This window comes from Miscanthus floridulus, chromosome 12 (genome assembly GCF_019320115.1).
Source record: "Miscanthus floridulus cultivar M001 chromosome 12, ASM1932011v1, whole genome shotgun sequence".
NCBI classification, from domain to species: Eukaryota; Viridiplantae; Streptophyta; class Magnoliopsida; order Poales; family Poaceae; genus Miscanthus; species Miscanthus floridulus.
The window spans coordinates 22,677,585-22,811,168 of NC_089591.1; the positions used below are offsets into that span (position 1 = coordinate 22,677,585).

The window sequence follows — 133,584 nt, forward strand, 5'->3', positions numbered from 1 at the left end:
CCAATGAAGCAGCCGTACGACTTCACGAGACCAGAGGGAAGCTGCATGGCATTCTACATGTCTTCGTTGATGTACATTCTATTTTTAAAGCCATGATAGTGGTTAAATGGTTCCCATGACTCATTCATCCATGTTTTCTTTTTTTGCAGAAAGTGAGGAGGAGCTGCAAGAAGCTGGCACAGAAGCTCAGCTATGTGGATAATCCGTGGGAGATGCCCTATGACCCAGACCTATCTAGTTCCTTACGCTCAAGCACTATGCCAACACAAGCATGTTCCTTCAACATGATGACTGCTGGGACCTCTTATGTTCGTACTCTCGGCAACGTAGGCAAGGGTCCTGTAGAGCACGACATTGAGGAGGACAAGGATGAGGAGGAGGACTATGATGAGATTGGGATGTCTCAGCTTGGTGATGCACCATTTCCTACATAGTTCAACGAACATGTACTTGAAACAACACTTCGCCATATATGTCACAATTACTTAAACATTATAAGTAATGATGCCTATAATGTAATTGCAGGGTCCTAGTTACACTCAGCAGTACCACCACTGTACCACCAGCAAGACCATACCGATATTAGGTTCACTCCTAACATGTTGCCTTCACGCCCGAAGAGGCAGCGACGTCCGCGATACCCATATACTCCTAGGTCATAGTTCTTTAGGATGACATGATGCACTTGTACTCGGACACCCATACACTAATGGAACAGATGTATTGTCGAACTTGTGATGAACTTGGGACGTGTACAAGTTAGTATTGCTGAACTTGTGTATTGATTGTCTCGTGCACTTAACCTTCCTGCTGACCTATTCGTTAAACCAACACGACAAAATAACTTGGCTCATGTGATAACATAATAGAAGTGCCTTGTTCCATTTGTTGCCGCTTTGACCGCCATGCCATGGCTAGGGGCACGTTAGCCTTGCTGTGCCATGGCGGCTGGCGCATTAGCCTAGCCATGCCATGGACGGTGGCGTGGCAATCCCATGCTGGGCGCTAGCCAGACTCCCTTCTAAGCACTGGTCATTAGTGATTTGTACTATCTTCTAGATAATGTTTGGACAAGATGGGCACCAAACTAAAAGGAATATGCATGCCATGTCTCATGGCTAAAGTTTTATGAGATAACACAATGTCCGTTACAAAAATTAAATAGTGTTTGTTACATGGGTACAATATATAAATAGTTCAAATAAAACATAATACATCATCGAGAAAGTTCTACTACAATACAAATACCAAATCTAAAGCATTGAACTAGCACACCTGTACCAATCCACTACCACACCTCTACCAATCCTCAGTCTGAAACATACTAAGTAAGCAACTCATCGTCCGAGTACCAGTCCTCTACCACTACCTCGTTGTTGTGGCTAAGCTCACCTGCATTGCCTTGATCTACCTATCGCCTATAGTAAGCTGCCTTTGCTTCACCTACAGCCTCTACGGCCTGAATCAAGAACGTGCCCTCCTCCATCTAGCTCATGTGGCTAGGCTCACCTACATTACCTTGATCTGTCTATTGCCTGTAGTAAGCGGCCTCCGCTTCATCTATGGCCTCTATGGCCTGAGAGAAGAACGCATCCTCCTCCGCCTATAAGCCCTCCTCTGCTAGAGTGATGAGCTCGCTTAGTCTGCTAGTGTTGTCCTTATCCTCTTCCGCCTGCAAGCCCACCTTAGCTAGAGCGATGAGATCACTCAACCTGGTAGTGTCGTCCTCATCCTTATCCCCATCATTGGCCAACACAATCAGAGATTGGATGGTGTGACCAGCTCACGTTCTGTGCTCATCTAACTTCTTTTCCTCATACCTTACACGGGCCACCTCTATGGCATGGTCCTCGCTACATTCAATCCCTTCATGTATAAAATGCAACCAGTTAGCAATGCGATTATATTATATTTAAAATTAAGCAACAGAAATAAAAGGCTTTCAAGCACTCACTGGCACACAATGCAACAACATGGTCATTCAAGACCTACATCTGTACTCTTGTCTCCTCCCTTGCCACCTTCCTTGCCCTCTCCTCCTCTAATGCCCTCCATCTCTCCAACCCCCATTTGTCATGCCCAACAACGATCGGGTTACAAATACCACGCTGTCTAGCAAACTCACGCATCTTCTTTTTGTGTTGTTTAACGAATAGGTTGACATAGTCAGGTCCATATCCCCTCTTCCGTGCAATTACTTGCCTCCCCTCCAGTTCATCCAATAACTTAGCTTGACCATCATAACATTCCCACCTGCATTTCCTAGTGCTTTGTTCAAACGAAAAATTATATCATATATGTCCTAGCAAAAGAAACAAAATACAATTTCATGTTTACCACAAAATAACCAACCTCATCATAGTCAACCATATGACCACAATTATGGCCTATTCCAAGCTCCGAAGGGACTAGACCGTAGTTGGATTTAACACTACATTCGTACATGACTGGAGGTGCTTTGTAAATTAACCTTTTTTTCTTCTTTTCCTTTGCCTTTGGTGGCTCCGGCCATTGATTCTTAGGACTTGTCAGTGTTTTAGACCGGGGGGTCCTCAACCAACTAGTGAATTTGTTCTACGTGCTCCCGATTCCGGATGGTGATGCAAAGAGACACAAGGTTTATACTGGTTCAGGCAATCGGTGCCCTATGTCCAGTCTGAGAGATCAAACTTGTATTCCTTGCACCGAAGTGCTCGTAGTAGGGGGTTACAAGCTAAGGGGGAGAAGGAACTAGTCCCAGGTTTCGGTAGGGTGTCGTGTGGGCCGTCTGAGACGTTGCTCTCAAGTGGCTGGAATGTGTGCGTGTCTTACCCAGTGTCCTCCCTCCCTCCCTCTCTCTAAGTGGCCCAAGTCCTCACCTTTTATAGTTGAAGGGAGGACAAGGACAACACATGTATTACTATGTGGCGTCGTGCCAATAGGGGTGGCATGTCTGAGCCCTATGGCCTATTCCTATGGTGGCGTGGTCATAGGAGTGGTCCGTCCTTGGAGTACTGGGGTGGCGTGGTTGTCCCATCAGATCCTGTGTGTCGTGGGAGCCCTGGGAATGCCTCGGAGTGGATGTGGTGGCGGACGTGCAAGCCACTATGAACAGACTGTGCGTGAGACCGAGGCTTGCACTATAGTGGGGGGGGGGTCTCGGCAGGCACGAACCCCAAGGTCGCTGAGGCCCTGGTGTACAGTGCTGAGGCCTTGTGCGGGAAGCTGATCGTGGATATAGCGTTAGGACACAGTGGCCGGTAATCCCTGTCGTACCCTGTCCCAGCCGGTATGGCGCTGATCGTGGACACAGTGTTAGGACACAGTGGCCGGTAATCCCCACCATGCCCTGTCTCAGCTGGTATGGCACTGATGCGACCTCGGGTCGCGTCGCCCATTCTGTGGCATTGAGCCATTGTCCGGCTGAGATTGCGGGAGTGGTTGAAAGTATTAATGAGACGTGACGCGCTGTCGGGGGGGTCGACCAAGGCGGGGGGTGACGGGCTACGGACGAGCCGGCCTCGAGCAGTACAAAGAATGAGGCCTCGCGCGAGACGGAGATTAGGCTCTTTGCCGAGGCCTCACGCGAGAGGCCTCGTGCGATACGGAGAATGCACCTTCTGCCGAGGCCTTCTGTGGAAAGCCTCGGGCGAGGCGGAGACGATGTTCCCTGTCGTGGCCTTCTCCGGAGAGCCTCGGGCAAAGCGGAGTTTGCGTCAGAATGCCGAGACCTCCCACTCGAGGCTCGTGGCGAGGAGGAGGAGGGCCCAGCGGGCTCGGTCATGGCGGGTGAGGGGCCCACGACTTGCCTTCTAGTTTTTGTTTATTAGATGGGACTCTAGCGACCCTTTTGATGTTTGCTTGGGGTACCCTGTTCTAAGGTACCCGACAGTAGCCCCCGAGCCTCAAGGGGGGGGGGGTTGCGTGCACTCCCCCTGAGGGTTTGCCGAGGCTTATTTTGTATTTGCCCCATAGGAGTTGGGGTTTGTTTTTTGAGGTTTCGGTGGGTGCGCGCGAGCGCACCCACCGGGTGTCGCCCCTGGAGGAGTGGAGTTACTCCTCTAGGGGCTTTCTTCATCTGTGCGTCTAAACGAGTAGTTCTTATTGCATTTGCCGAGCCCCCAAGCGGAAGTTCGAGTTGCAGGGGTCTCAGCGAGGCTGCAGGAAAAAGCCCTCTAGCCTCTGCATGGAGCGAGAGGTTCGTCAGGGGTCCCCTAACTTTGGGTATGATCCTCACGCTTCCTTTCACTCGGAAGGAGGGGTGGAATGTGCCAGGCTACCCTCGATGGGCATGAGCGTGGTCACTTCCGGTGAGCTGTTAGCGGGTAGTCCGAGTGGAGGCCCGAGCCCCGTTCGCTAGGGGACGGCTAGCAGTCCAGAGACACACTCCAAGAGTACTAGGGGGTTTCTCTAGTGGGTGTCAAGGCCGTTCACGGGCCTCGGTGGCTCGGCGCCTCCCTACGGTGGGATCCCATTCGGATACTTCCCCGCCAGTCTCGGACATGACTTAGGACGCCCTGAGCGACCATTCGCTTGGGCCTAGGCCATTCGTAGGCTCGCCCTGATGTCGTCCCTAACTCTGTTGCCCTAGGGCGGCTGTCGAAACCTCTTGGAGGCCTAGCCTTTGAACCCCTGGACCGTAACGGGCTCGGTGTCCTTTATCGTGTTTGTAGCGAAACCTCTAGCGTGGTTTTGGACTGTTTGTCTTCATCTTGGGTGTCTTGGCCCTTTCATCTAATCTTAACATGTCCTTTTCATTCGGACGGAGGGTTAGTCCGCCGAGCCTATTCTGGTCTCGGCAAGGTTGCAGGAAGAGCCCCTAGCCTCTGCGTGAGAGGGCCGTCGGGAGTTCCCCTGGCTTTTTATACGCCCCTCGCGTGTGAGGGTTTGTTTGCCAAGGCCCCTTTGGGCGCGAGCCCGGGTCATGGGGTCTTGGCATATTTGCAGGAGGAGCCCCCTAGCCTCTGAGAAGGCCATTGGGGGTTCCCCTAACTTTTTTATGCGACCCTCGCGCTTCCTTTTCGCTCAGAAGGAGGGGTGGAATGTGCCTTGCTACCCTCGATGGGCACGAGCGGTGGCACTTCCGGTGAGCTGTTATCGGGTAGTCTGAGTGGAGGCCCGAACCCCATTCATTAGGGGACGGCTAGCGGTCCAGAGACACACTCCAAAAGTACCAGAGGATTTCTCTAGTGGGTGCCGAGGCCGTTTGTTGGGCCTTGGTGGCTCGGTGCCTCCCTACGGTGGGATCCCATTCGGATACTTTCCTGCCGGTCTCGGACATGACTTTGGGTGTCCCAAGCGTTTCGCTTGCTTAGGCCTCGGCCCCGTATGGGCTTGCCCGCAGTCACTCCTGACTCTGTTATCCTAGGGTGGCTGTCGAAACCCTTTGGGGTCTAGCCTTCGAACCCCTAGATCGTAATAGGCTCAGAGCCTGGTTCCTTCCTGTGAAAGGAATAGGCCGCAGGAAATATTTTCCCTATTGGCTCGGCCACAGGTGGCGCGCCTTTTGAGGCAGTCTCATGGGGAGGTGAAATGATGCCTACTGCTGTAGTGGCCGAGTGTGACATGATGGACGGGACGTAACTATCCTCGCATTTAATGCGGGAAACATGGGCGCGTGGGCCGACGAAATCGGCTCGTGGTTAACCGCGTCGGACGGGGGAAAACCTCCCCGATTTCGTCGCCTGTTCATTTCGCCTCCTCCCTGCATAAATACTCGAGGAGCCTCGCCCCTCCTCGTCTTACCTTGCTTGCATTAGCACCGCCTTCGCCGAGCCATTGCCAGAGCAGCGGGTGCCGAGAAGAAGAGGAGAGAAGAGCGAGCCTGGGTAGAAAGCGAGAAAAAAGCGAGAGTGTGGGAGGGAGAGAGAAAAACTCACCGCCGCACCTGATTCCTCCATCGCACCCATGGCCGACAACGTCATCATTGTCGAGGCGGACCCTTGGGATCCATCGGACGTCACCAAGGAGATGCTCTAGTTGCTTGTCGACGGTGGACTCCTCCGCTCGGTGACAGACCCTAGTAGGCCGGAGTGGATTGCTCCATATGGCGAGCCAGAGCCGAGGCCCCGCGATGGCTACGTCATGAGCTTCGTCTCCTTCCACGAGTGCGGCCTCGGTGTCCCGGCGGACCGTTCATGCGGGCACTCCCGCACTACTACGGCGTGGAGCTCCACAATTTTAATCCCAACTCCATCGCTCAGGCGGCTATCTTCGTTGCCATCTGCGAGGGGTATTTAGGGATTGCTCCCCATTGGGAGTTGTGGCTCCACCTGTTCTGGGCGGGGCACACTACCAAGCTGATGGGCACGTCGGGCAAGAGGAAGGCATCGAGGGCCAGAGGCTGCACTCTCCAAGTGCATTAGGACCGCCTGCACCTCTACATCCCGGCCCAACTCGCGTCCTCCAACTGCCGGTGGTACACGAGTTGGTTTTACCTCCGCAATGATGATGGAGGACTTCCCCCCTACACTAGGTAGATTGTGGGGAGTTGCCCAGAAAAATGGAAGTGGGGTGTCCCGAAGGTCGACCAGCCCAAGCTGGAGCCACTCCTAGAGGGGCTGGCGAGGCTGTGGGGCCATGTCCTCACTGTAGCTGTGGTCGTGGCCGCCTTCCACCACCGGAGTGTGCTACCATTGATGGCTCGGTGGCGGCGGCTGTTCGAGATGAAGCCGGGTGAGCCCATTGAGGGCACCTGGATGTCCTCCTCCGCCCTCTCTGACGAGAAAATTCTCCGTCGGGTGGGGGAGACGGTAGATGCAAAGTTAAGGGGCGGCAACTTGACCTCCTTCACGATGCGACCATCATGGGGGTTCCTTTCGCTGGTAAGTCGAGTGCTGCTGTAGCCTCTGAGCCTCCTCAATCTCTCCTTATCCCTTGTTTCCTTATGCGCGTTTGTCGTTCCTTCAGGGGATGAGGGACTGCGCTCCTCTCCACCGCCCGTTCCTGAGGACGCGGGGCGGCGGGCGATCAATCGCGCACACGCCAATGCGTATAAGAAGTGAAAGGATGCTAAGGCAGCAAAGCGCACGAAGCACATCCTCACGCGCGAGGAATTGGATAAGCGCTGCCGTCAGCAACGGAAGGATGGTCTCCTGTTGGAGGAATCTCCGTCGACGTCGTTGTCGACGAAGGCCTCAGATGGGAACGACAAGGGCGAGGGAGGGCGAGGCCCCCTAGACCACCTTCCTGATGTTGTGGAGGTGGCGCCCGAGGCGTCGGCAAGCAGCTCAGCACCCCTGGGGAGGGGAGGAGAAGCAGACTCGAGGCCAGCGGTTGCCCGCTCTGGGGCCGAGGCCGACACGCCCGAGGCACGGGCGTTAGGCAAACGCGCCGTCGGCCCGGTAGGCTCGGTGGCCATGGTGGAGCAGGTGGCGGTGGAGGCGACACCACCGCCCCCGCAGAGGACCGAAGGGGCGCCGGGGTCCGCTGAGGACCGACTAACGCCGATGGATACGGATGCGACGCCACTGCCACCACCTCCGTTGTTGCGGATGAGGTTCGCTGTGGCGAAGCGGGGGCCGCCCCGTTCAAAGTAAGTGTATTTTTGGCGGGGTCATAGTGTCTTCCATTCACTTTTTAGGTCTCGCGCTGACCCTGTAGGTTAATTTTTCTTTAGTCGGAAACGGCCTGCGGACGACCTCCCCTTGGCGCCCCTTAAGGCGCTTAAGACGAGCTCCGGCTCCTTCGCCCACTGGGTGGCGGAGGCACAAGCCGCCATCCAACACGACACGACATCAGCGAGGGTCGACCTGAAGGGACCGGCCGCCCAAGGAGGGGTTGCCAAGGTGGCCCCTACACAGTCGGATGGGGCCGTCGGGCCCTTTGGTGCCGAGGCTCCTGGGGCCTCCGAGGATGGGGCGATGGAGGCCATGGCGCCCATGACCGCTGAGACCACAGTGGCCACGGTCGGCATCTCTGCATCCGCCGAGGCCACTATGGTGGAGGTCGGAGCCCCTGAGACCACCGAGGCCATGATTATAGAGGCCGAAGCCCCTGAGGCCACCAAGGCCGTCGTGATGGCGGCGAGGCCGTCTGTGCAGGAGGCAGGGATGCCAGCAGCGGAGGCCTTGGTCATGCCCTTGGTTCAGGGCCCGCCATTGTTGCGGGAGAGCGCCCGGGAGACGGAGGTCTATCCGATTTCTTTCGATGATACTTCCCAGGCGCAGGAGGTGGTTGACGCCGGGGAGACCGATGCCGTGGAGTAGCCGACGCCGCTCTTGGATGAGGGAAACTCGGCCCTCATGCGGGTGCGACCTGAGCCTCGCGGGTGGGATCACCCGCGGGTACTGTGGCGGAGCCAGGATGACCCTAAGGGGGAGCCTCTGTTCGCCCTTGAGGACACGGCCGAGGGCGAGCACTGGAGCACCTTCGAGCAGTACCACGAGTTGGCGGAGCGGTCGCTATGGATGACGCTGTCCGTGGTGGCCGACGAACTGCCCAGAGTCGCCTAGGTTCATGTTTTCTTTTCTCGCATGACGTTGTTCTTTTCTCGGTTTTGTCGTAATCGACGACCTCTGTTCTGCCTCCTTAGGAGCTCGAGACCCGGTCCCTCGAGAAGTCGGTCTTTCTCTGGTGGGAGAGGGGAATCTGGGACCAGCTTCAGCGGTAGAGGGGCCTTCTTGCCGATGCTAACGAGCTTCTGTCGGCACGAAGCACGGAGGTGGAGGACCTTCACCTTCACTATGCTGACGTGAAGGTCAAGGTGGCTGCAGCCTAGACACAGCTCACCCCCTTAGCGGCGCGGGTCAAGGAGCTGGAGGAGGAGCTTACCCGTGCCGTCAGCGATCGGGATGCCTTCAGGTCTCGGGCCGAAGAGGCGATGGCCTCGGGCAAGGCCCTCACCGGGCAGCTAGGGGCAGAGGAGAGTGCGCACCGGCTAACCAAAGGCGCTCTGAACGAGGCCCTCGCTGCGATTGAGGCCTCACAAATCGAGGCTGTGGTTTTAAGGGGGACGATCGAGGGTGAGTTTCAGTCCCCTTGTTTTGTTTCCTTCTCCTTGTGTTCGCTCCCTAACTTCCTTGTATGACGCAGAGCTGGGGAGTGAAGCTTCCAGGGCGGCCGAGGCCTCTTGGGTCGAGGCCCAGCGGTTGAAGGAGAAAGCCGAGGCCTATTAGGCCGAGACCCGACGCTGGGAGCAGAAGGCCAAGGGTGAGTTCTGTGGGCTTCCATCCCTAGCTTAGGTTGTTTTTTCTCTGGCTCGACCTCATTCCATTTTCCGTGGTGCAGAGTCAGAGGCAGAGTTCGCTCGGGCTACTGAGGCTTCCAGCGCGGTGCAGACAGTGCTCGACACCGAGATCGAGGAGCACGAGGCACTGAAATGTGCCGCCCTTTCCGCCTGCGAGGCCTTGGAGGTCGAGGGGGTTTAGTCAGGTAGCTCCCTTGGGAGTCGCTTGATTGCGCTGAGCAGCCAGATGCGTGAGCGACTCCGAGGGGCGCTACACACGGGTGTCAAGCGGGCGATGGCCGTCATCTCCTCTCACTACCTTGGCGTCGACCTCTCGGCCATCAGTGATGGCTATGTTCTGCCTGATGATGACGAGGAGGCCGACACGGTGGTCGCGAAGCTGATGGAGGCGGCGGAGGGCCCTAGGATGGCGCTGGCGACGCTCTTCAAAGAGGAGGTGGTTCCTCCCCTACCAACCGCTGGTGCTGAAGGCCCCGAGCCTTGACCTGGGCCCCAGGGGTTATGTAAAAGTAGAATAGGGGTTATTTTTGTATCATAACATTTGCGGCCGTCGAGGCCTTTACTTTTGAAGTACTTGTGTTTCTTAGTTGTTTTTCTTATGTCTCCGAGCCTCTGTCCTCTGTTGCTCCTGATCGGATTTCATTTGCAAGACACCCCCTAGGGCCTAAGCCATCCCTTGAGCGAGAGGTAGTGAGGGAGTGCCATAGCCCAGAGGCGTAGGCAGTCTCGCGACTCTATCGACCTCTTGCTTAGGAACAGACCTTGGTCTGAGGAGTTTTTGCAAATGATTCGTCAGAGCCTGCTAGAGTCTTGGCGTAGGAATTTTTGTGAAAAACAACTGAAGAATGGTGCATGGGACTTAGGGGGAGTCCCCCCTCTAGCCCCCGAGGGAGGCTTGGTTCTGCCAAGGCAGAGCTGAGTCTCCCTTGTCATGTTAATTGTGCTGCCGAGACCTACGATGGGCTCAGGGGGTTTCTTGAAAAATTAGACCAACTAAAGAACGCTTTTAATTGTATTTCAAGAAACAACATATACAATGCTTGGAAATTTAGGGAAAAAAGCGACGTAGCTGTTCTATGTTCCAGGCGTTGGTGAAGACTTCGCCCTTCTCGTTGGCCAGCTTGTAGGTCCCGGGCTTCAGCACTTGGAGAACTTGTCGATTGATACTAGTAGATGGGTGTAGCCCCCGGGGGCCTTTTGCAGAGGCCCGACCATGTCGAGCCCCCACACGGCGAACAGCCATGTGATGGGGATGGTTTGCAGGGCTAGGGTGGGGAGATGCATCTACCAAGCATAGTACTGGCATCCTTCGCAGGAGTGTACTAGCTTGGTAGCGTCGGCGACCGCCGTCGGCCAATAGAACCCTTGGCGGAAAGCGTTCCCTACGAGCGTCCGAGGCGCCGCATGGTGCCCGCAGGCGCCTGCGTGTAAGTCCCAAAGCAGGGCTTGGCCCACCTCGGCACTGATACAATGTTAGAGGACACCTGAGGGACTTCGCCTATACAATTCATCATTGTAGAGGGCGTAGGTCTTGGCTCGGCGTGCGAGCCGCTGTGCTTCGGTTCTGTTGTCAGGAAGCTCCCCCCGATCAAGCCAATCGAGGAACGGGACTCGCCAATCCGCATCTTGATCAGTCTACGGAGGCTCGGCCTTGACTTGCATGACCTCGGGCTCGGTCGAGGGGGTCTTGGCAGCAGAGGGGGCATCGGGTTTTGCTATGGGTTCCACAAGTGGGCCCTCCTCTATTGTCGAGGTGCAACCGATGGAAGGTTTGTGGAGGTCTCTGGTGAAGACATTTGGGGGGACCAGGGCTCGTGCCGAGGCCATCTTTGCCAGCTCGTCGGCGGCCTCGTTGTACTTTCGCGCGATGTGATTTAGTTCAAGACCGTCGAACTTGTCTTCTAGGCGTCGTACCATCTTGCAGTAAGCCTCCATTTTGGGGTCGAGGTAGTTTGATGTGGCAGAACCTCCTAAAGAAATCGGGCCCACATGCACCTACCGTTGTCTTAACAGACCTCGGATAGCGTACACGAGTTCCCAACAATTCAACAGGTCTGTCGGGTGTCCTCGGGAAACCCGAATCATCCACGTTTCTCTTTTCAAACAGGATCCCAATCACAGTCATTGCAGATTACAACAGTTTATTCAAATATATACCAGAGTAAAAGATAGCGGAAGTCTTAAGATAACATTATTACAAACCATTTGTTTTCAAAGTTACAATACCATAAGTGTCATACAACCATAGTAGCGAGATAATATTACATTAACTTTATTTATCAAACAAACTAGTGCCTTGTCCAAAGGCCATTCATCACTCCTCATCGTCAATGACTTCAAACACAGACATGCAGCAGGGACCAAAACAAGCCTGCGCATGCGACTCACCTGCAACAAGGGTTAACAAACCCTGAGTACAAAAGTACTCAACAAGACTAACCCGACGTAACGGGGTGTAAGACTTTAGAAATGCAGGGGTTTGGGACAAGGTAAGGATGTAGCAAGATTCAAAAGTTCTTTGCCAAAAGCTTACTATTCTTCATTCTATTTTTGAGTTTTACCACTAAGTACCTTTTGTTCATTATTTCAAACTAAATGTACATTTTTCATATTCTATTCCTTCTCAATCCATTCTTATTCTCATATTTTAGTAATTCACCAGTACTACATTGCTTCTGTAATGAATCGAGTCTCCATATCCGCGGAGAACCGGCAATTCGAATTGATTCAAGTCCCAGCTGGGGATTCCTTATCACACGACATATGTAGAACTTAATCTTGCATATATCAACCTCGCTACCGGATCCTCCTATACTAAGCCATCTCCATGCCACCCAAGAGTACAGCACACCTCAAATCCGGCCACATTCCAGCCACGAGGGTACACGCTACTCCCGCCATCTCTCCACTCCCAGTGCGCGGGCATTCGTCTTAGTATTGGATTAGCCGAAGTAGGCTTACCGGAGTATGTGACCAGTACTACAAAGTGTCTCGTTCAGAAGATCCACAATGAGTGGCCTTTAAGCGACATAGTCGGCAACATTACCCAACATTCAAGATAAGTCACCCGACAAGTCTCTAATTCTACATTCTTTCTTTCTTTGGCCAGTATGCCATCTTTGATTGTATCAAAACTTTTACTTTGAAAGCCTACCATAAAGCATACTAAGCACACTACGCCTTTATAAAATGAAAACATCTTCAAGGATGGTAAACAATTATCAAGGTAGGTAATGCATCAAGTAGGTAACATTTGAATTAAACAACTTAATGCAATAAATAACATAGGTGATAAACTTTTCAAAGTAAACAAGGTAATGGCTTAATGCATAAACCGGGGCTTGCCTTCGTTGACGATCTCAGATTCCGGTTCAGTACCACAATTATCGAATCCCGTGACAACCGGGGATTCTTCCAGAACTTGCTCAACTAGAATCGTTTCGTTCTCGGGTTCTACACGAAATGATAACATATGCTTTAACATGATGATAATGTAAACATGATGCTTTCACGGCACATGAAATGTAAAAACAACACCCGCAAACAATTTTATTTCGCGGTACAGTTGCAAGCCAACAAAACCAACCTGTAACCCTATCATTAAGAATCACACATGTGACTTGACATAATGGATCTTGGAACCCTACTGGTCACAAAACATGACCAAAACAAGATCCAACACTAATCAACACTTAGGGTTTCGACGAGTTAACGTATTAATGACTTTTGTTATCACATGAAATGTCATTAAGATTTACTAATTACAGATTAGATATTAGTTCAAATACTAATTAAGATACTAAGGATCATTATAATTTAATGACCCAAGGTCAACAAACAATTCTAAAGTCAAACAATCTTAATTGATTAAATGAATAATTAATTAAATAAGTAAGTCTACATTAGTCATAAAATAAACTTTGTCCAATTAAGCTCAAATTTTTATGTAAGCTTCCTCATGATAAATTAGTGTACCAAAATAAATTTCATAATTTTTGGAGTTATATAGTGACCTACAAAAATCATGGAAATTGCATTTTTCAATTAAAGGACCAAATATTTGAACATTAAAACTATATTCAAATTCTATGTTTCAAATTTTTAAATCATACTAGAACATGTACAGAAGCTACCCACAAATTTTCAGAATTTTTGGATGTGTAAATAAATTCCTACAAAATTGCCAAATTGCTGCACTATTCAAAATCAGAAAACAAAAATCAGTACTGTTCTTCTTCCTCAGCTTCACTGACAGCCTGGGCCCGCTGTCAGCGACACAACGAAGCCGCACGGTGGCGCGGCCAGTTCCGGCCAGCAAAACGCGCCGGTGGTGACTCTCCGACGATACGGACTGCTCTTACATGATCTACACAAAGTCGCGCATCTTTCCCAAGCCTCAGAACAGAAAAGGGTACACCGGATGGAACTCGACGCCGGCCATGGCGGCTCGGACCCGACGGTGATCGTTGTAACTAAGGCTACGGCGCAGTAGAGTCAAAGGAAGAGTGAGCAACACGCTCAGGAGCTCACCGGGATTACGATGATGGGCTTGGTGCAGTCGGAGATAGTCTGGAGTAGCCTGGCCACAGTGAGGCAGTCGCGGCGGAGCTTCGGCCGGCTCCGAAGAAGATGCCTTCGCGCGGTGGTGCCGATCGGCTAGAAGCGAGGCGAGCAGGTCAGGAATGAGCGGCAGGGCAAGGCGGAGTTGCCGGCCAACGCAATTGGCTTGAGGTGGTCCGACGAGGATGAATTGGGCGATCGCAGCAAGGTCACCAGCGGCGAACAGTCGACGGGAAAACTCCGATTGACGACGATGTACTCCTATTTATAGCAAGCTTGAGGGCGTACGGTGATGACAGCACACGGGCGAACTCGCCACGGAGGTTTGGGCGTGTCACTGCGCGTGAAAAGCGGTGAAAACCGATCGGCGGTGAACTCCGCGTGGCGCCGGCGGCAAGCAGTGAGGTGGAGGTGAAATTTTGAAATAATTACAGAACTGCCACTGCATTCATATCTCAAATTACTCAGAAATTTTCTAAAGAAGTTGAAAATCTCCAAAAATGAAAGTTGCTCAACTTTTCAAGTACTACAACTTTGGTTTAAGAAACATTTTCAAATTCTGCCTCCATTTTGAATTTCACATTTGGGGTACATTTAAAGATTTGAATCATTTCAAAATTACTCCAAATTTTGTATGTAAACTTGAAAAACTTTGAATACCAAAGTTGATCCTTATAAATTAATCTCCAACTTTGCTTTTTGCCTCAACCCCAAATTCCTCATGGATTTTGAATTAGTAAAAAGGGGCAAAAAGGACTTTTATAATTTGAATGTGAATTCAAATTTGATTTGTCTTCCTTTTACTTAAATTTTGATTTTTGACCAGCAACATGGCCCATTAGGGTTATTTGAGTCAAATGACACATGGCCTCACATGAACACATGAAATTTGACCCTTGTGGTCATGATCTGTATTTAGGGTTTTTGAAACACATCACATGAAATAACAACATTATGAAATAAACCTTATTTAGTGAATGCATTCAAAACTTTATACTATATGAATGCTTTGCAATGCACATGATGACATGCCAAATTTTAGTATTAGGTCAAAACACCAGAGGTGTTACAACCCTTCCCCCTTAAAGAAATCTCGTCCCGAGATTTAAAACTTAAGGCTAAGTAATGGAAAAGGAAATGTGTCAAGCTAACACATTAGAACTTTATTCAAAAGGCGAGCGAGGGGGTTTTCCATTCTGCTGACAAACAAGACAAGTTACAATATAGACAAGGTATTGCAACTAGATGGAAGCGAAGAAGTCAGGAAAATTCTCTTCTAAGTAATCCTCGGACTCCCAAGTAGCTTCATCTTCAGTGTGTTGATTCCATTGTACTTTGTAGAACTTGATCGTACGTCTCCGAGTGACTCGATCTTTCTGATCTAAGACTCTAATGGGGTACTCAGCATAAGTCAAATCAGGTTCTAGTTCTACATCACCAAAGTCGATCTCCTGGTCAGGTACTTGAAGACACTTCTTTAACTGAGATACATGAAAGATATCATGCACCGCTGACATGTGATCAGGTAGCTTGACGCGATAGGCGACTGGTCCACATCGTTGTTGGATCTGAAAAGGACCGACATATCGGGGCGCCAATTTTCCCCGAATCCCAACTCCTTTCATCGGTGATACCTTGAGGTAGACATAATCTCCCACTTTGAATTCTAGCGGTCGTCTCCTCTTATCAGCATAGCTTTTCTGTCTGGATTGAGCTACCTTCATATTGGCTTGTATGAGTTTAACTTTCTCTTCAGCTTCCTTGACCACATCCGGTCCAAAGAACCAACGTTCTCCAGCTTCTGACCAATTTAAAGGCGTTTGGCACCTACGGCCATACAGTGCTTCGAAGGGTGCCATTTTAATGCTCTCTTGATGGCTATTGTTATATGAGAATTCAGCTAAGGGAAGGCATTCATCCCATTTAGCACCAAAAGAAAGAACACATGCTCTTAACATATCTTCAAGAATTTGATTTACCCTTTCAGTCTGTCCGTCTGTTTGCGGATGATAAGCAGAACTACGGATAAGTTTAGTTCCTAACGACTCATGTAGACTTTTCCAAAACTTGGATATGAACAATGACCCTCTATCAGAGACAATGGTCTTGGGTGCCCCATGCAGACTGAAAATTCTATCAAGATAAAGCTTTGCATACTGCTCCGCTCGATATTTATCTCTGACTGGCAAGAAATGAGCTATTTTGGTTAGTCGATCAACAATAACCCATATTGAATTGTATCCTGCAGATGTCCTAGGCAACCCTACTATGAAGTCCATACAGATATGTTCCCACTTCCAAGATGGGACTGGCAAGGAATGTAATGGACCTGCAGTCTTCATATGAACCGCCTTGACTCTCTGACAAATATCGCACTTGGCTACATATTGAGTTATTTCTATTTTCATTTTGGTCCACCAATATCTCTTTCTCAGATCATGATACATTTTGTTGCTACCCGGATGAATGGAGTATCTTGTAGAATGAGCTTCATCAAGAATCTGCTTTCGCAGCTCTGGATTTTTGGGTACTACCAACCTATCCTTGAACCATACGACATCTGACTCATCAATCTTGAAACATGTTGGTTTTCCAGATTTGACTTTATCCTTAATATGGACTATGCCCTTACTTTTCTGTTGAGCAGCAATGATCTGATCTTTGATAGTGGACTCAACTACAATATTGGACAGGGAACCTTGTTCTATGATTTGTAAATCCAGATGCTCCATCTCTTGACACAATGTTTGCTGCATAGGTTCTACAATTAGGCAATGACAATGACTCTTGCGACTCAGGGCATCGGCAACCACATTAGCCTTACCCGGATGATAATGCACTTCTAAGTCATAATCTTTAATAAGTTCTAACCATCTCCTTTGCCTCATATTCAGCTCTGACTGAGTGAAGATGTATTTCAGACTCTTGTGATCCGTATAGATATGACATATATTGCCCAATAAATAATGTCGCCAAATCTTGAGTGAATGGACAACAACAGCTGATTCAAGATCATGGGTGGGGTAATGTTCTTCATGCTTCTTGAGTTGTCTGGAAGCATATGCTATGACTCTGCCTTCTTGCATAAGAACACAGCCAATACCAATTCCAGATGCATCACAATAGATATCAAATGGCCTCTCGATATCAGGTTGTGCTAATACTGGTGCAGTTGTCAACAACTTCTTCAATGTCTGAAAGGCCTCTTCACATTCGGTTGACCATACAAACTTTGTTTGATTTTTCAACAGTCTAGTAATTGGCTTCGCAATTCTGGAGAAGTCAGGGATAAACCGACGGTAATACCCTGCCAACCCCAGGAAGCTACGAACTTGATGAACAGTTGTAGGTGCTTTCCAATTAAGGACTTCTTCTACCTTGCTCGGATCAACAGCTATACCTTCAGCAGATAGCACATGACCCAGAAATTGTACTTCCTCCAACCAAAATGCACATTTGCTGAATTTGGCATATAGTTGGTGATCTCTTAATCTTTGTAGAACAATACGGAGATGTTCCGCATGTTCCTCTTTGCTCTTAGAGTAGATAAGAATGTCATCAATAAACACCACGACAAACTTATCCAACTCAGGCATGAAAACTGAGTTCATCAGGTACATGAAATGAGCTGGGGCATTGGTGGAGGATTTGGACACTCATCATAATCATGCGAGCCACTAGCACCAGTTCGGGTGATAGGATGAGGCATCTGTTAGAGAAACACATTTACTTACATTATTCTTTATTGAAAGCTTTTAAAAGGTTGCATGCTACAAAGGGTTCTTATTTAAATTACATGTCTTGTATCCCACAAGACAACCCTGGTTTTCTAGGAAAGCAGAAAGGAACTACTACTACTCCAAGTTTTCAGTCTTCGGCATCCGTGCCCGTATCAGACAAAACCTCATCTTCATCTGAGAAGTACACTAACTCCTCAGGGTCCTCCTCCTCTTCTTCATTCTCAACTTCTCCTGGAGCTACAATCATTTCTTCATCGGTAACTTCACCATCCCCATGAGGAGGATGAAGTTGAGCATACAGCATATGAACATTTTCATGAAGGATGGCATTGTCCATCTCTAGGTCCTCTACGTAGAACTCCAACTCATTGACGCATTCATTGGCCGCATCTTCTCGTGTCCAGGCTTCATTCCGCAGCTCCATGGTCATGGTGATACCCCTTTGCATTTCTGCCAGCTCTTCTTGGTCTTTGGCATGAGCTCGACGAAGAGTGTTGAGCTCCTTGTTAAGGTTCTCGACATTGGCGGGGTTGCTTGAAGATCCTTCCTCTTCTGGGTTCTTGGAACTTCCTTCACCAAGCTCGTGATTTCTTGGTGCCAATTGGTGACGAGGGACTCTATGAGGTCCAGTGGACTTGCGTGTAGTTTTCTTGGTCTTTGCCATAGCCTGAAGAATTTAGGGTAGGACTATAAGAATAGCTTGAGGATAACGGAGGTTAGCAAGAATGGGATTGACATTACTTACCCAACCACTATTAAGGGGAATTATTATGCAAAGTGCTCAAGCATGATGCATGAATCGATCTTACGAATCTAAGTACAAAAGATTGATATAATCAAAAGCACTAGATTTCAATAATACATAGGACAAACCTAATCATATTATCCGCCATAAACTTTCAAATAAGACAGGATTGAGGCTAGATTATAGGTAAGAAGAAAGAAATTGAACTTTCAAAATATCATGTTTACTTTCATTGATCCAAATCATTTTGAAGGTTTTCCAAAGTAACCTACAATGATCTTAGATGGGAACTGCTCTGATACCAGCTGTGGCAGAACCTCCTAAAGAAATCGGGCCCACATGCACCTACCGTTGTCTTAACAGACCTCGGATAGCGTACACGAGTTCCCAACAACTCAACAGGTCTGTCGGGTGTCCTCGGGAAACCCGAATCATCCACGTTTCTCTTTTCAAATAGGATCCCAATCACAGTCATTGCAGATTACAACAGTTTATTCAAATATATACCAGGGTAAAAGATAGCGAAAGTCTTAAGATAACATTATTACAAACCATTTGTTTTCAAAGTTACAATACCATAAGTGTCATACAACCATAGTAGCGAGATAATATTACATTAACTTTATTTATCAAACAAACTAGTGCCTTGTCCAAAGGCCATTCATCACTCCTCATCGTCAATGACTTCAAACACAGACATGCAGCAGGGACCAAAACAAGCCTGCGCATGCGACTCACCTACAACAAGGGTTAACAAACCCTGAGTACAAAAGTACTCAACAAGACTAACCCGACGTAACGGGGTGTAAGACTTTAGAAATGCAGGGGTTTGGGACAAGGTAAGGATGTAGCAAGATTCAAAAGTTCTTTGCCAAAAGCTTACTATTCTTCATTCTATTTTCGAGTTTTACCACTAAGTACCTTTTGTTCATTATTTCAAACTAAATGTACATTTTTCATATTCTATTCCTTCTCAATCCATTCTTATTCTCATATTTTAGTAATTCACCAGTACTACATTGCTTCTGTAATGAATCGAGTCTCCATATCCGCGGAGAACCGGCAATTTGAATTGATTCAAGTCCCGGCTGGGGATTCCTTATCACACGACATATGTAGAACTTAATCTTGCATATATCAACCTCGCTACCGGATCCTCCTATACTAAGCCGTCTCCACGCCACCCGAGAGTACAGCACACCTCAAATCCGGCCACATTCCAGCCACGAGGGTACACGCTACTCCCGCCATCTCTCCACTCCCAGTGCGCAGGCATTCGTCTTAGTATTGGATTAGCTGAAGTAGGCTTACCGGAGTATGTGACCAGTACTACAAAGTGTCTCGTTCAGAAGATCCACAATGAGTGGCCTTTAAGCGACATAGTCGGCAACATTACCCAACATTCAAGATAAGTCACCCGACAAGTCTCTAATTCTACATTCTTTCTTTCTTTGGCCAGTATGCCATCTTTGATTGTATCGAAACTTTTACTTTGAAAGCCTACCATAAAGCATACTAAGCACACTACGCCTTTATAAAATGAAAACATCTTCAAGGATGGTAAATAATTATCAAGGTAGGTAATGCATCAAGTAGGTAACATTTGAATTAAACAACTTAATGCAATAAATAACATAGGTGATAAACTTTTCAAAGTAAACAAGGTAATGGCTTAATGCATAAACCGGGGCTTGCCTTCGTTGACGATCTCAGATTCCGGTTCAGTACCACAATTATCGAATCTTGTGACAACCGGGGATTCTTCCAGAACTTGCTCAACTAGAATCGTTTCGTTCTCGGGTTCTACACGAAATGATAACATATGCTTTAACATGATGATAATGTAAACATGATGCTTTCACGGCACATGAAATGTAAAAACAACACCCGCAAACGATTTTATTTCGCGGTACAGTTGCAAGCCAACAAAACCAACCTGTAACCCTATCATTAAGAATCACACATGTGACTTGACATAATGGATCTTGGAACCCTACTGGTCACAAAACATGACCAAAACAAGATCCAACACTAATCAACACTTAGGGTTTCGACGAGTTAACGTATTAATGACTTTTGTTATCACATGAAATGTCATTAAGATTTACTAATTACAGATTAGATATTAGTTCAAATACTAATTAAGATACTAAGGATCATTATAATTTAATGACCCAAGGTCAACAAACAATTCTAAAGTCAAACAATCTTAATTGATTAAATGAATAATTAATTAAATAAGTAAGTCTACATTAGTCATAAAATAAACTTTGTCCAATTAAGCTCAAATTTTTATGTAAGCTTCCTCATGATAAATTAGTGTACCAAAATAAATTTCATAATTTTTGGAGTTATATAGTGACCTACAAAAATCATGGAAATTGCATTTTTCAATTAAAGGACCAAATATTTGAACATTAAAACTATATTCAAATTCTATGTTTCAAATTTTTAAATCATACTAGAACATGTACAGAAGCTACCCACAAATTTTCAGAATTTTTGGATGTGTAACTAAATTCCTACAAAATTGCCAAATTGCTGCACTATTCAAAATCAGAAAACAAAAATCAGTACTGTTCTTCTTCCTCAGCTTCACTGACAGCCTGGGCCCGCTGTCAGCGACACAACGAAGCCGCACGGTGGCGCGGCTAGTTCCGGCCAGCAAAACACGCCGGTGGTGACTCTTCGACGATACGGACTGCTCTTACATGATCTACACAAAGTCGCGCATCTTTCCCAAGCCTCAGAACAGAAAAGGGTACACCGGATGGAACTCGACGCCGGCCATGGCAGCTCGGACCCGACGGTGATCGTTGTAACTAAGGCTACGGCGCAGTAGAGTCAAAGGAAGAGTGAGCAACACGCTCAGGAGCTCACCGGGATTACGATGATGGGCTTGGTGCAGTCGGAGATAGTCTGGAGTAGCCTGGCCACAGTGAGGCAGTCGCGGCGGAGCTTCGGCCGGCTCCGAAGAAGATGCCTTCGCGCGGTGGTGCCGATCGGCTAGAAGCGAGGCCAGCAGGTCAGGAATGAGCGGCAGGGCAAGGCGGAGCTACCGGCCAACGCAATTGGCTTGAGGTGGTCCGACGAGGATGAATTGGGCGATCGCAGCAAGGTCACCGGCGGCGAACAATCGACGGGAAAACTCCGATTGACGATGATGTACTCCTATTTATAGCAAGCTTGAGGGCGTACGGTGATGACAGCACACGGGTGAACTCGCCACGGAGGTTTGGGCGTGTCACTGCACGTGAAAGCGGTGAAAACCGATCGGCGGTGAACTCCGCGTGGCGCCGGCGGCAAGCAGTGAGGTGGAGGTGAAATTTTGAAATAATTACAGAACTGCCACTGCATTCATATCTCAAATTACTCAGAAATTTTCTAAAGAAGTTGAAAATCTCCAAAAATGAAAGTTGCTCAACTTTTCAAGTACTACAACTTTGGTTTAAGAAACATTTTCAAATTCTGCCTCCATTTTGAATTTCACATTTGGGGTACATTTAAAGATTTGAATCATTTCAAAATTACTCCAAATTTTGTATGTAAACTTGAAAAACTTTGAATACCAAAGTTTATCCTTATAAATTAATCTCCAACTTTGCTTTTTGCCTCAACCCCAAATTCCTCATGGATTTTGAATTAGTAAAAAGGGGCAAAAAGGACTTTTATAATTTGAATGTGAATTCAAATTTGATTTGTCTTCCTTTTACTTAAATTTTGATTTTTGACCAGCAACATGGCCCATTAGGGTTATTTGAGTCAAATGACACATGGCCTCACATGAACACATGAAATTTGACCCTTGTGGTCATGATCTGTATTTAGGGTTTTTGAAACACATCACATGAAATAACAACATTATGAAATAAACCTTATTTAGTGAATGCATTCAAAACTTTATACTATATGAATGCTTTGCAATGCACATGATGACATGTCAAATTTTAGTATTAGGTCAAAACACCAGAGGTGTTACATTTGACTCCTTCATCACTTGATCTTTGATGAGCCGCGAGTCGCCTCGGACGTCGAGGTGCCGTGCCCCAAGCTCGATGGCGACTTGCAAGCCATTAATGAGGGCCTCGTATTCGGCCACGTTGTTGGAGGTGGTGAAGTGGAGCCGCACCATGTAGCGCATGTGTACTCTGAGGGGCGAAATGAAGAGCAGGCCCGCGCCTGCCCCAGTTTTCATTAGGGATCTATTGAAGTATAGGGTCCAGCACTCTGTCTGAATTTGAGCAGGTGGCAGTTGGGTATCTGTCCATTCAGCCACGAAATTGGCCAAGACCTGAGACTTGATCGCTTTTCGAGGTGCAAAGGTCAAGGTTTCCACCATAAGCTCGACAACCCACTTGGCTATCCTGCCCGAGGCCTCCTGGTTATGAACTATCTTGCCCAAGGGGAAGGATGATACCATAGTCACTAGGTGCGACTCGAAGTAGTGGCGCAGTTTGCGCTGGGCCAGGACCATGGCGTAGACCAGCTTCTGGACGTGGAGGTAGCGTGCTTTGGTATCGGAGAGCACCTCGCTGATGAAATAAACAGGTCATTGGGTGGGTAGAGTATGCCCTTCTTCCTGCCTCTCTACCACTACGGCAGTGCTGACCACTTGGGTCGTTGCGGCGACATAGAGTAAGAGGGCCTCATCCATGGCCGGGGGTATCAGGACGGGAGGATTGGTGAGCAGCCTCTTGAGTCTATCGAGGGCTTCTTCGGCCTCGGGGGTCTAGGAAAAACATTTAGATTTCCTCAAGAGTCGGTAAAGAGGCAAACCTTTTTCGCCGAGGCGCGAGATGAAGCGGCTCAGGGCCGCAAGGCATCCCATGACCCTCTACACTCCCTTAAGGTCTCTGATTGGTCCCATGCTGGTTATGGCCGAGACCTTCTCTGGGTTGAAGCTCTCTGGGTTGGCTTCAATGCCGCGTTCCAAGACTATGAATTCTAAGAGCATGCCTTAGGGGACCCTGAACACACACTTCTCGGGGTTGAGCTTGATGCCCTTCTCTCTAAGGCATTTGAAGGTTATCCTCAAGTCATCAACAAGACCCTTAGCCTTTCTAGTTTTGACCACGATGTCATCTACATAGGCCTCGATGGTCTGCCTGATGTTGTCGCCAAAGACCTAGGTCATGCACCACTGGTATGTGGCACCTGCGTTTCTGAGACCGAAGGGCATCGTCACGTAGTAGTACATGCCGAATGGTGTGATAAAAGAGGTCGCAAGCTGGTCGGACTCTTTCATCTTGATTTGATGGTAACCAGAGTACGCATCAAGGAAAGACAGGGTCTCGCACCCTGTAGTGGAATCAACGATTTGATCGATTCGAGGTAATGGGAAGGGGACCTTTGAATAGGCTTTGTTCAAACTGGTGTAGTCTACACACATCCTCCATTTCCCATTTTTCTTCTTGACTAACATGGGGTTAGCCAACCACTCTGGATGGGACACGTCCTTGATGAACCCGGCCGCCAAGAGTTTCTGTATCTCCTCACCGATGGCCCTACGCTTTTCCTCGTCGAAGCGGCGCAGGCGTTGCCTCATGGGTCTAGATCTGGCCCAGATGTCTAGGGCGTGCTCGGTGACCTCCCTTAGTAAGCCTGGCATGTCCAAGGGACTGCATGCGAATATGTCAGCGTTCGCACGGAGAAAGTCGACGAGCACGGCTTCCTATTTGATGTCGAGGGTGGCGCTGATCCGCAGCGCTCGGTCGTCGGGGCAGGCGGGGTCAACCGGGATGAGTTTGATGGTTTCAGCGGGCTCAAACGCCCCCGCGCGACGCTTGGAGTCAGGTACCTCGCCACTGAGTTGGTCGAGGTGGGCGATGAGGGTCTCGGCCTCTGCAAGAGCCTCAGCATATTCGATGCATTCGACGTCGCAGTCGTATGCATGTTCGTACGTGGATTCAATCGTGATGACACCGCTAGGGCCTGACATCTTGAGCTTGAGGTAGGTATAGTTGGGCACTACCATGAACTTGGTGTAGTACGGCCACCCTAGAATGGCGTGGTGGGCTCCCCTGAACCCGACTACCTCGAAGGTGAGGACTTCCTTGCGGTAGTTGGAGGGGGTGCCAAAGCAGACAGGAAGGTCGATGCGCCCAAGGGGTCGCATGCGCTTCCCTGGCACGATGCCATGGAAGGGTGCGATGTCGCCTCGGAGCCTTGATCGGTCGATCTCCAAGAGCTCCAGGGTGTTGGCGTAGAGGATGTTGAGGCCGCTGCCTCCGTCGATCAATACCTTGGAGAGTTGACTGTTGCCGATGATCGGGTTGATGACCAGTGGGTACTGCCCGGAATTCGAAATATGGTCAGGGTGGTCATCTCGATCGAAGGTGATCGCCTCTTGAGACTAGTCGAGGTACTGGGGGGTGGCCACCTTGACCGAGAAGACCTCTCGGCGTTCCCTCTTGCGCTGCCACGCCGTAAGGCATGCTGAGGGCCCACCGAAGATCATGAAAGCATTGCGTACCTCGGGGAACCCATCGTCCTTGCCTTCGTCCCGATCGCCGGCGCCCTTCTGCTTGGCATTATCGTCGGGGAGCTCGAGCCTGGCATTGTAGCACCGCAGCATGGTGCAATCCTCGAGAGCGTGCTTGACCGGGCTCTGGTGGTAAGGGTAGGGTTTCTTGAGCATGTCGTCGAAGGGCCTAGGGCCTTTGAAGCCTCAGGGATTCTTGCGCTCTGTGGCCATGACCAGATCAGCCTCCAGGACCTCCTGCTTTCCTAGGCGCCCCTTTTTCTTTCTCTTGGGGAGGTGGGAGGCTGAGGCCTCGGGGGCCTCGTCCCTCTGCTTTCCCTTGGTGCTGGCGTCGGGGAAGATGGCTCCGATAGCCTCTTCACCCGAGGCAAAGCTGGTGGCGATGTCGAGGAGCGCGGCAGCAGAGTGCGGCACGTTGCGACCTAACTCTCGGACCAAGTCCCAACAAGTGGTGCCGGAGAGGAATGCTTGGACGATCTCCAAATCACCAACGCTGGGCAACTCGGTGCACTATTTGGAGAAACACCAAATGAAGTCTCGGAGAGACTCGTTCGGCTTCTAGCGATAGCTCTTAAGATCCCAGGAGTTCCCAGGGCGCACGTATGTGCCCTGGAAGTTTTCGACGAAGATCCTAACCAAGTCGCGCCAGTCGTGGATTTGCGAGGGGGGAAGGTGCTCGAGCCAGGCTCTTGCTGAGTCCGATAGGAGCAAGGGGAGATTGCGGATGATGAGCAGGTCATCGTTCGCGCCACCTAGCTGGCAGGCTAGGCAGTAATCAGCAAGCTAGAGTTCCAGGTTGGTCTTGCCGCTGTACTTAGCGAGATTGGCTGGTTGCCAAAACCGGGCGGGGAAAAGAGCAGCGCGGATGGCCCTGCTGAAGACCCGAGGGCCTGGCGGTTTAGGGGAAGGACTGCGGTCCTCCCCGCTGTCGTAGCGACTGCCTCGGTGTCGGTGGTAGCCTCGAGTAGGCCCCTCGTTGTCGTGGCGTCGTCGCCTGCTGACCGCCTCATGGTCTCCCTGTGCCTCAAGTCGATTGCCGAGGTGGTCCAGAAGCACAGGGACCCTGTGGGCTATTGGCGCTCGGTCGGGCTCGGGACAAGCCGGGGCTTCCCTATCTTGCCGAGGCGGTGCCGTGGGAAGGTTCGAGGTGCCCCCATGTCGTTGGGAGGCGGAACTCTTGGCCTGTTGAACCGCAGCGGTCTTTAGGAGATCATGGAGCTCGCCACGGACCCGCCGCCCCTTCGTGGTAGAAGGCTCGGGCATTGCACGGACCAGCATTGCCGTAGCCGCGATGTTCTGGCTAGCACGATTGAAGACTAGGGGTTGCTCACTCCCTTCGTCGTCATGGATGCGGTGATGCACATCGTGGGCCCTCCATCGGGCTCCCCTGCCTTCACCGCGACCTCGTTGTTCTTGTTCGAGAGAGTCTCGAAGCTACTGCAAAAGGAGCTGGTCTTGTTCGACCTTGGCCTGGAGCTCACGGAGCTGTTCTAGGTCTGGGTGCTGAGGTCGTGCAAGAGCGACGTTCTCATTTCGTGCGGCCAGCAGGACATTGCATGGGGGCGTGGCGGCGCCCGCCCCTGGATGAAGCGGGGAACGGCTACTTTCCCCCTCATCCTCTTCGCCCACCCTCGGCATCCCGAGCCTGACGTGAAAACACTCGCGAGTGGGGTCCTAAGTGCCTTTGTCGTCGGAGTCAGAGTAACCGAAGCAGTAGTCGCTTGCGGCCAAGAACTAGTGCAAAGCCTCTGGGTCGTGGAGCCTAGAGAAATCTGCTCTGGGCCATGCCTCGTCCTCATCCGAGGAGTCGGCGTGGGTGCTTAGGTCAAGAGCGAAGCGCTGGCGAAGTTCCGAGGGATCCTCGTGAGCGGCAGTGTAAGCGTAGGCATAAGAGGTGGCGGCATTTCTCAACCCAAAGGGGTATGGGGATGGTGCCGTTGCCAAATTCTGCTCTGGCAAAGTCGGTTCTTCAGGGGGTGGTGGAGTGGAATTTGATGACTGGGCATCACCGCGTGTCACCGGTGAATTTCCTTTGTCCAAGCTCAGGCCAGATAGGTCCCCAGCCAGGGACCCTATGCCAACAGCTGGTCGTAGGATATCGGTAGGGAATGGCGTGCCTCCATGGGTTTGCGTAGCGTCAGGGTGGCCTTGCTTGTGTTGTGCATGGCGAGCACGGCGAGAACGGCCGCCCGGGCGTCGCCTGTGCATGGGCTGCCAGTGCGTAACTTCATCGTCGGATGGTGGGGCTCGAGGTGTGAGGAGTACCATGTCGTACTCATGCCCTAGAGACATGAACTCTAGGCTCTCGAACCAAACTACGGTGCCGAGACGCAATGGTCATACGGGGTCTGCCATCTAGAACCTGCTAGGATGACGAAACTGACACGCAGACGGCCCCTACCTGGCGCGCCAACTTTCGGTGTTTCGGACCGGGGGGTCCTCAACCAACCAGTGAATTTGTTCTGCGTGCTCTCGATTCCGGATGGTGATGCAAAGAGACACAAGGTCTATACTGGTTCGGGCAATCGGTGCCCTTCGTCCAGTCTGAGAGATCGAACTTGTATTCCTTACACCGAAGTGCTCGTAGTAGGGGGTTACAAGCTAAGGGGGAGAAGGAACTAGTCCCAGGTTTCAGTAGGGTGTCGTGTGGGCCGTCTGAGATGTTGCTCTCAAGCGGCTAGAATGTGTGTGTGTCTTACCTAGTGTCCTCCCTCCCTCCCTCTCTCTAAGTGGCCCAAGTCCTCACCTTTTATAGTTGAAGGGAGGACAAGGACAGTACATGTATTACTATGCGGCGTCGTGCCAATAGGGGTGGCACGTCTGAGCCCTGTGGCCTGTTCCTGTGGTGGCGTGGTCGTAGGAGTGGTCCATCCTTGGAGTACTAGGGCGGCGTGGTTGTCCCATCAGATCCTATGCGCCGTGGGAGCCCCGGGAATGCCTCGGAGTGGATGCGGTGGCGGACGTGCAAGCCACTGTGGACAGACTGTCCACGAGGCCGAGGCTTGGTCGGTGCCGAGGCTTGCACTGCAGTGGGGGGGTCTTGGTAGGCACGAACCCCAAGGTCGCCGAGGCCCTGGTGTACAGTGCCGAGGCCTTGTGCGGGTGGCTGATCGTGGATACAACGTTAGGACACAGTGGCCGGTAATCCCTGTCATACCCTATCCCAGCCGGTATGGCGCTGATCGTGGACACAGTGTTAGGACACAGTGGCCGGTAATCCCCGCCGTGCCCTGTCCTGGCCGGTATGGCGCTGATGCGACCTCGGGTCGCGTCGCCCATTCTGTGGCGTTGAGCCACTGTCCGACTGAGATTGCGGGAGTGGTTGAAAGTATTAATGAGACATGACGCGCTATCGGGGGGGTCGACCGAGGCGGGGGGGGGGGGCGACGGGCTGCGGACGAGCCGGCCTCGAGCAGTACAGAGAATGAGGCCTTGCGCGAGACGGAGATCAGGCTCTTTGCCGAGGCCTCATGCGAGAGGCCTCGCGCGATACAGAGAATGCACCTTCTACCGAGGCCTTCTGTGGAGAGCCTCGGGCGAGGCGGAGACGGCGTTCCCTGCCGAGGCCTTCTTCGGAGAGCCTCGGGCGAAGCAGAGTTTGCGTCAGAATGCCGAGACCTCCCGCTCAAGGCTCGAGGCGAGGAGGAGGAGGGCCCAGCGGGCTCGGTCATGGCGGGTGAGGGGCCCATGACTTGCCTTCTAGTTTTTGTTTATTAGATGGGACTCTAGCGACCCTTTTGATGTTTGCTTGGGGTACCCCGTTCTAAGGTACCCGACAGGACTGTAGAGCCACTCATTGAGACAACACTTTGCGAATCCATAATGCTACAAGACAATACATGCACACATATAAAGATAAACATTTAAACAAATACACTTTCCACTTACTTCGTTCTTGTTCGGACACATAAACTCCAATGTATTCTCAGGGTTTATCATAGCTCGATCTCTGCATTTGCACAAAGGAGGTTCCTCGAGTCGTCTAACTGCGGCTAGATGCTTCTCCTTATCCGTCATTGGCGGGGGGTTAGGGGGGATGGAATCCACCGCTCGAAGTGCTCATGTGGATGTCTCCCTCTACACCAATCGTCGAAAAGGAGGTACCTAGGGTCTAACTTGTCTGCATTGTTGATCTAATAAAAGAAAAAGCACCTCTCATGGGCCTACACAACAAGATTCCAATAAAAATATTAGTAGCCTACTTACACAAATGAAGAAAAAAAGATAGTGGAAATAATTACTTATATTAAAACGACTGCATGTGTAGAAGCAACGCGCTGCTGTGTCTGGATGTCTCGATTGAAACACATTGGCCGGGAAACCACAGTCACTGTTAGGGACAGGGAGGTCAGAAGGGATGGGGGCATCTTTGCTAGACGCGTCAGGGTATAATTCTCGAGGATGACCCTGTTTTCGCCAAAACTCCTCCCGATATATGTCTTGCATCTAACAAAATGGTTGTAATTTAACAAATAAAAATCAAAACATCATAAATTAATGTCAATGAGAACCATTTGCATTACAACAATTAAAATATAACCTACACTTTGGTGCAAACTCTATCTTAGATGTAAACATGCAAACTATATAAAAACTATACTTTGGTCACTAAAAAATAAAATTTGGTACATAAAAAGTGTGTCCATATATCTATTCACATATAAAAGTTGAGATGCAAACTCAAACAAGCAAAAATCATATAAAAATTGACCTTAGAATACATGGTAATCATAATTCTAACTAACCAATTAACCTTAACATTGGTAATCCTAATTCTAATCTTTCAATCCAACGTTGTAACGAACTCATATTTTCCTCCGTACTCTAACTACTCATTCAAATCCTTCGATCCACCGTGGAGGCCGAGGAGGAGCTTTATTACCTTGACAAGGCTGAGGAGGAGCTTCAGGGAAGGTAGGGAGGGGGCCAGCAAGGGAGGGTGTGACCAACGGCTATTGGCGGCGGGCGTGGGCCACGGGCGCAGGTGTCTGGCGTCTGGTAGCGGTGGGCGTGTGAAAGGGAAAGAAAGGAATGGAGAGAGAGAGAGAAAGAGGGAAGAGGAGGCCGCGTCGCGGGCCTCTACTGGGCCATGCCATGTCGTGCGCGATGGCGCGTTGGTGCCGCGCCAAGATCTATGGCGCAGCAGAGCTAGGCCACGTCACCGGTCAGCGCCCGAGTCGCTGCCATGGCGGCAGCCGCGCCGCGCCGCCATGCATGGCGCGGTAGCGTAGTTTGGCCGCGCCATGTCAGTTGGCGCGTCCAAAAGTGTTAGTTTTTAAAAAAACAAACAGTATCAGTTTTAAAAATAGTTTAAAAAAATGTTAAAAAAAAAAATCACAGCCATAGCCCACAGGTCCGTAGAGGCCTAGGCCGCCCGCTGCCGATCTTTGCTATATATTTGGCACTATTTATATCATAATTTGTTGAAGGGCGGACCTGGTGCAAGCCGTAAAGTATTACCGCTTGTGACCGGAAGGTCCCGGGTTCGAGTCGCGGTCTTCTGGCATTGCACAAACAAGGGTAAGACTTGTCACTGACACGCTTCTCCAGACCCCGCACAGAGCGGGAGCTCTCTGCACTGGGTACGCCCTTTTTTATATTATAATTTGTGAAAATTTCCAATTTAATCTTTGAATTATGACTTATCATATTATTTATTGCATACCATTTATTGAAATCCTAGGTCTGACACTTTGGAGTGACTGAGTACATTGAGAATGACCCGCCGCAGCTGGACTCCAACATCATATACCTGAAGACCTTCTACTATTGAGTCAGGGAATTTCTGCTTCCCAGTAATGTTAGTGGTTAGTTTTTTTTTTATTGAATCGGAAATAGAGATTGATAACTAAAAGTACTCTCTGTTGTAAAGGTTTCTCCTGAGTTAATTTCAGCCAACGTTAGGTAGTAATTGGTGCTACCATCAGCTTATTCGCTGGTTGGTTTCTGGGCTGATAAGACTGGCTGGTGCTGGTTTGTTGTGAGAGAAAAATACTGTATCATGGCTAATAAGCCCTGGCTGAAACCAACAAACGAATAGGCTGTATGTATTTGGTCAAGTTGGAATTTTTTCTATTAGATGTTTACACTAGAGTGGTGCATGTATCAGGCACCTTTGGTTGGTTGGATTGCCTGCTTTCAGTAGGATTTTATTACTACCTTGTTGCTGTCGTTGCAATTTCTGGGAGATGACCAAGACTTACATTTCTTGGAGATTGATTTCTCAAATGTTGCTGCTTTGTAGTCCAATATATAGATATTACTTTTGGCTCTTGCATGAATATAGTACTCATGTTAGGTAATTAAAACGTGAATTGAACTTCTTGTTCATCAATGTAGGTTTGCCCATGACCGGACAGCGCACGCGTACTTCAGACGATGAGGAAGATGAGTTTTAGTACATTGGAGATGCATATGTATGAGTCGATAAAACGTTTATGGCCTTTTCAGCAGCAGGAAAGTAAATGTGAGATAACTGCATGCATGGTATGAAAGCTTGTGGTGGCACGGCATGGGAGCCTCCGGCGCCGGTGGCACATGGGCAAGTGCTGGTGACATGTGCATGGGAGCAGATGACGGTGGGTGGGGGAGTTGCATGATGGATGAGAATGATGGAATGGGAGATGGGGAATGGGGAAAGGAAATTTGGGTGATCGGCATGGGGTGGCAGGCGGGCGCTGGTGAGGATCAGATGGTCGAGGAAGATAGAGCCAAGGAGGGTTGTGTAAGCAGACGATTTAGCAAACTTAAGCCCGTATAACCCGGTAGTCCGTGAAATCACGAAGGATTTCAAACCAACTCACATACCAGCCAAGATCGTAATAAGTTTAGCGGTCACCATCACATATTACATAAAAGTTCGCATCACAGGTACATCAGAGTTTAAACATAGTTATTACAAAATGAGTTCAATTAGAAGTAGCGGAAGCCATTTGTTCAAACCACACACACTCACACGGAGTTCAAATACAGTGTCAGCTAATGATCATCTCCAACAAAAGCATTAGACGAGACGTAAGGGATGACCATGCCCATGGTCCTAAGCATCACCCATCGCGGGACAAAGGCAGTTGACACAGTAGCCGCAATACATCTGCCCATCTGCAACAAGGGGGAATAAAACCCTGAGTACGAGAAGGTACTCAGCTAGACTTACCCGACATAACCGAAAATAAAGTGACACCAAGGATTATGAAGGGCTTTATAGTAGGGTAGCTGATTCATTTGCAAAAAGAGGCATTTTTAGTATTTCAAGAACCTTTCCAAAAGCATTATTGTCAAGTTAACTATTATTAACCTGTCGACTACATTTGCACTTATACTAGAGCAAGCATGTGATTAAGCAAATAATGATAACCAATGATCATTAACAACTTTCATAATGTCATATTCATTATAACTGTCCAAGTGTTCCATCAACATTACTACGATGAAGTAACTCAAGTCAAGTGCTCACTATCCAGGAGTGATGGTAATTTGAATCGATTCCTAACCAGCTGGTGATTTATTCCTTACACAAACCTCACTCACCCGCTAAAGTGAGGTATTGGTCACCGAGTCAACTATCCAGGAAAATCTTGAGTTTGCCAGGAACCACATGTACCCGGGGGCCGACCGACTGCCTTTCGGTCTTATCATCGCGCCCCCGTGTCCTACCACACCTGCTCTGGTACAGTGCACTGTGGGCAATCTACTCGGCCCGAATAATCTCCCAGCTTCACGGTCGAAAGGTACTTTATTCGGCCAGCTAAATGTAAGGCATGCGTTCAACATGACTCGAGGCCCAACAACGGTCGGTCCTTAATCGACACAGATAGAAAACACTATAGTCCAAAACCTTGTAAGTCTCCGTCCGGTCTCAACTTCAATTTAACACTTAGTTATACCATGATTACATAGTTATCCAAGCTGATCCAGGTAACCACCTATAGCTCGCAGGAGACAGGAAATCACCCGACTTCTACCGGTCTAAGCCAGCTAAGCATTGACTCGACTGCGGATACCAGGGTAACAAGGATATAGTATAACAAAGGTAGACAAGGTATAATGCAGCAACAGTTGCAAACAACTCCTGAACGTAATGCATCAATTAAAGTAAAGCATTTAATTAATAATTGCAAACCGGGGAGAAAAATGCTCCGGGGCTTGCCTCTCTCGAAGGAGCTTGGGCGGTGATCGGGGCACTCTGGAAGTTTCTCAATGTCCTCCTCGTCTGCTTCGGTCACTTCTTGTGGCTGCACCTCGAGCTGCTCCTCGGGCTCCTCGGGTATGATGACCAGGCTCTCGGTATGATGCAGGTGCGTAAGTGCTTATGCAAAAGGTGCATCGGATGAAATGAATACAATGAATATGCTTGCATGCAAGGTTGTCAACATCATCCAAGAACATGTACTACAAGCACATGTCATCTACTATATTATCTTCTACTACTAATATGCTAAGTCAACACATCTCATTAAATGCTTCAAAGATACACCAATGCTTCACTAATTTCTTAATCATGCATAAAGCAACATTTGATTAAACCCTAATTAGTAATAGGTTTGAATAGCAACATCTATTTTTATAGCTTAGAAAAATCTTAGAAAATTACCATAGCACACTACTACCCTAAGTAGTCTACCATCAGATTTTTATGGCATTTGGATAAGTAGAATAGCCTACACAAAAATGACAAGCTATGGCATAATTATGATCATGAAAATACTTTGTACTGTGAAAAGTGTCAAACAACAGATGTAATATTTTTCCTATGTTCTACACAGTAAATAATCACAGCACAAAAATTATCACATGCATGTTTTATACAAATTTTGCTCTCCAGCAAAAATAACAAAAATCAGCCATTAAAGGCACTTGAACTACACCTCATACTTTTTCTACAGGACATGCATGGAATATATTTTTCACAGAAAGTACATTACACAAGGAGAGTAACAAACTTGGAATCATATTTTTCTGATCTTTTTATGCTTTATTATGCCTTTCTCAAGAAAACAGCAATTTCAATGATTAAATAAAACTCCACAGAAAAGTATCTCAAAAATGACATGCAATATTTTTATCATGTAGATCTGGTGACAAGAAGCACAACAAAATTTGTTTCACCATTTTTGGAGCAATATAACTAGAGATATACATTTTACAAGCTTTTTAAATCAATTTTTGAATTCATTTTCTTTAACACTGAAATTCCACCAACCCAAAACCGCTAGGTGCACCTGGTGCAGTGCACCCAGAGGGCTGCCAGGTGGGACCCTTGGTCAAACCGGGCCCACGTGTCAGTCGGAGCCGAGCAGGGCCATCGCTGACCGGCCGGCGTTCGCTGCCGGTGAGCTCGCTGGCGGTGAGGTCACCACCAGGGGCTCTCCACAACGAGGCAGACCCGATGCGCCAAGAATGGGCACTAGAGGAGCTCGGAGGGAAGCTCGGTGGTGTGCATGGCAGAGCAGAGGTGTGGCTCGTTGGCGATACGCCGACTCTGGCCACGGCAAGGCACGGGGAGGAGCGCACGAGGTTCGCGAGGGCAAGGCGGTGCTTACGCGCGCGAAAGGAAGGAGAAAGGTGGAGCGGAGAGGGGGTGCCCACGGGAGCGAAGCTCTCCGGTGAGCTCGGCCATGCTCTGGTGAGCAATAGCGGCCGGCTCGAGCCTTACCACGTCGAACGGAGATGAGCACAGGCTGTGCGATGGGGAGGCGGAGCTATGGGCGAGATGGAGGGGTCAACGGCGAGCTAGGACGGCCAGGCGAGCGAGTTCTGGCGAGGCGCGGCACGCGGTGGCGAAGGCGGGCGTGCGCTACGGCTGTTGCTACTGCTGAGTGAGCGAGAGAGAAAATGAGATGGAGGAGGGGAGGCAGACGCTGCTCGGTAGATGTAGGCGCGCGCATGGAGGGCGAGGTAGGCCGGCTACGACGCGCGGCGAGCTTCGCCGGCGCATGGCGGCCACGCGGCGTGCGTGCTCTGTCGCCGGTCGGGCGCGGCGTGAGTGAGCCAGCGAGCGAGCGAGCGAGCGAGCGGGCCAACGCGGAGGCAGGCCAGGCCGGCGTCGCGAACTGGGCCGAAAGTGGGGCGGCAGCCCATAAAGTGAAAAATGTGATTTTTTTCAAATAAATTTCTATTCCTATTTCATTCAATGCAAATTTTTAGCAATTTCAAAGCAGTTTCAAACTTTGGCCCAAAAATAAAAGTTGCTCAAAAATTTATTCTCTACAACTTTGCTTTTATGACCAAAGTCAAATTCCATATAGATTTTGAACTATATATTTAAAGTAAATTAAATCCCAAAACCCTAATTTTTATGAATTATTTTAAAAGCATAATTTGGCAAAACTTTGAATATAAACTTTGCTCCAAATTGCATCCTAAATATTTCCAAGTTAATTTAGTGATCAAAACAAGTAATCATGGCATCCAAACATGAGCATGACATTTCACAGTGTTTTAAACATACTGAATTTCGCTCAATTTAAGCACCACATGAAATGATACTTCATTTCTTTCGAAATGAAATGCATGAATGATGCTTATGCATAAGGTGATGATGATTATGCTCATGGGATGAAATGGTAATGCACGCTTAACACCTGAGGTGTTATAGCCCTCCCCCCTTATAAAAATCTCGTCCCGAGATTTGGGTTACGAACCATTTGTTATAAAAATCTTCATAAGTTTTTTGTAGATAATCTCCTGTTTCCCAAGTTACATCTCCCTCATAATGATGATTCCACTGTATCTTGTATGTTTTCACCACACTATTTCCGAGTAGCACGTTCTTTAGTGTCTAAAACACGGACCGGTTGCTCACGATACACCAAATCTGATTTGAGTTTGATGCCCCGAGGTTCTATTCTTTCCTCCAGAACACGTAAACACTTCTTGAGTTGTGATACATGGAAAACTAGAAATACGGTACTCATTGTCTTAGGTAACTCTATCTTATAAGCTACTGGACCTCTTCTTTCCAAGATCTTGTATGGTCCTACGAATCTAGTGGCAAGCTTTCTTTGGATTCCAAACCGCTTCTTCTTCATTGGCGTGACCTTTAGATAAACATAGTCACCAACTTCAAACACAAGGGGTCTCCTTCTTCTATCTGCATAATTTTTTGACGTGATTGGGCTGCCTTCATATTTTGTTGAATAATTTGAACTTTCTTCTCGACCTCTTCTACAAAGTCAATGCCATAATACCTTCTTTCTCCTGGCTCGACCCAATTCAGTGGTGTTCTACATTTTCTGCCATACAAAGCTTCGAATGGAGCCATCTTGATGCTTTCTTGATAACTATTATTGTAAGCAAACTCAGCTAATGGTAACCATGACTCCCATGAACCCCTAGAAGACAACACATAGGCTCTTAACATATCCTCTAGAACAGCATTCACTCATTCAGTCTGACCATCTGTCTGAGGATGATAAGCGGTACTACGAATCAAACTAGTTCCCAAGCCTTTGTGCAAATGTTCCCAAAAGTGAGCCGTGAACTGTGGCCCTCTATCAGATACTATAGTCTTTGGTATGCCATGCAACCTCACAATTTCTGCAATATACTTCTCGACATATTGAGGTGGTCGATAATTTGTCTTGACAGGTAGGAAATGAGCGGTCTTGGTAAGACGATCCACAATCACCCAAATTGAATCATGTCCCTTTTGAGTAGTGGGCAAACCCAAGATAAAATCCATACTTATATCATCCCACTTCCAACTAGGTATGGACAAAGGTTGCAACAAACCGGTAGGTTTCATATGAATAGCTTTCACTCTACAACATGTGTCACATCTGGCAACATATGATGTAACTTCTTTCTTCATCTTGGTCCACCAATAACGAGGTCTCAGTTCTGGATACATCTTACTACTTCCTGGATGGATAGATAGCTTAGAAAGGTGAGCTTCATCCATGAGTTTATTCCTAAGCTCTCGATCCTTGGGAACCACAAGACGGTCATCAAACCACAACACACCCTGTTCATCTATTCTAAAGTGCTTAGACGGTTTTTCTTTTATTTTCTCTTTGATGTGGAATATTCCCTTGTCTGTTTTCTGGCCTTCTATTATCTTACTCTCCAATGAGCAACTACTCTAAATACTATGTAACATAGCAGGATGCATCAGATCGAACCCATCTTCAAGTAATGGCTACACATTCAAGCAATGTGACTTTCTACTCAAAGCATCTGCCACTACATTGGCCTTTCTAGGATGATACTGCACATTCAAGTTGTAATCTTTGATCAATTCTAACCACCTTCGCTGTCTCATGTTTAGCTCTGGTTGGGTAAAGATGTACTTGAGACTCTTGTGATCTGTGAAAATATTGCACACATTACCAAGTAGATAATGTCTCCAAATTTTTAGGGCATGCACAACTGCAGCAAGTTCAAGATCATGTGTCGGATAGTTGACCTTGTGCTTTCTCAATTGACGTGAGGCATAAGCAATGACTCTCCCTTCTTGCATAAGAACATAGCCCAATCCAGTTTTTGATGCATCACAAAACACATCAAATGGTTTCTCGATGTCCAGTTGTGCTAGAATAGGAGCAGTGGTCAACAGTTTCCGCAAGGTGTGGAAAGCTACTTCACACTCCTCTGTCCACATGAACTTGTGATCTTTCTGTAGCAGACTTGTCATTGGCTTGGCAATCTTCGAGAAGTCCGGTATAAAACGATGATAGTAACCGGCTAATCCTAAGAAACTTCTAACCTTAGGAACTATGGTCGGTGCCCTCCAATCCATAACCTCTTGCACCTTACTTGGATCGACTAAAACTCCATTTTCTGATAGAATGTGACCAAGGAAAGGAACTTTCTTCAACCAGAATTCGCACTTGCTAAACTTAGCATACAGCTTATGATCTCTAAGTCTGGTCAAGACAATTCTCAGATGCTCTTTATGATCCTTCTCGTTCTCGGAGTACACCAGAATGTCATCAATGAACACAACCACGAACTTATCCAATTTTGGCATAAAAACTGTATTCATCAAAAACATAAAGTATGCAGGAGCATTTGTCAAGCCAAAGGACATGACAAGATACTCATACAACCCGTATCTAGTGGGAAATGTGGTTTTTGGTATATCTTGTGGCCTAATCTTGATCTGATGATAACCGGATCTCAAATCTATCTTGGAGAACACCTTAGCCTTGGCTAATTGGTCAAATAGAACATCAATATGAGGCAAGGGATACTTATTCTTGATGGTTACAACGTTAAGTGGCCTGTAATCCACGCACATTCTCAACGTGCCCTCTTTCTTCTTCTTCTTCACAAACAAGGCAGGGACATCCCCATTCAGACTTGCTTGGCCGGATAAACCCCTTTTTTGATAACTCTTCTAGTTGCTTCTTCAGCTCAACTAATTCATCTGGAGGCATCCGATAGGGTCTCCTTGAAATTGGAGCTGTTCTAGGGATTAACTCAATTCCAAACTCAATATCCCTATCTGGCGGAAGACCAGGTAACTCATCTGGGAATACATCTGGAAACTCACACACTACCGGAATCTGATGAATAGGAATAACTTCAGTAGCACATGTCACACTTATAAGGTCTGTTCTCTGAGGCAATGGTACTTGGAAAGTACCCTCACCCAGGGGATCCTTAAGGGTAAGTACCCGACTTCCTGTATCTATAACTGCTCCCCAATCCTTCATCCAATTCATCCCTATAATGACATCCAGAACTAGTCCAGGCATAACTATCAAGTTCACTCGAAACTTTCTGCTACCTAATTCAAGGGTTGCCCCTCAAACCATCCGATTGGTCAAAACATCAGCCCCTACTAAACTTATACGGTAACCATAACCCAATTCGGTGCATAGTTGTTCATGTTTCCATGCAAATGCTTGACTCATAAAAGAATGCGATGATCTAGAATCAAATAGAACAACTATAGGGTTTTGGTTGACAGGAAACTTACTAGCGATTACGGGCTCTCCCTCAGGAATCTCATCCATAGTCATACTATGCACCCAAGCAGTATAGGTCTGCTGCTTCTTCTTTGGCAGATAAGGACAGAACCTTGAGAAGTGGTCGGGTTGATCACAATTGTTGCAGGGTCCCCTTACTATACCAGCAAATCCCACAGCTCCCTTAGAACTGCCCTGTACCGCAGTTGCGACAGCCTTGTTGGACTGCACTGCCATCTTGTAAGGCTTCTGTGGTCCCCTAAAATTCTAACCTCTCTGCTATGGTGGCCTAAACCTAGCGCTAGGTGTAGAGGGACGATAGGGAGGATGACCTCCTGCAGGTGCTCTTGCTTGGGATGGACCACCTTCTAGTGCTCTCTTGCTAGTCTTGGCTGTGGTACTAGCATTGTTGTTCTTTTCCTGCTTCAAACAATCACTGATAAAGTCATTGAATCTAGCGCAGGTGTTGGTACCCACATGCTTCATCATCTTTGGATTGAGTCCTCTCTTGAAACTAGCGATTCTCTTAGCATCAGTGTCAACCATGTTGGGAGCATAACGACACAAGTTATTGAAAGCATGCAAATATTGCGTCACAGGTTTTGGTGCCCTGATTCAATGCCAAGAACTCTCCCAACTTCATCTTGGTCAACCCGGGTGGAATATAAACTCCACGGAAGGTCTCAACAAACTCTCTCCACATAATCTGAGCATTTGGAGGGAAGGTTGTGTGATGGTGCTTCCACCACATTCCCGCTGGTCTTTGCAACTGATGTGCAGCATACTCAGTTTTCAATACCTCAGTCATCCTCAACACACGGAATTTATCTTCCATAGTGTTGATCCATTCTTCAACATCGAGTGGTTCTATTGCTTCCTTGAATATTGGCAACCTGGTGTCCATAAAATCTTTGAAGATGCTATACTGATTCACCCCAATGCCACCACCCTGATTGTTACCGCGCTGAACATTGTTGGCGATGGTACGCAGAAAATCCTCCATGTTCTTCTAGGATTGTTCCGTGTTGCGCTGACTCCTGAGCAACTGTGCGAAGAACACCTCTAGGGTGAGCGGGGGAGGAGGTGGCAAATGCGGTTCATGGGGGGCTCATTGTTGTTGACATGGTTTCCACCACCACCACCAGTCCCAGCACCATTAGCACCGGTCTCAGCGGCCTCATAAGTGGTATGGCGAGTATTTATCATCTGCATATTTCAGCCACAAGTAATGATTGAGTGAAGCTATAATAATTGTGAGTGAAGGAAAAATTATGCCGTACTGAATTTACTGGAGAGAAAAAATTCATACAATAAAACAGAGGCACAATAATCGCATCCCAATTAAAACAACATCACTAATTAAATTACTTCAAAAGCAAACATCGCGTCCATACAATTGACTTGCCAACTACATACACTGGACTTTTATGTGTTCAGATATCGCATTACTAGCCAAGTTCCAATCACATGCCAAGTCTCATAAGTTCGAAGTAAGATACATTAGGTTACATGCCAACAAAAGAAAGGTCATCGCGACAGGACCTAAACACTAGCGCAAGGCAACTAGCCTACTCCTCGGGGCTATCGTCGGGGTTAGAGACGTCACCATCGCCCCCAGGTGAAACTACAGGCTCGTCCTCATCGTCGTCATCGATGTCCATGCCAGCAGTGTCTGGAGGAGCATATGGGCCAACCCCATTGTAGAGCGCGTGAAACTCCTCATGCAGGTTGACGTTGTACTCCTCTAGCTCATCGACCCTCTGCAGCAGAAGGTCCCTCTCATTCCAGGCTTCATTCCTTTCCTGAACCAACTGTCTAATCATGTAGTCTACATTGTTGTTGGCCTGAGTCAACGTATGCACCCACTGCATAGCTCTATCACCTCCTTCTATCGCCTGGTCCCGCTATAAGCTCATATCAGCCAATTGCTCCTACAAACTAGCTATAGCACGCGCCTGCTTCTTCTTCTGCTTTCTTACCTTGAGCTTATCATGACTACGCAAGCCAGTCAAAGTCCTAGTAGGTACACTCAAGACCCTGATACGCTCTGATAGCGGCAAACATAGCACTCATAGCATGGTTGTCGCTAGCCTATCCCTCAGCTGGACCTCTGACCAAAGCACTTCCCTGAGGCTGAACCCAAATAGCATCACGAGGATCATCCCTAGGAAAGGTGCCAGCTAGAGCTGCTGCAAGCTCACTGGGAAATCTGCTCATGATGTCCCGGATGACACGGAAAGCTGCTCCCTCTGCACCCTCAACAGGAGTGCGACCCTCAAACTCCAAATGCCAACCATCCCACTCTGGAGCATCACCAAGAGCACGAACTATGATCTCTACCACTACAAGTCCATCCTTTGCTAACTGGCTCTCATTCCAAGAGTACACCGACTCTTGACCCTCTGGGTACCCCACATCATGGAGCACTCTCCAAAGCAAGGTCGGCATGCCAAACTCGCTCAAGAAGGTGTCCAGTGGTGCGGTGCTCCCTCAGGGCCAACTGACGTCGAGGTGCTCATCCTCCGGTGGACTTATGGGCGGTCTGCTTCGTGCGGGCCATCTATAGCAAAATTTCTTTTATTACCCCGTGGGAACATATTTTAGGTGATACAACTTTTATCAAAATGAGATAATCAATTTATAAGGGGAGGAATGCGTGACATGAATGAAATGCACAAGTAATATGATGTATGTACATGCCATACGTTCTCACAAACTTATGAAATAAATAATTTCTAGCGACAAATTCAGTGGCATACAAACGATCTCTCAAATACGCATCTAATACGTTCTACACGATAATGTTGTTATGTACCTGCAGAAGATTCATTTCAGCCCAATTCCCAATGAATGCATAAAAGTAGTAAATTTTATCTATATGCTCTACACTGAATCCCCAGATACATGTATAACGGTAGTAACTACCCGAACCATCGTCCTATTGACGGCATTGCCTCAACAGACGGAATACCCACACATGAGATACCTTTGTAAAACATGCATAGAACTTGTAATTACTCTAGCATCATATAAGCATTCACCCTAGATCGGCGGTGTATCCGATCATGCTCTCACAACTCACACTTACCGAGGCGTAGAGGACAAATGATCCATACACTACCACTCAAACAAGTGGCACTCATACAATAGCACACCATATGAGCAATGAAAGAGAAATATGATGCAAGAACCCCAAGTCAGTACTTAATTAAGCCACCTAGAGTCCTTAATTGGGCATAAAGGATATGACCATTGCCACACTTTTTAGTTTGGAAATCACGTTTTTCAAACGCCTTTTTGTTTTAAATACACTTGTGAACAGTAACACGCTAAACCATGCTCTAATGCCAGCTATAACAGAACCGACCAATTATACAAAATTAAGTAAGAAAATCACCCGCCAGAGTAGACGATTTAGCAAACTTAAGCCCGTATAACCCGGTAGTCCGTGAAATCACGAAGGATTTCAAACCAACTCACATACCAGCCAAGATCGTAATAAGTTTAGCGGTCACCATCATATATTACATAAAAGTTCACATCACAGGTACATCAAAGTTTAAACATAGTTATTACAAAATGAGTTCAATTAGAAGTAGCGCAAGCCATTTGTTCAAACCACACACACTCACACGGAGTTCAAATACAGTGCCAGCTAATGATCATCTCCAACAAAAGCATTAGACGAGATGTAAGGGATGACCATGCCCATGGTCCTAAGCATCACCCATCGCAGGATAAAGGCAGTTGATACAATAGCCATAATACATTTGCCCATCTACAACAAGTGGGAATAAAACCCTGAGTACGAGAAGGTACTCAGCTAGACTTACCCGACATAACCAAAAATAAAGTGACAACAAGGATTATGAAGGGCTTTATAGTAGGGTAGCTAACTCATTTGCAAAAAGAGGCATTTTTAGTATTTCAAGAACCTTTCCAAAAGCATTATTGTCAAGTTAACTATTACTAACCTGTCGACTACATTTGCACCTATACTAGAGCAAGCATGTGATTAAGCAAATAATGATAACCAATGATCATTAACAACTTTCATAATGTCATATTCATTATAACTGTCCAAGTATTCTATCAACATTACTACGATAAAGTAACTCAAGTCAAGTGCTCACTATCCAGGAGCGATGGTGATTCGAATCGATTCCTAACTAGCTGGTGATTTATTCCTTACACAAACCTCACTCACCCGCTAAAGTGAGGTATCGGTCACCGAGTCAACTATCCAGAAAAATCTCGAGTTTGCCAGGAACCACATGTACCCAGGGGCCAACCGACTGCCTTTCGGTCTTATCATCGCGCCCCCATGTCCTACCACACCTGTTCCGGTACAGTGCGCTGCGGGCAATCTACTCGGCCCAAATAATCTTCCAGCTTCACGGTCGAAAGGTACTTTATTCGGCCAGCTAAATGTAAGGCATACGTTCAACATGACTCGAGGCCCAACAACGGTTGGTCCTTAATCGACACAGATGGAAAACACTACAGTCCAAAACCTTGTAAGTCTCCATTCGGTCTCAACTTCAATTTAACACTTAGTTATACCATGACTACATAGTTATCCTAGCAGATACAGGTAACCACCTATAGCTCGCAGGAGACAGGAAATCACCCGACTTCTACCAGTCTAAGCCAGCTAAGCATTGACTTGACTGCGGATACCAGGGTAACAAGGATATAGTATAACAAAGGTAGACAAGGTATAATGCAGCAATGATTGCAAATAACTCCTGAACGTAATACATCAATTAAAGTAAAGCATTTAATTAATAATTGCAAATCGGAGAGAAAAATGCTCCGGGGCTTGCCTCTCTCGAAGGAGCTTGGGCTGTGATCAGGGCACTCCAGAAGTTCCTCAACGTCCTCCTCGTCTACTTCGGTCACTTCTTGCGGCTGCTCCTCGGGCTCCTCGGGTATGATGACCGGGCTCTCGGTTTGCGATCCTGTATGATGCATGTGCGTAAGTGCTTATGCAAAAGGTGCATCGGATGAAATGAACACAATGAATATGCTTGCATGCAAGGTAGTCAACATTATCCAAGAACATGTACTACAAGCACATGTCATCTACTGCATTCTCTTCTACTACTAATATGCTAAGTCAACACATCTCATTAAATGCTTCAAAGATACACCAAAGCTTCACTAATTTCTTAATCATGCATAAAGCAACATTTGATTAAACCCTAATTAGTAATAGGTTTGAATAGCAACATCTATTTTTATAGCTTAGAAAAATCTTAGAAAATTGCCATAGCACAGTACTACCCTAAAAGTCTACCATCAGATTTTTATGGCATTTGGATAAGTAGAATAGCCTACACAAAAATGACAAGCTATGGCATAATTATGATCATGAAAATACTTTGTACTATGAAAAGTGTCAAACAACAGATGTAATATTTTTTCTATGTTCTACACAGTAAATAATCACAGCACAAAAATTATCACATGCATGTTTTATACAAATTTTGCTCTCCAACAAAAATAACAAAAATCAACCATTAAAGGCACTTGAACTACACCTCATACTTTTTCTACAGGACATGCATGGAATATATTTTTCACAGAAAGTACATTACACAAGGAGAGTAACAAACTTGGAATCATATTTTTCTGATCTTTCTATGCTTTATTATGCCTTTCTCAAGAAAACAGCAATTTCAATGATTAAATAAAACTCCACAGAAAAGTATCTCAAAAATGACATGCAATATTTTTATCATGTAGATCTGGTGACAAGAAGCACAACAAAATTTGTTTCACCATTTTTGGAGCAATATAACTAGGAGATATACATTTTACAAGCTTTTTAAATCAATTTTTTAATTCATTTTCTTTAACATTGAAATTTCACCAACCCAAAACCGCTAGGTGCACCCGGTGCAGTGCACCCAGAGGGGCTGCTAGGTGGGACCCTTGGTCAAACTGGGCCCACGCGTTAGCCTGGAGCCGAGTAGGGCCATCGCTGACCGGCCGGCGTTCACCGCCGGTGAGCTCGCTAGCGGTGAGGTCACCACCAGGGGCTCTCCGCAACGAGGCGGACCCGATGCACCAAGAACGGGCACTGGAGGAGCTCGAAAGGAAGCTCGGCGGCACGCATGGTGGAGCGGAGGTGCGGCTCGTCGGCGGTACGCCGACTCTGGCCACGGCAAGGCACGGGGAGGAGCGCACGAGGTTCGCAAGGGCAAGGCGGGGCTTACGCGCGCGAAAGGAAGGAGAAAGGTGGAGCGGAGAGGGGGTGCCCACGGGAGCAGAGCTCTCCGGTGAGCTCGGCCGTGCTCTGGCAAGCAATAGCGGTTGGCTCGAGCCTTACCACAGTCGAACGGAGACGAGCACAGGCTGCGCGATGTGGAGGCGGAGCTGCAGGCGAGATGGAGGGGTCGACGACGAGCTGGGACGGCCGGGCAAGCGAGTTCCGGCGAGGCGCGGCGCGCGGTGGCGAAGGCGGGCGTGTGCTGCGGCTGTTGTTGCTGCTGAGCGAGCGAGAGAGAAAATGAGATGGAGGAGGGGAGGCAGACGCTGCTCGGCAGATGTAGGCGCGCGCGTGGAGGGTGAGGCAGGTCGGCTGCGATGCGCGGCGAGCTTCGCCGACGCATGGCGGCCACGCGGCGTGTGTGCTCTGTCGCCGGTCGGGCATGGCGCGGGCGAGCCAGTGAGCGAGCGAGCGAGCGAGCAGGCCAGTGCGGAGGCAGGCCGGGCCGGCGTTGCGAACTGGGCCGAAAGCGGGGCGGCGGCCCATAAAGTCAAAATGTGATTTTTTTTCAAATAAATTTCTATTCCTATTTCATTCAATGCGAACTTTTAGCAATTTCAATGCAGTTTCAAACTTTGGCCCAAAAATAAAAGTTGCTCAAAAATGTATTCTCTACAACTTTGCTTTTATGACCAAAGTCAAATTCCATATAGATTTTGAACTATAGATTTAAAGTAAATTAAATCCCAAAACCCTAATTTTTATGAATTATTTTAAAAGCATAATTTGGCAAAACTTTGAATATAAACTTTGCTCCAAATTGCATCCTAAATATTTCCAAGTTAATTTAGTGATCAAAACAAGTAATCATGGCATCCAAACATGAGCATGGCATTTCACAGTGTTTTAAACATACTGAATTTCACTCAATTTAAGCACCACATGAAATGATACTTCATTTCTTTCGAAATGAAATGCATGAATGATGCTTATGCATAAGGTGATGATGATTATGCTCATGGGATGAAATGGTAATGCACGCTTAACACCGAGGTGTTACAGGTTGTGCCGGATGGGACGGCGGTAGTTCCGAAATCACCGGACCCGAAGCCGACAGCGGTGGAATGCCGTCGTAGCCGGGTAGGCTGATGGATAGTAGCGGTGGCACCGACATGGACGGGAAGCTCTCGACAGCGGCCTCACAGTGTGACAGGTCGCCGACTTGGCGCTGCGGGCCATAGTGGTCGTAGTGAGGGCGTTAAGCGCATCTGTCGGCGCCTGGGGGGAAAGAGGCTGGGAGACGGCGAGTGGCGCAGTGGTGGTGGGGAAGACAGGAGGGGCAGTGGTGGTGGTGACGGCGGATGACGTGATGGGAATGGAGGGGGAGGTGGAGCCTGACATTGATACTAGGTTATTGGAGCGTATGCTGCTGCGAAGGGAGTAGGAGTGGCTGGTCGCCGGTCGTGGCTTGAATGCCTGCCGACGTACTAGCGGTGCCATGGCTAGGGCAAAGAGAGAGAGCAAGAGGGTGAGCGCTAAGGCGCCAGAGAGCAAGAGGAAGATAAACTCAATCTCTGGCTAATCCTCCATTAAGCAATAGTGTTCCAACTTATACATGGATCTTAACAAACCTCAGCTAATATTAAGGGATAATAATCAAATGAGCTAACACTCCTAAATCATTGGATCTCGATAACTAATGTGGTTGAACCCTGAAGACGTCCAGGTGCATCGGCGCCCCCTGGTGACCGTGCTCTGCCGCGCCATGCCGTGGCCCACCATTCAGCCACGGTTCTTGTTGCGACGCTGATAGACGTTTTCCACCATATCATTCAATATGCACAAAAATTTATATGTTATCTCAAATGATATTTTTTTCTGCTTTCTGTGGTGTTCTCACTGAGGTGCAGAATTTAAAGTTCTACAAAGAATTAGCCTGTAGCAGTCTATGAGGCAAGACAATGGAGCCCTAACGTGTCTGACCCTGTTTGCACGGAACGACGAACGGACGAAGCCACAGGTCTGGAGAACAATATTGAAGGTACAGAGCTCTCCTCATCTTAGCGAGTTCTTCCAGCAGACTTTGCCATGACTTGTTGAGTTGGACTGTTGGAGCATCGTAGTATTGACTGTGCTCACCCACTGACTTCTTGCAGGCCTCAAGCTCGGCCATGGCGCTAGTGGCCTGACACACGTCCGATCCAAACCCCCCATGTCGGGTTCAGCGGGCTAGAGGGGCCCCAAACCCCAGCCTTGGCTGCCGCCACGCCAGGGCCACCCCGCGCGTGGTAGGGGTGTGTGGGTGGGGGGCTCTTCCGGAGATTTGTGAATAAAGGAAAGTCTATATTAAAAATAGGGAAAATAAATAGACAATTATTTAGGAAAAAGTGCTTAGATTATTTAGAAAAGAGGTAAATGCATCGTAGGCCCTTGAACTTGTCTTCGGGTGTCACTTAGGTCCACAAACTCTCTAATCGTACTTCTGGCACCCTAATATTGTTTAAGTATGCCACTTAAGTCCATAACTCAACGGAACAAGGTTTTGGTTGACGTGGCGTGAACAAAGCGCACGTGACGTCGCTGGGCCAGCTCTAGAGCCTCCAGACGTTGTCCATCTACACTACGGCACTCCCCGGCGCCATCCCGCCAGAGCTAGGGAAATGCTCCAACATCTACCTCTACGAGAACTCGCTGTCCGATCCGCGCCACCGGTCGCTCGGCGCGCTGCCGCAGCTGCAGAAGCTGCTGCTGTGGCAGAACACGCCCACGGGCCTATCGACAGAATATCATCGGCAGTTCACCAAGGGGTATCCCGCGATGGTAGATTTGTCGGTGGGGGTGCGCGTAATCAGGAACCGGATGGTCACACAAGGTGCAGAGACAGCGATTTAGACAGGTTCGGGCCGTCTGATCAACGTAATACCCTACGTCATGTGTCTTTGGTGTATTGTATTGATCTGGATGACCAAGTAGCTTGATGTAGCCTATCAGTTAGGGGACCCTGTCTCTCCTTATATAGTCTGGAGAGACAGGCTTACAAGTAAAGTATCATATTTGGTACTATACAATGTCTTACGGTGCATGCCGAGCAGCGCCATACACGCCTTGATCTTATGGGCCGGGCCACCTCCGATGGTGCGGCCCATGTCTTGGGGGCCATACCCCCACAGCTAGTCTTCGAGCCTGACAGTAGGTGACGCAGTCACGTGGTGCCAGGGTCATAAAGTAGAAGACCAGCCGAGCAAGCAGCCAGTCCCCGAGCGTAGCCTCGAGATGAGAACAAGCACATTCACCGCAAGATGAAGTGTGCCCACTTAGTCCTCGAGCCTGCTGGAAGATGAAGAATGAATCTTGTAGCAGGGTCAAAGAAGTCTGAAAGCTTGCCGACGTCGTCTGACATGCGCGTATCAAGACCCCAGACGTGCTGCCCAAGATCAGCACCCTGATTCGAATAGTATGGAGCAACTTGATAGCACACCGACGAGACGTAGCAAGATCCGAGCAGCAAGGGAGTCCCCGGTGTCGCTGGCGATGATCGAGCACCGAGGGGCGAGGAGTCCCCGGCGTCGCTAGCGATGACCGAGCACTAAGGAGCAAGGAGTCCTCGGTGTAGGCGGCGATGTCCGAGCGTCGAGGAGCGAGGAGTCCCTGGTGTCGCTGGTGATGACCGAGCACCGAGGAGCGAGGAGTCCCTGGCGTCGCTGGCGATGTCCAAGCACCGAGGAGCGAGGAGTTCTCGGCGTCGTCGGCGATGACCGAGCACCAAGGAGTCCCCAGTGTAGGCGGCGATGTCGGAGCACCGAGGAGTCCCTGGCGAAGCTAGCGATGTTCGAACATCGAGGAGCGAGGAGTCCCTGGCGTCGCTGGCGATGACCGAGCACTAAGGAGCGAGGAGTCCCGGTGTCGCTGGCGATGACCGAGCACCAAAGAGCGAGGAGTCCCCGGCGTAGGCGGCGATGTCCCAGCGCCGAGGAGCGAGGAGTCCCCGGCGTCGCTGGCGATGATCGAGCAACGAGGAGCAAGGAGTCCCTGGCGTCGCTGGCGATGTCCGAGCGCCGAGGAGCGAGGAGTCTCTGGCGTCGCCGGCAATGACCGAGCACCGAGGAGTGAGGAGTCCCCGGCATAGGCGGCGATGTCCGAACACCGAGGAGCGAGGAGTCCCCGGCGTCGCTGGCGATGACCGAGCACTGAGGAGCGAGGAGTCCCTGGCATCACTGGCGATGTACGAGCACCGAGGAGCAAGGAGTCCCCGGCGTCGCCGGCGATGACCGAGCACCGAGGAGTCCCCGGCGTCGCTGGCGATGTTCGAGCACCGAGGAGCGGGGAGTCCCCGACATCGTTGGCGATGACCGAGCACCGAGGAGTCCCTGGCATAGGCGGCGATGTTCGAGCATCGAGGAGCGAGGAGTCCCCAACGTCGCTAGCGATGACCGAGCACTGAGGAGCGAGGAGTCCCCGACGTCACCGGCGATGACCGAGCACCAAGGAGCGAGGAGTCTCCGGCGTCGCTGGCGATGACCGAACATCGAGGAGTCCCTGATGTAGGCAGCGATGTTCGAGCATCGAGGAGTCCATGGCATAGCTGGCAACGTTCATGCAGTGAAGTGTGCCCACTTAGTCCTCGAGCATGAAGAATCCGAGTGCTAAGGAGTAACCGACATAGCTGGCGATGAAGCACGAGCGGCGAATAGTCCGATCAACTGGTCGGCAACAGAGTCCATGAACCGAGTGGTCCGACCAGTTGATCGGTGGGGAAGCCCGAGCACCAGGTGATTCGATCACCTGGACGATGATCCTGTAATGCAAACATGTAGAACGGGTAGTACATGACGCACAAATAAATAAACTCCGAAGAAAAATCAGCAATGGTGATGAAACAGCGTATGTAGTTCGGCGATCAGTTGGCGTGAAAATATATTTATGTTTAATATAAACTGCCCGAACAATTAGTGTGTAGCTGAGTCTCCAGCCCTAGCTAGCCCATAGTCCATAACGTCGAGCGCGGAGCCCGTGCACGTGTAGGAGGAATAGGCGTGACCAAGGAGCCGTAGCCAACCACTCATAACGCAGAGCGCGGAGCCCATAGCACGTGCAGGGAGGAGCCAGAGACAGGGCCGTCTCTGGAGGCGTCCGAGCATCAACATGACTGTTTGAGGGTTCGAAAAATCATTTGGAGAGCAAATATGGAGAAAACAGTTCGAAGAAACATTATGGCGATATACGAAGATTGGAGAATATTTAGAAGAATATTAAAGCGTGAGTTAACTTTAGACGGAGCGTCTGGTCGATGACGTATGGCATTATCTGGTTGGCATTGACAGCAAGCACCTGGCGGGCGGTGAGTTGTTGGTGATGACGACCTCGGAGGTGGTTCTGAGATTGGATCTGCTATCGTAGGGGCTGGTGTAGCAGCGATGAATCATCATCGTGGAGCGGCATGGATCTTCATGAGATTGATGACGAGAACACGCTGTTGATTTGAGGTCCATCTGGCTCGCCATGGGATCAAGCGCACAACCCCTACCTAGCGCGCCAACTGTCGACAGAATATCATCGGTAGTCCACCAAGGGGTATCCCGTGATGGTAGATTTGTCGGTGGGGGTGCGTGTAATCAAGAACCGGATGGTGACACAAGGCACAGAGACAGTGATTTAGACAGGTTTGGGCCGTCTGATGGACATAATACCCTACGTCCTATGTCTTTGGTGTATTGTATTGATCTAGACGACCAAGTAGCCTGATGTAGCCTATCCGCTAGGGGACCCCTGCCTCTCCTTATATAGTCTGGAGGGGTAGGGTTACAAGTAGTCCTATCCGCTAGGGGACCCCTGCCTCTTAGAAACAGCACGCACACCCCATCCTAGACTCCTTGGCAACCTCACCTCACTCATCTCACTCGACCTCTCCATCAACTCCATCTCTAGCACCATCCCAACATCGCTGGTCCGGCTCACGGCGCTGTAGGACCTCATGCTCAACGACAACAACATCACCGGCACCATCCCGCCGGAGCTCGCCAGTGCCACGTCACTGGTGCAGCTGCAGGTTAACACCAATGAGATCTTCAGCCTCATCCCACCTGATCTCGGCCGGCTAACGGCGCTGCATGTGCTCTTCGTGAGGGCGCCATCCTGCCCACGCTCGTGTTCCTATCCAACCTCCTAGGCGCTCAACCTCTCGCACAACCACCTCACCAGCGTCATGCCGCCAGGCCTCTTCCTGCTCCGCAACCTCACCAAGCTGCTACTCCTGTCCAACGACCTCTCTAGCCCACTACCGCCGGAGATCGGCAAGGCCGGCAGCCTCATGCGCCTGCGCCTCGGCAAGTAACCGCATTGCTGGGATCCATCCCGGCGTCCATGTCCGGCATGAAGAGCATCAACTTCCTCGACCTCGGGAGCAACCGGCTAGCCAGGCTAGTGCCGGTCGAGATGGGAAACTGCTTGTAGCTCCAGATGCTTGACCTCAACAACAACTCGCTCACCGGGCTGCTACCGGAGTCGCTCGCCACGGCGTACGCCCTGCAGGAACTCAACGTCTCGCACAACAGGCTCAATGGCACCGTGCCAGACATGCTCGGTAGGCTAGAGACGTCGAGCAGGCTCATGCTCAGCGGCAACTCGCTGTCGGGGCCGATACCGCCGATGCTTGGGCAGTGCCGCAACCTAGAGCTCCTCGACCTGAGTGACAACGAGCTCGTCGGAAACATCCCCGACGAGCTCTGCGGCATCGACTGGCTCGACATCACGCTGAACTTGAGCCTGGAATGGCCTCACCGGGCCAATCCCATCAAAGATCACCACGCTGAGCAAGCTCTTGGTGCTCGACCTCTCGTATAACACGCTCGACGGTAGCCTCGCGCCGCTCGCTGGGATTGACAACCTTGTCATGCTCAATGTGTCCAACAACAACTTCTCTGGGTACCTCCTGGACACGAAGCTATTCCGCCAGCTCTCGACGTCCTGCCTCACCAGCAACGCTGGGCTCTGCACCAAAGGCGGGGATGTATGCTTTGTGAGCATCGACGCCAATGGTCACCTAGTGATGAACATGGCCGAAGACGCCCAGCGTGTGGATCGCCTCAAGCTCGCCATCGCGCTGCTGGTAACCACGATGGTGGAGATGGTCCTCAACATGATCAGCATACTTCAAGTGCGGCGGATGGGCTTTGGAGGGAAGAATGGCAATGGCAGCGGTGGCAGCAAGGGAGTCCCCGGCATCGCTGGCGATGACCGAGCAACGAGGAGTCCCCGGCATCACTGGCGATGTATGAGCACCGAGGAGCGAGGAGTCCCCGGCGTCGCTGGCGATGACCGAGCACCGAGGAGTCCCCGGCGTCGCTGGCGATGTCCAAGCACCGAGGAGCGGGGAGTCCCCAGCATCGCTGGCGATGACCGAGCACTAAGGAGTCCCTGGCGTAGGCGGTGATGTTTGAGCACCGAGGAGCGAGGAGTCCCCAGCATCACGGGCGATGACCGAGCACCGAGGAGCGAGTCCTCGGTGTCGCTGGTGATGACCGAGCACCAAGGAGCGAGGAGTCCCCGGTGTCGCTGGCGATGACCGAACACCGAGGAGTCCCCGACATAGGCGGCAATGTTCGAGCACCGAGGAGTCCCCGGCGTAGCTGACGACATTCGTGCGGTGAACTGTGGCCACTTAGTCCTCGAGCACGAAGAATCCAAGCGCTGAGGAGTAACCGATGCAGCTGGCGATGAAGCACGGGCGGCAAACAGTCTGATCACCTGGTCGACGACAGAGTCCATGAACCGAGCGGTACGACCAGTTGATCAGTGGGGAAGCCCGAGCACCAGGTGATTCGATCACCTAGATGATGATCCTGCAATGCAAACATGTAGAACGGGTAGTACATGACGCACAAATAAATAAACTCCAGAGAAAAATCAGCAATGGTGATGAAATGGCGTATGCAGTTCGGCGATCAGTTGGCGTAAAAATATATTTATGTTTAATATAAACCATCCGAACAGTTAGTGTGTAGCTGAGTCTCCAGCCCTAGCTAGCCCATAGTCCATAACATTGAGCGCGGAGCCCGTGCACGTGTAGGAGGAATAGGCGTGACCAAGGAGCCACAGCCGACCACCCATAACGCAGAGCGCGGAGCCCATAGCACGTGTAGGGAGGAGCCAGAGACAGGGCCGTCTCCGAAGGCGTCCGAGCATCAACATGACTATTCGAGTGTTCGAAAAATCGTTTGAAGGGCAAATATGGAGAAAACAGTTCGGAGAAACATTATGGCGATATACGAAGATTGGAGAATATTTAGAAGAATATTAAAGCGTGAATTAGCTTTGGATGGAGCGTCTGGTCGACGACGTATGGCGTTATCTGGTTGGCGTTGACGGTGAGCACCCGGCGGGCGGTGAGTTGTTGGTGAAGACGACCTCAGAGGTGGTTCAGAGATCAGATCTGCTGTCGCAGGGGCTGGTGTAGCAGCGATGAATCATTGTCATGGACCAACATGGATCTTCACGAGATTGATGACGAGAACGCGCTGTTGATTTGAGGTCCATCTAGCTCACCATAGGATCAAGCGCACAACCCCTACTTGGCGCGCCAACTGTTGATAGAATATCGTCAGCAGTCCACCGAGGGGTATCCCGTGATGGTAGATTTGTCGGTGGGGATGCGCGTAAGCAGGAACCAGATGTTGACACAAGGTGTAGAGACAGTGAATTAGACATGTTTGGGTCATCTGATCGATGTAATACCCTACGTCCTGTGTCTTTGGTGTATTGTATTGATCTGGACTGACCAAGTAGCTTGATGTAGCCTATCCGCTAGGGGACCCCTGCCTCTTCCTTATATAGTCTAGAGGGGTAGGGTTACAAGTAGCCTATCCGCTAAGGGACCCCTACCTCTCAGAAACTAGCACACACACCCCATCCCAGACTCCTTCGGCAACCTCACCTCACTCGTCTCACTCGACCTCTCCATCAACTCCATCTCTAGCACCATCCCACCATCGCTGGGCCAGCTCACGGTGCTGTAGGACCTCATGCTCAATGACAACAACATCACCGGCACCATCCCACCGGAGCTCGCCAACGCCACGTCGCTGGTGCAGCTATAGGTTAACACCAATGAGATCTCCAGCCTCATCCCACCCGATCTCAATCGGCTAATGGCGCTGCATGTGCTCTTCGCGAGGGCACCATCCCGTCCATGCTCGCGTTCCTATCCAACCTCCAAGCATTCGCCCTCTCACACAACCACCTCACCAGTGTCATACCACCGGGCCTCTTCCTGCTCTGCAACCTCACCAAGCTGCTACTCCTGTCCAACGACCTCTCCAGCCCGTTGCCGCTGGAGATCGACAAGGCCGGCAGCCTCATGCGCCTATGCCTCGGTAGCAACCGCATTGCTGGGTCCATCCTAGCGTCCATGTCCGGCATGAAGAGCATCAACTTCCTCGACCTCGGGAGCAACCGACTGGCTGGGCCGGTGCCGGTCGAGATGGGAAACTGCTCATAGCTCCATATGCTTGACCTCAACAACAACTCGCTCACCGGGCCGCTACTGGAGTCGCTCGCCACGGCACACGCCCTGTAGGAACTCAATGTCTCACACAACAGGCTCAATGGCGCCGTGCCAGACGCGCTCGGTAGGCTAGAGACGCCGAGCAGGCTCATGCTCAGCAGCAACTCGCTCTTGGGGCCGATACTACCAGCGCTCGGGCAGTGCCGCAACCTAGAGCTCCTCGACCTGAGTGACAACGAGCTCGTCGAAAACATCCCCGATGAGCTCTGCGGCATCGACTGGCTCGACATCGCGCTAAACTTGAGCCAGAATGGCCTCACCAGGGCCGATCCCATCCAAGATCTCCATGCTGAGCAAGCTCTCGGTGCTCGACCTCTCGTATAACATGCTCGACGGCAGCCTTGCGCCGCTCGCTAGGATCGACAACCTTGTCACGCTTAATGTGTCCAACAACAACTTCTCTGGGTACCTCCTGGACATGAAGCTATTCCGCCAGCTCTCGACATCCTGCCTCACCGGCAATGCTGGGCTCTGCACCAAAGGCGGGGACGTATGCTTTGTGACCATCGACGCCAATGGTCACCTAGTGATGAACATGGCCAAAGACGCCCAGCGCGTGGACCGCCTCAAGCTCGCCATCGCAATGCTGGTAACCACGATGGTGGCGATGGTCCTCGACATGATCATCATACTTCGAGCGCGGTGGATGGGCTTTGGAGGGAAGAATGGCAGTGGCGGTGGTGGCAGCGACTTCGAGAGCAGCGGCGAGCTGTCGTGGCTGTGGCAGTTCACGCCGTTCTAGAAGGTGAGCTTCTCCATCGACCAGGTGGTGAGGAGCCTGGTGGATGGCAACATCATCGACAAGGGCTACTCCGGTGTGGTGTACTGCATGAGCATCGACACCGGTGGGGTGATCGCCATGAAGAAGCTGTGGCCCAGCACCCACACGGCCACAACGGCAACATGCAAGGCGGACAACGGCACGAGCGGCTGCGTCCAGGACTCATTCTCGGTAGAGGTTCGCACGCTGGGCTCCATCTAGCACAAGAACATCGTGCGGTTCCTAGGGTGCTGCTGGAACAAGAGCACCGGGCTGCTCATGTACGACTACATGGCCAACGGTAGCCTAGGCGCGGTGCTCCACGGGCGGTGCAGTGCTCCACTGAGCGGCACAGTGCCGGCACACAGCTAGAGTGGGACGTGCGCTACCACATTGTGCTCGGCGCCGCGTAGGGGATCACTCTTCTTATTTGCACACCCCAAAGCAGGCTCACGCGTGGCTCACGTGCGCTCTGTCCACGCCATGTCGGCCAAAACCTTGTTCCGATGAGTTATGGACCTAAGTGGCATACTTAAACAATATTAGGGTGCCAGAAGTACGATTAGAGAGTTTGTGGACCTAAGTGGCACCCGAAGATAAGTTCAAGGGCCTACGATGCATTTACCTCTTTAGAAAATAAGAGTTTTTTTAGAAAGAGGAGTCCAAATCGACTCTTCCTCTAGTTTTTTGGAATACAAGTCCACTAGAGACTATAAATATAAGAGCAATGTAACTATTTTGATCAAGTAAAGAATAGAGTTTTGCTCTTTAAACCCCGCCTCTCCTCTCTCTCTTGCACCCACCGCCGTAGCCACCGCTGCCTGCTCAGTTGGCCACCAGCCAACCCCTAGCCAGTCTATCGCCCCCCAGCCAACCGCCGCCCTACCCTAGCCGGCTATCGCTGGTCCCCAGCAGCCGCCCCAACCACCCCCCGGGAAGGATTGTGACACCTAGTACCTAGAGACAGGATGGATCCAATGGCCAACTCCACCACAATGTTTGAGATGAAGAAGCTAATCGTGATCTTCTCCACCAACGTTAGCAGCCGCTTTGATAAGATGAGTGCGCACTTCATCAAGCTCAACACTCGTAGCCAAGGAGCTTGAGGAGGATACCAAGCATGTCCTGGAGAACGCTGGATGCGCTTTCCTCAAGCGAAAGCAAGAGGCATCAACCGTCACGCCCGCGCCCCCCCGGACCGGACCTTGTGGATACCATAGCACACAAATTGTTTGCTACCGCTCCAAGATCTGAAGACCTGCCAAGGGACAACATATACACTACTACAATTGTAGCCCCATTGGATCACACCACATATCATCATCGACCATGATGATGACAGCATTGACACCGATGGCAGGTTGATCATGTTAACAGGCGCACCGAACTCCAGGGTACATGGAGGGCACACCATGCTGCTAGTAGGAGCAGTCCTTGGCCAAGGCATCTACATCCTCGTCGGCACAGACGCCACTCATAACGTCCTCGACTCCAACTCCGCACGCCTCATCGGCCTTGCAAAATACCGCATCACCACCATAGTGCTTGTTGGCAGCGACACTAAGCTTGCTTGTCGAGGAGCCTTCTTCAATGTCCCGCTCCAGATTGACAAGGAGACATTCTAGATCCACACCTTTGTCCTCAACATTGGCAGTGACATTGACCTCATCTTGGGGACGCCATGGCTAGCTGACACTAGCAACAACCTCTAGAATTTTGCATCATTGGAGATGCAATTTCAGCGGGGCAAGCATACAACATCCTGAATCGTCCGACATCCACAGCAGACCCTCGCTACAGCAGCACCACCGACGCCAATTCTGATCATGCCGGCACCAAGGACAACCGCCCAATGGCCGTGGTCACCATCCCCACCTCTATCCCCTCGCTGCCTCTTGAGCCGGGCGACGAAGAATCGGTGACCCAACTGCCTTGACAACATCAGCACGTCTCGATAAGCTTCGCCAAGCGACCTTGTGTGTATGAGAGTTGCACGACATCGTTAGCAATATCATCAACAAGACAACTGCTCGAGCATGGTCACTAGGACAAAGGCTTCCTCTTCTTGGGTAGGCGCCTCTACACCACAGTGATGTCACCACTACTCTCGGCTCTCCTAGAAGATCTACTCATCGACGGCCACACAGAGAATCAAAACCTCCTATCGATGGGTTTCCACACTCCACAAACTACAGAGACAACCACTTAAGGTGTGCCATCAAGCATATTGCTGACATGCCCTTGGCCTAGGGGCACACCGCTATCGACGATGAGCACCTTCTTTGAGGATATGAGCTGCCGATTCATGACCGTTAAGAATGTCGGCACCAACATCAACCGCTCTAGGCACCATCTTGTCTCTCTCACCTGATGACCTCAATGGCATCGACTTCATGTTTGGCAATTTGCTCCTTTTGATGACCACACTATCTACCCATTTGACTTCAACCATCTGCCGCCGAATGTCGGGCTTCATCCTCCCCAACAATGACAATCAGGTATGGGGTTTTGAGCGACCTCCACAGGTCACACAACACTTCGACCTCGACGCCGACATCACAAGGTCAACCCTCTGCAGACACAACAAATACTCTTCCCCACATCGGCCATAGGAACCCACCGCTACTGGCTCTACAGCTACATCGGCAACCTCCAATTCTATTTTGAGTTCATCATCGACCACGACCACCGCAACTTGCTCTCCACAGATGTTATGCAGGGCCATCTACTCATCCACATAGACAGCATCGACATGTGGATGATGATTCAGTATGAGGATGTGCCTAGTGGAGAAGGGGGATGTCACATGTCCAATCCATACCCCCATGTCGGTTTCAATGGGCTAAAGGGGGCCCAAAACCTAGCCTTGGCCTCCACCAGGGCCACCCCGTGCGCGACAGGGGGGCACGTGGCAAGGGTGTTGGGCCGCCACCGCCCTCGTAATACCCTGATATTCTGGAGATTTGTGAATGAAGGAAAGTCTAGATTAAAAATAGGAAAATAAATAGAGAATTGTTTAGGAAAAAAGGGCTTATATTATTTAGGAAATTGGAGAATTTTTCTTTAGAAAGAGGAGTCCAAATCATAAGGACTCTTCCTAGTTTCTTAGAATACAAGTCCTCTAGGCACTATAAGTATAGAGACAATGTAACTATTTAAATCAAGTAAAGAATAGAGCTTTGCTCCTTAAACCTCGCCTCTCCTCTCTCTCTTGCACCCGCCACCCTAGCCGCCCCGAAGGACCGTGACATGGCCTAATGAGCATGGATGATCGAGAAGGGGTAGATGAAGTGTGTAGGTCTATTGGTCCTGCCTTGTTCTCTTCATGGAAGGACTGCTGTTGGGTATGAATGGAAATGTTATCTCAGTTCTGTGCGTGAGTGTGGAATATTTTTCCTATATATTTTTTTGGGTCTTTCACATCCTTTAATCAGGCATCATTACAGTGGTACTTTTCGTGGAAAACATCAAATCAAATTGGCTAATTAAAATTCCTTAAAAAGTAATGCTAGTCAATTTATAAACGATACACATTGAATATACTTAGAGCATCTCCAGTAGTACTCCCTAAAACAAACTATCCATTTTATTTTTCTCACAAATGCATATTGCCTCTCTATGATCTTCATTTCTCCTCTACAATTTAACCAAAAGTATTTCAACCACAAGTAAAGCACATAGTTCAAACATAATTAATCAAAGTAGGCTACTACAAAGTTCAAATAAAGTACAACATACTTTGGTCAACCATAGATAAGCAAACAAATTCACATACAACCATATAATCAAACAAATATAAATCTTACTATGACACACCATAACGTGCCCACAAATGCTCCAGCAAATCATCACGAAGTTGCTGATGAATTGTTCGGTCTTCAATCTTATTATGTATACACAAGAAGTCAAGACCATCTACAAGTGGCCATAGTTTCACATAGGAAATTATTTAGATAGCTTGCAGGTTAGGTACATATGAAATTTTATTCAAGCAACTTCGTACCTTGTGCTCAGGCGGCAGGGAGAAGGCGTTCGTTGGTGCCCGGCTGCCGGTGGGAGCTGCGGCCGTGCATCGGTGGGAGCTAGGTCCGGCGGTGGGAGCTGGGTCGTCGCCGGTGAAAGCTGGAGCCGGCGCAGATCGGGACAGCGGATGGGCTAGCGTCGGAGGGGCTGCCGTTCGTGCCGGAGGGAGCAGAGGCGCGGAGGGAGGCTCCCGGCATGGAGCAAGACAACTGGCGCGGCCTTCTTCTTCGTGACGACTGATCGGGGAGGCGGCCCTCCAGATCCGACGGAGGAGGGCACGGGCTGAGTCGGAGGAAGGGCTGGCGCCGGTGAGGTCACGGGGTGGCGCCGGTGGATGGGCACAGCGGCGACCCTGCTCTGGCGGCACGGGGGAACAGTCGAGCGAGCTCGCGCGGGTAGGGGAAACGACTGAACAGATTTTTAGATAGATGTAGCTAGTGGGAGCGGAAATTTGTTGGGCCAATAAATTTAGGTAGCCTGCTAGAGTGCATTTTTTTACCTTGACTACCCAAATATAGGATAGGTAGTTGTTTAGGTAGCCTGCTGGAGATGCTCCTAGGAAAATTGGTTGCACACGATAGAGGAAATTAGTAGAACTCATTCTAAGGAGCAAATAGATTGGACTAGTTTGTTATTATATATAAGTAGTAGTAGGTAGTAGAGGTTTTTGCCGGCCTGTAGAATACACTGCCCGCAGTGCTGCATAAAGCCATTAGCCACCACCGTGCACCCTCGCAGAAGCTTGCCATAGAAAAGTTGTCCAAGCATGTCATGTTTACGCATCCTTCTCCTGGTACCGCTGTTCCTCTGCTCGGGAATCTCCAGCTCATTGTCGTCATCAGCTGGATGCAGCTGCGGTGACAGCACGACCCACGATTTCTCCTCCTTCAGCAGTGGATCTGCTGATGAGTTGGTGCTCCTCAAGGACGCCGGGATCAGTAATGGCGTCCTCCATCTCACGGCAGACGACTCGAGGAATCGCTACAGGTCCGGTACTGCGCTCCTGCCAGCTCCGGTCATGCTCTTGTGCCAAGACCCCGAGGACGTGAAGCAAAACGCGTCCTTTAAAGCCTCCTTAACCATGGGCATCATGGAAAGGAGAGGAGATGGCGGCCTCGCGTTCGTCTTGGTTCCCTCCCTCAACAGCCCCCCACTTGACATCCTGGGCCTCAGCAACAACCCTTCTTCCAAGGCTACCTCTTCCTCCACTAGCAGCGGCTTCGTCACCTTCACGTTCGACACGGTGAAGCAGTCCTATGATCCTGACGGCAACCGCTCCATCATCAGCATCAACGCTGGTGTCTCCGTCTCCGATGACGTTGTTGCGCGTTCGTTTCTGAATATCACCGTCCCGACTAATCTGCAGGCCGCTACAAAAAACTTCACCGTGTGGATCTAGTATAACAATGGTGCCGGACGACATGACCGTGCCGTATCGATATATATGAATGTCCAAGGGCAGGCGAAACCGGACAAAGCCGCCATTGATGTGCCCTTCAACCTTAGTGACCACCTCCCGCAGAGAGCCTTTGTTGGTTTATTGGCTTGGACAGACGTGAGCTCCGAGCTCCAATCCGTCCTGAGCTGGAACCTGCAAGTTACTCTCCCTGGCGACGGCCCAAGCTTGGATTGGAAGGTGATACTAACGGCAGTTTTGGGTGGGATTGCCTTCACTGGAATCATGAATCTTTTCGTTGCCGTCTTCTACTTCAACTCCAAGTACAATAAGCTCAAGATGGAGCTGGTCCTGTCGGAGACTCCGCGGCGGCTGCCCGGCATGCCGAGGGAGTTCAAGCACGCCACGATGAGGAAGGCCACCGATAACTTCCACGAGGCGAGGAAGCTGGGCAAAGGCGGGTTCGGAGCTGTGTACAAGAGCACACTGCGATCTGCAGGGAAGGACGGCATGGCAGCATGCGTAGACGTCGCGGTGAAGAAGTTCACCCGGAACGAGAACCGGTGCTACGCGACGACTTCCTCGCCGAGGTCGACATCATCAACCGACTCCGTCATCGGAACATCGTCCCGCTAGTTGGTATGTTCTTCATTCAACGATGAGAGAGTTTCAAATTTCTTGTCATGCATGAGCATGTGTGCTGTGTGTCAGTCATTCAGTCAAAGTCCTTCATCTGGTGACATGCATGCGTGAAGGAAAAAAAGACTCACCATTGATGAGTACAGCTAATACTAGGTAGATAGAGTCTGCAGACACTATTGTCTTACTCTTACATGCATAGAGACAGAAGTCACTTTTCACATTATCTTCAATTATAAACACTACTAGAGAACCCCCGACTAAAGGATCCTTTAGTTCCGGTTTGTAATACTAACCAGAAACTAAATGTTCCTGCCGAATGGTCAGTCCGCGGGGCAGGAATCTTTAGTCCCGGCTGTTATTACCAGCCGGGACTAAAGCTTTACCTTTAGTCCCGGATTGGGTGATGCCCCGGGAATAAAGATTAATCTTTAGTCCCGGTTTGGCCCCCTAACCGGGACTAATTATCCCGGTCTATAGACCAGCTCATTTCTTCCCCCCCGAACCTGAGCCATTCCATTCAAACTCACTGCCTCTGTTCTTCAGCTTGCTATTGTTCTTGCTCTCTCCCCCTCCATTGGTGTTGCTCTTCGTTTTTGGAGGTAACAAACTTAATCCTCTTATGTTTTATCAGTAGCTTATCTCATTTTGAGATGTAGATGCATGTGTAACTTTATATGTTGGACTTTATTATGATTTTATATGTCATTTTTAGCTCAAAATCACATGATGATTTGCATATATGTTTGGATAAACAAAAGTTAAATTAGTTCATCAAAATCATGCTTCGCTCGTCCTCGCTGGAGCACGCGCCATCCTCGTCCCCGGCGGCTTACGTGATCTTAGAATTAATTTTTCCATGAAATGAAAAACTTAGAAAATTGTTAGAAAATTGTAGAAAATCCGTACTAGTTGAACTTGCGGACCGTGTTCAGCTCGGCGAGCAAGTTCTCTGCCGAGCGGTAACAGACGTCAAGGAGGAGCTTTGATTTTACGAGGGAGAGCGGCAACGGTCGTGGAAGACCGTGTTCCCTTCCTCGTAGAATCGGAGCTCTTCCTTGGTCAAGTACGGTACCGTCCGGTGGAGAAATGCTCGCCGGGATGATCACGTAAGCAAGGTCAACTAGTACGGATGGTTATTTATTGAAACATGTTTTTGAGCTATGCGATTTCTATGTCATTTTTAGCTCAAAATCACATGATGATTTATAATAGTAAAATCACTTGATAGTTTGGTATTTTACTATTATACATAGTACATATTTCATGGTTTAGTTAGATAAATAAATAATTTTAGTTTTGTTTAAATATATTATTTTAGAAAATGTGAAATTTACACTAGTTTGCAAAAATAAGTATAGAAAGTAGATGACAACTGGTACCAGATCCTCGGCCTCTCGTTCGGTTGCGAAACGACTGAGGCCAGAACTCCCTCTCATTATCTGCGGCAAGTGTAAGCAGAATATTATGATGGAGTACCGAGTCAAGAGACAGGGACCCAACAAGGGTCGTGTTTTCTACAAGTGCCCGAATCGCGATGTGAGTTTCTTACGCATTTGATTATTATGGCTAATTGACCTACTTTTCTTGAATATTTTTGACTAAATATTTTTTGGCTTTAATTTCAGTGGGAGGGCAATGGATGTGATGGTTGGTACTGGGAGGAAGATTATGCTATATACGTGCAGAATTCGGGTGTACTTGAGGTAGCGGCTGCTGATGATGAGGCAGTGAGCCTAGTAGGAGAAGCTTATTGATATTCAACAGAAGAATGATTTGTCTGTTTTAGTGTGCGTGAGTGTGGAATATTTTTCCTATATATTTTTTTGGGTCTTTCACATCCTTTAATCAGGCATCATTACAGTGGTACTTTTCGTGGAAAACATCAAATCAAATTGGCTAATTAAAATTCCTTAAAAAGTAATGCTAGTCAATTTATAAACGATACACATTGAATATACTTAGAGCATCTCCAGTAGTACTCCCTAAAACAAACTATCCATTTTATTTTTCTCACAAATGCATATTGCCTCTCTATGATCTTCATTTCTCCTCTACAATTTAACCAAAAGTATTTCAACCACAAGTAAAGCACATAGTTCAAACATAATTAATCAAAGTAGGCTACTACAAAGTTCAAATAAAGTACAACATACTTTGGTCAACCATAGATAAGCAAACAAATTCACATACAACCATATAATCAAACAAATATAAATCTTACTATGACACACCATAACGTGCCCACAAATGCTCCAGCAAATCATCACGAAGTTGCTGATGAATTGTTCGGTCTTCAATCTTATTATGTATACACAAGAAGTCAAGACCATCTACAAGTGGCCATAGTTTCACATAGGAAATTATTTAGATAGCTTGCAGGTTAGGTACATATGAAATTTTATTCAAGCAACTTCGTACCTTGTGCTCAGGCGGCAGGGAGAAGGCGTTCGTTGGTGCCCGGCTGCCGGTGGGAGCTGCGGCCGTGCATCGGTGGGAGCTAGGTCCGGCGGTGGGAGCTGGGTCGTCGCCGGTGAAAGCTGGAGCCGGCGCAGATCGGGACAGCGGATGGGCTAGCGTCGGAGGGGCTGCCGTTCGTGCCGGAGGGAGCAGAGGCGCGGAGGGAGGCTCCCGGCATGGAGCAAGACAACTGGCGCGGCCTTCTTCTTCGTGACGACTGATCGGGGAGGCGGCCCTCCAGATCCGACGGAGGAGGGCACGGGCTGAGTCGGAGGAAGGGCTGGCGCCGGTGAGGTCACGGGGTGGCGCCGGTGGATGGGCACAGCGGCGACCCTGCTCTGGCGGCACGGGGGAACAGTCGAGCGAGCTCGCGCGGGTAGGGGAAACGACTGAACAGATTTTTAGATAGATGTAGCTAGTGGGAGCGGAAATTTGTTGGGCCAATAAATTTAGGTAGCCTGCTAGAGTGCATTTTTTTACCTTGACTACCCAAATATAGGATAGGTAGTTGTTTAGGTAGCCTGCTGGAGATGCTCCTAGGAAAATTGGTTGCACACGATAGAGGAAATTAGTAGAACTCATTCTAAGGAGCAAATAGATTGGACTAGTTTGTTATTATATATAAGTAGTAGTAGGTAGTAGAGGTTTTTGCCGGCCTGTAGAATACACTGCCCGCAGTGCTGCATAAAGCCATTAGCCACCACCGTGCACCCTCGCAGAAGCTTGCCATAGAAAAGTTGTCCAAGCATGTCATGTTTACGCATCCTTCTCCTGGTACCGCTGTTCCTCTGCTCGGGAATCTCCAGCTCATTGTCGTCATCAGCTGGATGCAGCTGCGGTGACAGCACGACCCACGATTTCTCCTCCTTCAGCAGTGGATCTGCTGATGAGTTGGTGCTCCTCAAGGACGCCGGGATCAGTAATGGCGTCCTCCATCTCACGGCAGACGACTCGAGGAATCGCTACAGGTCCGGTACTGCGCTCCTGCCAGCTCCGGTCATGCTCTTGTGCCAAGACCCCGAGGACGTGAAGCAAAACGCGTCCTTTAAAGCCTCCTTAACCATGGGCATCATGGAAAGGAGAGGAGATGGCGGCCTCGCGTTCGTCTTGGTTCCCTCCCTCAACAGCCCCCCACTTGACATCCTGGGCCTCAGCAACAACCCTTCTTCCAAGGCTACCTCTTCCTCCACTAGCAGCGGCTTCGTCACCTTCACGTTCGACACGGTGAAGCAGTCCTATGATCCTGACGGCAACCGCTCCATCATCAGCATCAACGCTGGTGTCTCCGTCTCCGATGACGTTGTTGCGCGTTCGTTTCTGAATATCACCGTCCCGACTAATCTGCAGGCCGCTACAAAAAACTTCACCGTGTGGATCTAGTATAACAATGGTGCCGGACGACATGACCGTGCCGTATCGATATATATGAATGTCCAAGGGCAGGCGAAACCGGACAAAGCCGCCATTGATGTGCCCTTCAACCTTAGTGACCACCTCCCGCAGAGAGCCTTTGTTGGTTTATTGGCTTGGACAGACGTGAGCTCCGAGCTCCAATCCGTCCTGAGCTGGAACCTGCAAGTTACTCTCCCTGGCGACGGCCCAAGCTTGGATTGGAAGGTGATACTAACGGCAGTTTTGGGTGGGATTGCCTTCACTGGAATCATGAATCTTTTCGTTGCCGTCTTCTACTTCAACTCCAAGTACAATAAGCTCAAGATGGAGCTGGTCCTGTCGGAGACTCCGCGGCGGCTGCCCGGCATGCCGAGGGAGTTCAAGCACGCCACGATGAGGAAGGCCACCGATAACTTCCACGAGGCGAGGAAGCTGGGCAAAGGCGGGTTCGGAGCTGTGTACAAGAGCACACTGCGATCTGCAGGGAAGGACGGCATGGCAGCATGCGTAGACGTCGCGGTGAAGAAGTTCACCCGGAACGAGAACCGGTGCTACGCGACGACTTCCTCGCCGAGGTCGACATCATCAACCGACTCCGTCATCGGAACATCGTCCCGCTAGTTGGTATGTTCTTCATTCAACGATGAGAGAGTTTCAAATTTCTTGTCATGCATGAGCATGTGTGCTGTGTGTCAGTCATTCAGTCAAAGTCCTTCATCTGGTGACATGCATGCGTGAAGGAAAAAAAGACTCACCATTGATGAGTACAGCTAATACTAGGTAGATAGAGTCTGCAGACACTATTGTCTTACTCTTACATGCATAGAGACAGAAGTCACTTTTCACATTATCTTCAATTATAAACACTACTAGAGAACCCCCGACTAAAGGATCCTTTAGTTCCGGTTTGTAATACTAACCAGAAACTAAATGTTCCTGCCGAATGGTCAGTCCGCGGGGCAGGAATCTTTAGTCCCGGCTGTTATTACCAGCCGGGACTAAAGCTTTACCTTTAGTCCCGGATTGGGTGATGCCCCGGGAATAAAGATTAATCTTTAGTCCCGGTTTGGCCCCCTAACCGGGACTAATTATCCCGGTCTATAGACCAGCTCATTTCTTCCCCCCCGAACCTGAGCCATTCCATTCAAACTCACTGCCTCTGTTCTTCAGCTTGCTATTGTTCTTGCTCTCTCCCCCTCCATTGGTGTTGCTCTTCGTTTTTGGAGGTAACAAACTTAATCCTCTTATGTTTTATCAGTAGCTTATCTCATTTTGAGATGTAGATGCATGTGTAACTTTATATGTTGGACTTTATTATGATTTTATATGTCATTTTTAGCTCAAAATCACATGATGATTTGCATATATGTTTGGATAAACAAAAGTTAAATTAGTTCATCAAAATCATGCTTCGCTCGTCCTCGCTGGAGCACGCGCCATCCTCGTCCCCGGCGGCTTACGTGATCTTAGAATTAATTTTTCCATGAAATGAAAAACTTAGAAAATTGTTAGAAAATTGTAGAAAATCCGTACTAGTTGAACTTGCGGACCGTGTTCAGCTCGGCGAGCAAGTTCTCTGCCGAGCGGTAACAGACGTCAAGGAGGAGCTTTGATTTTACGAGGGAGAGCGGCAACGGTCGTGGAAGACCGTGTTCCCTTCCTCGTAGAATCGGAGCTCTTCCTTGGTCAAGTACGGTACCGTCCGGTGGAGAAATGCTCGCCGGGATGATCACGTAAGCAAGGTCAACTAGTACGGATGGTTATTTATTGAAACATGTTTTTGAGCTATGCGATTTCTATGTCATTTTTAGCTCAAAATCACATGATGATTTATAATAGTAAAATCACTTGATAGTTTGGTATTTTACTATTATACATAGTACATATTTCATGGTTTAGTTAGATAAATAAATAATTTTAGTTTTGTTTAAATATATTATTTTAGAAAATGTGAAATTTACACTAGTTTGCAAAAATAAGTATAGAAAGTAGATGACAACTGGTACCAGATCCTCGGCCTCTCGTTCGGTTGCGAAACGACTGAGGCCAGAACTCCCTCTCATTATCTGCGGCAAGTGTAAGCAGAATATTATGATGGAGTACCGAGTCAAGAGACAGGGACCCAACAAGGGTCGTGTTTTCTACAAGTGCCCGAATCGCGATGTGAGTTTCTTACGCATTTGATTATTATGGCTAATTGACCTACTTTTCTTGAATATTTTTGACTAAATATTTTTTGGCTTTAATTTCAGTGGGAGGGCAATGGATGTGATGGTTGGTACTGGGAGGAAGATTATGCTATATACGTGCAGAATTCGGGTGTACTTGAGGTAGCGGCTGCTGATGATGAGGCAGTGAGCCTAGTAGGAGAAGCTTATTGATATTCAACAGAAGAATGATTTGTCTGTTTTAGTTGCGTACGGTCACAAAATAATTATGTTACTGAAGTGTATTGTAGTTTTAGTTTGTTTAGTGATAGTTGGGATTGCTTACATTGTAGCCAGGCTTAGTTAATTAATCAACCGTATGTGTCATCTATGTTGTGTAATAAAATACTTAATTATGTTTAAGGTTTTCATAATTTGTCGTGTAATGCAGATTATGTCACGCCATTAGATGTACAATGCCGATCGCCGCTCCTAAGACTTTATTGAGGGCGTGCACTATTTCTTATGTGTGGCCGAGGCAAATAAGCGGGATGGTTTCATGTGCTGTTCATGTGCCATATGTAAGAATTTAAAGGAATATTCAAGCTCAATGAGTCTTCATTCACATTTGCTTAAGTCAGGTTTCATGTCAAACTATATATGTTGGACTAAGCATGGAGAAAGCGGGGTCATGATGGAAGAAGGTGAAGGAGAAGATTTAGACATTGATGACATTATTGCTCAGTATGGTGCCTTTGATGATACTACAATGGGGGGAGATGAAGAAGAGATAGCGGCAGAAGATGATCTCGGTGATGCTCTTGGCGATGCCATTCGTGATGCACAACAAGAATGCGAAAGTGAAAAAGAGAAAGTTAAGTTCGAGCGCATGCTTGAGGATCATAGGAAGTTGCTATACCCGACGGCCGAAGAGGGGCAAAAAAAGTTGGGTACAACACTGGAATTGCTACAGTGGAAGGCAAAGAATGGTGTATCCGACAAGGCATTTGGGAATTTATTGAACCTCATAAAGAAGATGCTTCTGAAGCCAAATGAATTGCCCACCACTACGTACAAAGCAAAAAAGGTTGTCTGCCCTTTGGGATTAAAAATCCAGAAGATACATCCATGTCCTAATGACTGCATCCTCTACCATGGCAATGAATACGAGAATTTGGATGAATGCCCGGTATGTAAAGCAGCGCGGTATAAGATCAGGCGCGATGATCGTGGTGATGTCGAGGGTGAACAACATCCTAGAAAGAAAATCCCTGCCAAGGTTATGTGGTTTGCTCCTATAATACCACGCTTAAAACGTTTGTTTAGAAATAAAGACTATGCAAAGTTATTGCGGTGGCATAAAGAAGACCGTAAGGTAGACTAATTTACTAAGACACTCAGCTGATGGGTCCTAGTGGAGAGCGATAGACAGGGAATTTCTAGAGTTTGCAAATGAGGCTAGAAACTTAAGGTTTGCCTTAAGTACAGATGGTATAAATCCTTTTGGGGAGCAGAGCACTAGTCATAGCACTTAGCCAGTTACTCTATGTATCTACAACCTTCCTCCATGGTTATGCATGAAGCGGAAGTTCATTATGATGCCGATCCTTATCCAAGGTCTGAGGCAACCTGGCAACGACATTGATGTCTATCTGAAGCCATTAGTTGAAGAACTTCTAGTTTTATGGAACAAACTAGGTGTACGTGTCTGGGATGAGTACAAACAAGAACACTTTAAGTAATCTTTCAGGTCAGACAAACAAAGGATATAGTGCATGCACACATTGTTTTGATGACCTTGACAGTATATATTTGAAAAGATAGTCGAAAGGTCGTGTACCTTGGCCATCGTCGATTCCTTCCTTTGAATCACCTAAGTAAGAAAGAAAGGTAAGCATTTTAAAGGTAAGCCAGACCACCGGAAGAAACCTCATAACCGAACCAGGGAAGATGTACTCGCAACGGTCAAGGATGTGAAAGTAGTATTTGAAAAGGGACAAGGCAGCGAATCTATTCCCAAAGATGCTAAGGGACACGCACCCATGTGGAAGAAGAAGTCCATCTTTTGGGAGCTACCCTATTGGCAAATCCTAGAGGTCCGCAATGCAATCGACATGATGCACCTGACAAAGAATCTTTGTGTGAACCTGTTAGGATTCATGGGTGTGTACAGGAAGCCAAAGGATTCACTTGAAGCATGTCAGGACTTGCAGGGCATGAAAGAACTGAGACAACCTTCATCCAGAGAAGACAGATGATGGACGTCATTACTTAAGTCCTGCTAGCTACACGCTTAGCATAGAAGAGAGGGACAGCATGTTCAAATGTCTAAGTAGCATCAAGGTCCCATCGGGATTCTCCTCCAATATAAAGGGTATTATAAATGTGCCAGAGAAGAAATTCCTAAACTTAAAGTCCCACGACTGCCATGTGCTTATGACGCAATTGCTTCCAGTTGCTTTAAGAGGAATTCTACCTCCACATGTACATCTAGCCATCGTGAAGCTATGTGCATTCCTCAATGCAATTTCTCAGAAGGCAATCAATCTAGTGGAACCAGCTACTCTACAGAATGATGTGGTTCAATGTCTTGTCAGCTTTGAGTTGGTGTTCCCTCCATCCTTCTTTAATATCATGACACACCTCCTAGTTCATTTGGTGAAGGAGATTAGTATTCTTGGACCTGTGTTCTTACATAACATGTTCCCCTTCGAGAGGTTTATGGGAGTCTTGAAGAAATATGTGAAAGTCTGTTCTAAGCCTGAAGGAAGCATCGCCTAGGGCTATGAAACAGAGGAGGTCATTGAGTTTTGTGTTGACTTTATTCCTGACCTTGCCCCGATTGGCGTTCCTGAATCGTGACACGAGGGGAGACTCAGTGGTAAAGGAACTTTAGGGAAGAAAACATATATTGGCATAGGAAGACGATTATTTCAATAAAGCACACTACATAGTTCTTCAGAACTCATCATTGGTGCATCCGTACATCGAGATACATAAGGAGTTCTTACGATTCAAGTTTCTAGGGAAGACTGAAGCTTGCATTAGGCGTCAAGCACATGGAAAGTTTCAGTGGTTGGTTGCGAAAAGAATGTCAAGGCGATGACAATATTGATGAGCAACTGTATTTGTTGGCTAGGCAACCATCGTGTCATATTCCTCACGTACCAAGGGTACGAGATAAATGGGAATATATTTTATACAGTTGCCCAAGATAAAAGGAGCACCAATCAAAATAGTGGTGTTCGCATAGATGGTACAGATCCAAATAGGGAATATACAAACATATTATGGCTGTATAGAAGATATATGGGAACTAGACTACGCACCTAATTTTAATGTCCCTTTGTTCCGATGCCAATGGGTGAAGCTGACCGGAGGAGGGGTAACAGTCGACAAAGAGTATGGAATGACAATAGTGGACCTCAACAATATTGGGTACAAAGACGAACCATTCGTCCTTGCTGCCGATGTGAGTCAGATGTTCTATGTGAAAGACATGTCTACAAAATCAAAGAGAGGAAAAAACGAAGATGTCAACTCAATGATCAATGAGCCAAAGCGCCACATAGTTCTTTCTGGGAAAATAAATATAGTGGGAACTGAAGACAAGTCAGACATGTCAGAAGATTATGAAAGAAATGTCCGAATTCCATCGTTCATAGTGAAGAAAGATCCAAGCATCATGTTAAATGATGAAGACACTCCATGGTTATGACAAGATCATAACCAAGGGTCATACGTCAATAAGAAATTCACTGTTGTGCCCGCATGATACAACGATGTACTGTTGTGACATAGTTTTAGAAAGTCTATATGAGATTCAAGAATTTATCACTAGTGTTTGATAAAACTTTCTCAAATGGGAAAATGAGCTATGTAACCATTGTAGATCTTGCTGAGATGATCAAACTTGGTATTCAGAGTTTTTTCATCTGAGGTCATTTAGTGTCTCATTTGAGCAAGTTTAACCAAGTCAAATTTGGTCAAATAAAAAAATAACACTTTGACTCTAGTATTATGAACTCTAAATGACTTCAAATTGAAAAGTTTTGAATACCAAGTTTGTTAAAATCATCAAGATCTACAATTGTTGTTTTAGTCAACTTTCCATTTGAGATAGTTTGGATGGTTCAAATTTATGATTTTTAAATTTCAACGCCTACAAACTAGTTTTTGGAACCTTAGATTGTCTCAAATTGAAAAGTTTTGAATACCAAGTTTGTTCAACTCATCAAGATCTACAATCCTTATATAGGCCATTTTTCATTTGAGAAAGTTTGAACAAAATGTAGTTCAAATTTCACAAGTGTGTGACATAGTTTTAGAAAGTCTACATGAGATTCAAGAATTTATGACTAGTGTTTGATAAAACTTTCTCAAATGGGAAAATGAGCTATATAACAATTGTAGATCTTGCTAAGATGATCAAACTTGGTATTCAGAGTTGTTTCATCTGAGGTCATTTAGTGTCTCATTTGAGCAAGTTTGACCAAGTCAAATTTGGTCAAATGAAAAAACAACACTTTGACTCTAGTATTATAAACTCTAAATGACTTCAAATTGAAAAGTTTTGAATACCAAGTTTGTTAAAATCATCAATATCTACAATTGTTGTTTTGGTCAACTTTCCATTTGAGATAGTTTGGACAGTTCAAATTTGTGATTTTTAAATTTTAACGCCTACAAACTAGTTTTCGGAACCCTAAATTATCTCAAATTGAAAAGTTTTGAATACCAAGTTTGTTCAGCTCATCAATATCTACAATCCTTATATAGGACATTTTTTCATTTGAGGAAGGTTGAACAAAATGTAGTTCAAATTTCACAAGTGTATGACATAGTTTTAGAAAGTCTATATGAGATTCAAGAATTTATGACTAGTGTTTGATAAAACTTTCTTAAATGGGAAAATGAGCTATGTAAAAATTGTAGATCTTGCTGAGATGATCAAACTTGGTATTCAGAGTTTTTTCATCTGAGGTCATTTAGTGTCTCATTTGAGCAAGTTTGACCAAGTCAAATTCGGTCAAATAAAAAACAACACTTTGACTCTAGTATTATGAACTCTAAATGACTTCAAATTGAAAAGTTTTGAATACCAAGTTTGTTAAAATCATCAAGATCTACAATTGTTGTTTTGGTCAACTTTCCATTTGAGATAGTTTGGACGGTTCAAATTTGTGATTTTTAAATTTCTACGTCTACAAACTAGTTTTCGGAACCCTAAATTGTCTCAAATTGAAAAGTTTTGAATACCAAGTTTGTTCAGCTCATCAAGATCTACATCAACCACCGACAAGAGTAGGAAAGTCCGAGGGCCAAAAAAGCCATTAGAGGACCGTTTCATAATATCAGAATTCGACACCGACACCGGCAAACCATTGGGACCACATGCTCAGACATATGTCAATCAATGTGGGTTCATTGTAAGGGATATGATCCCAGTTAGTGCTTGTAAATGGAAGCAGAAGATATCCGCTCCTAATGTTAGTTTTGTATCAGATCGTGACAAGAACCTAGCTTGGAGAGATATCACTCAGCATTTCACATTACAAGCAGATGATGCTTTGAAGGAGTTAGTGAGGGATTGGACAATGAAGAAGATGACAACATTGTTCTAGAGTTAGAAGAAGACATTGTATAAAAAGTTTATCTTGAAGAATGAAATGCTGGATTTCAATGCTAAGGCGTTTGTCAAGTTGGAGTCCCATTAGGATGACTTCGTACAATACAAGACATCTTAAGAGAGTGAGGAACGTGTGATGAGGAATCAATAGAATGCCTGACAGAAGCAATACCATCATCACATGGGATCAAGTGGTTATAGGAGTGCTATTCCCAAGTGGCAGAACCTAGAAGCAGAGATTACTGCCAAGGGAATCATACCTGAAACTAATATAGAAGAACTGGCCTCAACGCGTGAAGAATTAGTTCTACGCTCATGGGGGAAGCCTAGACCCAGACACTAGCAAGCTAATTTTCAGCCAAAAAATTGAGAGAGCAACACAGAGACTAGCTCTTGCTAGGGAAGAAGCTGATAGTGGTGTTTTCAAGCCCAACAGAGAAAAGGATGAATTGACATATGCCCTAAAGAATCCTGAACACGGTGGTCGAACTAAGAGACTATGGGGCGGTTCCATGGCTACAAGCATTCCCAGCAGACAAGGATAGCTATAGAAGCCGCCAGAGAAAGAATGATGAGGAGGCAGACCGAATCTGTGTATTGGAACAATTTGTTAATGAGTCACGACAAGCATTGCTTGAATCACGTGAACGAGAAAAATCTCTTGAGGCAAGAATGCAGGAGGAGATCAAGAGGCAAGTGCAGCTAGCAATGAGTCAAATGCAATCGCAATCAATGCTGGGAGTCACCATTAGCCCCATTGGTCAGATGAAAAGCAGTTGTACTTCCACGGAGCTGCCAGTTATTCAAGGTGACACTAGGTTGCGCTTCCCTGTTGATGACATTACCGAGCCTCTAACAACATGTGAGCTGCACATTCCAGATGGTAATAATGCATCAATCATGGTGGCTGTCGGGGTTGTATCTCCAATAGACCGAACGAAGACACCAAGAATCCATGGGTCAGTTATTCAACCTGGATATGCTAGCGTCTCAGTCGATAGAGTGCTCAAAGGTTACAGCAATGTTCCTCTTGACATTGAAGGCGATGATGGGGAGAAGACACTAGGAGAAGCAGAGAAGACATTTATTCAATGGTGCAAATGCTTCATCATTATTCCTGGGGCACCACCGCTTCCCCTACCTCACCCTAGGTATGAATGAAAGTGAATAAAATATTATTTTCCATTAATTTTATATTGGCATTCAAAAATAATTGACCCACAACTTGTTTTTGTATTCAGGGTCTCCCCCTAGCCTAGCCCAATCATTCATTCCCCATCTCATCACAGCTGTCGCGGGGGGTGAGACGACTTCATCCCCTACGGCGATCTCCAACTCCTACACCGGCCCCATCGCCTCCACAACGATCTCCAACTCCTACACCGGCCCCACCTGCCTCCACAACGATCTCCAACGCCTCCACGCCGGACTTCAACACCGGCCTCATCGCCTCCACGCCGGTCTCCAACACCACCCCCACCCCCTCCACAGCGACGCACTACAAAGACGTCTAAGGTCCCGGCGGCAAAGAAGACCCCCAAAAAAGAGTTATTTCTCAAGAAATACTTCCTGAAAAGACTGATGAGCAAATAGCAGCTGAAGAAGACAAAAAAGTGAAAGATTTTTTTATAGATATCCAAAAACAGAGACAAGCAAAGCTTAAGGAGAAGCCATACTTTTACATACCACGAGATCTGCTGAGGTAGAAGGTCGAAGCTCACAAGAAAAAGATGCTTGAAGTTCGTAAGCCTCCGCCACTATCAGACTATGACCGCTCCCTCGTGAAGTCACATGATGCACATAAGAAAAGGAAAAGAGCATCAGGGAAGGATGTCCCATAGCTCGGACAACAGAAGCAACCAATGCAAAATCTTGTTGTTGCTAATGAATATGGTTCCAACATAGAAGTCTATCGACCAGACAACTTTGGAGAAGTGTCGGTTCAAGACCTTAATGCTTTTTTTGAACTAACTAGTTTAACCTTGGATCAATTGACGGGCAAAGCTCCAATCCAGAACCTAGAAGTTGATACCAGGAAGACTTATAAATTTGGCAAAAGTCTGTACAACCCTGCGGCTCTGAATAAATTGGGTATGCAAATGTACTTGCTCAATAAGTGGTACATGCAGGCGTGTGGCAGGGGTGAGCAGTGGATCTTTGTCAGATTTAGAGACCATCATTACTTCCGTGGCGATGACATCTTACATATTAGTTTCGAAGAATTGCATCAACTATACCACTTGGACGCTCTGGACAAATCAATCATTAGCTCCTTTTGTTTGTAAGTGATTCTTACTTTTATTTAATAAACTCACTTCCATGCGTACGTGTATATAATTATCCTCACATGTAACTTATATTTATATACAGATTCCAGATGTCAGAGCTCCAAAGAATACAAGACACCAGTGTTGGCTTCATTGATCCTTATATCGTATTCAAAACCGATATTATTGTCAAGGAGCACTAGGTATCTGAAGCACAGACGAATATCATGAGGTTCTTCGTGAAGCAGCACGACAAGACAACAATACTTTTCCCGTACAACTTTGAGTAAGTGTTAATAATAATGTAGTCTACACATTTTATGTAATATCAATACAACTTATATGCATGTACGTGTGTGTATAAACCAATGCAGATTTCACTGGATACTCATTGTCATTGAGTTAAACTCAAGTCGGTTAGTAATCTTGGACTCATTGAGAAAAGAGCGGGCACTATACCAAGATATGATAGACATTATACAGGGATAATTTCGATCTCTCGCGCACAACTATTATTGAATAGACTTTGCCATAATTTATTAATGATAGTACATTATTGGTCGCACAGGGTTTGAAAAGAGTTTATTCGGCAACACCGCAAAGGATTGCAAGGCACCACTTAATGTAGTTGAAATACTAGTAAGTTGTACTATATATACTTCCCCACGTGTTTAATTACTATATCATACTTCAATTTACGTATAAGATGATGAGAATAATCTTCTTCTCGTACAGTGGTGTTTGCGGCAGGAACCAAGTAATAACTTGTGTGGATACTATGTTTGTGAATTTATCACTGCACACATAAGAAGAACTCCTAAAGATGTCCTCAGAGTACGTATATATCAATTTTTTATTTATTTTTAAATGAATATATATATATATATGTATTAATACTTTTTTTTATTTCAAATGCAAGACTGAATGGTTGAAACAAAGGGTCATACAAAAAGACCATCTGAAAGCAATTCAAGAGTCAATAGCAGGATTTCTTCTAAAAAAAGTGCTAAATCCCAACGGCAAGTTCTACTTTGATCCTAAGGAATAAATGATGTAAATGAAATGTTTATTGATATCGTTATTTTCGAGAATAAGATTATGAAAGTGTTGTATATATACATATTTATCTATAATATATATAATTTCATACTTTATTCGAATATAATAATGCTCGAGATGAGAATTAGATGTAATTATATGCATGCGTGTATTTATATTAGCAGCGTAGAATACGTACATAAAAACATATTATATATTAAACAAATATGTGTAACTGAACTAAAAACAAATTAAACAAAAAAAAAAGAAAATGAAAATGAACCTTTAATCCCGGTTGGGGTTACCAACCGGGACTAAAGTGTGCGGCCACGTTTGCTCGGCTGGAGGGCCTTTAGTCCCGGTTGGTAACACTGAACCGGGACTAAAGGTCCCTCTTTAGTCCCGGCTCGATGACCCAGGACTGAAGGTTCCACCTTTAGTCTCGGAATCATTGTCTCGACGCGGTAACCGGGACTAAAGGCTGCCTGGGACAACAAGTCCATTCTGTAGTAGTGAAACTGCGAGAGAAAACCGAGCAATTTTTACGTATGGAGGAGAATTGGAGGTTTTACTGGTTCCTAACGAGGTCGCTGTCATCGCCAACCTGTTCTCCCTCTAAATAGAACGAGACAGGTTTTCGTCACAGCAAATTAAACGGGAAAGTCCTAACTGTCACATTTGACGAATAGTCGCATGAGTGGGACAGAAATATTAGGCCTACCAATGCTGACTTTTAATTCCTTGGTATCGAGGATACATAAAATTATCTAAAGTTTAAAATGTTGTGACATGCATGCATGGACCATGTAGAAATCACCATCTATGCATCGCTGCCTCATTTGCACTAGGAAATTATCTAATTGGGTAGCCCCTGGAATTGCGTGTGATTAGCATAAAGATTAATCTAATTAAGTATATGCATGCACTGTGTTATCATATTTTTATCGTAAATATATATTTATTGCTCCGTTACTATTATACATTAATTCTACATAAATGGACATTCAAATCTAGGTCTACAATAATGAAAGCCCGATTTGTTTGGGCTCTACTGTTGTTACTTTGCTGTATTTTATACAGAGATTACACTCCATATACCTTGGTACTATGCTCGATCATCCCTTGATAGTCGTCAAAGCTTTTGATGTGAATTGTGATGCTAACAAAGAAGTCCATAAGTTCAGCTTTAAGTAGCAAAGTCAAACTTGTGTTCTAAAGTTGTTTTTTTATTCCATATGACCAGACAACGACTTCAGTTTGGCAATAAGTCAGTCAATACAAGTGTCAATAGAACTTGGCAAGCAGTTGGAACCTTTAAAAAACAATCCATTCTAGATGTCGCTACTTCTTAACGAAGTGATTGATTTTATTTATGTCAAACAACTCACATGATCAAAGTTGGACAAGGCTTCAAACATCTTGCTCAACACTAGGAAGGAGATTGGATTGGAAAATGCAACCACATAGTACACGTAGATGGGATGTTTGTTCAAGTGGAAGTAGGAAAAGAAGTATATGGAGTGTAATCTCTGTATAAAATACAGCAAAGTAACAATCTAGTTGCACATATATACTTTGATTGATTTTCTTGGATAATCTAGTTGCACATATATAGCACGAAATAAATTTCATCCACCGATGCAATTCATAGCAAGGCATAGATCCGAATTGTATTGCAGATGAGAGCTGTTTAAATTAAAGACACGTGAAATAATTGTTCTTTTACAGAAAAACAGGTTGGATTAGTTTTTCCCAAAATTTGTATAAGAGTTTGTTTTAGGGCCTCTTGGGTTTCACTAGCTGTTAGTAGTTAGCTGGCTAATAGCTCATATCTAATATTAGCTACCTAACTATTAGCTAGAGGTAGTTTGGATTCATTATCTCTGCTGCTACTCCACATCACATGGAGGCGGATGAGGCGTAGCAGGGAAGCCCTGTGCGCCCAAGCACCTAGCGATGCTCCTTTGCCGGCGCGGCTGACAGCCCCGGGCCCTTGACCTCTGCCTGTTTCTCTCCTCGATCGCGCCCCAGCGGCGGAAGCTGCCGCCCAAGTCCCCATCGGCGCCGTGCTTCTATGGCTCGCCGACCTCGTATGGTAATGGCGCTTCCTCGCCGTCATGGGACATCCCATCCCACCCCTCGATAGCTGTCATCCCACACCGCGCGGATGGAGCTCGCGAGGCCAAATCTGCGCGCGACCACCCCTCCACGAACGGCGACATGAGTGGCGAGGGGCGCGAGTGCCGCACAACCTCATCCTACCACTCCGCCTCGCCACCGACGTTGACACCATGCCCTCCCTCGCCTTCCCCGGTAGCAGGCGCGTCAGGAGAGGGGTGCACGCAATGGTCGGCCTTGGGCGGACGCGAAACTGGCCAGGGAGCTACTGCGGGCGCCGCCAGCAGCCTCGGGGTGCACGCAGGTATGGGACGCGGCCAACCTCGCTCCTTGCGGCCATGGGGGCGGGGCGCGGTCAGTCGGGGAAGGCGCGTGGCTGGCTGGGGTGGTGGCGGGACCGGTGGGGAGGCACACGTCGGGGTGGCGGGGCCAGAAGGGAGGTGTCGTTGTTTCGTAAACCGGACTAGTGAATTTATACGATTGTCGCGCTGCTCGAGGAAGACAATGGTAGGATCCAAAAGACATGAGGATTTATATTGGTTCAGTCCGAAGCCTTACATCTAGTCTCAGAGATGATCGAGTGTGTGTTCCTCGCTTAAATGCTCTGAAGTTCTTACAATGGAGGGTACAAGAATGGTGGAAGAGGTAGAAGAACCTATGCTAGGCGATGGTCTACCCGAAGGGAAGCTCTAGGAGCCCTACTACTAGGTGGAGTGAATGAAAATGGTAGAGGATTCAAAATGTCTGGAAAGGGTGCCCTGGATGCATTTTTATAGAGTTCGGGGCCAAGGCACCTACAAAGCTAGAGGTTCTCCACCGTGGTCTTTGTCATCATCTCCTGGTTTCCTAGGGCGCCGTACAGGACTTGGTGGCCGCCCCTAGGTCATTGATCGCCTTGTTGTCTTGAGGATTGGGGGCCACGGCCCCTGTCGCTGGGGTCGTGGTTCCTAACAGCCTAGACGGCCTCTAGATCAAGGCCCTCATCGTGGATCCCATCTCATAGTGGGTAGGATCGTACTCTTATCTCATTGGGCCGTATCTGGCTGGTGGTCATCGTACCTGTTGTCACCGCTTTATTGTGGTATTGTCTTGTCTATGCGACATGGTTTAGGGATGGCGGCTGACCGGACCGAGGTGACTACTGTCCCCTCAGTCCTTGCGGGGTCAGTGCGGTGTGCTCATTCCTGTCAGAGCAGGCATACTTGTCTAGGCTCGACCACTCTCTGTTTCTTCTAGGGGTGATGATGGGGGAGAGGTCGTGTGCCTTTCCAGTGCCGTGTGGCTAAGGCGTTAAGGAGGGGACGTGGCTGACCCCGGTCTTAGCGTTTGACCTAGTTTGCTTGGCTTAGCTAGGGCCTCGGTAATTTGAGCTTTCGCTAGATGGTGTATTATGGGCCGCATGGCCTGTCAACTAATTGGTGCCCTAAGACACCCCATGGTTATAACCCCGACAGTAGACCCTGAGCATTTTTGTGATCATGGAGTGATCGTGAAAGCATTGATATGAGTGTGTGTCAGAGCATAGGGTCATAGTCTCGGCTTATTCGATCTTCGTCGCTCCATCCCTTATGGGCAAGTGCATTCAATGCAGTAGGTGGCTATGGTGCTTTTTGCCCTGTCAGGACGTCCTGACAATGAGGTATGTGACTACTGAGCCCTACCATGTCAGTGTGTTGCATATCGGGGTTCGTGACCTAGGTGGGGGCTGAGTGGTCTCATCGACGTTGTACCAGCCCTGCCTTTCGGAGGGTCTCAATTTCCTCGACCTCACGCGGGCATCTAACGTGGGTGGTGTCCTCCCGCAGTACGCCACATGGCAGGGGAGTCTGAAGCTATTTAGTCCACTCTTGGGCCTATAAATAAGGGCTTTCCTACCATTTGAACCACTCTTGGTTATGGCTACAAATCGCTCCCTATTTCCCTATTGAAGAGATGGGAGATAGATTACGCGAGAACCATGAGGTTTCGTGCATGCGACCTCGGGGGTCATTTTCTTTTGCCCCTACCAACAACTGGTGCTAGAAGGGGTCTTGCGGGTGAGGGGGGATGAGTGGGCATGGCCCTTGAATCCACAGCATTGTGACCTCCTTGCTCTCCGTGGCTTTTGGCCCGAGAAAGCACGGTTGTCCTGAGGCTCGAATGGTTTTGCCGCCATGTCCTCATCCTGGTGAAAGTGGCGTTATCTATCTTTCACCTTGCCTCTTTAGCTTTGCCGATCGCGATGCTTGGACGGGGTTTGCGAGGTGTCCCTTTCTGTCGGACTTTTGGTTGGCCCTAGAGGGGGACGTCCCGCAAGCCCCTTCTAGCATTGTGGCCTTTGGAGCTTGTGACCCTTCCACCATGTTAGTGACATCAGGATTTTGATGTGGTGTATGGCTTGGGCGTGCTTGTGGTCACCGGCTTTGAGCAAAGGATGTCCCTTTATTAAAAGGTTGTGACATTTTTCATAGGATCACAGCGAGCCCCGAGCCTGCTTGGCCACCTAGAGTTCAATGCCAGGACTTTCGAGCGGGTCGTTGGTTTGCCGTGAGGTGGGGTCATCAACTGGTCCTAGCTCGAGCGTCCTGGCTTGGAATGTGCCCATCGCACGCTTTTGACCATGCGAGGTTGGGTTGCGTGTTTTCTTTCATAGGGCGAGCACTGCTCTTGCGAAAGAAAGTGTCACCACAAGTTTGTGGCTATTTTGCCCTACTGACTTCTCTATAAGGGGTCGATGGCCCCTACCGGATTGTGAGGTAATGGAGTGAGCCATGGGTCTAGGACCCAGAACATGGGGGGAATCTGGTCGTGGCTTGGCCTCGTCCTTGAATGGGACCATGGGGTACCTATTCCCTTTCCCAGTGCTGTTCTGACCCCGAGGGGTCATGATGCCTTGTTACAGGCAAGTTTGGTTTTGCCCCATGTGGGGAGAGGCATGTCCACCGTAACCATGCGGTCGGAGCGATGCGCCTCATTAGGGTTGATGGGTAATTAAAGCAGGACCCGATATCCTCCCTAATCAATGTGGAGTTCGGCTGTGCCTCGTCGAGAGACATCACATAAATCATCGGCCATCAAACCTACTAGTCCCTGACCGCCTCCGTAGTGGTCAGAGGGCAAGATGCCTTCCCCTAGAGGGGGTCAACTCGGGCGACTTTGAAGCGGACGACTCGAACAGAGGGAGAGACGGTCGTGTGGTTCCGTACCACCGATTAGAGCCGCAACAGCCCATCTCACCCTACCACTTTCCCTTTGTGGCCTCGAGGCCTTCTAAGGACCAGCCCAAGACTGGGTTTCCTAAGCACGACGTTGGGTCATGGACACGGTTGGCTGCCTTGCATGTGGGCCTAGGGGCTTTCGGTCCTCCCTAGCCACGGTGTGACCTATCGATGCCCACTCGCGTGTGATCACATAACGTGCCTTGCGGTCATGATTGTAACACCCTAGTGTTAAGCATTGCATTTGGCACTTGCATTTCAAGAGCACAAGCATCATCCAAGCATTCATGAGCATGAGCATATGGAATTTCATCTTAATCTTTACATATTATCACATGTGATGTTGATTATATACATGCATATGCTTGTGACCATGTGTGACCAATGCAAGAGATGGTTGTGGGGTCACAAAAATGCCTTAGACATCTAGGATGGTAAATGGAACAACGTTTGTATTCATGACATGGGCCAATTTTGCTTCTAAGTCCTAGTTCACTCAAAATATCATTTTTCATGATGCTAGGTTGACCAAAGATGAAACATAGCATATATTGTTTGCATGGCAATGCACCGTTAATAAAAGTTGTAGTTCTTGGCATGGGTAACAAACTTTATTTAAGGGTCATGATCTGATTTAGTGCCTAACATAGTCAAAAATAACTCCAAAGTAGCAATCAAATGTTGTTTAGGGACTTAGAAATTTTGCTAAGCTGGTTTTACGTTTCAAAGTAGCTTACTTTGGAGCATTGTAGTTTGAAAACCATGGTGAATTAGAGGAAGCTTTCTAAAGCAAAGTTGGAGACCTCACATAGCTCTACAATTTTCACTAATACCATTTTCACTAAATCGCCATGGATTAGGAGTTACAGGTCACGAAGTCGCTTTGTCAGTCACTCGATGCAGCTCTGAATCGGCCAGGTAGCTCAACGTTGTGGCCGATCGGCCACAGGCCGTGTCTGCCGCGTGGATGCCGTACACCGGCTTTGGGCCCATTGTCAGGCCGAGGCAGACAGCAAAGCCACCGCGACACACCCTCCACTCCCACTCACTCTCACTTGCTATCCTTCACTCTCTCTCTCGCTCTCGTGCACTGCCAGAGCAAAGCTACAGCACCACGCCATCGTCGCCGAGCTCCACTGCACTCGTGCGCCACCACCACCTCACCTCCATCCAATCCATCACAGTGCATAGCTTCATCGTGAGCCGCTCTACCTGCCCGACCTACCATTACCATTGTTCGAGCCCTGGTAATGTGGCATTTCATGTCACCATCGCCACCATGGCTGCGGTGCGCTGCCGAGCTCTAAGCTCACCGTGGCCAGCCTTATCCACTGCTCCTCGGCCTTGGAGAGGGAGACTACTACCACTTAGGCGGTGGCCACCGACACCCAGTCCTGCCTCAGTGGGTAAGGATGCTTCTTTGTCTTGTCATCCTGTTTGTTGTTTGCCACTCCTGATCTTCTTATCTTATTGTTGCCAAGCGTTGGAGGAGTAGTTGGTAGCCTCCTGCCATGAGATGAAAGAGGCCCGCCTCTAGGAGGTTCTTTTGATGGAGGACCATGAGCGCGCTGTGGTGGCTAGAGTTCAGTAGGGACTCGACAGTCAACCTCACTGCCATGTAGCTACGCACCGGCTAGGACTTTCAGCCAAGTGGAGCCTAGGTTCCTAGACCACGCCGGGCTAGTGGAGCGGGCAGAGCTGGTCAGTGACTTTGCCACTATCACGACCACCGTCATCTGATCTTTCTTCTTTCTTGCAGAGGCTGGCAAAATTTTTGATGGAGAAATCATGGTTCTTGCGCTTGGCCTATCAAGCGTAGGCAGGGGGTGCCCCAACCATGGGCGCTTGGATGCGGCGGAGGCCAAAGTGCAACGCTTGCATGGGGAGCTAGAGGAATCCCAAAGGACAAAGGAACTGCTCCATTGGGAGGTGTGGGCTCAGTCCCTAGATCAAGGCTCTGACTTCCCAAATGGCTAGTCTTAAGGATGAGTTGGTCAGTCCAAGAGATAGAGCTCACCTTGGTTGGTGCTGCTCGGAACAAAGCCAAGTAGGGGTGCTAGCATCTCGAAGCTGAGTGCCATAAGCTACGCTCTGCTTGTGGTGGTGAGTCCCCTTCTACTCTACATTGCACTTCTGCCTAGTTACTATGCCTAGTCATGAACCAGTTGTTCTTTTTAGGGTTACATGCGAGGGCGCTCTCAGATCAGGAGGAGAAAGCGGTTGTGAACTAGAAGATGCTAGAGATGGACAACCAGTTGGCAACACTAACCACTTTTGAGCGGGCCCTCTATGACATCATGCTTGGCGCTGGACAAGGGAACACCCAACTGGTGCTTTGCCTTGATGAGGCCCGCCTCCAAGTGGATCCTCTAATTTCTGAGGGGATCCATTCCTGCATTCATGCCGCCTTAACATCGGTCGGTTCGCACTATGGTGGCATTGATTTTAATGCTGATGGGTGAGGATATGCATCAAAGAAGTCCAACAGCAATATCCTTGCCATTGGCAGTGCCACCACTCGTGGTGCGAAGGTTCTTGTGGGTAAGATGTCAGCCATCTACATCTGTCGCTAGTTCTAGACTTTTGGTGTATGATGGTTTTTAGTGTAAATTTTTTGTGATATATGGGTGATCTTATTGTGATGAACATGTTCATGCTTTCTATATATGACGTGCGATAGGCGCATTCGTTTGTCATTTTGTTGTTTCCCCATCTTCTTCTAGTTTGAGCTAGGAATGTACAACGTTTCCCTTAGTCTTGTGCGTGTAGGTGCATGTTTTAGCCTAGGGGCTGGCCCATGGGGCTGGCCCATGGGGCTGGCCCATGGGGCTAAAAGAAGCGTGACCTGACCATGCAGCAAGATGTCAGGGAGAGGTCACATATTCGATGTGATGCGAGAACAAAAGCGAGTAAGGGATGAGTGTTCTATTTCGTTTCGTTCTCTTTGCCTTGAGCGAGATATTGCCCCGTTCCTTTTCAAACTCGTGTGTGGGTGCGTCGCCTTGCCTTGGGGCTAGTCCATGTGGCTTGGCCAAAGCGACCTTTAGTCCAAACGAGAAGTTGAAGAGCGGGTCATTGATTCGCCATGGCACGAGATACGATCGGAAAAACTTGAAATGGGTCGCTGGGACGATGACAAACTATGCTATGCCTTGGGATGCGTTTGGGCATGCCTATATGTGTAGCCCTTGTGAGTGTGTCATGTTCGACTATTGGCGCAAATTAGATCGAGTCACTCAGGAGTTGAGCAACACTTGGATGAAATGTGTGGGTATCATGCTCTTTGGCCTACTCTACAAACTGACTCTGGGTTTCTATGACTGTGGGTGAGCTTACACATATATGTGCACGTGCTTAGGTAGAGAGGCTAAGGTCAAGGTTGAAGTGACTGACCAATGTACCAAAAGCTATCATGAAACTAGTTGTCATTGCTCGGGGCGCGGTGAGCCCCCGAGCGCTTGCTTGTGGCGGAGTTGTTGCGGTCCCTGGGCCACGAGCTGGTGAGGGCGCTTCTTTAGCACTTGGAGTGGTCAAAGCCAGCAAGGGTCGACCTCTCGGGTGGCCTTGCGCCGATCCTTGCCAGCTCAACATCTTTGGTAGGCTCACAAGCCCTCGGGGGTGACTCCTTCGTGTCTGGCCTATTATAGTTTTTGGACAGGATGGCACATGCCTTCTAGTGCTTGAGCCCTCGTGGCATGATGACATCACGGTCATCGTGTCTCCGCTTCTGGGTGTGGTTGCCACTCTTAACGAAGAGCTAGCACGAGCTGTCGTTGTGGAAGCAGGTCCTAAGGGCGACAAGGTTCGGTCCACTCGGCGCGGCACGTGGTGCCCTCAGAGATCCCACTCCTTTGGATGCTCATGCCTCCGAGTGGAAGCTGATAGTCTATCAGGGCGTGGCAGACAAGTTGTCCATCATGCAGGATTGGACCCTAGTTTTGGGCTTGGCTTTGCGTGTCGTGGCGCTAGGCAGCCACCTGATCACTAATGCCATCACCAGTGTGGCGATGGGTAATTTCATCATTCATGCGTGCCCTGACGCACTACGCTCCACTGGTGATGGAGACGTTGCTCAGGGCATGGTTCTGCAGCCAAACCTAGGCTTCCCACGCTGTTGGTTTAGATGGGTAGAAGCTGGTGATGGGCACTGACCCACCAGTGTGGATAACCTTGTGATTTCCCAAAAGGATGTGGCCGGTTGAGGCCTTTCCCTGGGTGAGTTCGTCGCGAGCCATGGACTTCTGGTCTCCTAGGTAGATGTGGCAGAACTGCCTAATCTAATGCCTCCTAGGAGCGCTTGTCTTCCATTAGACACTAAGCACCCAAGGGAGAACACTAAATTACACAGTTCCATCAGGCACACCCCATGGGAGAACCTAAAAATCCACTTTTTCCATCAGGATCATAAATGAGAGAATAAAGCTTACATGATTCTTAACCATTTCATACATCACTTTTATTACAACATCAGAGTATAATAGTTATTATTATAATAGCGAAATGTAAACATGTGATCAGAATTACAGTGGAAATAATTATCTGTTCATGGCATGATGAAGCATTGATATGTAAACTATGATGACAGATTATAAAACTTTTATTTACAAAAACATTTGGTGAGAGTTATAAATAAAAACTACGATCACAGTGTAAGGAAATCCTCTCTAAGCCCACAAGGAGGAATCCACACACAAGGGAAGCTCTAGCATCCACCTGTCACCTGCAATAGGGGGAATAAAACCCTGAGTACTCAATTGTACTCAGTAAGACTTACCCGACAGGAGGAAAGAAAAGACTCTAAGGATATGGAAGGCTATCTAGCTTGTGGGTTTATTGCATCTGTGGGAAGCATTACTAAGTGTGCGTCCTTATATTTGATTTTTATTAATAGCCGCATTGGTTCATTAACTAACCATTCTATGTAAGCACCTGTGCTACTTTCAAGCAGGTTGTAAGCAATCAGATTTTCCTTCTTTCCTCTTTCAGTTATTACTAAGGTGCTAGAGGTAGACAAGTCGTACCGACTTGGCGACGATTCTTAAACCAATGTCCCTAGCTAGATACCCTAAAAACACACGCCCCACTTGTACCCCAGGCACAAGGAGGACCAACCCATCACCCTCTTGTCCAAGGTGTCTAGGTCCTCGTCCAAACTAGGACTCCAAGCCCCCGCCCTTGAGTCCTAGACTCAGAGCAGTGCAAGGACCTCTTAACCAAAAAACCACCAAGACAGTTAGTCCAGAAAGAGCCGGATCCACAACAAGAGAGCAACAAGTCTTCTAAGCGCCCATACACAAGTATGTGCTTGGGATAATAAATCTGTGACTTGCCTAGCGTCTTATGCAATGGCCGGTCCTTAACTGACACAGACAGGGAAAACAGTGTAACCAGGTTATGCCCCACGTCCACGGTGACAGAACCTCTTACACCCACCAATACCCAAACAATATCTCATCCCGGTCATCATTTTCCTTTCCACTATTTTAATATTTTCCAAGTGATAATAAAAATAATATATTTCCTATCTCTCGCGAGTGATAGGCAATCACTCGACTTCTACCGAAGTCCTATAGCATAGCATTCTACACAATCCTGTCATACTAGTAAGACTCATAGGATAAAGATATATATATATATAAGTGGGTTTCAACCAACTCCTTAAAACTAAATACACAATTATAATTTAAACTGCAGATGAGTAGGGGTTATGCACTAGGGCTTGCCTATGTAAGATATATTAAAAAGTTAGTACCTGCATCTTCAGATCATCCACCATCAACTGAATAGAAAGCCCATTGCATCATCTCCTGGAGAGAATACCATTACACCATATTTGGATCCCAATCATCCTTCAATTGATCCGTTGCTCCATCACCATACCTATATGATATGCATTGATGCAAATGCATAGATGTAAATAATCAACGATAGCCGAAATGCTTAGAACCCTGATCATGCCTCATAAGCTAATGAGCTAGTTCTAACAACGTTCGTACTTAGGCTACCCATCCATGTTGTCGAGTATGGTGTTATTATGATTTCTCTACTATTTATTTTTAATTTTTAAAAGAGTGTTGACTTAACCAAAACAAAAATTAACACAAATAGAACAAGGGCCTGAGCGGTCGGCTCGGCCCGTAGACACACTCGCCGCCTAGGCAGAAGCAGCACACGGCCGGCCCAGCATGCGGTGAGCATGGCCCAACACGGGGCGGGGCACGATGGGCCCAGCAACAGCCCATGCGACGTTACCAGCGGCAGTGGCACCATTTTGCTAAGAGACCCTTGTACTTTCTTTAAATTAACCCCCAGGACACAAACACTATTTATGTGAATCACGAGATTTGTATTAAGCACCCTAGAAATGTTCTATTTCATATCTCACCCTTCTCTCCTTCATCACACGCAGAGCATGGGCAGAGGCAGGGCAGCCAGTGGTCCAATCCGGCTGATTCCCACTGGCAAAACAGTGACCCAGCAGCATAGGGGCAGCAACGGCCCCGACCATGCACGCGGGTGTCGGTGGCACAGCCAAAGGCAGCCCATGGCACATCGGCTAGGCACGCGTGCGGTCAGCCAAGGGCAATGGCGAGAGGTGGAGCGGGGTGGTATAGCATGCTCGCGCGCGCCTACGTGCGCGGTGGCCAGCGACGGGAGCGGCCGTAGGAGGCCGCCCGGAGTAGCCGCTGTGGATGCGATAGCTCGGGACGAGCAGCACAGCGGTGGAGGAGCGAGGACCAGCACGAGGCCACAGCATGCGTGTGGGATGGTAGCATGGGGGGCTACGAGCAAAGGAGGCGGCGTGCCGAACACGGCTGGGAAGATGGCCGACCACGGCGGGGTGCGGACGACGATGGAGGGGGCGCTTGGAAGGGGCAGCACCACAGAGCAGTTGTACCAGCACGGGGCCTAGAGCTCACGCGCGTAGGAGGTGAGACGGTGGGGCAGCGGGCAGGAACCGAGGAGGGGCCACCGGCAACTACGGCCTTGGTTCAGCGGGATAAGTGACATGGCCAGCAGCGGGCTGAAGGGCACACAAGCAGGAGAGGTAGGGCTAGGGTCCAGCGTGGCCATGGGCTCATGCACACGCTTGCGAGGGCCAGTGATGGACAATAGCAAGGCAGGGTGCTGTGGCCGTCCTGGAAGAGAAACGGCACAGGGCATGTGGGCCTAGGCGTGTGCTCGTGCGAGAGAGCGGGGAGGAGCTAGGGTCGGGCAAGTAGAGGGAGGTGAGGGAAGCAGAGTAGCTCAGTCCTCGGCTTAAGGCGCTAGAGGTAGCAGACAAGCGCACAAGGGTAGGGCGTGGCCACGTGGGCTACTAGGGCATCCCTATGCAGTGCAAGCAAAAGGACAGAGAGAGAGAAGAAAGTGCATAGGCAGGCACAGCATGTAGTGGCACTAGCGAGCTCAGTCCTCTCCACTTGAACATGAACTCAAAGCAGAGAGCAGAGGTAGGCAAGGATGAGACCAAGGCAGGCAGCAGAGACAAGCAAGGCAAAGAGCATGCCAAGCGGCACAGGGTGAAGCGATGGCACTGGCAATGAGGAAGGGAAAACGAGCACAGCAGTGCATGGTAGCAGCAGCCCGGCCAACTCATCCAATAACACGCGCGTCTTAGTGGTGAGGTAGGTGAGGCGAGTGGGCAGCGGCACTCTCATTATTATTTTAGCGCTCAAATATTCATTTAACAAGCCAACTATTATATTTTTCAAACACGGTTAAAGCACTAAAGTTTGTTACTTGATATTTTAAATGTAACCAAACATCATGCTCTTGATTTGCTAGAACCATTATCGGATATTCCTAAATATTTCTACGCACTAAGTAATTTAACTTGGGCGTTGATTCGAGTCCACAAAACTAGGTCACCGGATTCACTTATCACATCAAGTATATTTAAATAAAAAATTCTAAGAAACTCGTTTTGAAATTTTGACTTAGGCCTAAATCACAGTGCTAAATGAGCTCGTAACACCAAGGGTGTTACAACCAACCCCCCTTAAAAAGAATCTCATCCTGAGATTCAAAGCAAGAACCAGAAGAGGGGAAACACGATTACATTTCATAGATCAAGGATTACATGAAAGATTACACGACTTTGAATACTAAACCACATGGGGATCTAAGGATACATGGTTAAGAGCAACCTGGTACAATCGAGACTTAATCCAGAAGTCAAGATAGACGAGGGCAATGGAGAAACAACAGGATAATGAATATCCAAAACATGGCGTAGGCCCAACAGATCCAAAAACATTCGATTGAGAAGTCAAACATTGTGAACCCTAAGATTGACCACCCCAAAGGGAACTTGAACTTCTTCGATGAACCGAATCCTTTCTTCTCCTCAGATTACACCATCATCTTAGACTGACAAACCTAGCTTCACAATGTTGATTGGATTTTGTAACTCTACTCTGAAGGCGAGGGGAGTGGGGATGAAGAAGTAGAGCAAGGACTAAGGGTATCTTATAGTGGCGAACAGAGGTGGGCGCAACACACTAGAAGTAGAGGCGGCAGGGATGGGATACATAGACGGTTCATGCTATGAAGATAAGACCAGACATGGTGCGCTTCCTGCGTGAGCGGCAGAAGGGGAAATAAAGGAGAGGAGAGGGGGAGGTCCACTCGATGAGGCAAGCGTGCAGGCGGCTGTGTCCCCAAAAAGAAGAAAGAAGGGAGAGGGAAGGGGGGTCTGGTATGAGGGACGAGGTGTGGGGTCGAGAGCCGACTAGATGCTAGGAAAAGGAAAAGTGCACAGTGCACAAGGATGGCGAGTGCAACACAATGCTGCTGCCACGCGTGAACGAGGTGCTAAGGGCCCAATACAGACAGTGTTCGTAGGGCACGCAGCAAAAAGACCAAGCATACGTAGCGTGGTCAACTAAACATAGGGCTTGGGACATGACATCCACTCAGGCCTTTACAATTACTCCCGACTACCCGAGACTAACTTTCCTTACTACTCTTCTTTTTCTTTTCCTTCCTCGTCCACCATGTGTACCAACCTCTGTATGAACTGAGAGCATGACATACACACTTCCTCCAAAACCACTGTTCTCTTGCTTTCTTTGAGAGAACACTATTTTATCAAACCGTTGTGGATTTCCCGTTTGAACACCTAAACATTTCCAAGGAAATTATTTGTAGCAAAAGTGGTATGGTGGTGTAACTTGGTAAAGATACTTGGTTAACAACCTTGATACCAGCGTGTGCCGAGCAGCATCACCATGTGGCAGCTGTTCCACAGGGAGCCCTCGGTTTTGTCATGGCATCATAAGCTATTAACCAGGCAACTACTACCAACTTACACGCCACGAAAGTAGTGGGGTCATAGACCATAGAATAATAGGAGTATTGCAAGGGAAAATTCAAACAACAAAGGTTCCCTTCACAACAAGGGACAAGGAATTCAAATCCAACGGTGGATTCATTTTAATGAGATCCAAGTGTTCTATTGGGACACTCACAATTAGTTGATACAGTGTCCTATGTTATCCAATCATGACTGGTCTACTAGCATCTGAATGGAACTTCTCTTGTAACCCGCTTAATATCACCCTTGAAAACTTTAAGCACATCTAATGAAACTTAAGATAGATGAACGCAATAAACACTGCAAAATAAATAAAATGCATATTTCAACGGTCTTATACGGGTACAACGTATAGGCATTCAGACTCCCATTCACGGCATAGCATTCACCTTCTGTCGAACGATCTCAATAACTATGGACTACAACAATGGCAAGAGTACAATACCGGAGGACAACAATGAAAAGCACTACTACTACGGGTACAACATTCCAAACCAACTAATCTACTCCGGGCCACGCATCTTCATTCCTAGGCCCGGTGGATTCTTCTACCACCCTGACTATGGGTCTGCCTCTTCTCTAGGTAGTGGCCGAGTGAGAGGAATCAAGGGCTCAACTTCTGACACTTCCGAGGGTGGAGGTGCTGGCGGCACTGCAACACCGGTTCTTCTTTCTAGCGGGTGGATAGGGATCCCTTCCAAGATCAGGGCATCCTGCCTTTCAGCAGCCAGCATCCTCCGCTTGGCCCTGGTGACAAGATAGGCGCACATAGCTGATGGACATGCCGATCTTTAGCCTCCTTCAAAGCTATCCGACATGGCAGTCTTCTAGCTCTCAACGGCTGCAGCACTAGCATGCGCTTCAGCGAGCTACACCTTGAGCATCTGGGTGAAGATCTCGGCTTCCTCCGCTTGCCAGAGGCAGAGCCTTAGTTCCAAGGCTTGCTAGTCATACTACTCATCTAGAGCAAGCAGGTACGTGGTCAAGTGCACCATGATTGAACTGTCCTCTTATGCATCCCACCCTTGCAAAGCCTCCATGCGAGCCCTCCATGCCTATCGATTCTTGTCCAAAGGTGGAAAGAACCTCATGGGGGTACGGGCAATGGGCTCTTCATAGATCTGGCAGAGGTACCGCAAGGCTTTGCAGGCCACAACTAGGTAGGTGACGATGAAGCTAAACCCGGTTGCGGTCACACTCCAGGCTTTAGTGATGTCAGGAAACTCTTCACTCTTCCCGATGTAGATGGTAACCTCACACCGCTCAGTGCCATGCTCCTCATACTCATGGCCCTCATACTCTGGATGATCTTTGACTCCGAGCTTTTGCAGGGTGGCATGCAAGATTCTAGGAAAACCCTCAACATTAGGCAATAACTAATAACCCAGGCTCCTGCCATCTCTGACGGTGGTGGTGAGGAAGGCTGAGCGAAAAGCTGGCTCAAAGGAAAAGCTAAGCGAGCTAAAGTGCGTCGAGTGGTGGTACCAAGGGCTAAGTCAGGCTCTACTTATAAAGGCGGAGCATTTTGTGGTCCTAGCGTGGTCCACCAGGGTTCCCACGCAAGATCACTACGACAAATCGACCAAATCCCACACGTTTGAGGCGAGCGACGTGCGATGCCATTACTGACTAGTACGACTACAGGGCAAGGGTCCGACAAGAGCATAGACAAATGGGGTATAGGGAGACGTGGATCACGACAAGCGTGAACCACGGGCGAACATGGAGCACGTAGCCATAGTGCAGACCTAACTTTGGAACACAAACGAGCCAGTCATGCACAATACGACATGCGTGGCACCTAAGGATGGTGCAAATAATACGAACGCTACAATGCACAAATAGAATATGCATGAATCCACGTCCTATACATCCCTTCACTGTTGTCAACATATAGGGCAACCATTCTTAGATTTTTGGCACATCATTCTCTCCCTGTAACTAGTCGATACTATCAGACTATGCTCGAGTTAGTGTACCTACAGAAAAATTGATTAAGCCTACCTAAGTCAGCAGAGTGCCATCTATCCTAGATACAAAACCATAGTAATAGGGCTACTTATATAACTTCGCGTAAAAATGTCCTAACTTTTTGAAATAAATTTATTGTCAAATTTTAGTTTAGAAAAGGTTTTCGAAGCTTTATTTCCTCATTTATGCTCTAATACCACCTGTGGTAGAACCGCCTAATCTAATGCCTCCCAGAAGCGCTTGTCTTCCATTAGACACTAAGCACCTAAGGGAGAACACTAAATTATGTAGTTCCATCAGGCACGCCCCATGGGAGAACCCGAAGATCCACAATTTTCCATCAGGGTCACAAATAAGAGAATAAAGCTTACATCATTCTTAACCATTTCTTACATCACTTTTATTACAACATCAGAGTATAATAGTTATTATTATAATAGCGAAATGTAAACATGTGATTAGAATTACAGCATAAATAATTATCTGTTCATGGCATGATGAAGCATTGATATGTAAACTATGACGACAGATTATAAAACTTTTATTTACAAAAACATTTAGTGAGAGTTATAAATAAAAACTACGATCGCAGTGTAAGGAAATCCTCTCTAAGCCCACCAGGAGGAATCCACACACAAGGGTTAGCTCTAGCATCCACCTGTCACCTACAACAGGGGGAATAAAACACTAAGTACTCAATTGTACTTAGTAAGATTTACCTAATAGGAGGAAAGAAAAAACTCCAAGGATATGCAAGGCTATCTGGCTTGTGAGTTTATTGCATCTACGGAAAGCATTACTAAGCGTGCGTCCTTATATTTGATTTTTGTTAATAGCCACATTGGTTCATTAACTAACCATTCTATGTAAGCACCTGTGCTACTTTCATGTAGGTGGTAAGCAATCAGATTTTCCTTCTTTCATCTTTCATCTTTCAGTTATTACTACGGTGCGAGAGGTAAGATAAGTCGTACCGACTCGGTGGCGATTCACGAACCAATGTCCTTAGCTAGGTACCCCGAAAACACACGCCCTGCTTATACCCTTGGCACAAGCAGGACCAACCCATCACCCTCTTGTTCTGGGTGTCCAGGTCCCCGTCCAAACTAGGACTCCAAGCCCCTACCCCTAAGTCCCGGATTCAGTGCGGTGCAAGGATCTCCTAACCCAAAAACCACAAAGACAGTCGGTCTGAAAAGAGTCAGATCCACGACAAGAGAGCAACAAGTCTTCCAAGCGCCCATACACAAGTATGTGCTCAGGATAATAAATTTATGACTTGCCTAGCGTCTTATGCAATGACCGGTCCTTAACCGACACAGACAGGGAAAGCGGTGTAACCAGGTTATGCCACGCGTCCACGGCGATACAACCTCTTACACCCACCAATACCCAAACCATATCCCTACCCGGTCACCATTTTCCTTTCTACCATTTTTATATTTTTCAAGTGATAATAATCCAATAATATATTTCCTATCTCTCGCGAGTGACAGGCAATCGCTCAACTTCTACACGATCCTGTCATACTAGTAAGACTCATAGAATATATATATATATATATATATATATATATATATATATATATATATATATATATATATGCAAGTGGGTTTCAACCAACTCCTTAAAACTTAATGCACAATTATAATTTAAACTGCAGAAGAGTAGGGGTTATGCACCGGGGCTTGCCTGGGTAAGATATATTAAAAAGTTAGTATCCCGTATCTTCAGATCATCCACCATCAACTGAATAGAAAGCCCATTGCATCATCTCCTGAAGAGAATACCATTACACCATCTTCGGATCCCAATCATCCTTCAATTGATCCATTGCTCCATCATATGCATTGATGCAAATGCATAGATGTAAATAATCAACGACAGCCGAAATGCATAGAAACCCAATCCTGCCTCACAAGCTAACGAGCTAGTTCTAACGACATCTGTACTTAGGCTACCTATCCATGTTGTCGAATACGACGTTATTTCCCAACAAATGTTTTAGTTATACAAACCCAAGTTGTTTCTTTATTTTCTTCTATCAATTTAATCTTTATTCGGAATAGGCATCATTATCTATCTAGCAACTAATTATTCCAGAGCTACAAAAATTACAGTGAGCAACTAATAATATTAGTAACCTACTGTAACAATTTCAGATCCAACACTATTATCAATTTATCACGGAAATTCCTACAAGTTCACCTTTTTACAATATTAAGGATCTCAAATTAATTATATAGCTTCCAAGAATATCATCAAACTATGTGAACAAAGTATACTAGTAGATAGATCATGATTTTAGAAACTCAACAAAAACTGGTTTGGCATTTTTATGATTTCTCTACTATTTATTTTTAATTTTCGAAAGAGTGTTGACTTAACCAAAACAAAAATTAACACAAACAGAACAAGGGCCTGAGCGGTCGGCTTGGCCCGCAGACACACTCGCAGCCCAGGAGGAAGCGGCACACGGCCGGCCCAGGCGTAGGCAACCGACCGGCCCAGTGCGGGGTGGGGCGCGAGCGGCCCAACAACAGCCCATGCGGCGTTACCAGCGGTGGCGGCACCATTTTGCTAAGCGACCCTTGTACTTTCTTTAAATTAACCTACAAGACACAAACACTATTTATGTGAGTCACGTGATTTGTATTAAGCACCCTAGAAATGTTCTATTTCATATCTCACCCTTCTCTCCTTCATCACATGCAGAGCATGGGTAGAGGCGGGGTGGCTAGTGGTCCAATCCGGCCGATTCCCGCTAGTGAAACGGTAACCCGGCGGCACAGGGGCAGCACCGGCCCTGACCGTGCGTGCGGGCGTTGGTGGCACGGCTAAAGGCGGCCCACAGCACACTGACCAGGCACGCGTGCGGTCAGCCAAGGGCGACGGCGGGAGGTGGAGCAGGGTGGTACGTCACGCTCGCGCGCGCCTGCGTGTGCGGTGGCCGGCGACGGGAGCAGCCATAGGAGGCTACCCAGAGTAGCGGCTGTGGGTGCGATAGCTCGGGAGGAGCAGCACAGCGGCGGGGGAGCGGGGACCAGCGCGAAGCCACGGCATGCGCGCGGGATGGCAGCACGGGGGTCTACGAGCAAAGGAGGCGGCTGCTGGACCCGACCGGGAAGATGGCTGACCACGGCGGGGCGTGGATGATGGTGGAGGGGCGCCTGGAAGGGGCAGTGCCATGGAGCAATCATACTAGCATAGGGCATGGAGCTCGTGTGCGCAGGAGGTGAGACGGCGGGGCATCGGGCAGGAACCGAGGAGGGGGCGCCGGCGACTGTAGCCTTGGTTTGGCGGGATAAGCGGCATGGCCAGCAGCGGGCCAAAGGGCACACAAGCGGGAGAGGTAGGGCTAGGGTCCAGCGCAGCCATAGGGCTCGTGCACGCGCTCGTGAGGGCCGGCAACAGATGGTAGCGAGGCGGGGTGCTGCGGCCATCTCAGAAGAGAAATGGTGTGGGGCAACATGGGCCTAGGCGCGCACTTGGGCGAGAGAGAGAGGAGGAGCTGGCATCGGGCAAGCAGAGGGAGGCAAGGGAAGCGGAGTAGCTCGGTCCTCGACTTAAGGCGCTTGAGGCAGCAGACAAGCGCACAAGTGCAGGGCGTGGCCGCGTGGGCTGCCAGGGCGTCCCTATGCGGTGCAGCGAAAGGACAGAGAGAGAGAAGAAAGTGCACAGGCAGGCACAGTATGCAGTGGCACTAGCGAGTTTGGCCCTCTCCACTTGAACATGAATGCAGAGCAGACAATAGAGGTAGGCAAGGATAAGACCGAGGCAAGGCAGTAGAGACAAGCAAGGTAGAGAGCAGAGAGCATGCCAAGCGGCATAGGGTCAAGCGATGGCATTGGCAGTGAGGAAGGGAAAACGAGCACAGCAGTACACGGCAGCAACAGCCTGGCCAACTCATCCAACAACACACGTGTCGTACCGGCGAGGTAGGTGAGGCGAGTGGCCAGCGGCACTCTTGTTATTATTTCAGCGCTCAAATATTCTTTTAACAAGTCGGCTATTATATTTTCAAACACGGTTAAAGCACTAAAGTTTGTTACTCGATATTTTAAATGCAACCAAAAATCATGCTCTTTATTTGCTAGAAACGTTATCAGACATTCCTAAATATTTCTACACACTAAGTAATTTAACTTGGGCGTTGATTCAAGTCCACAAAACTAGGTCACCGGATTCACTTATCACATCAAGTATATTTAAATCAAAAATTTCGAGAAACTCGTTTCGAAAATTTGACTTAGGCCTAAATCATGGTGCTAAACGAGCTTGTAACACCAGGGGTGTTACAGTAGAGGACTTGACCATGATTGGTGATGAGAGAGGGCACTGGCCCCCTATGTAGGTGAACTCTAGGATGCTACTGCTGGGGGTAGTTCTGAGAGTGTGTCCGCTGCGGGACATGGGACATAGATCTCCACGGTGGAGGTTTGGGCCACGGCTGTAGGTAGATGCGGGCGCTAGCCCATTGATGCTGGTGAACTCGTAACTTCCACGGTGGATATGGCCACCATGGGCCATTCTGCCAGCAAGTCTACCAACAGTGGGAGGAGCCATCCCTTCCTGCTGAACACTCGAGAGTGCGCGACTATCCCCTACCTGGCGCGCCATCTGTCGGTGTTGTGTAAACCAGACTAGTAAATTTATATGATTGTCGCGCTGCTCTAGGAAGACAATGGTAGCATCTAAAAGGCACAAGGATTTATATTGGTTTAGGCCGGAGCCCTATGTCCAGTCTCAGAGATGATCGAGTACATGCTCCTTGCTTGAATGCTCTGAAGTTCTTACAATGGGGGCGCAAGAATGGTGGAAGAGGTAGAAGAACCTATGCTAGGTGATGGGCTACCCAAAGGGAAGCTCCAGGAGTCCTACTACTAGGACGAATGAATGAAAATGGTAGGATTCAGAATGTCTGGAAAGGGTGCCCTGGTTGCCCTTATATAGAGTTTGGGGCCAGGGCACATACAAAGCAGGAGGTTCTCCGAACCAAAGGTTCATGAGCCTGAGGGAGGGCATAGCTAACTTGGCTTCCAAGCTACGCCATCTTTTGGAGCACGTTCAGGCATGGCTATCGTCATGGTCTTGTAGCCATTTCGCGGCATGATGTGGTGTGGTGCTACTGTGCCGGTCGTGGCGGCACTGTAGGCACGATGGTAGTTCGCCAGCCATCCTATGTGGCGTGGTCTCCGCCATGGTCTCCGTCATCATCTCCTAGTTTCCTAGGATGCCGTACAAGAGTTGGTGTCCACCCCTGGGTCGTTGATCGCCTTGTTGTCTGGAGGAGTGGGGGCCACGGCCCCTGTCGCTAGGATCGTGGTTGCCGCTAGCTTGGACGGCCTCTAAATCAAGGCCCTCATCGTGGATCCCATCCCATAGTGGGTAGGATCGTAATCTTGTCTTGTTGGGCTATATCTGGCCGGTGGTCATCATACCTATCGTCGCTGCTTTAGAGTGGTATTGTCTTCTCTGTGCGGCGTGGTGTAGGGATGGCGTCTGACTGGACCGAGGTGACTATTGTCCCCTCGGTCCTTGTGGGGTCAGTGCAGCATGATCGTTCCGAGCATGCATACTTGGCTAGGCTCGACCTCTCTCCATTCCTTCCACGGGTCATGATGGGGGAGAGGTCGTGCGCCTTTCCAACCCCGGTCTTAGCGTCCGTCCTGGTTTGCTTAGCTCAGCTGGGCCTCGGTCGTTTGAGCTTCCGCTAGCTGGTGTATTGTGGGTTGCATGGCCTGTCAACTAATCGGTGTCATGAGAGACCCCGGGGTTATAACCCTGATAGGAGGCGTGCGGGGGAGGAGCTCACGGCCGGCGCACATCCAGCGTAGGGGAGGAGCTCGCGGGAGGGGGAGCGAGGCTCAGCGTGTCGGGGCGGCGGGGCTAGAGGGGCACGGCACGGCGGGCGGCCGGGCGGGGAGGGGCATGGCAGTACGACTCGGCGGCGATGCGGTAGGCGGAGGTATGCACCGACGAGCGATTAGAGGGCGTCAAAGGGATTGGGGAAGATTGGGCTATGGGGGCCCACCTATTAGCTATTATTATCTGATTTGATCCAACTAGTGGGATAATTGTTATCTAGAGGTCCAACAAATTATCTAGTCCACTGTCCATACCTGTTTGGATCAAAAAAGATTATTATTAGTAGAAAGCTACTGTCTACAAGGAAAAAAACAGGGCCTTAGACAATCATTTTTGACAATTTCATCCTCTTCCAGCATATACATAGTTTTAGTTTAGTTTGTTATGCATGTTCATGTCCTTAATTAATCAGATTTAAATAAAATTTTTGTCTTAATATCATAAAAGAAGCTGAGATAAACAAGCAGCTTTGTCATCGGATAAAGCGTATTCTTACATTGCAAATCTGCCGACTCATTGTCCCTTGCTTACAATATATATCCTCCTGAATACACTACTACTAAAAGCCTCTTTAGAGACGGTCAAAACATATTTTCAGAGACGAGTAGCACGCTCGTCTCTAAGAAGCATCCTTGTTAACACCGGTTTTCACAGGCGGCACCAAATGCCTGTCATGTAAATGAATTCAAAAAAAAACAAAAGTCCCCAGTGAGCCCGCCGCCGCCAAGCCCATTCAGCTCGCTGTTACGGTAGCCGCCGTCACTCCGCAAATTCACCATAGTAGCCGCCACTGACACTGCAGTTCTCGAGATGCATCGTCGCAGCTGCCATTGACACCGCCGTAGCTGCCATTGATGCCACAGCTCCCGAGATGCGCTACCATAGCTCCTGAGATGCGTCGTTGCAGCTCCTGGCGACGCCGTAGCATCCGGATCCGACATCTGGGTGGATGGATCCGCATCTAATATGCTACCTCCAGGCATAGGCAAAGCCCGATGTGACGCCTCCGATCATAGGGCTTCAGCAAGTGCCACCTCCGAGCCGCGCCTCCTCCAAGTTGCCTCTAGATCCACCGCGGCTATTTCTCACTCAGGAATGAGCGCCTCTAGCTCGCGCTGCCATGCCTCAACCCGCTCTACATCGGTGATGCTAGGGTTGCGGGTGACTGGAGGGAGAAGACAGGGAAGGGAAGTGTTGTGAAAGGAGGTGGCGTTGGGAGAGGGAGAGAATAGAGAGATGGTGAGAGGAGGCGACATTGGGAGGGAGAGAACTGAATGGGCTAGGGTTCCTACCATGTATATATATTGAGATGGGCCAAGTGGGTTGTGCCTTTGTCTCATCTAAAAATGATCCTCAGATGGGGCCTCTTAAAGGGCTCACCTCTGTTAATTTATTTTCAGACTATTAATTTATTGGGGCTTAAGCATTTCTACTCCTATTTTGAAGCGCATCGGTGATTTTATCCTCGTTTTTTTAACTTTGTGATTTTACCCCTGCGATTTCAAAACGAAGGAAGACTTTACGCCTAGGTATGTGATGTCCTGTAACGGTGTTAACTTTTGGACAAAAGGACAACTTTGCCCATATGTTTTTACCCCTTGTTTTATTATGATATTTGTGTTTTTACCCCTATTTTCAGATAGTAAGTTGACCATTTTTATATAGAACTTTTAGAAAAATTTGACAGCATTTCAGCTGACAATCCACTGTGAACAGAATTTAATATCACACAAGTGATCCATATAATCCGCGCTTTCCATTTGGTTTCTAATCTCACAAGGAAAAGAAGCACATGGAGTGGAAAAAGAAACTCTACATGTAATTATGAACTTCTGTGAGGCGTACCGCATCGATGCCAGGGAATGGTGGGGGCGGACGCGGCGCCTGGGGCACCCACCGCAAACTAGGGGCGCGACATGCTTGGGGGGAGGGGACCGGGGGCAGGAGAAGGGCGATGCGCAGCCTCACCGCCGACAGCCGCCCTAACCCTAGGTTGCGAATCGGGACGGAGAACTGTATGAGGCCAACGCGTTCTGCTTCCAGTGCCTGTTCGTGCGATTCATGGAGGAGGGGCAGTGCTGTCATTCTGTCTATGTTTCTTTTCTTTTTCCTTTTTTTTGCCATGTAATCGCACAGGTCCAAACGGTGTTACAAGTAGGGGCAAACAGCGGCTTTGTTTGAAAAAAAAAACGAGGGCAAAACAATAAAGTTAAAAAAAGAAGGGGTAAAATCACCATTGAACTTTGGAATAGGGGTAGAAACACCAAAATCCCTAATTTATTTTTAGGGATCTCCAAAAATAGATTGACTGCCTCTGAAAATAGACGTGTATTTTAGAAGGCATGTACATCACTACTGGAGGCGCCCTCTTTGCCGAGGGCCCAGGGCACTCGGCAAAGGCCCAAAAGCCCTCGGCAAAGGCTTTGCCGAGTACCGCCCTCGGCAAAGAGCCCTCAAAAAAAAATTTAACGGCAAAGAGCCTCTTTGCCGAGGGCCATTTGTCAAGCACTCGGCAAATCCTTTTCCGAGTGCCAACGGCGGCACTCGGCAAAGAAAAGTAGTCGTCAATGGCGCTGCTCCGTTGACGGCGCCTTTGCCGAGTGCCGACAATTAGGGCACTCGGCAAAGACATTTTTTTTTTTTTTTCAAAAACTCTTTGCCGAGTGCCGCGGCGGCCAGGCACTCGGCAAAGACATTTTTTTTTCAAAAACTCTTTGCCGAGTGCCGCGGCGGTAAGGCACTCGGCAAAGATATTTTTTTTTTTTTTTTTAAAAAAGCTCTTTGCCGAGTGCCTCCCTAGCTTGGCACTCGGCAAATATTTTTTGCTTTTTTAAAAAAAAATCTTTACCAAGTGCAATGTCCTGCCACTCGGCAAAGTTTTCCAGCTTTGTCGAGTGCCATGACCATTGCACTCGGCAAATCAACCGAAATTGCAATTTTTTTTTGTTTTTTGCATTCCACTGACACAAACAGTTTAAATATATATCACATGTCACATATATATCACAAACATCACAATAATCACATATATATCACAACGAAACCATTTTCACACATTATATCACAACCACAACTCAAATAACAACATATCGCAACCACAAGTCAAATATCACAACCACAAGTCACAAATTCACAACCACAGTCCATCAAGTCCAAGCACAAGTCACAATCACAAGTGAAGCTCAAGTCCAAGCACATGACGAAGCACAACTCCTCAAAAAGGCGGCCTATGACACGATGGTGAAGCAAAGGCTACATCATTCGGTGACGCATGAGCGGGGTTATTTGAACCCGCCGACGGAGGCTGCAAAAAGGATAAGAGGTTGCATGTGTGAGATTCATCTAGTAAGTTTCTATGTAAGGCATTGGTGTATGTCATAGCTAGTGCAAGCATCTAGTAAGTTTCTATGTTAAGCATCTAGTAAATTGAGAATGTCAAGCATGGTTGTATGTCATAGCTAGTGCAAGCATATAGTAAGTTTCTATGTCAAGCATCTAGTAAGTTTCTATGTCAAACATCTAGTAAGTTTGTATGTCAACCATGGTTGTATGTCAAGGAAGCATCTAGTAAGAGTGAACTTTCATACTTACAGGAGTGGCTGTAGAAGTAGGCGGTGGAGGAGCTGCTAACGGCAAAGGTACACCCCCTTGCTGGACACTCCGCATGAAGGCCCCCATTTCTTGCATCCTCCTCTCCTGAGCCACGAACGCTTCCCTCTGGGCCTGCAGCCGCGCGCTCTGAGCCTCGACCACGAGCTTCTGGGCCTGCAGCTTGGCCTGCAATACAAACTTCAATGTTTTAGTAATGCAAATGTAACTTAGGTGTGCAAAGATGAACGTACGACAAGTAAAACAGGACGTACCTCGAGAGCGTTGACCTGCTGCAGTGATGGAGTAGGTCGTGGGCGTATGGGCTGGCTGGAGCTCATGCTCCGTGCTCGGAGTACGTCGAGAGAGGGAACAGTGGTGGAGTCGATGGCGCCGTCTGCAATCCATAGCCACCCATGCTTCTTGCCTCCACCTAGCCTCATGATGGTCTCTGCATCAATGGGCTCAGTGCGCACATCGTAATCTTCCCCATGGACCTCCCTCACCTTTGAGGTGTACTCTTGGACCTTAGTGTGCACGGTCGGGTCGGAGTACACCTCGCGCGGGGCAGACGGGTCGAAGGAGACAGAGGAAGACGCCCTGCCCATGTGGGACATAGCCCACACAGAGAACTCTGAGACCTCCACGTCCGGGTGTGCAGCCTCCTGCGAGTAAGACGGCAAGATGGTGAGAAATAAGGCAGAACTCAGCGTCAAATAAGATAAAAGAAATCACTTACATATGCTTGTTTGTAGGCGGGGAGGCTGCGGCTGCCTTGATGGTGAGTACCACCTCGCCTCAGCAGACACTGGTCCCGCTGCCTCGCGTGATTCTGAGCGAAGTCGTTGGACAACCACCTGTCCACGATCATCTCCCAGCACATGGAGTGGGATCGGCACCACCAGGGAATCACCTACAAGTCATCGATTATTTGACATAGAAAAAGATAAAATTAAACCGACTTAATCTCAAAACAAATCATTATTAATGTTTTTCGTCTACCTCAAGGTACTGGGCCCGGGACAGCTCCACCTATCTTGCATCAGGCTTGCTGATGGACTACTTCAACACCACGGCGTAGTAGTCTCTGTGGGCCTGCACGCGCGCCTCGTGGTGCATGTCGGTGACGTACTTCCTACAGGCGGCGGCAACCGTCTGATCCGTCCGGGCCTCAAGTCCTTCTTCCGGCTTGAAATACCTCTGCATACAAAACCGATGTATCCATTCATTATTTCAATAAAAGACTTGCCCAATGAAAATGTTGTGCGAGAGAGACTTACCCAAAACTCCGCCAGTACCCGCTCCTGCTTGTTGCGGTACCTGTCGTCAGGGGCCAACTGGTACCTGTCCCATGTGTAGGCCGGCTCCCGCACGTCCTCGGACACGTTCATAAGGCCGGGGTACCATTTCCTGCACAAAACACCAAGGATGCTCGCGGGGGAGCGTTCAGGAGCACCCGACAAAACCAACCAGGCCCTGCACAAGTGATTAAGAAAATTTATCAGTTCCTCTTTTGATTTCCAACATTATCATATGAAGTAGTTGTGATAACATCTATAGTTACTTACCTCTTTGCCATAGAGCGAATCAGTGCCCGGTTGCGAGGAAGCGGAGGCTGAGGGAGGCTCGCGGGACCTCGCTGGTAGACAGTCGGGGTAGCGGAACTGTCGCTAAAACTATTTTTATAGTAGTGATAAAACAAGAGTATCTATGGAGTTGATTAATGGCACCAAATTGCAAGAGTCTAAGCTGCTGGTCAAATTAACTTTCGTGGAATTGGAAACAGTAGATTACCATTTTCCTTTTGTGCAAATGAGACATTAGCTCATTCAAGTTTCACACACTTACAAATATTCCGGACTCATGCATGCTAGAAATTAATTAAGAGTTTGATCACGTATTTTAAATTGTTTTTCCGGGTTGGTGCTACGAGAAGGGGGAGCTCCTACTTATCTACGAGTACATGCACAACGGCAGCCTTGACCATCACTTGTTTCCCAAGGAACAAGCAGGACGCATCCTCGGATGGACTACCCGCTACGGCATCATTGTGGATGTAGCTGCGGAGCTCCACTACGTCCACCAGGAGCATGAGCACATGGTGCTCCACCGTGACATTAAAGCCAGCAACATCATGCTCGACTCCACCTTCCATGGCTGCCTCGGCGATTTCTGCCTCGCGCGCATCGTGGGTTTCGACAAGAACTACTACACTGACCTCGGGGTGGCCGGCACATGGGGTTTCATCGCGCCGGAGTACGCGGTGAGCCGCAAGTCAACCCGCAAGACAGATATCTCTATGCGTTCGGAGTGCTGGCCACGTTTCAGCTGCTCACTGACTGGGTCTGGAGGCTTCACCGGGAAGTAAGACTGCTAGAAGCAGTCGACAAAAATGTCGTCTCCACGGAAGGGTATGATCAGATGGCGCCACCCGGTTGTTGCTCCTTGGGTTGGCATGCACCAACCCGAACCCGTTGGATCGTCCTAGCATGGCCGAGGTGGTGCAGGTCGTCGCCAAGTCGGTGCCAGCGCCCAACGTGCCACTTGAAAAGCCAACGTTTGTGTGGCCACCAGAAGAGGGGACTCCTCACAGCAGCTTGGATGGCATCACGGAGATGAGTGATCACCATGAGAGTCATTGGGAGGAGACATCAAGCAGTGATGTGCTGGCTGCAAGCGCCATCATCAGGCTCAAGGCACGGCCTCAGTCGGTTGAGTTGTACTGCCTGTGATTGTACCCAAGAGTCTGCCACTACGCGAAAAGTAATAATCACTGCTGGGTAGGAAGCAATCATCATCATTGCCGGAATTCATGCCGGCAATTGGTAGAGATAGGGATGGCCTATCACTACCGGGTTGGCAACCTGTGTTGGGTCAAAGAATCACCCGGCAGTGATATGTCTAGCTATTATTGCCAGGTTGGCATATATATTGTCGACCGGCAGTGATATATTGATCATGCACTCATCCGATACTGTATATTACAATCTATGATCTCTAACGAACTCCAGAATACAATCATTTGAAACTTAGTTTTCCCTCGAGGATCACATATATCTCCATCTCTAGTCTCCATTTTTACTATTCTATTTGTTGACATACAGTCTTTGATGTGTCTAATGCAGTGTATTAACTACCATGCGCCTAGCCTCCTTCTGCCATTCCATTAACAAAATGGACTCTTTTTGCTCTTCAGAGAGTAAACGAGACCTCTTAATATTCTTATTGTTTACTAGGGTATATAGAAATACTTATTTATTGTATGCAACAACTAGTTTATTCCAAAAACTTAGATTGATAGGGAAAGCTCAACAATTTACTTATACTTTCATACTACTCCTCACATACAAGCTCCATCTGGACTCTAACATGGAAAAAGGAGTTTGCTGCAATTATTTTATTTAATTTCCTTGCCAAGTGTAAGTGCATCTAGCCCTTTAGTGGGTTTTGGATGACTGAATGACAACACGGTGAAAGGACTAACAAGTTTTCCAAGTGTCAGGCAATTTATTATATTTCATACACTTGAGATATGAGTTGTTATATCATGTGAAGTGTATCAAAAGGTGATAAATTGATTATATAAGAATCTAGTAGATCACGCACCTATTGTATTTAGTGTGATCTTGTGGGAGAGTAAGGCAACGAGTGAGCTACGATTGAGACTCCTTACGGATGTTAGGTTTTTAGAATCACCGATTCCATCGATCGAGAAAGTTGGTTCAATCACAAAGGCAAGCTTGATGGTGTTCCATATTGTGTTCAAATGAAAAGCAAAAATGATGTGTTATTGTAAAGACAATCTAGTTCAAGCACAAGACAACAATACAAATAAAATTCAAGCAATGGCTTATATGTTATGGGACATCTATGATTCATATGAAAGCAAGCATATTTGAATTGGTATACGAGACATGAGGTCTTGCATATGGAATGGTCTCATTTAAAGAGCTTGCTATGAAATCAAGTGTTAATGAAGATGTTTTCACTTCATGGAATTCAATGTATGCTTATTGTTAATTCAAATCATGGTATAACTTGGATTGGCTTGTGAGGGTGAAGATAGCATGAAAAATGCTTCGAAGGACCAAGCGTAGGTGAAGGGCAAGTGACGGCTTGGGCGCCAAAGGGCCATGGTTATGCTGTTGCATTTAGTCATGTCATTAATCAAGCTAAAGATGAAAGTGACTTGGTGCATATAATCATCTAGGAGGTTTTATATTGTGAGGAGAATCAAATCATTGTTGGATCATTTGATGAAAGTGACTCTATAAAAATGATTCCCACCTTCAAGTGGTGTCATCTTTCAAGTGCTATTTTGACCTTAATAGTTCATGTGCATGTCTCCAAGTATTCCATGCTTGTATGCAAACTTTTAAGGGGAGGTCACTCTATAAGTTGGAAGCTTTGAGATTAACTCTTGTTTCAAGATTATCATGTGTGTAGTAGTCTCATTGCAAGAAAAATAGAGTCCTTGGAGATAAGCATTATTCCTTCAAAGTCCTACAATTGGTATCAATCCAAATGGATTTCTACATATGGTATCCATAAATCGATGTCATTATGTTGATATTCAATTTGGTATGCATTATATAGATTAAACTCTTTTGTGCATTAATTTGCCGATTATGCGTATGCCTTGCTATACACCATATGTATGCATATACTTATGAGCATCTTAGTCTATGTAATGTGAGTGTCAAGTTTTGTGATCAATTCCATCCACATATAAAGGATCATAAATTTTTACCCTCCCTTGTGCTACTAATGTCTTCCTTTTCGGTGTTTGATTCCAAAGGGGGAGAATTTGTAGGACCAAAAGCAAGCCCACCCCATAATAAATACCAAAATCCACAAATTCAAAAATTTTCAAGGTTGCAAGTGGTATCAAGCATACAACTGTCATTGGATGGTACAAGTGGTTGTGGTTATGGGAGATTGTAAAGAAAAATGAGGAAAAACCTATTTTGGGAGATGGTCCAAAAAAGGGAGGAAGTAGATTATGAAGTTAGGGGGAGGCTTAAGTCCAAAATACCACACAAGGGGACATTGGAAAGGGAAAGATATGTTCTCAAAATTTGTTACAAGTAGTATCTTTTAGCATCATATAATCTTGCCTTTGCATTGCATCCTAGAAAGTAGATTGCATTTTAATTTTTGTATATATTATTTGCTTGCTTTGATCGTGTTGTCATTAAGCACCAAAAGGGGGAGATTGTAAGGAAAATGGACCCTTGGCCCATTTAGTTTGGATTTTAATATTTGATGATCAATATGATCATTTGGACTAATATAATTTGCTAGTGTATTTTTTATATAGTTCAAAGGTGCAAAAGTGGACTTGGCCTTAGGTGATGAGGTGATCTAGAGGATCAAAACCTCAAGCAAGACATTAGAAGCATTGTTGAAGACCTTAAAGACAAGCAAAAGTTCAAGCCACAAGATGGAACCAAGCCAAACACGAAGATCATGAAGAAATAAGTTGAGAAAGGGTGTTGCGGAGCGTCAGACCCTGAGGGTGTTAGATCAATAAGGCTGAACAAACCCTAGCATGCGACTTTCAGTAGAAGGTGTCGGACCAAGGTGGAACAAGGGCGCCGGACCAATCGGTCCCACTATTCATCGCTGCAAAACACGTTGGACCAAGTGAAGAGTGCGGGCATTGAACCAATTGCGCCAACATCCGACGGTGTCTAGAGAGGTTCCAAAGAAGGATTTTGGGTGTTGGACTACGCCGATGCATGGCGTCGTACCAAGTGCTTCATGGGGCCCAGCTTTCAGTGACCCAATGGTCAGCAGTAGCAGTGGCTAGTTCCAACGGCTAGTCATGGGAGTGGGGAGTCGGACTGTCCATTGACCACTGTTAGACGGTCTGACGGTCACACAGAAATGTGTGCTAAGTCTCCTACGGCTTCTATTGTTTGGGGAGGCTATTTATACCCCCATGGCCAACCATTTTGAGGTCGATGGAGTGTGCTAAAGAGATAGGAGTGTCTAGACATCCCACCAAGTGCTCTAAACACCACAAGTGCTTAAGAGAAGATAGGTGATTAGTGTAGGTGCTTTGCGAAGTGCTTAGGCTAGTTAGACCTCTTTAATTGCGCTTGCTCTAGGTTTAGGCCTAGTGTTTAGTGAGGTTTGTATACCTTGAAAAGTAAGGTGCTTCCGCACACTGTATTTATACTCGGAGGGGCTTGTAGTCTTGCGAGACCACGACAACCGCATTTGTGGTGTGGTCACCACCGTGTACCGGAGGGAACGAGGCCTGTGGCGGTTTGGCTAGAAGCTCGATAGTGAAGACGGTGGGGAGCGGTTTGGGAGAGGATTGCTAGAGAGCCACTTGCACATGGGGAAGGCGTAGGGGTATCCACAGAGTTACCTGACCGAGAGCTTGGACCTTGCGAGGGCTTCCTTGCGAGGGGCTCCAACAAGGACTAGGGGGAAAGCTTGTGTGTTTCATGATACCTTGATAAAAATATTGGCGTCCTTGAACAGGAGTTTGCATCTCTATCATTTACATTGTGTACTTTGGTTGTGTGCTTTACCTTTCTAGTTTAGTTGATAAACTAGTTGATAAACTAGTTGATAAGATTCGAACCTAGTGTCAGTGTTTGAGGACCGACAGCACGTCACGAGGTTACCCCAGCGGTGATTGAAGGGCTTCGGCATATGCAGAACTCGATGGTAAATGCAAAGATAGCGATTTATATTAGTTCAGGCCACTAGGATAGTGTAATACCTTACGTCCAGTTCGGCATGATGCCTTTGCGTTGGATTGTTTCGTATGCTTGTGTGTACAAGGCGGTGGCCCTGCCTCTCTTTATATAGTCTAGAGGGGAGATGCACTAATCTAGTCCTAGTCGGTTAGAACAGAGGAGTTCTAGTTTTATTACAGAGACTAACTTTTCTGACTAGGTTGGTCCTTAATAGCTTGGAAATCACGCCACCTTCTTTCGTATCTTCAAGCAGACCATGAGCTGGCCCAGGCCCATGGCAAGGAGTTAGTCCTGTGGAACCCTTAGGATCCTGGTACCATCACCTAGGTTGCATAATTCTTTTGCGGTAGAGACAGCAACACACCTATAGCGAAATATTAATTGCAGATCTAGATAGTTTTTTCTTTCATAGGTTTTGCGTAAGTTAAAATTAGAGGCCATAAGAAGTAGTTTTAAGCTGCTTAATTCATCATCCCTGTTAGGCCTCGTGGTCCCTACACTTTCATCTACGTATGTTGTGCTTGGTGTTTTAGAGTGGGCCTATTTTCTAAGGAATATGTTTTTGCACCGCACACATGTTCATATCGCTTTGTGGCAGGAGACCGCGGTGAAAATTATTATCAGCACTAGTTCAGGACACAAGCTGACGATGATAATCATTTTCGTCATTGGTTCCAATAGCCGGCGATAAACATTTACCACAAACGATTCTTAACAAATTGATGATGAAGATACTGTTACAAAAAAATATTTTGTACAGTGGTGTTTGGAACTCCTGGGACTTTCCTTAAGTATGGTTTGGTGTCAATATCCATGAAAGCTCGACCATATAATTTATTGCCCCCTCAAACCTAAAATATAAGTGATCAGTGGCGAAACCAGCGACTTGGATTAAGGGGCGCCGGATAAATATGATGATACCTCTATGTATGATAATTATATATATAAGTGTATGTTTTCGACTGTTTTTTATGTTTTTACATATTTAGTTAGTATTCGTAACGAAAAATCACAATTTTACAATAAAAATGGATGAATTTGTGCCTTAATATGCTGTAAATTACAGTTTGTATAAGGGTATTAAAAAGGATTTCTACAGCATAGGGGGGCCACAGCCCCTGCTGGCCCCCATAGTTCCGCCGATCTAAGTTTGTCCTAAGTTAAACTATGCTAAGTTTTACCATAGTTTGACGACATTTATAGAGAAGAGTATTAACATGTACCACATCAAAGAGGAATATTATAATATAATATATTCCATATCAGGCATCCTAGCGCTTGGACTGACCGGCGCGAGCACTGTGTATGGATGCCGCTCCCCTTCCCAAACCGCCCGCCCCCGCAGAATCGGATCGGAACAGAATGGAATGGAATTGCGTCCACCACGCTCGTGTCCTCTGTTCCCCACTGCGCTCGCGTCTCTGTTCCCCAACACGCCCCCGTTCCCCCACCGCCCCTGTCCCAAAGAGCACGAAACACTTCAAGTACAATATCGCAAACATATGAAAAAATTATGTAGTGTAATATCGGAATATAAATACTACAACATTGCAAAAATATAGTAGTGCAGCATTGAAAAACATGCTGCAACATCACAAAGTCAATCATGGAACATGAAAAATGGAAACATTCAAAAATTATATGTTGCAATAACCTAAAAATCCCATTGCAACATTCGAAAATCATGAACATCCCAAAAAAACCTATTGCAATATGGAGAAAACGGACAACGGCTTACAAACAGCAAGGGGATGGGTTCGAGGTACAGGCTACTCCCGCCATGGCCCATCACCTTCGAGCTCACCGGGGGAGGAGGGTATAGGACCCCAGAGCTCACTAGAACTCTAGCCACCGCCGCGTCCCTCAGATCCAGAGGAGAAGGAGGAGGATGGCTCAGATTCAGAGAAGGACCGACCTACCTCGTCGGAGCTGCCGCCATTGTCCTCGTCTCCGGTGAGGGGAGCAGGGAGCCGGGTCGCTGGGGAGCGCGGGTCGCATGGAGGTCACGGAGGGAGAGACACGGAGGGAGGGAGGGAGCACGGGCGAGCAGGGCACGGCATCCCGTCCCAGGGGCGGCCCAAGAGTAAGTGCGTGCGGGGGAGGGGGGGAGAGCGAGTGCGTGGGGGGGGGGGGGGGGGGGGGGTTGGAGGGGATTGGTACGTCCGGGCGCCTGGCTGGTTCGTATTATTATCGATTCCATATTGTATTCAGTTAAACTAAATTGAAGCTTGGGACAGACGGAGCATCAGCTAATCAGCGCGTGAGGACTGAGGACACCAAATTTCGGGGCATCCGAAGCATATAACTTCCTCGTCTCCATTGATTTGTACGCCGCGTGAATCAAAATGTAAACACAAGCATATTACATCCGGCGGGGCGGGAATCTCTACGAGCCCTTGCGAAACTGGACACCGCTGTACCGCGCCGCGTTCCGCCCGAGTCAACTCCCCCCGTCTCGTTTGAGTTCCCACCTCTCCAGCCAGTGCGCCCACAGTCCCACACGTAGACATAGCGTGCGCTCATAAAAACGGCGCGGCCGCGAAGCTGCTCGGTGCTCTCCTTAATTTCGAAACACCAGTCTCGATCTAATCTAAAGAGCTTCTCAAAAAGAAAGATAGCATCGTCATGAGACCGGAAGGCGCAGCGCGGCTGGCGTGTTTGCTACTGCTCGCCGCCGCGGCCGCGGGGCACGGCGGCGTGCAGCCGCTGTCGCGCATCGCCATCCACCGCGCCCGCGTCGCGCTGGACGCGGCCGCCGCGGTACGGGCCTCGCCGGAGCTGCTGGGAACCAAGGTATGTACATACATATGCCTCTGCCATTAATTCAGATGCTTTAGATTTTTTTTTTTGGTCGTATCTCTGCGACCTGCGTGCTTGGAATTATGCATTATTCTTCCAAGTGCCGCCCGTCGCCTGCTCATCCTTGGATTCTTGCGCTGCTGAAAAAGTCCATTCTCTCTAGAGACTGCCAGACTGGCATGCATTGCGTTAAAACGACTTACCAAATTAACCAACAAATTAGCGCGTGTTTAGTTTGTACTCCTAAATTCCCAAAAAGTGATACTAGTACCCATCACATCGAATCTTGCGATACATGCATGGAGCATTAAATGTAGACGAAAAAAAAACTAATTGCACAGTTTGGTTGGAAATTACGAGACGAACGTTTTGAGCCTAATTAGTTCATAATTGAACACTAATTGCCAAATAAAAACGAAAATACTACAGTAACCCAAATTCCCTTAACTAAACCCGCGCTTAGAAGAAGAATCCTAGGGAAAGCATTTGGCAATGTATAGTTCCTCTTTTTGATCCCATCAATCAAAATCCAATAAAAAAGGAACCTAAATCCATTATTCACCGTAGACCTCTGAAGGGGATGAAACCAACCCCATTGCAGTAGGATTTCGTGAGCGCAACGCAATGGGGCCCCTTCTTTTGCGTCCACTTGCAGCATACGCCGTACTAGGCCATAACGGAGGGGAGAGCAGTAACTGGCCAAATGGCCGCAGGTCATGGCCGGTTTCGTAATGAACCTTCCAAGGACAAGGAGTGAGCTGCTGAGAGGCATGCACACTTTCTCCGCGTCATCTCGGTATAAATTATTTCAAGTCCAATACTGACTGCCAAATTATTGGGTTTGACTGGGTCCTCCAATTAAGAACAGTATTTCCGCCCCTCCGAATATTCGCGCCCTCCAGCCTTCAAACTTAGACTCCATGCATTCATATATGTACATGTAGATTTGTATTTAATTCCTGGCAGGAGGTGTTCGTAAAAAAAAATAGAAGTGAGATCTGTACTCTTGCCTCTCCTTTGTTTTCCGAAGAACAACTTAAACAAATCTATACCTAATAAGCACGTGTTTCTTCCAATCCGTTTCCCCCTATTTTTTTTACTTCTCAAATTATCCTCGCTCCCATCGTATTTGTACGTGATCAGGATCCGTGACCCGTGTCCTTTTTTAAGTGTCGCAATGATATTTACGTTGGTCAAATTTTCTTAAGCTTAACTAGACTTATAAAAAACTGTTAGTAACATTTGTATCCTAAAATAAATTTATTTTAAAAATAGATTCAACGATCTATCTAATGATATTAATCATGTATAATATTTTATTATATATATTTTAAAACTTAAGTATGTTTGATTTCTCGGAAAATGAGAACGACAACTAAAAATGGACTGAGAGAGTAAGACCCCATTTGACATTTGGTAGGGCTCTTCTCTCGCTTTGACTCCAACTCCAATGGAGGAGCCCTACCAAATGGTTTAGTAGGATGAGCCATTCGAAACTGCTGTTCCAGTGGAAAAAAAGCTTGAACTTTACCAAACATGGTCTAAGTTAGAATAACTCACATCCACCAGTGAAAAAGAATCCAATTCCGAAACATATTAAGTTCAGTAGAACACATAGACATGTTTGCTAGTAAATAAATAAATAGTAAATTACATTCACCATACAATTTGTGTGGTTGTATCACTTTGGTCTAACATGTTGCAAAATAAATAAACGGGTGCATTTTTAAACTATAAAATATATGCGTTTACGATTAAATGTACGTCACACAATGTATTTTGCCACCATGACAAGTGAAGTGACATGGATAGTTTTATGCATGTGATCCCCTGGTGTTTGTTCCCCTCTCATCTGTGAAAAACGATTCCATCTGGAAGTGCTCCACCGGCTCTAGATCTATGAAAAACAATTCTAGATTAACTTCTTTTAAGCTAAACTTCTCAACTCTAAAGAATCCAGATGCACAAAAAAATGATCAGATCTTGGGGTCAGATTTATAGATTTCATGGAGTGCTCCGAAAACACATGAATTCCTACAGTTATCCAAAATTACCCACCATACTATTGATTATACAGAAATAATGGTTCGCTCTTTCTTTTCTCGCTTCTTTCCCATCGCCGCGAGCCCATTTGCGCCGCGCATTGTACTGCACTGATGTACCCACTCGATACATCAGCCTCCGCTCCTCTCCGACGACGACGTCGGCCCTCCCCTCCGGCGACGTCATGCTCGCCCAGATGTACCCACTCGCTACAGCCTCCGCTCTTCGCCACCACTTCCTTCCATGGTGTCGCTGTTGTCTGTGCAGCTTCCTTCTCGGCGCTGCCGAGGCCACACTATTCGTTCCCCGGCGCCGCTTCTGTCCACGCAGCTTCCTTCCCCAACACTATTGTGGCTTCACGATTGCTTCCAGACGCCGCTGCTGTCCGCCTTGCGCGCCCACACCTTGCATCCGTTGTGTGCTTCTGGCTCGGCTTCCTTCAAGAGGGAGGGGATGAGGAAGAGCTCCGACTTATGGGATGCAATTGGCTAGCTTTTGGGCTAGCCCGGTCGATCCGCCATGGAGCTCTTTCAAATAATTTGTCTAGCACTAGCCGGATCCCAAATCCACCGTAGAAGCTGCTCCATAGTGGATCTGGTGCTCTAGATTTGGTTGTACATATGTGAAGCTCTTCCAAATAGACCCACAGTGTTCAGATACCACGACGAGTAAACCTCTACAAACATGTTGAATTCTTTTATTCTGAGTCTCTGACATGTCTGATCAGTCGATTTGGGATGATCTGCTTAGTTCTCATCCTTTTCATAGTTGTTGTTAGGCCAGTCAAAGTGGTGAGTTTCATGGTGTGGATACCAAGACTGCCACATCATTTTTTATGAACAGGTTTCATGCAGATAAAACTCTCTGTGAAACTTTCTTTATCCCTCTCTTTGTAATTAACATGCTAAGTCATCAATTCTGCTGATATGTCACAATATTGTTAGTGACCTTGGTTGCAAAATAGGTGTAATAACATGGGAATGAATAATCAATAAAATGATTTCAGTGTCTTGTCCTCTTCACTCTTCTAAATATAGAACTCTAAAGAAATTTTCATAAATACTCCGTATTAGGAAATTATAATAAAGACCTAGATTGCAAGATTGGGGAATTCTAATACCTGCTGGCTCTTGGCGCTGGCTGGCTAGCTTGGCTGTTTGTCGCTGGCACTGCTTTCCGGCGTCTTGCGGAGCTGTGCTTTTTCTGTCTCCTCCCTAGGACCTCGGTACCTCCTCCGGCAGTGGTCCAAGCCAGCTCCGCCAGTCCAGCACCCAGGCCATGGCCACCGCCTACTGCTGCGGTGCTTTTGCTTGATTAGGACCCCGCGCCAGCGGTTGGTCGATCTCTACTGGTGCTCAGTGCTCAGTGCTCAGCACAGAGTTCCCGATCGATGCACGCAAGACGCACGGGAGAAGCAGGTTTCCGGAGACGGCGAGAAAAGACAGAACAGGAGTAGGGACGCAACGGATGGTATAGAATCAGATTCTCATATCACCTTTTACTACATTTTAATTTAAATTCATATACTACGCGGGATTGAATACGAATACAAAAATGATGTCTCAGATTCGAATTCTCAGTCAGATATTTACTCAATTCAACTCAAACTCTCAAAGTGCATATTGTTAAATTCAACGTACATAATAGAATTTTACTACTAAGCTCATCGATAACTAAGATAAAATAAAATCAAAGTACACTTCTAATTATCCCAAAGTGAACTAAATTATAATGGATAATATTTAATAAATGATTGGTCAATTGAATAATTCAAATAAGAGTGGTAGGCAACATGTAGCCATTTTCCTCTACCATGTTTTAAATTACAAAATTATTACACAGATAAATAATAAAGTATGTGGGTATATAGCATAGACAAGATAGCTCATAAAAAATAATATAATTATCAATAAATATTAATAATTAATATATCAATTAATCAATCATTATTTATATAATATTTATCAGGAAATTATAAATTGTATAACTTACATCAGAAATGAATAAACTAAAGTATTAAAATAATTTACGACAACAAATATATTAGGTTTAAACTAAATTTTAATTTTTATGTATCATAAATACCATTAATTTAATATTCAAATTTATTTATAGATATATTTTTAAATAGTTTCAATATATCATTAGTAATATTATAATTAAATAACTAGTCACTAATTATGGAGAGGAAGTTTTAAATAAATTCATTATACCTTGTTCTTTGGATAAATGTTGGATATTTTATATTTTTTTATCAAACATGGACACCGATCTAGAATTGGAAAGAGAAAAATATTGAAAAACGAACTCGGATACATCCGTTTAGTATCCATGTTAGAAACATATATGAACACAGATTTTCATATTACAAGTCTTAACGGATATGAATGTCAGATAATTCAGATATCTATTTTTATTCTCCATCCCTAAGGAGAAGGGCGGTTCGAGGAAAAAAAATCTCTGCACCGTTGGATGATATTCCTCTTGTGCATACGTTTCGTAGCTTATTCTCTCGCCCGGTGATTTCGCTAATCACGCCTCCAATGCGTGAACGGTATCCAAATCATGGTGCACAGGAGCTTCCCTGCACTAGGAATGTTGATATCTTTTTTGTTGCACGGTTCGGTGGGCTGAGCGATTAGAAAATTGTATCATGCCTAAGGTCACATTGACTTGTGCCAAAAAAATTCAACAGATATTAGATTATTCTTTTGGTCGTGCCCAGGACCGTGGCCCTAACCTCCATATCACTCCACTTCTCTCTCCTAAAATATTATGAGATTTGGAGTCGTTCTAAGTCAAATTATCTTATATTAGATCAAATTTAGCATATGAAATACGAGACAAAAGTACTAGCGTTCCATAAAGTCTAGCTATCTGTCATTCGCGTGTTTCGCCTTCAACCCCACACCCAATTTTTTTTTGGCAATGTTCTTCCTCCTCCTCCAACTGCCCGCCATCGTTCCTGCTCGTCCTCACCCCCACCGCCGACCACCGCCCCGCCGCAGGCACTAGGGTTTGCCGGCCCTAGCGTGCCGGAGCTCTAGTGAACCCTAGCACTCGCGGCAACCGCCTTCTTCCCCTCCCCCCTCCTCACCGGAGCTCCGCCATGGTCATCCCCACCAGCGACGCCCCTGCCCCTCCCTAGCCCAGCCGCCGCCTGGCCACCTAAACCGCCCGACCACCATCCCACCGCCTGGCCTACCTACCTCCTCTGGCCGGCCTCTTCTATACCCGACAGTGCTGGAGAAGAAAGTGAGGGAGAGGCTCGCCGGAACCCTAGCCACCGCCGCCATCGTATTTGTCTCTAGTGGGCTCAGATCCAGGAGGAGTAAGAGGAGGAGGAGGAGGCCGGCTCTGCCGGAACCTGCTACCGCCGCCACCGGAGAGGAGAGAGGAAGGAGCCGTGGGCACAAGCGTTGGGGAATTGGACGGCCTCCACCGCGTCCCGTGCGGATCGGACGCTCCCAAAATCGCGTGTTCGGAGCTCCTAAGACAACCGAGTGTTGTTTAGAAATGTGAAAAGCCTATTGTCCCAACCCAGCACCATTCCCATCTAACCATCCGTCTTCCAGGTGCCATTCCACCCTCTAAGCTTCGGATTGAGAACCATATATTGGCCCCCGCCTGTGGACTCCGTTGTGTTTGCATAGCTATGGTGGTCCATTCTTCGGTCCGCCCAACATGGTATGCCACCCACTGCCACGACATAATGTAGCTATCCGCGCAGGAGGTCCTCGTGTTGAGGACTCGTGGTCTCTGTTTGCCCCGGCAGATTCGAGGAAGATCCACATCTGTCCATTGTTTACCGTCGATTCGCGAAATCAACTGTGAGGGCAGTTTTTGAGCCAAAGGTGATGAAATGTAGTAGTGTGTTTGTAAGTTGTAACGGCCAATTTTTTATGTGACGAAAATCAAGTAGATCTTAGGTCATTGATTCTTTGATTAGGAAAAAAAAATACTTTCTTCGTTCCAAATTATAAGATATTTTGACTTTTTTACATATATAGTTTTTGCTAGACACTTAGATATACATTATGTCTAGATACATAGAAAAGATAATATATCTAGAAAAGCTAGGACATCTTATAATTTGAAACGGAGAGAGTATTTGACATTTGAAAGCGCACCTAAGGAACTTTTGACAAATACCTTGTATCTTTGAAATACTACTCCTGTCAGCCCTTTACTGCAAGAAAAGAAATATGACAGCGTTTTGTTCACAGGGCGAAGATACTGCCTGGGTGAACGTTGAATTTGTTATTCCCCATCCAAGTGATGATGATTGGATTGGCGTATTTTCTCCTTCAAACTTCAAGTATGCTTGTTTACATCATCTCAATTGAAGTTGAAAGTACACAGGGTCTTCATTTTTATTGTGCGAGTTTTTGTATGGTGGCAATCATGATCTAATAGGTTTCTTCACTTTCTTGCAGCGCATCCACATGCCCTGGTTCTCACGGATCTGGCCCAGGTCCTGTGATATGCTCAGCACCAATAAAGGTCAGATGAAACAAATAAATGCGTAATCTTCACATTCTTCTGATAAATATCGGACTTAAATCTTCTTATATGCTGGTTTCAGTATCAGGTTACAAATTATTCATCAGATTATGGCAAGTCCGGGAAAGGGGCACTGAAGTTTCAGCTGATCAACCAGCGGCAAGACTTTTCATTTGCATTGTTCACTGGAGGACTCTCTAATGTCAGTTACTGCATAAGGCACTGCAGTGTCATGCTATCCCTTCTATATCATTCGATGGAAAGCAATGACCCTGACTTCATCTATTTCTCTTTTACAGCCGAAACTTATTGCAGTATCAAATGCTATTGCTTTTGCAAACCCAAAGGCTCCAGTTTATCCACGCCTAGCGCAAGGAAAATCCTGGAACGAGGTTGGTTGTTCTCTCCTGTCTCCTCTATGCCTGAAGCTGAGGAATCTGGCTTAGAAGGTCCAATTGCAACCATGCACGCTCTCAAATTTCTCTTGTATGTTGGCTAGATGACTGTAACATGGACAAGTGGCTATGATATCAATGAGGCATATCCCTTTGTCGAATGGGGAATAAAATGGAGCCCCCCGGTACGCACTGCAGCTGGCACTGTCACTTTTGATCGTGATAGCATCTGCGGTATGGCTTATATGAACATTCTATCCAGTAGCACAGAAAAAAAAAATGGTTACTGAGAGAAAAATACAAAATTATATTCCTTAGATATTTGCTGGAGACATGAAATGCTAATTTTGGTAGCTTGCTGTCCCAATTTAGTTTGAGTCCATTCTACTGTATTTAGTAAGCCTCCAAGCTGTTTACCTGATATCCATGGCAAGAAACTGCAGGATACAGAGAATCTTTTACTGGGGACCAATGTTAGTTTCAGTTTGTTACCTGAAGTGTCTAACTGCACTTGTGCAGGAGATCCTGCTCGTTCTGTAGGTTGGAGAGATCCTGGTTTCATACACACAGCTTTCCTAACAGACTTGTGGCCAAATAAAGAGTAAATTCTTGCCTCCTGGAGAAAGTTTTCTCAGTTTCGAACACTAGTTTCCTGAGTACTTGTATTTGTTCCCTGACCAGGTACTACTACAAAATTGGGCATATGCTGCCAGATGGAAGTGTTGTTTGGGGCAAATTATCTTCCTTCAAAGCACCTCCTTATCCTGGTCAGAAGTCACTGCAGCGTGTTGTTATTTTCGGAGATATGGGAAAGGTAACATATGAAGATTGCTATGGATGACTATTACATGATTGTGTCCAACAAATATTTCACATTCTCAGTGCATAGTCCTTATCGGCTTTGTCGCTGTTTTATGACATCAATACGATAGGCCGAGAGGGATGGAAGCAACGAATACGCCAACTACCAGCCTGGGTCACTTAACACTACTGATACACTAATCAAGGACCTTGACAACATAGACATAGTGTTCCACATTGGCGACATTACCTACGCCAATGGGTACATTTCACAATGGGATCAGTTCACACAACAAGTGGAAGAGATCACTTCACGAGTCCCTTACATGATTGCGAGGTTTATAATCTTTTCAGTTCTTTTTCCCCCTGGAATTGAAACCACTCAGTCCCTTTAGATGTCTTTCAGAAATCTCCGGTGATTGATACCAGCTTGTTTTGCCTGATTCAGTGGGAATCATGAACGAGATTGGCCCAACAGTGGGTCATACTTCAATGGAACAGACTCTGGAGGGGAGTGTGGTGTGTTAGCTGAGACCATGTACTATACACCTACAGAAAACAGAGCAAACTACTGGTATGCAGTGCAACTCAATCTATCATATATGAACATTGCTGGATCGTCAACGGTGACATTTCACCGGACACAAAACCTTTTGGTCTTGTTCATCAGGTACTCCACAGATTATGGCATGTTCCGGTTCTGCGTTGCGGACAGCGAGCACGACTGGCGGGAAGGCACGGAGCAGTACAAGTTCATCGAGAACTGCCTCGCCACGGTCGACCGGAAGAAACAGCCGTGGCTGATATTCATCGCTCATCGCGTCCTCGGCTACTCGTCCGGTTTCTTCTACGGCAGAGACAGATCGTTTGCTGAGCCAATGTCCCGGCAAAGCCTCCAGAAGCTCTGGCAGAAGTATAGGGTGGACTTGGCGTTCTACGGCCATGTCCACAACTACGAGAGGACATGCCCTGTCTATGAGGTACCTCTGCTGCTCCTCCTTTCTTCCACCACAAGTTTATTACTCCATCCTGTTCCAAATTGCAAGTACAATTTAGAACGCGTGCTAATAATTACTGAAACGGAAATTTTGCTGTGCAGGAACAATGCATGAGCTCAGAGAAGTCCCACTACTCTGGCATCATGAACGGTACCATCCACGTCGTCGTTGGGGGCGCCGGCAGCCACCTGAGCAACTTCACCATCCAGGTCCCGGCGTGGAGCGTCTACAGGGAGATGGACTACGGCTTCGTCAAGCTCACGGCATTCAACTACTCGTCCCTTCTCTACGAGTACAAACGGTCCAGCGACGGCAAGGTGTACGATAGCTTCACTATGCACAGAGAGTACAGGGACGTGTTAGCGTGCGTCAAGGACAGCTGCCCTCCGGCTTTAAAAGCGACATGACATGCAGCCATGCAGAGCAGAGGGGTTGCTTCTGAAGGTGGGTGCTGGCGTGCTGCTTCGCGTGTAACCGTGAGTGACTAATTTGGTCGTCGACCGACCCACCTATATAAATTGTACATTGAAATAAAGGGCATATTTATTTAGGTCAACTTCGGGCATCAAAACGGATCCCCACCTGCATTCCATTACACAGATACCCGGTAGAACTCGGTTGGTGGAAGGCAGAGCTTTGCACAGTTACAACAGAGGATTACATGGATGAGGGGCGTTTAGATTACATAGAAAGCGTTTGTCTCCAGCTATTAGCCATAGTTTCCTCTTTTCTCGGAATGCGACAGCTCCGGTTCTTGATAGATTCTCTGCACGCCGAGGTGAGCCGGGCAACATCGGGCGGTAGTCCACGGAAGACAACATCGTTTCTGTGCTTCCAAATTTCCCAGCAGAGAAGTAGAAGCAGGGGGTGCAGGACCTTCTTCGCGACGCACGGGGGAGGCTGCATGTTCCACAGGTCGTTTACCATGGCGATGTTGCCTGGGTGCCAGCTGATGCTCGTCCAGAAGGATTGGATGAATGAACACTCCGAGAAGATGTGATCCGCCGTCTCTTCTGTTGATTTGCAAATTTCATAGGTTGCATCGTCGAGGATGTGTTTGCAGGCCAGGGCCGCACGACAATGGATCCTGCCCTGCGTGAGGAGCCATCCGAAGAATTTGACGCGCGAGTAGGAGGCGCAGTCGTGGTCACCACGCGTCGAGGCTTTGTAGATGAGCCTTGACAACAGCCGGTGCCCGCCATCCTCGAAGAAAGCAGGAGCGTTCATCCGGCTCCAAGCCTAGTGTCACTTCCTAGAGCATCTCGGAGAGTTGATCAGGCTCCACCGATGCCTGGGGTGTCAGCCGGCGCTGGAACAGATCACGTAGGTTCACGCGCACGACGTCGCGCACCGTTGTAGCACGGGCGACGTAGTGGCTATAGAGGGCCGGGAGCCGATCGGCCAGCGGCGCATCGACCAGCCAGCAGTCCCTCCAATAGTCCGCACTGCGCCCATCCCCGATCGAGACCTTGGTGATGTGCTGGTATGCTAGGAGCAGGTCACGGAGCGCCGCCCAATGCGCGCCGTGGAGCGCGCCACTCAGGTCCGCCCGGTTGACGTGCTTCGTGGCCCAGAGAGCCCAGGCTGAGCCATCCGGGTGATGAAGCCGGTGTAGAAGCATGAGCAGCAAGCAGGCGTTCTGGGTGTCAATGCGTTTGATCCCTAGCCCGCCATCTTCCTTGTCCTTGCAAACGTCCTCCCAAGCGATGAGGCACTGTGCACCAGAGGCCATGCCCGTGCCTGTCCACAAGAACGCGCGCCGACGCGCGTCCAGTGTTTTGACTACCCCCGGGGGTAGCACCATGGCGCCCATGGCATACGTCGGTAGCCCGTCCAGCACGGCATTGATCAGCACCACCCTGCCGGCTGTACTTAGGAGGAGACCCTTCCAGCTAGCGAGGTACCTATCCACCTTGGGGATGAGCGGGGCGAAGGCTAAGACCGTCTCCAATAAGGAGAACCAAACCCAAAATGGACAGTGAGAGACCTAAAATCAGCCTCCAACAGAGTATCTATACGGGAGACCTATTTTAGGTTGCCTGAGAGACACAACCCAAATATGGGTATCCTCTCTTCTGGAAACCCATTTGCAGAAAGGATTCTCTTTTGGGTCTTGTTGTTGAAGAAGATGCTGAATAGGTATAGAACATTTTGTCTTTAGCGTTACCCAAAGTATGAATGGATTTTGTATTTTAGTTGTTGTTGTTGGAGATAGCCTAAGAGCGGCAGCTTGACGTTGGAGAGGGGGAGCCCCATGTATGTCTGGGAAACTTCGGCGGGGGGGGGGGGGGGGGGGGGGGGGGGGGTGGCGTGGTCATGCTCTTCCCAAAGTTGATCACCAGCCCAGTGCTTGCGGAGAAGCTGTCGAGGGCGAGCTTCAGGCGCTGGACGCTATCCATGTCGGCGCGGAGCAGAATGATGGTGTCGTCGGCGTACTGGAGCACGGGGGCCGTGCTGCTAGTCAGTGGGTGCTTGATCGCCGCGTCTGCTTTGATCAGGTATTGGAGGTCATCTGCGACCAGCAGTAAAAGGTACGGCGATAGTGCATCCCCTTGCCTGAGCCCCCTCTTGCAGGTTATCCAGGGTCCGGGAGCCCCATTTAGGAGCACCGCTGACTTGGATGTGACCAGGAGCTGGCACATCTAGTCACACCACTGGATGGGGAAGCCGCGCGCCTGCAGGATCTTGAGGAGGCTCGCATAGTTCACTGAATCAAAGGCCTTCGCGAAGTCCAGCTAGATCACTAGAGTTGGTGCTCAGCGTTTATGGCAGCACTGGACCAGATCTGTTGCGAGGACGAAGTTCTCGGCGATGGATCTCCCCATGATGAAGCCGATTTGGTCTGTGTCAACGAGCTTGGCGATCTGCAACTACAACCTGGAGGTTAGGAGCTTGGTCAGGATCTTGACGGGGCAATTTTGCAGTGACACCGGCCGAAACGCCGCGGGCAACGTGGCCACCTCCGTCTTGGGGATCAAGACGATGACTGCTCTGTTGATGCGCTGCAAATCGGCTTCACCACGATGGAAAACTTGTAGGAAGAGCACGACGTCGTCTTTGACGGTCTCCTAGGCCGCCGAGTAGAAACTAGGCCCGATGCCATCAGGGCCGGGCGCGTTGTCCACCGCCATGGCGCGCACCGCGCGGAGCTCTTCTTGCTCCATGAATGGGGCAATGAGCGGCGTCGGGTCTGCGCGCTGGGCTCCAGTGTATAGTTGGTCGAGGTCATAGCTCTAGGTCATGGCCACCTCACCGCCTAGGATGTTGGTGTAGTAGGCGGTCAGCGTGACCATCTTGTCATCGTGGCTGATCAGTTGCGCGCCGTCCACCTCTAGAGCGCAGATTGCATTCCGGCGCACTCTGTAGGAGCCCTTGGCATGGAAGAATTTCATATTGGTGTCGCCTTCCCGGAGAGCACGAAACTTTCCTCGCTGCTTCCAGTACGTGGCCCACTGGGCAATGAGCAAGGCAAGCTGGTCTCGACACAGCTCGCGCAAGCACTGTTCACCTGTGGGCAGCACCCTGGACTCCTCATAGATGTCCAGGAGCAACACATTAAAGGAGGCATTATTATAGTCATTGGGGCGGGTGCGATGTTTCTTGGACCAGGCTTTGGCTCCATGGCAAAGAGCCTTGATGCGTCCCACCAGGCCGCCAGTCGCGTCCGACGACACGAAAGCTCCAGACCAGCCCGGGAGGATAGAAGAGAGGAAGGTGGGATTTTTGAGCCATGCATTTTTGAAGGATTTGGGGATGGAGGTGGGCGCGGTGAGGATCAAAGGAACATGGTTCAAAGTGGAGCCGAGATGGGAGTTAGGTTGGAGTTGGGGAAAAGTTGACCGAAGTCCTCGTTGATGAATGTATGGTCGAGCCTGGCTAAAGTGGGCGTTGCTCTCTTGTTAGACCAGGTGTAAAGTCGGTCTAAGAGGGGGAGCTCGATTAGGGTGAGGCCATCAATCGCCGAGTTGAACTTGGATGCTAGCCTTTGATTGAAGTTAGCATTGTTTTTGTTCATCGGGGCACAGGTGAGATTGAAGTCTCCGATGACGAGCTAGTTCGTGTCGCTGGTGGGCGACAGGGCACCAAGGTCTGCAAGGAAAGCATCTGTGTCCTTATGATCCAAGGGGGTGTAACCATTGGTGATGGAAAAGGAGTAAGCAGAGGTGGTTGAGGTGAAAGGGATGGTGAGGGAGTAGGCAGTCTGGGTCGGGGTGCCCGCCGTAATGACTCTGGTGTCCTAGGCAGTGAGGATGCCCCCCTGGAGCCGTTTGTAGGGACAAAGTCAAAACCGGTGAGATAGGGGGAAAGAAGGACTTGCACTTGTGAGTGTCAATGTTGTGGAGTTTAGATTCCTGCAAGCAGATGATGTGAGGGTGAGAGATGGATATGGTGTCTTGGATAGCATTGCATTTGTCCTAGCGACCAAGGCCACGGACATTACAGGACTTGATGGAGAAGATGAAGCGATGTTGATTCATAGATGAATGGTTACAACTCCTAAGGGATTACAATGACACAAAGCTAAGAATGGAAAGGACCCCATGGTGGAATAACAAAGGGAGCCACCTTCACGGACGCAGCCAGAGTGGGTGGAGAAATGTCATGCACGCTAACAGACAAGGCACTACCGGTGACTCGGTTTGGGGTGAGGTGTGCGACACAGGGGGCTGTGACCCTGGCAATCCGCAAAAGCCAGGGTCATCGAGGCTCCTGGAGGAGCCCGATCATGGGGTGATGATGATGCTCCTCTCGACCATATCCACTGCCTGAGTGCTGGAGTAGTTGACGCCAGCGGCCTTGGGCAGGCGCTTGATGTCAAGCGCGCCGAGGGGGGGGTCCTGCGCTTCAGTAGCTTGTGCCGCTTGACCTGCTTCTTGAGCTTAGCAGAGCAGGTGACTAGGCTCTCATGAAGCGCCTTGAGCTAGGTGGCCTTGGCTGCCACCAGGACGAAGGCCTCGGGCTCCTTCTCAGCGAGGCGGGCACTGTTGCACTAGGGGTCCGGCTGATGAGGTCAGCACCCCCGCCCATATAGGGTCAGAAGGTCATCACTGTCAGCCAGAGAAGGTGGTGGTGGAGGGGGAACATCGTCATCTTCATACCAGGGGTGGGCGAGGAGAGGTTGGGGAGGAGCAGCCGCACCGAGAAGCCTGTCAGCGATGATGGAAGGAAGGGTGAGAAGAGGAGCACAATAATGAACAAGAAGTGGGGGTTTGAGTTCAAACCCGTGGTAGTAGTAGCTGAAGCCCAGGAAGAAGCCTAGGCCCCCAAGCTGGCCAACAATAGCGCCGTGGAGGATGGCCTGAAAGCGACGGGCGGCCCATGGAAGCCAGGGGGAGCATTGCCGCCCGGGCACAGGAAGAACGGGTAGAGGTTGCCCATTTCGTCGACTTGTTCCACCCAGGGCTAGACCCGAAGGACGGAGATAGTGAAGGAGGAGCCGAGGACGCATCCCTATAGCCCCCGACCAGGGTTCCCGATCCACTGGTCCTCAGAGATGTTGTCTGGCTTGACCCTAGCAACCAGGACGCAAAGCGCGGAGTAGTCATTATGGAGGAGGCACTCGGGGGAAATCTCCACGATGGTCCCTATCTTCCGGAAGGCGGCCATGATTCCCTCCGGGTGCCAGTGTTCACCCGGGAACTCAGTCATAGAGATGGCCACTAGCCAAGGTTGGTCGAGGATGAAACGATTGGATGACTCCTTGGCACGCTCGATGGTGAGCCTAGCGTTGTCATGGATGATAGGACTAAGGTTGGCCACCGTGTCCTGATCGGCCTTGGAGTCAAACTTGAGAAGCATGTGCCCTTGGGAGGAGGGGATGAGTTGGCAGTGGGTGTTAGGAGCGGCAGTGAAGAGGATGGAGTGGATGTAGGGAGCTGGGGCGGCGATGGGGCCATTATCGTTGATGAACACGAAGGCGGTCCCCCACACCCTCTCTATGTCACCATCCGGCATCCAGAAGAGCTCATCATTGCCCTTGGTAGGGGTGTCCAATGATGCAGCACGAAAGAGCGAGTCGTCAGAGTCAACCCCCACCTTAGACTCGCTGGGGACGTTGCTAGAGGGGAGCACAAAGTCAGGGTACCCGTTGGATCCCTCATGCCCCGAAGGTGTTGGTGGCCGCATGGCGGACCAGGGAAGGAGCAGGGAGGGCAGAACAATCTGCTGGTAGCTCGTAGAGGTCGACCAGAGCCATGGGCTGGGTGGGAGATCTGGAGACATGGATCTCGCGGAGCTTAGGATGGGTGGGGGTGGTAAACAGTGTTAGAACGGAGTTGGGGGAGTGAGTGAAGGGTTGGAAGGGGAAGATGAGGAGGAGGAGATAAGGGGAGTGGATGGAGGCAGGCTGAAAGGAAGAGCAGGGAACTCGAAGGTCGTGGGGAGGATAGGGAACGCGCGGGAAGGGCGCCGCGAAGTAGGCCATGGGGTGGCATGACAAGGCGGCCACGACATCGAGCGGCAATGGCTCTGCATGTGGCCAGAAGCACCACACCGCCAGCACCGGACCGTGTCATGGCAATATTTGATGAGGTGGTCAGAAGCGAAACAACGAAGGCAAGCGAAGGGAGGGATGTGGAATCAGGGTGGAGGTGGGGGTTTATGAAGGCCGGGCGCGGCGGAGTTAGGAGGGCCCCCCTTGAAGGAGGTGGCAGCCTGAGTAATGGCGGCACTAGGCTTGATGGTCGCCCCTGTCATGTTAGTGTCGGTCACAGCATGAGACGTGGCGGCAGGAGAAGAGGGGAGTAGAGGGGGGAGAGAGGGGTTAGAGGCAGATGAGAGCCGAGTAATGGCGGCGCTGGGCTCGATGGCTGCCCCGGTCAAGTCGGTGTCAGCCATGGCGCGAGATGTGGCAAAGGGAGGAGAGGGGAGCAGAGGAGGGAGAGAGGGGTTAGAAGCAGATGAGAGCTGGAGGACGTAAGCATATCCACTAACGGATTTTCCACCCCTACAGACGCCCGGGCAAGTTAGTGGAGGGAGAGCTGGCAAGCACTTTGGATATACTCAGGGGGATATTTGAGTGGTCAGCGGGGATGTCGGGGGTTGGGGGAGTTAAGTCGGCCTCTAGACGTCGCCACTCAACCGCGCCTGACGTAGGAGCAGTGCACGGAGAGTTTGAACTTGCCCTGCCCAAACAGGTCATAGATGGAGATGAAGGCAACGACGGAGGAGCTCGCGACATCGACGGCGAACAGGAACCGACCAACCGGGCGAGAGAGAATCCTAATAGGAGGGGCGGCTAGGTGAAAGGACAGAGCATTCCCAACCTAAAAGCGGTTGAGGTCAACCGGGAGCGCGGGGTTCACCCAGACGGTCACCGGTGACTGGAGGGGGACATGTGCCTTCATAAATCTCTTCCATTGCCACTTTTGCTTCACACTGGCATGGCCAATGAGGTATTCGCATGTAGCTATCTTATGGTGGCATTCTTTACCTTGTCCTTGCACCTTGCGGCTACTTTTCAAACTATAGCACGTTTGTTTTGTCAGCACCTACATATTTTTACACTCAGGATTGGCGACAATCAAATGCTGATTAGACTCCGCCAAGAAAATTGGCAGATGAAGCCTCCCGCGGTCCCGCCCAAAAAATAGAATCATGAACATCCCCAAAGAAATGTAAGTAATTCATTAATTCAACCAGGCGGAAAATTAAAGTCAAATTAGATAGCTATATGGCGCAGACACCAAAACGTATTGGTTTTTCCAGTTTGGCATCTTTACAGTTGGTCAGCATTTAATTTTCGGCACTCGGCAATTTAAAAGGTCTGAAGCAATAATATGTGAAACTTAGCTCATCAGTTGAAAAAATCCTTCAACAATTGTTTGCCTACCAATGATAAATAGAAGTGTAAAACAACAATATTTACAGGACATAATCGAAGAATCTATTACCTTAATATTTTATACCAAATAAAAAGAGGTTCAGCAATAACTTTTAAGTCCTATTTAAATAAATTATCATATTAACCAAAGAAAACAAAAACAAGGTGCCAATAAAGATTTCGAAAAAACATACAATTTAGTACAAGCAAATTTATTAGTCAAAGGTATTAAAGAATAGCTAATGCTTCTGTCTACTAATTTTAGTCCAAGACTAGTTTTGACTTAGTTTTCCAATCAAGACTAATTTTAGCGAACATGTGATGTATAGTAGAGAGATATTTATGTCCTTTCAATCTATCACTTATGTGGAGGATTTTACTAATAACGCAAGATAACTAATATATTAAAAAAGTTTTTAGTTTCCATTATTTCCTAGTGGCAGATGCGTGTAATAATTTAATAGCAAATTTAGGGTAACCTTGCTTTAGCTATTGTATGGGTAAAGGTTGATACAAATTAGGGTGTTATTTGCATTATATTTCGTAACGTAGGCGGTGGGTAATTTTGAAGCTAATTTAGGTGGTTATTTTAAATGTCTTTCATAGTGGCAGAGTTGGATAAAATAGATTAAATTTAGGGGTAGTTCTTATACAATTTAGGGGTGCAATTAATGTAACAGAACCGACCAAATCATAAGAACGTAAGTACAAAAACAATCACCGAAGTGATCAAATTCCTGTACTTAAGCTCCCATAATCCCGGTAGTCCGGAAATCACGAAGGATTTCACCCAACTCTCGACATACAAACCAAGACCGTAGTGATTCAACACAACATATCATTCGTTACAACATTTCGCAAGTGGCATCCAGATTACATCCATCAGAGTGCAAAATAAAATATTACAAACCAAGTTCAAATTTACAGAAGCAACATAGTTTAGTACATAACTTCATAGTTTCAAATACATTGTCAGATCTTAGTCATGTCCCACAAAAGCATCTTCAGGTATGAGAACTAGGAGAGACCACGCCCAACGGTCTAGTCTTCATCCCCAGCCGGAAGAAGGCAATACTTGCAGCAACCAAAGTAGAACTGGTCATCTACAACAGGTGAGAGATAAACCCTGAGTACGAGAAGGTACTCAGCTAGACTTACCCGTCAAAACCAGAAATAAAAGACACCAAGGGTCATGCAAGGCTTATGAGGTGGGCTAGCTAGACACAGTTGCATAAAAGAGCTTATGAATATAGTAACCAATTTAAACTTCGCATCAAGTTTATCAGCACTTACCTGTCCACTAGATTTGCACCTGTACTAGAGCACTCACTTATTAGGAGCAAACAATATTAACCATAGCAGGTATAATCAGGCTGTCATCATCGTATCATCATTTCCGAACCATTATGTTATTTAGTGTATCTACTTTGGAGATAAGCCTGTCAAGTTCTCACTAACCGGGAGAGACGGCGACTCGAATCGAATTACAACTCAGCTGAGGGAGTATTCCTAACTCTCACCCTGGCGTACTTTGCAAGGGTAGCCGTGGGTCACCTTTGGAACAACTCAGGAACCAAATTCGCGGGTTCGATCAGCGCCAGCACTCTCAGGGATTACCCTTCTGTCAGGACGATTAGGACTTTTAAATCACCTGCCTTTAGACTCACGCCTACGGCTCCCTTCCGAGACGCACTTTATACTTATCGACTCCCGGCCTGAGGTGAGCTACTCGGCTTCGTGGTCGGTCTCCAGACCCGGCTAACTAAGAGAGAGGCATGCATTCAACATGAACAGAAAAGGCTCCAAGATTCAGTCCTTAAGCGACACAGACGGAGTCACTACAAACCAGCAAGCCTCCGCCCGGTCTTTATTTAAAATTAAGACAGATTCTTTTCCACGATAGTAAATATAGCCAACCATGCCATATGTATATCCCTATATCTCATAGGTGATAGGAAATCACCTGACTTCTACCGCGTTTAAGCAGGGCTAAGCACTACACGAGCCTGAGCTATATAGGATTCAGGGTATCAATATCTGGACAAGGATTGGATAACCAATGCAGCAAGTGTTTGCATCCAACACCTAAACTTAATGCAACAATATATATGTAACAATAATACTTTAACTGCATTTTAGAAATTAGGAGGCTTAATATGCTCCAGGGCTTGCCTTTCACAAAGTTGCACGGACGGTGATCTAGGCACTCAACGGCGACCTCGTCTAACACTTCTCCTGAGGGCTGCACCTCCTGAATCTCCGGTGTTGGCTGCTGCTGCTCGCTCGGTTCCTCGAATTCCAGCAGTGTCACCCCTTCCGGTACACCTATTGCATGCCGATACACAAGATAAATATCATGGATGCATAAGGAATGTCATGATGCTCATAATGAATGAATCACAGTAAATGTTTAATGAAAATATCACTGGACACTCATTTACCGATTAAGAATTGCTCTATTCAAATCACTTTAAAACGTGCATCTAACTTAACTTAGACCGAGATCAACTTACCTAACTTGCATAACCTAAGATAAAGATGCTCATCTTCAGTTAAAGGTCTAACACCTAGGAACATTACCACAAGATTAGGAATAGTAAAGGCATACTTAAATTAACAGTTAAAGTTTCATATGTAACCAAGCAGTTCCTTAATTCAATCACAACCAGAGTTCTATAAATTCAAATGACTTACAAGAGGACATTCTGGAAAGCTTATGAAATTCTCTACAATTCATTTATAAACATCAAAGCATGATTCTTACGTTAACCAAATCGAATTAAGGCAAACATAGAATCTGTCCAGAAATGACATGGTTACTAAATTAATTATTTAGTGATGATGCAAAAGCATAATTGGACCAAACCAAGTTTACCAACTTGTTGCACATACCAGAGGAACATCAGAAAGTATAGTGCGAACTTCTAAATAAATTATTTAATATCCTTTTCTAATTTATTTAGTTAATTAGGTGATTAAAGCAATATATAGTAAAACTATTTAGAAAAATCTACAAAAATTACAGTAGCTATCTCATGCTTCACATAGACTACCATAAAAATTTCAAAGCAATTGGCCAAGCAAAACTTGCTGTATCCAAAATAACAGATGACATATCTATTTCTAGCATAATTAAGAAACCCTATTGAAAAGTGTCAAGCAATAGATTTCTTATTTTTCCTATTATCACTCTAGCATAAGAATAGCACTCACCAAATTTTACCTTTACTGGATCTATAGAAAAATTATGAAAATTCACACAAGATCCATCCATGCAAACAAGAGAATTTTCTGACTCCTACTTTTTTTAAAATGTATGAAAATTTAACTACAAGCTATTCATGATATGAGCAGTACACCATAAAAATTTCATGCCATTTGGAGCTACATAGAAAAAGATCTAATTACCCCTATTTCCTTCATGATTAAAAGAGATAATTAGCAACTCCATTTTCCATAATAGAACATGGCATAAATTATATTTTTAATGTAAACTAGACATTATCATGAACTCAACAAAATTGGAATCACATCATTTGGATCTACCAACTAGGAGATACACATTTTTGAATATATACACAAAGCTGTGAAAAAGGATAAACAAAACAAAAATGAAAACCTAACCCTACTGCTGGGCCGGCCCAGAAAAGCTCGGCGGCCCACGAAGCACGCGCTGGCGTGGCCCAGAACTCGGCGCAGCCCACGCCGGTTCCCGCCTTGGCTCAGCGACTAACGCATGGGTCCCGCATGACAGAGAGCAGACAGGGGAGGAAGAAAGGACGGCGGCGTAGCTCGTTGCCGGTGACAGCTCCGGCGAGGCCATCGGTGCTACGGTGTTCGCCTCACCCATGCGCATCTAGTGGAACCATCTATTGAAGCTATTGCCACGGCTAAAGGGGGTGGCGACGGCCATGGCAGCGCACGACCACGGTTTGGCCGGCTCCGGCAAGGCCCGACCCCGTAGGGTGCGGCTAAGCTCGATACGAGCTTCCGGAGTTCACTACCAAGCTAAACAAGCAAGGAAGAGGGGATGGGAAGGCCACGTGGCAGTTGGCCACGTGGAGCGCCAACTCCGGCGAGGTCCCGCCATGGCGGCGGTGGAAGAAATGGCGAATATGCCCTTACCAAGCCTCAAACGACCCGACTGAAAGGTGGAGGAGGGAGAGGAGATCATGGCGAAGCTAGGGGCAAGATGGCCGATGCGTTTTTGTAGTGGCGAGCGTGCAAGGCGATGGCGAAGCTCGGTCGGAAATGGAGGAGCTGCTGTGGCTTGTCGCTGCGCGCGGTGGAGGTGAAGGAGATACAAATGGAGCTAACGACTCGATCGGGTAGGCGCTGACTTTCATCTGGAGCACGGACATGCGACGCGGAGGCGCTGGCAGAGCATGCGCGCCATGCGGTGATCAGCTCCTGAGCTGGTCGGCCATGGCATGCTCTGTCGGTTTTCTGAAATGGACTAAATCGACGCCTGATGACACGACTGACAGCGTGAATTCGACGATCCGTAACTCCCAAACGGTGGCGATCTGGTTCATGGTATAGTTAACAAAATTGAAGACCTAAGTGAGTACTACAACTTCGTCAATTGGAGCTCCAGTTGGTTCGGCCTGGTTAGGGAGATACAAGGCTCCAAACAATGACACACGAAACTGAAAATCGTCTTAAGGACTTAGAAAAAAATTCTAAGTGTAGAATTCCACCCCAAATCTGACTTGTGGGCCATGTTTGAGGTTGTTCCTCACATTTTCATGAGTTGGTCATAAAACAACTTTTGTTCCTTGATAAATTGGCTACAACTTTGGTAAAGGGTGCACAGCCATGCAAGGTCTCTAGGTTGGCCTTTTGAATCAGTCAAATAGTGGCACTCTATAGGTCATTCTAAGTCAAACCTCCACTTAAGGGCATTTTTGTCATTTTGATCCACATGAACAATGTCCCATCAATTACCCTAAGTGTAGTTAAGGTGTATTAGACCATAATCAACCACTTTACACAAGTGCTATACCAATTTCTAATGATCACATGTGATAAAGCAACAAAACAATCAATTTCACTCAATGTTGCAATTCCATGTTTCACATGTTTCATGACTTTGTTGTTATTTTATACTTGTCATATTACTACCAAGTTGCCATGTTTCAAGGTATAAGAAACTCATGTTGCATTCACATGTTGCACTACTACCTTTCATAAGCAAATCAAGTATGAAACAAATAGAATTGCGAATGTTGCATCTGTATGTTTCATTGACAATGGCATAATGAGATAGATGATGCATATGTTTATGAAATGAAATGCACTTTAGTAGAAGCCAAACACC

General features: G+C 47.8%; 1 protein-coding gene and 1 pseudogene across 2 annotated transcripts; both read left to right on the plus strand.

Moving 5' to 3' along the window:
• The first annotated feature begins 31,203 nt into the window (after positions 1 to 31,203).
• Positions 31,204 to 104,555, plus strand: LOC136495619 (LRR receptor-like serine/threonine-protein kinase RGI1; annotated as a pseudogene).
• A 6,695-nt stretch (positions 104,556 to 111,250) lies between these two features.
• LOC136496806 (nucleotide pyrophosphatase/phosphodiesterase-like) lies at positions 111,251 to 120,998 on the plus strand. Of its 2 annotated transcripts, none has more exons than XM_066492561.1 (12): positions 111,251 to 111,696; positions 117,972 to 118,063; positions 118,182 to 118,248; positions 118,331 to 118,450; positions 118,548 to 118,640; positions 118,748 to 118,877; positions 119,163 to 119,244; positions 119,325 to 119,457; positions 119,576 to 119,781; positions 119,893 to 120,018; positions 120,115 to 120,424; positions 120,544 to 120,998. In XM_066492561.1, exons 1-12 carry the CDS (start codon positions 111,529 to 111,531, stop codon positions 120,847 to 120,849), a joined length of 1,833 nt encoding a protein of 610 aa, XP_066348658.1. In that variant the 5' UTR covers positions 111,251 to 111,528; the 3' UTR covers positions 120,850 to 120,998. The 2 variants fall into 2 exon arrangements, with proteins under 2 accessions (XP_066348658.1, XP_066348659.1); XM_066492562.1 differs by having other exon boundaries at positions 119,184 to 119,244.
• Positions 120,999 to 133,584: the final 12,586 nt, after the last annotated feature.

Coding starts and splice junctions, on each gene's coding strand:
- LOC136496806 (XM_066492561.1), top strand. CDS start 111,529: ATGAGACCGGAAGGCGCAGCGCGGCTGGCGTGTTTGCTACTGCTCGCC. Junction 119,458..119,575: donor TTTTCGGAGATATGGGAAAG/GTAACATATGAA, acceptor TCAATACGATAG/GCCGAGAGGGATGGAAGCAA. Junction 119,782..119,892: donor GTCCCTTACATGATTGCGAG/GTTTATAATCTT, acceptor TGCCTGATTCAG/TGGGAATCATGAACGAGATT.